Below are 144,179 nucleotides of genomic sequence, written 5' to 3'. Positions count from 1 at the left end.
ACTGTCAATGGAACAGGGGCAAAGAAAGTCTACTAGGAGGATCAGAGGAATGGAAAACCTACCTTACAAGAGGAGACTCAAGGAGCTTGGCTTGTTTAGCCTAACTGAAAGAAGGCTGAGTGGAGATATGATTGCTTTCTATAAATACATCAGAGGGATAAATACCAGAGAGGGAGAGGAGTTATTTAAGTTAAGTGCCAAAGCTAACACAAGAACAAATGGATATAAACTGGCCATCAACAAGTGTAGGCTTGAAATTAGATGAAGGTTTCTAACCATCAGAGGAATGACGTTCTGGAACAGACTTCCAAGGGGAGCGGTGTACGCAAAAAAACTTAACTTGTTTCAAGACTGAGGAGATAGTATGATGAGATTGCCTACAATGGCATGTGGCCCATCTGTAACTGTTAGCAGCAAAAATCCCCAATGTCTGAAGATGAGGCAGTCTCTGACTTGCTACAGAGAATTTTTCCCCAGGTATCTGGCTGGTGGATCTTGCCCATGTGTTCAGGGTCTAACTCATTGCCATATTTGGGGCCAGGAAGGAATTTTTCCCCTGAGTCAGATTGGCAGAGACCCTGGAGGGTTTTCACCTTCCTCTGTAGATCACTTGCTGGTTTAAACTAGAGTAAATGGTGGATTCTCTGTAACCTGAAGTATTTAAACCATGATCTGAGGACTTCAGTAACTCAGCCAGAGGTTACAGGTCTGTTACAGGAGGGGGGTAGGTGAGGTTCTTTAGCCTGTGATGTGCAGGAGGTCAGACTAGTTTATGATGATGGTCCATTTGGTCCTTAAAATCTATGAGTCCATATGGCCAGGAGGAGTGTGTCCTATTAAATACCAATAAATAAAGCTTTTCTACCAAAAATCTCCCAGCATTTTGTACAGTTGGACAAGTTATCACCTCCACATTACGGGGATGCTGCAATGCAGGAAAATTCAGTGGCATGCACAAAGTGTCCGATTCCGACCCAAGGCTACCACCAATCAAGAAGAGGTTTTGTGTGAAGATGTGATAATCTTTGGAGGTTGGGAGTGTGCTTTGATTGTTCAAAGCATCAAAAAGATTATGGGCTCATATTTGGAGCAAGGGCCTAGGAGGCAGGATTCTTGGATTCTACTCCTAGACGAATGGCTGATTCGCTCTGGGTCTTACAGCAAATCACTTCAGCTCTCTGCACCGCAGTTCATAGTACTATGCACAGATGAGCAAAGCTATCTCACATAGCTGTGATGTGGTTTAAATAAGAAGCGTCGGCAGAAAGCTTCGGGTTGAATGCAGACTGTAAGTGCAAAGTTCTACTGAGCTGTTTCAGACAGGCTGACCTTAGTGGGAGTCCCAGTATAGACCTGCTGGCCGCCAGGGATTTGCTAACCATTTTCAGCCCTGAGAATAGTCCATCCAGCAGCCAGACATTGTCACTCTTGGATGTTGGGGGCTGGAGGGTATCAGTTCTCCCAGCAGCGGTGCAGTGTAAGTAGGCAGTGTGGAAGTCAGTTCTCTCCCTAGATCTTCAGTATCAATAAAGTAGGAGAGAGGAAAGAGGAGAGGGGTAAAAGACAGACTACGTGGAAGATTAGTTCAGTGTCTCATCCTTGCCCCCTGCTGTGCCGCCTCTTGCTCTTTCACTGCTGCTCAGCGGTAAGACTGGCTCTCGCCGTGGCTTTGATGTACCACATTTATCAGCGGCACTGCGAGTCTGGAGGAAATAGCTTTTTCAGCCCCTATCAGCGAGAGCAGAAAACACCACAAAAGAATCAGAGATAGGGCCCAGCTGCAAAACTTGGATCTGGAGCTAAACACCCAGGGCAACTCTAGTGGGAATTCATACTGAAAGCATTTGGCTGGTTTCAGCTGGCAACAGTTTTGGAACAGAACATCAGATTGAGCAGTCAGCGGGCTCCCAGGCTGCTAATCCTCCAGGAGAAGCCAGGAGAGATCAGCAGCAAAGAGAGGCCAGCTGAAGGATTCTCAGGGAGTCTACTGAAATTGTCACTAGGGTAGTTGGAGGCAGAGTTTTGATGCATCCTTTACAGGGGCAGCCACAAAGCTCTAATCCTGCTGTTCAGATGCCAAGATTTAGTTCAGTCTGGGCTGCAAAGATGGCCTGGAAAAAGCCACTCAGGTAAATGAAGGGCTAACTTCTCTGCATCCGAGGCAGTATAGTTCCATCAGCAGAGTGTTTGTCCCCACACTGTACAGAACCAAACAGGGTTAATCCCCTCACCGCCTGGGGACCCTCCCCAACCCAGACCTGTTAGATTAAGGGATGACAATGCTGCATGACCTGTAATCAGATCCTGTTTGGAAGTACTGGTTGGAATGGATGAAGCCATTTGGTTAAAACCAAGGATCAGGCCAAAAAGCAATTATCCCTTTTAATCTGTGTACCACTTCCCATTTTGGTGCAGGGCCACGCAGCACAGCTGGAGTGAAACAGATCTGTCATTTGTGTTTGGACAGTGGGTCCAAACAATCACATTCATGGTCTTTGTCTCTTCTTCCACCTCCCCAGTGTCTCGCATTGGAAGGGTCCCTACCGCTTAGGCTGTATATTTCACCATGGGGATCACATAGTGGCTGTGAATGACCTGCGCACGCAAAGCATTGATGACATTTCCTTGTTTGTCAGCAGGTCCAGGAGAAAGGAGGTAAGCCCTAATGGTGATTGGTCAGGGAACAAGAGACATAGATTTGAGAGTCTGATTATGATCTCGCAAGGGCTTCTGCCAATCCAAGCCTTAGAGTTTCAGGAGCTCACTCTTGTCCTGAGAAACTATGCAGAGTAGCTGAGACTAGCCGTGTTCCCTCACATTTCTTGGTCCCTAGCAATATCTAAATGGATTCTGATCACCATCATATGACTGGGGGATTAGCCTGGGGCACGATTCCAAAGGCTGTGACTATGGCCAGGAAGAGATCCAAATGCATGACACAGCAGCGCTGGCGAGAAATCATTACACCTTTCATAAAAGGCAGATGCCTACTGAGAGTTAACCCTTTCTTAGCAGTCTATGCATGGCACCCACTCCATCTTATAAAGGTACATACATCTGTATAGTTAAGGTTGCAGAACATTTTAACTTATAACGTTGTGTTTTCACTCATTGATAACTTCCCATAGGTCACACTTGGGACTGATGTTTTCCATGCATGCTCTGTCCCAAATGGGGAATTTCTTTGGGGGGAAAAAAAAAAAAAGAGCAAACTTGTATTTGCCATTTTTGAGCTCTGCAAGGGTTTATACCCACCCTTTACCCCAGTTTCCTGCCAAGCAGATAGCTCAAAATCATTCAGCTTTGGAACTTGCATGCCGAGGGCTATTTACGTGCCAAAAGTCTATTGAACTTTTTTTTAATTGGTTGGATGCTAATGAAGTTATAAGCAACAGAAAAATCATTTCTGATCAGGAGCCTCAGGCAGGGACAGAGGCTGCTGCTGAGACCACTTGCACAAAAGGTGGTTGTGAACACAAAACCCACCACAACCATGGCTGTCTGAGCTCCGGGCATAGGAGGAAACCATCAGTAGCATCACCACCAAAATCCCACTCTGTACCGATTTGCAATAACACCCTAGATTCCCATGGAATGGAAGGGTCAAAGTGTCCACACTGTTATTCTTGAGATGCAGAGCAGCTACAAATCTCATGCAGTCAGTCAATGGATGTTACAGATGCTCAATATCTTTTGGTTGCAAGCCTTTAGGCTGTTGGCTTCTCACATTAAGGAAATACCTGTTTATTGTGTATGTAGGAGGTTGCTTGAAGTATTCAATCCATTGGATGTTTTACTCACACTCAGAACGTTGGGAAGAGAACCTAGGAATCCTGACTCCCCTTCTCTAACCATTGGGCATAACTCCCTGTTCAGCACTCATCACCTTCTGGTAGAGGGCTTGAAGTCTGAGTAGGCCCTCATAATACATAGCAGCAATATACACTGGGTCCCATGTGGAGAGCTATATTTCTCTCAGCTAGGGTGACCAGACAGCAAGTGCGAAAAACCGAGGTGGGGAGTAATAGGCACCTATATAAGACAAAGCCCCAAATACTGGGACTGTCCCTATAAAATCAGGACATCTGGTTACCCTAGTCTCACCTGGGCTGCAATCTTGGCACTCGTGATCTCTGCCCCTCATTCGGGCACCTTTATGTTTGGATCTGCTGAGGTCACCCAATGCCAGCGTAGACTGAGCAATAGAAAGCCTGTCTCAGATACCAAGAGACAATACAAATAACACTGTTAATAGATGAGGATATTTAGATGAGGGGTGGCAGGAGGGAGGCTGGGGGAAGCAGTGATATTTTATCAGATGTGGATTTACTGAGCTATAACAAGGTGAACCTTGCGTGTGTGTTTTGGTTTGTTTTTTTAAAGGTGAAACTTACTGTCCGTCGGATCCCAGATTCAGACATTTTCCATGTTAAAGGATGCTCATGTCCCTAGGTAAGTGCCACCATTTTAATGGCACCTATTAACACAAAAGAGGTTGTTTCTTTCCATCCTAGCAGTAATGTAATTCATTGTTCCTAAGCAATGCACGTTTATTTTACACCAGGAGAGGCTTGAGTTTGTGTAGGAAGAAAAACAAATCTATATTTTTATTAATCAATTTGTTGCAGTTGTGCATAGGGATCCCATTGTGCAGAGATTGTACAAACAGGTGTATAGTCCCTGCCCCAAAGTGCTTAAAAAGACATGCAGACAATGGGAAGGGGAAAGGGATAATGTGATAAATAAATAGTGCTTTCATTTTTAGTACCACACAATCCTTCCAAATAGTCTTCCCCATTCAGAGCTGTCGCTGTTATGTGCGGCTCTACAAAGAGTAAGAACTGACTGTTTGGATTTGATTTGCCATTTAAAGTCCCAGTGAAATATTTGGGGCAGATGACTGTTCACTGTGAAATCAAACAGAATAGCTGTAGCAAATCTGAAAGTCAAATCCTGATATCTAAGCCTGTGTACTGCATAATCTGGACTCACCTTTGTTTGCCCATTAAACTCATTCATCAGTTATGAGCATGGGAGGGAAGTGGGAGAGGGGGGAAATTGCCTTTGGAACACAGCCACATTTTCCCTTGGGTCCCGCTCTGGGAAGGCAGGAGGCCAGCTTAGCACTGGACAGGTGCCTCGGCAGTAGAATCCTCTGTGGATGCAGGGTTTTGATTGGGGCCCCTCATATTACAGCCACAAAAAAGACATCAGGAGGTCCTGGACAGTAGACTTGGTTGGGAGATGGGAGCCTGATCCAACTTATTGGGCTTCAGTATGAGGTGCACCAGGCTCCAGATGAATATGGGGGGGGTTGGGGACAGATGTTCGGCCTATACTGGAAGAGTCACCACTCAGAGCAGAAAACACACTGATCAGGAAAGCAGTGAGGGTTCCTGTGAGTTGCCATGCAATGAAGCATAAGGAGCCATGAACATTGGCTCGTATGTGAACGGACTTTAATCTGAGGGTTTCCCCAGGTTGCCAAGCTGTCTGAGAGAGACATACTTTTTATCGCTACTTCACAAGAGTCACCATCACAGTTGCTTGACACCTGAGTTGGCAGTTAGTGCAGAGGAGTGAAGGATGAATGGCAGTGGAGTATGAACTAAGCCAGGTCAGGATTCAAGCTGGGAAAACTGGAGTGGCTCAGTTCTACAGCTAAGCAGTAGCAGTCTGTTGCCTTCACAAAGTCTTACATTCCCTGCAGTATAAAGGAAAAGAGGGCACATCACAGTGGAATTTCCAGAGCAGGGATTTATCTGTTTCCCCAACAAAGGATATCTCACATCGATATTCCCGGCTACGTGCAGCTGCAGTACAAGAGACTGAAGTTACACAAACTCCTGCTATCTTGCAAATATGCCTGATTTGCAATGGTCTCCACACAAAAGTATCTCTCTTCTTGATATGGAAACCTCTGTAGCAGTGCCCTCTAATACGCGCTAAAAGAAGACCTTGTCCTGTGCTATAGGGACTTCTGCTTACCGAAACAAGGGTGATTATGTTCTGTTGTAACATATATGGATTCAAAAGAGTCTTATAACAAAGCAGGTCTCCTTGAGAGTAGGTCAAATTTATCATGCCAACTAGAACAGGATGACAACAGTATCAGTGAAGCCAATCATAATGATTAATAATGTTTATACAATGCTTCACTTCATTTCTGCTCAGGTCAATCTCTGAAGGGTTTCAAGCCTCTCTCTCTTCTGTTTTGTAGATAAGTGGTTGCCATGTGCATATTCCTGAAGATGGAAGGATCATGATTTAATATTTCTATTCCAGTTGCACTCAGATGCCTCATTGTGTTGTGCTCCGTATAAACTCATAGGGAAATATGGGTCCTATTTAGAAGGCATCAGCTGTGACACTGAAGGTAGAAGGAAAAGGACAACATCTACCTGAAGAACTTCCATTCATTCAAAGTGGTTCTGGGGCCACTTCTCTTTAAATTGTCTTTTTTGACCAACATCACTGGTGCTGCAACAACGCCGTTACTTGATCGGAGGACTGTTTTTCTTCATGGCTAAGATGGCTTTGGATGTGATCACTTTCTACCAAATTGGGATTGGAATCTTCTCTGGTTTTGCACGTAAATCAGCCTTCAGGACAATCTTCCAGCCTTGAAAATGGCCATATGTCACTGAATTGCAGTGCAAAGAATTAACTGCCTTTCCCCAATTAGGGAGGAATAAAGGAGGTAGAAATGGAGTTGGAAGTAATTTCCTGCCATTTTCTGGAGCAAATGTTCGTGAAGCGAGGCATTAACGGGTGTATGATCTGTCTGTAGTTGTCATTGGAAAAACACTACTGCAGAGAAGTTTGCACATATCTGTTGAAGCAGAAAATGAACCATGCGCACTCTCTCTCTCTCTGTTACAGCTCTCACTATTATGGCAATAGTGTTGTTTCTATGGCAACATGAAGTTTTGGTAGATTTGTCTAGCACTGCATGTTCATCTGTATTTCAGAAAATATGGAATTTATTTCCCACTTTTGCAAGTCAGAACCAAGGTGCTACCAAGTGATTGTCAGCTGCTGCTTGCTTTTATGTCAGACTGTATATAGTGTAGATGTGCATTACAGTGAAAGTTACATGGTGTGATTTTATTTGTGATGCAGATGTATTCCATCTATGAAACACAGAGGTGAGAGCCATGTGATGAATTAGAGGGACATGGGCTATGTTCCACAGGGATGTGATGCAATTTAACACATTCCTATGACTGCATCATTTGCCCAAAATTATCCCAGCGGAACTCACTCTAACGTTGCCGTTTGGGGTTTCAGACACCCCCCTCCCTTTAAACAAAAATGGACTTGCCACAGAAGTATTGCTTTCATCCCCCCAAGTATATCATTTCCCAGAATTACACCTGCCCAATGCCCTGGATGAGCAATATACAACCCGGCTCCGATAACAACTTTTCTAGATCTACAAGCATCATGGCTTAAATATTCAATATCTCATGGCCTTTCTGGGCTAGGAACAGCAGCTTTCTACTAATGGGAATGGGAGATACTCACCCACCTTCTACTATGACTCAACACTCCCTTCTAGCAATGGAAGGCCCAAAGGCAATGACTTTAGACTTGTGCTATTCTTAGGTCTAGGGGTGTTATTTTTAGATCACTTTTAGGTGTTTTACCTTTAATTTTAAAGTTCTCTGAGCTGTGCACAGCTGAACCATTGCCCTTCTCTTTTTATCCAAGAGGTGTTATATAAAATATAATATGTTGTATGAATGATGTATGTGCCTTTGTAGCCATTACGTTCTACTGTGTGTTGTCCTAGCTAGCCTGGTGTAAGTTTAGAGCTACCTTGGGTGGGGTTTTTTTAAAAGCAGCAAACTTCTGATGCAGTGCTTAAGGCCACATGACCCCAGAAACTGAGGTAGTTAGCAGCAGATGCTCTGCCAGCTTTGAGAAAGCTGCCTGCCTAAAGCCATGGCAATCCTGCACGAGTGCCAAAACCAGCTCACATTGCTGATGCCTTAAGCTAACCCACTTGGTGCCTGGGCCAGTGTCTGCCATAATATCTAGCAACTCTCTAGGTGTGTCAGCATCTCCAAAATTGGGCTCACTGGCTACCGCAGCAAGGAGGAAGGGAGGTTGGAGCGTTAATTGACATTGTTAGTTAAAACATTAACAGGCTGCACATTTATTGTACTGTGATTTCCTGTAATCTAATGCAATAGATGCCTGTAAGAGGGTGAATAACTGACGGTTAATTTCCATGTTCCCATGGCACACACTTTACTGGCCACTTTTTTTCTTTTTAAATCTCAGATATTGGCTGTGACCTTTGTATCACTGCACGGTTTTTATGGTAAAGTCACTGTTGGAGGCAGGGGAGAACCCACAATTGGTCAGAGCGAAGAGGAGCTCACCGAACAGAGGATGGTTGTGGGAAGGGACTTGTCCAAATTGACAAGCCTGTATTGTGAAGTGGGGGAGAGGGGGGAAAGAGAGGCACAAAGTCTAATGTATAAAACAGACCCTGGCTCATAACTGTTCTTGGCACTTCCTGGGCTGTGAGACACACCAGCTGGGAACACCTCCTAATGGCTTGTCCCAGAGGACACAGAGGCAGGGCCGCCCGGGGGGGGGGGTGGGAGGAGTGGGGCAATTTGCCCCAGGCCTTGCAGGGCCCCCCCATGAGAATATAGTATTCTATAGTATTGCAACTTTTTATTATGGAAGGGGCCCCCGAAACTGCTTTGCCCCAGGCCCCCTGAATCCTCTGGGCGGCCCTGCACAGAGGTCTTGATCAGTTGTCCGGATGTGGGCCTGTGCACCAGACACAGTCAGCAGCAAGAGTCTAGCCATTGGACAGGGTCTCTGCTAACTAGCTAAGCCCACTCCCCTATCTAGTTACTGATTAAGAGATGCAATGGTACAGCATATAGCCAAGATTTTATAAAGTGACTAGTGATTTTTAGTGTCCAACTTGATACCTTAAAGGGGCCTGATTTTTAGAGGGCAGGTGCTCAGCACTTCCTGGAAAAAAATCAGGCCTATGAAGCTGTTACAAGCCGGGCACACAAAATCCACTAGTCACCTTTGACATATCTTGGCTTGTGTGACTGTCCCATACATGGAGAGGCCTGTTCTCCAGCACACGACACTCCTTCTGTGTTGTTCAACCCCCTAAGGGCCTTACAGTACTGACTCTACATCCTCCCTCCCCACAGCACTGGCAGCAGGGAGAAGAGGTTTGTCAGGACAGTGAAACTGGATGCAACAGAGAATCTGTACTGTGCGGTGCATACTAAACTCTGGTTTGTCTTGTGCAGAGGATTTGGGGATGGGAAGAAGATGAAGGGGTTCTGCCCTGGAGCAGATCTGCAAAGGACCCTGCCACTAGGCAGGAGGAGTGTAGCTAGTCAGCATGAGGATTTGGTATCTGACAGCAGATGCAGGTGGAGAGCACACTACCTTTCCAAGGCAGCCGCTGGGCGTGTTTCCCCACCACACCTCTGAGCAGAATGCCCATGGACACCTGTCCTACAGCTCCATAACCCCGCATTCCCCCTGGCGTATTGTTTTACTAAAGGACAGGCTGCATTTCCCAATTGTCAAAGCCCAAAGGAAAAGGAAGCTGGACAAGCAATTGGGCCAGATCCTCATCCCATTGCTGCACCCAAATTGCCTGAAGGGGATTTAGAACTGCCCTATGGGAAGAGCTGGGGATTCCTAAGGAAACCCCCGGTCGTGTAAAGCTGCCATAGTCAAATTTATTCTATATGGTCTCTCTATTTCAGGACAGGAAGGGATGGAACAGAGTGGTGGCTGCAGCGTGCCACTCCAGAGAGTATTGTCCAGTAGTTAGTGACTAGCCTGAGACTTGGGTTCAGGTTCCTGCTCTGCCACCGACTTCCTGTGTCCCCTTGGGCAAGACACTAAAAGGCTAGATCCTCAACAGCTGATTAAGCTACTTTGCCTCCTGGTCTCAGCTGCACTCACTGTGACCTCAGATCACTGAGTTCTCTACAATCATATGAAACAAAAGGGGGTGTCTCCCCTTGAGTTTCAAATCAGTCTATCATGCCCAGAAAAGACAGGAATGAGAGGGATTCACCAGTGGCTCTCTCCTGCCTTGGTGAAAAATGGACACACCCACCTGCTTCTGACGGATGATTAATGCTCTAGAGGAAAGTGATTTTACCTTCCCTTCTCCCCATTAACCCTGCCAATATGCCCTGGGGAAAGTGTATTCATGGCTGCAAATTAGATGACGCATCCACTTCTGTGCATGAGAGTGAGTCACCCTGGTTAAGTGCCGCATCCCACTTACAGGCAGTTGTACCACTAGACCAAGAAATTAATCTCACCACAATGGATCCTGCCACTGTTGACCCAAGTACGAGCAGTTAAACTTAGTCAGGCCTTTGCATGTGCCTCTGTCAACACAGGGGATACAGAGCCAGGAACTGAAGCCCGGTCTCCTGAGTCCTAATATAGTGCCTTCACCATGTTAAGGCTATGATTTAGTCATGATACTTTTAGTAAAAGTCATGGGCAGGTCACAGGCAATAAACCAAAATTCACAGCCTGTGACCTATGACTTTTACTAAAAATATCTGTGTTTAAATTACTGGGGTGTTTGTGGGGGCTGCTGCTGAGGGGGCATCGGTGGAGTGGTGCCCAGGGCCAGTGGCACCAGCTGCTGCCTGGGGCTGTGGACTGTGGCTGCTCCAGCTGTTCCCGGGGCTGCTCCAGCAGTGCCTGGTGTGGCTGTCCCGGGGGCCATGTGAGGAGTTGGCCCCAGAGCCGGCTGCTTGGGAGGCCCTGGGCTCAGCCATACTGGTCCCTGAAGAAGTCATGGAAAGTCACAGACTCCATGACTTCCATGACAGACACTGAGCCCTACCCGTGGTCCTTCTACTTTCTGCTGAGTATTTTTCCCCAGAGACTAGCAGCCACCCCACATGTGCAGCTCCAGTAGCCTGAATTCCCTTTTGCACACGCTGTTGTTTTGGCCAAAGAATCACTATAAAGAACTTGCAACTTGTGAGCAGTTCCTAGAAATGGCACTAGAATTTCAAATGCTGCCTTTGGACCTTAATTCTGGTCTAAATTATTGCAACACTTCAAGAAAAGGAGAGGTTGGCTGAGGTTAATGAGAATCTACGTGTTCTTTTGTTTAACAGAAAATGAAAGCAAGCCCATTTCCGCATTCTCCAGTTATAAAGACAGTCATCAGCCTAGGGCTGTTCGTTATGCTTTATGACTTCATGGCTCTCATCCTCCAGTTAGAAATCACATGAAGGTCAGAGTCTCAGCTGGTGTAAATCCACCTAATCTCTTGAAGTCAGTGGATCTATGTTATTCTTTGACTTTAGCAAAGCTTTTGATACGGTCTCCCACAGTATTCTTGCCAGAAGTTAAAGAAGTATGGGCTGGATGAATGGACTATAAGGTGGATAGAAAGCTGGCTAGATCGTCGGGTTCAACCGGTAGGGATCAATGGTTCCATGTCTAGTTGGCAGCCAGTACCAACCGGAGTGCTCCAAGGGTTAGTCCTAGGGCTGTTTCTTTCAATATCTTCATTAATGATCTGGAGGATGGTGTGGACTGCACCCTCAGCAAGTTTGCAGATGACACTAAACTGGGAGGAGGGGTAGATATGCTGGAGGGTAGGGATAGGATACAGAGGGACCTAGACAGATTAGAGGATTGGGCCAAAAACAATCTGATGAGGTTCAACAAGGACAAGTGCAGAGTCCTGCACTTAGGACGGAAGAATCCCATGCACTGCTAGAGACTAGGAACCGAATGGCAGCAGTTCTGCAGAGAAGGACCTATGGGTTACAGTGGACGAGAAGCTGGATATGAGTCAGTAGCGTGCCCTTGTTGCCAAGAAAGACTAATGGCATTTTGGGCTGTATAAGTAGGGGCTGCCAGCAGATTGAGGGACGTGATCATTCCCCTCTATTCGACATTGGTGAGGCCTCATCTGGAGTACTGTGTCCAGTTTTGGGCCCCACACTATAAGAAGGATGTGGAAAAATTGGAAAGAGTCCAGCGAAGGGCAACAAAAACGATTAGGGGGCTGGAGCACATGACTTATGAGGAGAGGCTGAGATAACTGGGATTGTTTAATCTGCAGAAGAGAAGAATGAGCGGGGATTTGATAGCTTCTTTCAACTACCTGAAATGGGGTTCCAAAGAGGATGGAGCTAGACTGTTCTCAGTGGTACCAGATGACAGAACAAGGAATAATGGTCTCAAATTGCAGTGGGGGAGTGTAGAGGGCTGGTCACCCGCTTCGGCCCTGAAGGGGTTAAACCAGCCCAGGGAGGGGGCTGAGGCTGCGAGATGGCTGCTGCTGGGGTAAGCAGCAAGCCTGGGCTGAAAGGGGAAATAGCCACAGCTGGGGCCATGCCCCAATCAGGGCCCAGCTGGCCCTTATAAGAGGGCTGTGGGCCAGGGGCTCAGAGAGAGTCTCTCTCTAGCTTGCAGAGAGAGGAGGACCTGGCTGCTGGGAGCTGAGCAAGGTATGTGAGAGGATCAGGGCTGGGGAGTTCCAGCCTGGAAACTCCCCAGGCTGCAGGCCTTGATAAAGGCTGGAAAGGTACTGGGGGTGCAGAGGGGCAACCCAAGGGTAGGCACAGACAGCAGGTGCAACCCCCCCTTGCCTGTGATGAGTGGCTTTTACAGTGCAGTCCGCCCCAGTAAGTGGGAGCTAGATGGTGACTGGCAGTAGCCCAAGACTGAGGTAAGGTGGGGATAGGGGGATTGGGGGCTCCCCTGGGAGGGGAGACCCAGAGAGCTGAAAGGGTACTGCTAGGGGGCAGCACCTAAGGGAAAAGGACACCGGTGTCTGGGAGGGACACAGGACCAGCAACAAACAAGACTCAGGCCTGCAGAGGATGCTCCAAAGGCTGGAGAGCTAATTCCCCAGATGATCAGCAGGAGGTGCCACAGGGTGCATCATCACCCTGTTACGCAGAGATTTAGGTTGGATATCGGGAAAATCTTTTTCACTAGGAGGGTGGTGGACCACTGGAATGGGTTACCTAGGGAGGTGGTGGAATCTCCTTCCTTAGAGGTTTTTAAGGTCAGGCTTGACAAATCCCTGGCTGGGATGATTTAGTTGGGGATTGGTCCTGCTTTGAGCAGGGGGTTGGACTAGATGACCTCCTGAGGTCCCTTCCAACCCTGATATTCTATGGAGTGGCATTTAGGCCTGGAGAAGTCTGTGGATCAAGGAGAAAACCTTAGATTGCCCCTCTGAATCCAGCTTGTTTCCTCAGTCCCTGCCATAGTGGGACAGAGGGGATTGACAGGGCCCATGGAGCTAAACAATGCAATCAGGCAAGTGAGTCCAGCTGCTCTCACATACACAGTGCACAGCAGTGCGATTGCCCCATTGGGAATAGTGAGGCAATGGCCATTTGGAGATTGTATCCAACTCAGGAGTGCTGGAGACTGAAAAGAGCATATGTCAGTTAGTCAGACTGAAGTAAGCACGGACTGAAGCGAAAGCATATTGTGTCGGCCGTTCAAGAAGTGAACCCTGATGCATTTCCAAAGCAACAGGTGAGAAAAGAACCACAATTTCGGAAATGCAACACATATCAAAACACCGAGAACATTATCAGTGATTGCTGCCATCCTGTTAGCATGGACTTCAAGAGCAGCAAGCCTGTTTTCTTTCCATACGTGAGTTTACAGAACCTGTTTTCCTTTCTCTATTTGCACCTGGGATTTGTTGTTTCAGTGTATGTTGTATGTTCCCCCTCTAGCGGCCAGTTCACTGGACAGTCTCCTGCAGTCCCTGCTAACCGTGTCAGTCTTTTAGCTTAAGTGACAGATACCCATGCTTGCAGTGCGGGCACACCTGGGTTCTGTCCCCATTGATCACTCCCAGGGAGGGAAGTTGTTACCCACAGTTTTCTCAAAATATTTGTCATTCTGTGTTTTTCAACATGCCCTTGAAGCTACTAAGAGACACCATGAAAGATCGTGGGCCCTCACCATTTGACCCACCTTTATTTTCTTTTAGCTACAAAGTCAGTTTCATTCTTTGTAGCTGCCAGTTTGCTTCAGAGCAAATGTACCTATGTGGTCTTTTCTAAAACAAGAGAGTGAGTGCCAGCCTCCCACAACAGCAAATCATTGCTATGGTGCGGGAATCAGGGAGGAAAGACATTTGAGTTTCAAGAGGCTGCATTAAATAAAAGAGGGGAAATGAAGGCATAACATGTAGAACTGGAATTATTTGCTGTAAATTCATTTTTTTTCTATATTTGAAAAATCAGCTGACTGTACCTAGCAACAGGCAAGTGGCAGCACCTGCTTGTAGAGACCATCCGAACTATCAAAATAAATTCAGCGTCAATGCGCCCAGCTGCTCTTGCACTAAAATGCTGCAGTCAACAGTCCCTGGTAGCAGCTCCCTGAGGAAGGGCCTTGCATCCATTTCCAAAACTTGAAATAAAAAGAACTGGTTGCTGAGGAAGAGCTGTGATTCTATGGAGACAGTAGGAATAGCTCAGGGAATGAACCCCCTGATAGCTACTGGAGTCATGCTACTAGGACTCGGTCTATTGTGCTGAGAGCTCTAGCAAACACAGGGTGCCTCACACACCCACACAAGGGAGTGAGGGTATAGGGTACCCACCTATGCAGTGCATCGTTGGTCTATAAATGGGTGGCAAGGGAGGGAGAGCAACTGTCACAGGGCTTCTAGCACCCCTCCCAATGCAGGTGGGCAGGAGCAGGCCGATCTTTGGCTCCGCCCCATTAACATCCTGGTCAGCACAGCTACCCTAGTATGGAGGAAGCAGTAGACTACATTACCTGAAGGTTTCCTCATGGTACAGCATAACTATGGGCTGCCACCTATACAGGGCTTGTGTCAAGGTCACAACTGAGCCCACTGAGTGAGTGAGTGAGTGAGTGTGTGTGTGTGTGTGTGTGTGTGTGTGGAGAGGAAAATGAAATGGGTCTCCTCGCCATACATATCTTGGGGGCACAATCTGTCATAGTCCTGCACCTAAGAGGGGCCTAATTTCAAAGTACTGAGCCAGCTCCCTTTGGCTTTCAAGTGTTTTAAGCCACACACACTTACAGTGCTTTATAAACAACTCAGCTTCATCCAGCATGCACTGAAGGCAATGGAAAGATTCTTATGCACTACAACAGGCTTTGGATCAGGCTTCTTGCTTAAGACGAAAGGGGTGGGAACAGACTGGGCTGACAACAGTGAAAGGCACCGTACCAGAAAACAAAATGCTCCAAACATCTGCTAACATGGATTGAAAAGTCAATGAGCATTCTGTTCTGTTGCCCTGTACACCTTGAAATTTAACTAATTGATTCAACATTTCAGTGCAATTCTGAACCCTTTCAAATCCTCATGTGCTTTAGAAAAGGCTGTTGTCATACTCATGACAGATGCGCATAGAGTCCTTGGTTTCTTTTTCCAGACTCTCTTCTGTGCATTCAGCTGCTTCTTAAAACACCATCTGCCTTTGGATGAGGCTCTGGTTTGCATGTAACACTCTACTGGTGCAATAAGTAATGCTCAGAAGATTTAAGAAAAATGAGCTAGCATTAGAAAGAAGCAACTTGGTTTGGATTGTTCACTGGCTATGTTCGTTTTAGAGCTAAGCATACATGCTGCAGTCACCCAAGTTGTTCTAGGGTCCTTTTGATTTCTTTCGGGAATGAGAGAGAGCGCTGCTGCAGGTTGATGTACGACACAGGGGAGATAAATCAAGAGGTGAATGGCTATAGCGGAAATAGATCGGATAGCAGCTGTCCATTTATTTGGCAGCACGCTGGCTTTGAATGTGTTTGGTGTGTAAATCAGGGACTGTTAACATATTCAGCTGGATTTCACAAGCCTGCCACATTCAGTGCCCACGCAAAGCTAATAATAGTAAGAGTCATTGAAAAGCCTTGGGCAGTCAGTCTCCCTGAAGCAGCTGTTTCACTGCAGATTCCCCTTTGGTTCTACTGGTAGGCTGTAGCATATTTTACAGATACCTTGCTTTTGCCCAGAGTGCACTCAGTTCATGGTGATTGACAATAGGTTTAGAAACACAATCAACATACTTAAGGGAAAAAAAATGCAAGAGAAGTATGAAACAGACAAGCATATTGGTGGATCTACAGATGTTACATACTTAATGGCCTGAGGTGCTGAGAACTCCGAGCTCCCATAGGTGGGAACTTTATTTGTATCCATGCCTGAACTGTTAAAAGCACTCAAACTGGCCAAGACCCTGCTGCAAGCATCTATGGGGTCGAGCATGCTCCTTTGCAAAATTACTGTAGCCCAGAACATTGTTCTTCTCTTTGGTGCTTATCACCATGCTATCCGCAGATATGCCTGTTGTTAGACCACCAATAATCGTCTCATTGTTACCCTGTGCACTTCCCTGCCCTCTACCCATTTTCTCTCATCAGCTACCTATTTGCATTGTAAGCTTGTCACCAGGGAAATGCTTTGGTGGGCCAGGATGACATGATCATCACAGAAGTGGGGGAACCTAACTGTTCTTAAGAGAGGCTGTCCATAAAATACAAAACATTTTCTAGCCTCACCCATCCCTTGTTACAGTGAAACAAACATACAGAATTAAAAAGACCCACCCCTGCCCTAATTCATTACATCATTATGGGTAGCCCCTATCCATGTCTATTTTATCCCCATCTGCACTCATTTACTTGTGCTCTCATTTCCCCACAAATCTCCAAGCTCTGTAAGCCCAGTGGGTGTCTGTGTGTTCAAAGCCTTTTTCCTCTGCAAAAAGTCCAAAGTCTTTACACAAAGGCAGGCCCCAGCCTATATCCAGATGCTCCCAAATTCAGTACCTTCTTTTCCAGTTGCATCTGCTCAGACACTGATCTGGTACAGTCTTTAAAGCTCCCATCTCTGGAGCTATTTCCTTCAGAAACCTGCCCTTCTTTGGTGTTCTTTTATTTAGGATGAGCTGGGTTGCAAACCCTTCCAGTCCCAGAAACCTTGGAGATAATCAGTGATTGATTAGAGTCAGCTGGACCACATCCTAATTCTAGTTTTCAGGGCAGTCCACCATCTATAGCTGATTGGGTTTGTTTTTCCCCTCCAGCCATGGGACAGCTTATGCCATTACAAAGCTCTGTGGGGGGAGGGATTGTGTTTTCATTACAACTGGTGTGATGGGGGACATTGTCTCTGATGAGGGGCCTCTGGGCACTACAAAATACAGCAGTAATTCTCATTTAGACTCTGTTGGCTCTGCCTCAGCTAAACTGCAGGGCTATTTCAGTGACGGCCTTTGGAGAAAACCTGCCTATGACTTTGGAGAAGCCCAAGGCTGTCCAGGCCTCATAAGTGCTGGAACTAGAGGTGCTGCCACCACACCTGCCTTGACATAGTAATAACAACCCAAATACGTGGTTTCTGCCTTCAGCACCCCAGAACCACTACCATGACTTGGTGAGAATGGTGTGTTCTGTGCATGTGCTTGAAAGCCCTGCTCAGTGGAATATTCTTTCCCCCTGCTGCTAAGGCTGTTTCCTCTGTGTTTAACAAAGCAATACTTTTCAGTACATTGCAGTGTGCTTTCAGTTTCCTAAACACAACATCACACTCTCTAGTTGTGCACCAAGCACTCATTGTAAAGAAGGAAAAGCAGATGGGAATTGACTTGGAGATTGGCCTTACCCTAGCTCACCTTAGAGGAGCAGATGAGTGTTTTCGAACAGGGCTTTTATTTCCAGGAGGCGGTATGGATTTTTTTCAGGTCGGGTAATGCTCTGAAGGATTGCCTGAATGGACTGCAAAAGACAGAGTCCTATAAATTTCCATGACTGATACACTCGGTCCAGACAGTCCTAACTTGGCCATAAGAATGGTCTCTCAGATGAAACATGGCAGGTGCACTCTGTCCCTTAACCTACACTGGCTAGATACTTAACCGGCATAAATCAGCAAGGCTTTGATACCAACTTAGAATCTAGCCCAGCAGGCTAGTTCCTGGGGAATTGTGCCCCAGTACACTAAATCCCATCTGTGAGTCTCATCTCAAAAGCAAGACATAACCAATTCATGTCAATGTGAGACGTTGCACTGGAAGGATCGCTGCATTGAGCCTGCACTGCTGCTGCGGGAGCTGCTCCTTGGAAAGTGCCTGTTAGGAGAGGATGAGGGAGGGGAGCGATTGATTAAATTGTACTTCCCACAACTCAGCTCCTCTAAATCACTGTTTTCACTGCATGCAGACAGGCAGGTGGGCGGCCAGGAAGGACAGGAGGCAGCAGGAGTCTGTGTGTGCTGTGCCTAATTGCCAGCTAAAGCCTCACTCAACCCATGAGGCAGGCACTTCAAGCATCCCACTGGCATCAAACACCTGCCCTGCGTTATCCCCCGCTCCAGGTTACTAGGAAATGGCAAGTCCCAGGGACAGCAGTCCAGAGAAATCAAACGTGGTCCACACCGATCCACGACAATACTGTAACCGAGTGGATTCTGACTTTAGAAGGCTTTTACGAGTCAGATTAGCTGATTTAGAGATCAGTTGTGACACTCTTACTCTGCAAGTTGTCTCACTGATTTCAATGGGAGTTAGGCACCTAGGCAACTTTGAAAATCACCTGGGATGCCTAGCTGCATCTTCAGGCACCTAAATAACTTTACAAATCTGGCCCTCAGAGCGTTCTGCTGAAATTAATAGCAGCGGAGGATATTTAGTGTTTGAGGACTAGGCTCCGTGGCAGGTGTGACAAAGTTCCTCCTCTACCTTGGTGGGTCCTGCGCTTATTGGCAGATTTTGCTCACCTTGGTGATCTTCCCCACAGTCTGGGTCAGCTTCTCCTGTGACTGATCAGGAGTTGGGAGGTTTGGGGGGAACCCGGGCCCGCTCTCTACTCCGGGTTCCAGCCCAGGGCCCTGTGGATTTCAGCTGTCTATAGTGCCTCCTGTAACAGCTGTGTGACAGCTACACCTCCCTGGGCTACTTCCTCATGGCCTCCTCCAAACACCTTCTTTATCCTCACCACAGGACCTTCTTCCTCATGTCTGATAACGCTTGTACTCCTTAGTCCTCCAGCAGCATCGCATAGCCTCTCACTCTCAGCTCCTTGCACCTCTTGCTCCCAGCTCCTCGCATGCCTACCACAAACTGAAGTGAGCTCCTTTTTAAACCCAGGTGCCCTGATTAGCCTGCCTTGATTGGCTGCAGGTGTTCTAATCAGCCTGTCTGCTTTAATTGATTACTCTATTGCAGCCCCTGCTCTGGTCACTCAGGGAACAGAAAACTAGTCATCCAGTGACCAGTATATTTGTCCTCTACCAGACTCCTGTACCCCACTGGTTTTGGTCTGTCACACAGGGTAATAGCCAATTTAGCACTGGACTATTCCCCAGTCTTGCTTTCCTCTAAATTGAGTTCTTAAAAACTGCATCCAGATGCTTGCAAGAGAAATAACGTTCCTTCTTGGGGCCTGGTTTATTGAAACAACATCACTGTTCAAACATCAATAGAAATCAAAACAAGTCTTTCACCACCTCCATTTTCTGTAGCCACCTGTTGAGCTCAACAGGTCTTTCCAAAACCCCGGGTTCTACTAGCTGATGTTTCTATTTCCTCCTCCCTTTGTGACATAATGGTTATGTAAGCACCCACAAAAGAAATCAAACCCCTCACTTGGGAGGCAATTAATTAGTTACAGGTGTGACTAAGCCCAATTCTCTTAAAGGGCCATTCCAACCTATGACGGGTTCTTTATGAGTAGTCTAAGGGTCTGATCCTAGGTTTGGATGAATAAGAGCTGTAGGAGTGGGCTCTGTTTTATTCTGGGCTTTGCCACTGATTGACACTGTGACTCTAGCTAACTCCCTTCACCTCTCTGCCTCTCCATTTCCCCGTCTGTACGAGTTAATAAGGTAAAACCTACCTTTGTAAAGCCCTTTGACATCTATGCATTAAAAGAGCTAAGTATTAACTTGTGGATCCCCTGCATTGGAATAATTTTCTCTCTTGCATCCTTACCATCCATGCTGCACAGAGGGGAAAAACCAAGTTCAATCCAAAAGCCAAAGAGGAAAAGCATGTTGGGTTTGTGTTTTTTTTTCAAATTATTTGTTTTACGTAAGTGCCTGTTAGAAACTTGTTTGTGCCAGTTTCTATCAGCTCCATGATAGTGCAGCATATGCAGATGTGACTGAGTGGAAAAGCATCTTGGCTGCCAAAGTACTCATCAGAGACTCGATAACAAGGTGCCGTTGTGTAACACCGCATAAAGGCTCAGAGAATAACAGGCAGTAGAAACAGAAAAGGCATTCTAGGTCACCTAACTCAGCAGTTCTCAGCTAGGGGTCTGGGGCTCCCTGGGGGGCCATGAGCAAGTTTCAAGGGGTCCATGAAAATAAACCAGGGAGCAGGACCAGCATTAGACTCCCTGGGGCTCAGAAAACTGAAGCCCAAGCTGCGTGGGGCTGAATCCAAAGCCTGAGCAACTCAGCTTTCCAGGGCATCCTGTGGTGTGGGACCACAGGCAGTTGGCCTGCTTGCTACCTTCTAATGCCAGCCCTGGCTTTTAATCTATTGGATATGAAGAAAAACAGTTGTTGTGGCACAGGTGGGCCATGGAGGCCTTTACAGCATGCGGGGGGGGGGGGGAGGCGGGAAACGGGACGGGACTGGGAAAGAAAAAGATTAAGAACCCCTTGTGATGAAGTGGGACTGTTCTTAATGTTTCCTCTGAATACTGTGTGGGTGCCTCAGTTTCTAGGCCGACACTCTGTCTCCATGGCAACTAATGGCCTGGGTCCTTCCCCCTTGCAAGGGGATGCTAAAGGTGTGGGAGAACAAAGAGATCAGGTGACTTCCTGGCCAGGGAAGAGACAAAGGCCAGAAAGGAGGGGCTGGAAGGGGTTTCAGTTTGGGGCTGGCTGAGGACAAGGAGTGAGTGCAGAGGGGGTTGTCTAGCTCACTGGGCCCCAAAATGGACCTGGCTGAGGGGTCCCGGTCTCTGTACCGACAAGCTCTGTTTTAGACCGTGTTCCTGTCATCTAATAAACCTCTGTTTTACTGGCTGGCTGAGTTACGTCTGACTGTGAAGTGGGGATGCAGGACCCTCTGGCTTCCCCAGGACCTTGCCTGGGTGGACTTGCTGTGGGAAGCACACAGAGGGGCATATGCTGAATGCTCCAAGAAGCGACCCAGGAAGGTGAAGCCGTGTGAGCTTCTTGCCCTGAAGACAGTCTGCTCCAAGGGAGAGGAGGCTCCCCAAAGTCCTGACTGGCTTTGTGGGGAGCAGTTCCAGAGCATCACCTGGGGACTCCATGACACCCCTGACCTAGCTCATTCTTCTGCTATTGTAGGATCACTCCCAATGCATCTTTTTTCAGTGAAATACCTGTAAACAGCTCAAGCATTACGATGCCTATCCTTGTCATTGAAAAACAGTTCCACCCTAACAGTAAATTACAGCTAAGCTGCCTTCTTGAAAGGAAGGATTGTGTTGTGGGTAAGGCATTGGCCGGAGATTGAGGGTGCAGTTCTTGATTCTGTCAGACTCCCTGTATGACTAATCTCTCTGTGCCTCAGCACTCTATCCTTAAAATGGGGATGAGGATACTTTTCTCCTCGTTTATCTGATTTATTTAGAATGTTAAGGACAGGAGTCTCTTTTTTTGGGTGCTTATGGTACCTAGGTCAATGAGGCTCTGACCTTCATTGGGCCTGTAGGAACTATCATACTAATTATTCAACCTAAATCAGGGGTTCTCAAATTGTGGGTCGGGTCCCCAAAGTGGGACATGACCCCATTTTACTGGGGTCACTAAAGCTGGTGTTAGACTTGCTGGGGCCTAGGGCCGAGGCCAAAGCCAAAGCACGAGCCCCAACGCCCAGGACTGAAGCCCTTGGGCTTCAGCTTTGCGCCCAGCCCCTAGCCTGAGGCAGTGGGGCTAGGGTAGGCTCAGGCTTCGGTCCCCTCCTGGAGTCATGTAGTAATTTTTGTTGTCACGGTGCAGTGTCGTTTGAGAACCCACTGACCTAAATATTCCTTCATATTTTTTTTTTTTTAACTTTCTGGTGGTCAGAACTGAACTCTCTATTGCAGTTGAAAACCCATAATCAGAACCAGTGGATGAAATTTAAGAACAAGAACTGCAATTTCAAATTCTTGATATGATCAACTTCAAATTCTCTCTGAGTTTCATTCAACCATGTCACATCTTTCTCTCCAATCATTAATAATGTCCATTGTTAAAACTGTGACCAATTGGAGTGTCAAATATAAGATGTGGGCAGTTCCAAATTGCATCACTCCAGGTACATATCAAACACCCGTAAAACCTGGAAATGTAAAACCAAATCCCCAAAATACAGTACTCCATTATTTGTTTGGTTCTGAAATTAAAGCCAACTGTTTCCACCTAGCTGGGAATGCAAAGTTAGAGAAAGCTTTGTATTGAATTCTTTATATCAGGGGTTCGCAACCTTTTTCTTTCTTAGTGCCTCCCCCCCACCCCCACCCAACATGCTATAAAAACTCCACCTGTGTCACAATAACTGTTTTCTGCATATAAAAGCCTGGGCTGACATTAGGGGATAGAAAACAGGGCAATTGCCCGAGGCCCATGCTACAGAGCCCCCCCATGAAGCTACATTTCTTAGACTTCAGCTTCAGGCCCAAGTGGTGGGGTTCAGAGCCCCGGGCTTCAGCCCCAGGCAGTGGGGCTTTGGCTGTCTGCCCTGGGCCCCAGCGAGTCTAATGCTGACCCTGCCTGGCAGGCTCCCTGAAATCTGCTCGTGGGGCCCCGAACCCCTGGTTGAGAACCACTGCTTTATACTTCCCAATTTATCACTCACCTGCTTGTTGTCAGAATACGGCTGCTAAAATTATTCAGTAGACACATATTAATATGCCAATGCATTAATTGCACCTTAGTTTGGCATCAGAATGAATCTCTTACATAACAAGTAAATATACTTCAGCTCCAAAAAGAGATTTTCGGTAATTAGCTGCAGAGACAATTTGAATGGTTGAAGTGTTTGAAACCACTTTCAACGTATACATTATCTTTCAAAAATATATTATAAAGCATTAACCACTAATATAACCTACTGAGATTCACTAAAAACACCACGATAAGGTTAGATATAAATGGGGTGCTTTGCCCCATTGTAATGAAGTTTCTGCTCATATCTGAGCACTTGCCTATAAGAATGAAACTATTGCTTGTTGTTGTTTTTATGGCCAGATTCTTCACAAGTACTCAGCAAGGAGCAGTTCCCATTCATCTGCCTCTGAGCACGTTTCATGCCACAGGTTTTAGGTAGAGTTGTCTTTAAGTTATCCCTTCCCAGAATCCTTTGCAATGGCTACCGCCCGTGTGAACAACTTGGCTTCCACAGTTTACAGCAACAAACAGAAAGCCTTTGTTTGACTCAGCAGAATGAGATTATTCTTGTCTCTTTTCCCTTTCCAAACAATGTTGCTTTTAGTTCATTTACCCGCTTATCAGAGTGTGATGTGTAAACAGAGCACTGAGTCCTGATGGGAGGTACATAGTGATTCTTTAGAGTGGTTGGCTTTGAAAAGGGGTCTAGGCAAGTGATCAATCCAGTCTTAAGGTCCCCTATCTGTTTGCTCTGACTCTTGCCACCATCAGACAAACTGGAGAGGCATCCGATTACAGGACCATTGGGCTTTACAGCAATTTTTTATTCCAAGATCTGACAACTATTTGGTGTAAAGCAAATAGGACAGATTTTGACTCATTCATAGAGTATAAGGCCAAAAGGACTGTCAGATCATACAATATTAAGGTTGGAAGGGACCTTAAGAGATCATCTAGTCCAACTCCCTGCTCAGAGCAGGACCAATCCCCAAATGGCCCCCTCAAGAATTGAACTCATAACCCTTGGTTTAGCAGGCTAATGCTCAAACCATTGAGCTATCCCTCCCCCCAAATCATCTAGTCTGACCTCCTGTATGACACAGGCCATAGAATTTCACCCAGTCACCCCTCTAGTGAGTCCAGTCACTTGGGTTTGACTAAAGCAGTGGTCACCAACCGATTGGTCACGATCCACTGGTCGATCATGATCTCCAGTCGCTAAAAGTCCCTGGTGCAGCGGGGCTGCCGCTAAGGCAGGCTTGCTTCCTGCTTGCCCCGGCCCCATGCTGGGGCCGAATCAGCCAGCACGCCCCCAAGGGAGGGAGGGAGCAAGGATGTCCATACACTGCTCCTGCCTGCAAGCACTGCCCCCCCAGCTCCCATTGGCCAAGAACAGGGAACTGTGGCCAATGGGAGCTGCGGGGGTGGTGCCTGCAGAGAAGGTCAGCACGCAGAGCCACTTGCCCCACCCCCTAGGGACGCAAGGCTGTGCTGGCCCCTTCGGGGAGTGGCAAGAAGCCTGCCTTTAGCCCTCCTGCACCAGGAGCCATCTGTGGTAAGTGCTGCCTGGTGGGAGCCTGCACCCCAACACTCAGCCCTAAGCCCCTCCCAGAGCCAGCACCCTGTACCCCCTCTTGCACCCCAACACTCTGCCCCCGCCCGGAGTCCCCGCCTGCACCCAAACTCCCTCCCAGAGCTTGCCTCCTCACCCTCTCCTGCACCACATCCCCCTGCTCCAGGCTCAGTCTCGAGCACCCTCCCACACTCTGAACCCCTCGGCCCCATTCCAGAGCCTGCATCCCCTCTCAAATCCCAAACTCCTGCCCCAGCCCGGTGATAGTGAGTGAGGGTGGGGGACAGCAAGTGTTAGAGCGAGGGAATGGAGTGAGCAGGGTGGGTCCTCGGGAAAGGGTAGATCCTGGGTTGCACTTAAATTCAAAAAGTGATCTTGTGTGTAAAAAGGATGGAGACCACTGGAATAAAGCATCTTCCAGACAGGCATTAGTCTGGATTTTTAGACACAAAAAAGATGGAGAGTTTATTCTAACAGTTCATCACCTGCTCAGTTAAAAACTAGGGCCTAATTTCTCATTGGAGCGTGTATGGCTCCAGCTTCCAGCTGTTGTATCTTGTTCTGCCTTTTTTCCATAAAGACCCCATTCGTACCCAGTATCTTCTCCTTGTGAAGCTACTTAGACACTGAGACCATGTCACCTCTTCAGCTTCTCTTTGATAAGATGAAGCTTTAAGTCTCTCTCGTTAAGGCATTTTTTCCAGCCCTCAAATCACATTTGGGGTTCTTCTCTGTACAGTATGATCTGGAGTAATTCCAGTCAAATAAATGGAATTACTTTGATCTTGCTGTAATGTAACAAAGATCAAAATCTGTCCCTACTATTTAAAGTGGATTTCTGGTTTGAAAAGTGGCAATATAAAAATGGCACCTTCTTATTCAACAGAAGAGTTGGTTGGGAATTTTTTGACAAGCTGTTTTTGTCAAAAAATACTGACTCGTCCTTCCAAACAAAAACTTTGGCAAACAATTTCCTGACTTGAAAAAAGGTCAGGACAACACTTTCAAATTGTCAAAACAAAACATTTTGACAATATCAGTTTTCCAGTTTGAAACAACTTTTTTGTTTCAAAATTTAAGCTAACTTGATTGTAAAAAGATTAAAGAAAGGTCAACAATGAAATTAAATGCTTCATAATTACCAGCACAAAAAGTTTCAATGGGCCTGAAATGAACAAAAATGCAGTTTTTTTGGTTTGTAAATATTTTCAAGATTTTGACTCTTCATCCCAATTTAAGATGGGGAAAACTTTCGGATCCTCAAATATATTCATAGAATGAATGAAGCTCTGCAGGAAACAGTTTTCCCAACAGGTCTGTTGTCTCAGTGTATTTAGAGTCAGGGCTCCAGACTTGAGTAACAGAACTATATAAACGAGGAGTCTGGTGGCACCATAAAGACTAACATTTATTTGGGCATAAGATTTCATGGGTAAAAAATCCCACTTCTTCAATGCATAGAGAACTATATAATTCTATTTCTGTAAATCCACGGCAGCTAAGAGAGTGAACACAATTCTATTCCTTCATGTGCAACAATGGAGTTGTTCCCTACGGTATGTCTACACTGCAGTTAAACACCCGCAGCTAGCCCGATCAGCTGACTCTGGATTGCAGGGCTTGGGCTGCAGGGCTGTAAAATTACAGCACAGATGGTCAAGCTCAGGCTCCGGGCCTTCAGGACACAAATGTTTACACTGAAATATTACAGCCCCGCAGCCCAAGCCAAGCCTGAGTCTGCTGACCTGGCCTAGCCCTGGGTGTTTAATTGCAGCATAGACATACCTTAAGTTCCAATTAGTTATGCCTGTGCAACCTCTTTGAAGGCTAATTTGGTACTTGGCTGGCAGAACTTCCCAACCACTAACCAGAGTGAAATCTTTCCTGTTACTTTATTCCAATCCACAGGTTCTCCAGCCATCTCATTCTCTGGCCCATTCTGTATGAGAAGCCTTTAGCCCAGACCCTCAAGGTATTTAGGCACCTAATTCAGCACCTACATTCCTGCTACTTGTTCCATTGAGGACAAGATCCTCAGGAGGTGCCCTGTAGAATCAAGCACATCTTGATGTGAGGTTGCAAAGGTAGGTATAAGAATTTGGAACAAAAATAAGTTTCATCATACATTTATGCACAACATCAGGTTTGATCTGTTGTGATCAGCAACCTTTCCATCTAGAAAAGAGAATGGTGAAGGTCAGGTCTTATTACAAATCTTTCCACAAAATTCTTGTTTAGTTAAATGATTTTCCACAGCTGCTTATATGCCCTGCCTGGTAATCTAAGCAGTCACTTCCTGTTATTAATCATCTCTCTTTACAATAAGGTGAATAAAAAGACTAATTTATTCCTGAGTTTGGCCTCTCAAAAGCTATTTTTCCCACCAGAATCAGGCCAAGTAAAAGGGGGAATGGAATGCTGTTAAATACAAAGGGGGATGAAATGTTGAAGAGTTGAGGACCACATGTAAAAAAGGGTTGGCAGAAGTGCAAATATAGACCAGGAATATGGAGGAATGAGTGCACACAAAGGGCACCTACAGGATGGTATGCAAGTGAAAACAGACCCGGATACATACTGACAAGAGAGGAATCCAATACAGAAATCCTTTAGAGATTGAAGAAAATGCCAACATCTGTTCCAAATCAGAACAGTATTAACTGGCTGAAAACTACAAGTGGCTCATGCCACTCACGCCTATGTCAACCAGTGTTTTCCAAGATGTATCATTTTTGTGGTTAGTTTCAAATTGCTTTTTAAAATCCTTTATTCTGGGCAAGGTAAGTCATTTGAGACCCCCAGAGGGAGTAAATTCTAATCGCCTGCAGGACACTGAAGAGCCAATGAGAGGCAACAAGGTGTTTGTGAATATGCTATTCATAATGAAAGCTAGTTTTAACACTTGGCTCCTTATTAAATAGAGTAAATTATAAGCAACTGAATTACAAGGCTATAATGTCATCAAGGGTGCACTCCTGGGACATCAGTCCATGAGAACAGAATTATGGAAGTACGCTTGTGAATCAGGCTTTGTCTTGCAGTGTGCTCACCACACTGTATATAAGCTGTACAAAATTAGCCAATACTGGAGCAGTTTTTGCTTACAATTAATTCTCTCTCATCGTTTGTTACAGAAAATCTTGTCTGATCACAGCCAATATCTTCTTATTTCCTTCCTGTACTCAAAACATACAACTTAAAACATATTTTTATCTATTTACACTGGAAAATATACAAATTGAAAAATCTGAGGAGAAATGGGGCTTGGATTTTAAATAGCGTCACATTATTTGTACTGCAATAGCACTTAGGTGCCCCTGTCAAATATCAGAGTCCACCTCTTCTAGTAATTGTGAACACATAGAATTGGATGACCACCCCTGTCCCAAGTAGCTGACAGTCTAAACGCTGGGGGTGAGATTCTGTTCCACACTTCCAGAAGGGGGAGCAGATAAGGTGCAGCCCAGAGGAAGAGGACAAATGCAGCTTTAACCCATCTTTGTGTCATTTCAATTCTGGGCTGCTCCAAGGGCAGCTCTCTCTCATGTGCTGTGGTCATGGCCCCACTCCCTAGCGCACACACCCCTACACCCAGACAAGTCCCAAAGTCTGTGTGTCAGTTCAGTCTCTGATTTGCATTGCTTCTAGCTTAGGTGTAGGTGGTAGGTTCAGAAGGAAGTGAGCATGGCCAGAGCTCAACTGTGCTCTGGTTATTCCTGGTTGGTGGAACATCTTAAGGACTGTTGGCAGCCAACACAAATTAGAGAAGTTCTGAGGTTGCTCTACATTATGCCAGGGACCAAATCAGTCCCAGTATCAGGGTGAAGCATGAAAACCACTTTTCATGGCTACCATTCCTGTGCTGAACACAGCCTGGCCTGATCCAAAGACTGATGTCTATACGAAGCTTTTCTAATCAGTGGTATTAAGTAGCTCTTGTGATGAGAGAAATTCTCATAATTAATTGAGATTAATACTGAATGTTAAACAGTGGTTAAAGAAAAACCTGACAATCTCAGATTTTTGAACTACTTAATGTAGATACAATTATGTAACTGACTGCCATATTTCAGTTCATCTAAATGTAATTGCTTCTAACTGAAAAATTTGTAATGTAGATAAGATCTTTTTTCAACAAAAAGACGTATGGGATATTACTTCCCTGAGAAGGAGAACTATGCAACTATTTGCTCATCAAAAACACAGAGCTCACTACTATAGGAAAGTGTCTGATTATGTTTACAAAAGGTCAGTAAAGAAAACTTTTCCCCAAGAAAATGCACCACAGACTTTCCCTTTCTGGATTTTTTTGATATATGATGCATTTTTCTTTGTTTCTTCTAGATATATGCAATGAATCCTGAAATTAAATCTTATTCTGATGTTTAAATTAAATACTGGTGTGAAAGCCCACAGTCACCTTCTTAAACTACATGATCACTGTGCAGGATTCAGGAAAACAGCCTGGCAGGCAAAACTTATGTTACTATTGCCACTTCCTAGTATTTGCTTCCCTTGCTTTCTGCGGGGCAGAGGAGAGTCCAGCCTGTATGCGCAGACTTAGGACCTGATCCTGCAAATACGCACATGGCTTAATTTTAAACACCTGAGAAGTTTCATTGACTTCAGTGGGACCAAATGCATGTTTAAAAATATACAGAAATGTTTGTATGACCTAGGGTATGGCACCAATCCTGCATGCCCAGGGCACATGTGTAACACACAGTGTCTTCAATGGGCATTCTGAATGAAGAAGGCTCATTAGGCTGGCCTTGCAACATGTCCTCACATTCACTTCCTCTTAATTGTGAAGGCCTTTATCTGAAGAAAAAACAGGCTTAATTTAGATTCTTTATTTAAAATAGATTTATAAAAATGTACATATATTGAATGTTATAAATACATAAGGATGGGAATATCTTTATAAACATTCATTATTCTACCAAGTGTCTAATTGCACAATACTGTAGCAGCCCAAACTGGTCCTCTGTTACAGTGTAAAATTTGCAGATATGTGAAAACATCAGTGTTACAACCCCTTAGCTCTCCCTCACAATGCAACAACCTGCTCTTGGAATGTACATTGTGCCACAAACTGATGTCCTCAACTCATTCATTACAGCAATTTCTCAGAAATGCTTGATTTGGTAGTGAAATGACAGAAAACTCCACCTCCTTTTAAATGAATTAATACCACCTTCATTCAAATGTCCTCTTGTACCTTTAGTAAAATTGGGTTGTCTGTTCCCCATTATAAAGGCCAGTGTCATACATGTGGACATTAGACTGATATCAGAAAGAGTGTATAATTCTGACACACTGGTAATAATCATGGTTCAGTTTCTTTCCTTGAGCTCTGCAACATCCTAAAGCCCATATCATATCATGCAAGTAAAAGATGGCAAAGGGGAGTGAAACTTAGGCTGGAATCCAGCACTACTTCATGTTCCTAACTTTAAGCATCTGAGCAGTCCCAGTGAAGTCAATGAGACTATTCAGGTGCTTAAACTTATGAAAGTCCTTAATTGTTTTACTGGATTGTTTGGTGGAAAGAAAATACACCAAATAATTTTCCAAAATAACCTGAAAGACACATTTGCAGTTTTTTTTGAAAGTGTAAGCTAGGAGAAAATAAGCTAATGGTTACATAGCAAAGTTAGGCTCACTTGGGGAAGAATATGACCGTACCCTCTCTTGCAGGAGAATGGCAGCTTGTTTCTTCTCAAAGAGGCTTCATAGAAAAAGGAAGGCTAGATACAAGTCCTAGGTAGTTCAATCCCTCCCCGGCTCACGTCCTTTGGAACGTACATTCTTCCCTCTGCTAAGTAGGCTCCATCTTCCAGTCTCTAAAATGCTTCTCCATCATGTTTCTGGCTCTCCAGTCACCAACATTTACAGTGGGGATGATTTTCTGTGGCTTTAGCCACTGGACAAACTGTTTCATTTCTAGGTAACTGCTGTGTTCACTGTAAGGAATCCCTGTAGCAAAACAATGCAAAAGGTACCTCAGGCAGTCTGCTCAGCTGGCTAAAAATATTTTTGCAAGAAACAAAGAAATACTTAAAAAGAATATTTTAATTAAATGGAGATTTAAACTTTACTCCAAGGATCAAGTAAAAATCCAGACTTCATTATTGGAAGGATTAACTAGGATCGACCTACAGTGTCAATCATTAGTGCAAATTCAGTGACCCCAGCTACTTTGTTGAGTGACAAGAGGAGAGATTTTCTAGGAGATTAAACTCCATCCATAAATTGTTTGCCAGAGACTGCACCAATAGGAACAGAGGAAACAGGCAGGTACTGATAAAAGGTCTGCAGCAGGCACAGAGTCTTTCACATGAAACCATATATGGAGTGAAATCCTAGCTCTGTTGAAATCCCTGGCAAAAATCCTATTGAGTTAAATGGGAAAAGCATTTTACCCATGGAGTCTGTGTCTGTGTTAAAGCCATTAGATCAAACTATTTTTTGAGAGAGGGGCATTAGAGGAAACAGTATTTAAAATATGCATTTACAGTGTTCCAGACTGGTCAATTCTTAAGACTTATGCTGGAGACATTTATCTGCTCAGCTTCTTAGCAGAAGTGAAATCAATAAGTGGATAACATGATGAACAGTAAGAGGCGCTAGAATAAAATGTATGCAAACAATCCACACAGAACTAAATGTACTGAGCCATTTATAGTGCGTGTACCATATATGGTGATCTTTCCCCTGGTCTGAGGTTTGATATCTGCCACAGCGTGACATGAATCGGAGTACGTCCATCCAGTGGGCCTGAAAGCCAGAACTTGGTCAAACTTCTCTGAGAACTTGTTCAAGTGGTTTTGCAGGCCCTTTTAATAAAAAGACAGCACATTCATGAAGACTATTAATCACTACCCTCACGATCCAGTAGTCTAAAAGGTTTTGGGGTTTGGAGAGCAGGACATTGGAGATTAAACTATATTTTTGCACAACATTTTAATGAGCACTTTCCCTTTTTTTGTTTTAGATGCCAGCTGGTTAGAAAGCTGGTATGATCAATATTTAATACTTAAATAGCACCTTTCAGGTAAGGACCTCAAAATGCTCTACAAATGCAAACAAATATTATTAGCTCTGTGTTACCGATGGGAACTCTGACACTCAGAGAGAATAAGTGACCCACATAAAACAACACGGCAAGTCACTTCCTGTGATATGTATCGAGCCTCCCTTGCTCAGACCACTAGACCATCTTCCAAAAACCAAACTGAACATGACCCGAGGAAATAGTTTATCGTCTTTTAACGCAACGGACTCCAAAGATCTGACCTGAAAGTCTCATAATTTTCCTGAAGCAGCCTTCAATTTTGTTTATGGGATAGCAAAAGAATAAGGATAAGAGAGGGAGATGAAGAAGTATAAGGAATCTTCAATCTTACATTGGCATAAAGAGAAGTTAGAAATAGGAAATCAGTTTCACATGTACTATAGATATCCACCTTGTCCATTTGAAAATCCTACAAGATTTAGATTTCAGAACAGTTAACAACAAGCCAGGAGCAGGAAGAAGAACACAAGATAAATAATGACTGCTTCAAAGAAAAGAGAATAACCAAACCTGCAGATGCTGCAGAGTTTGGGGTAAGGGAAGTGAAATGCTCTCAACAGCAGTACCATGGTTCCAGTAGAAACTCGACAGCAATATTCAGAACTACCAAGACAGGCACATTTGAAAATAAAGGACCATAAATAAATAAGTACACTCTTTATTCAGTAATGGGAGCTACGGCCGTTCTTCAAAGACTCCATTTACCTAGTACAGTGGAAAAGGTTAGCTTTTATTAAGATGGCAATCAGAAGCCTAAAAGGACTATATCTGCCCATCATGATTCATTTTTAAAGAGACTGACATTTCTTACTGCAACTCTTCATAAGATTAATACACATGCATTATACTTGTCTTAATAAAAAACAAGGACAGTACATGCAGTTCCAGTAGAACAATTATGAGATTAGCCTGCTCTCAGATTTTGTTGTGTGTTTATTAATTGGGTACATACTGTTTATTTTTAAGGGTGGGATTTTCAGTCTGACTGAAAGTCGAATGTGCTTCTAAATCACGTAGGTTGTGTCTACACTGCAATAAGACACCCACGGCTGGCCTGTGCTAGCTGACTGGGGCTTGTGGCGCTTGGGCTAAGGGGCTGTTTAATTGTGTTGTAGATGTTTGGGCTCGGGCTGAAGCCCAAGGTCTGTGATATTCCTACCTCGCTGGGTCCTAGAGCCCAGGCTCCAGCCCTAATGTCTACCCTGCAATTAAACAGCCCCGTAGCCCGAGTCCATGAGCCTGAGTCAGCTGGTACAGAGCAGCTGTGGGTTTTTAACTGTTGTGTAGTATCCTTAGACTCTTCTGAAAATCCTACCCTAATGCCTGTATATTACAGTCGAACCCCATTGTGGTAAGTCATGGATAGAACACATACAAAGACATAGTCCTTGCCCTGAAAATTTGTGCTCTTTGAAATTGTTCCACTATGAATTTAAATGGAAAAAAGTTTCATGATTTCACTGTTACAAACAGATGTTTGTGATGCAAGGGGAATTCTTTTAATGTTAATATTTTGGGGGAGGGGGGAAGGCTTCCTTCCTTCAAGAACATGGCGAACTTCAGAGCTTCTTCATAAAGAGTTAAACAAGAAACATTCATATGCTTTTTTAAAATTTCTCAGACCTTCAGTCAATATTGCTCCAAAACCTTCATCCTTTTAAAATGGAAAATATAATTCATTCCTCAATCAACCTCCTTCAATCACCATGACAGCCTGTTATCTACTCTTTTGCTGAAGTCAGCAGCAATATGTGCAAATGGAGCCCATACAGTATGAGAAGGCTCAAACATGATTAACTGGTTAGTTTACAATCAGCCCTGACAACTCTTCCATGCAGCTTGCTTATTCAAGAGCAGATCAGTATTTAAATAATCCCAGCATTTTTTTGTAGTCAAACTAAGCATTCCATTGAAGTAACCAGTCCCTCTGAATACTTGTTTGCCCTTTCTTTTCAAACAGCAAATCCATTTGCATTACTGGAGCAATTAATCTATTTTATTCTTCCTATGCTTTCAAAAACAAAGCTTTGCACAGTAAAGGATTTGGAAAAAGAACATCCAGAATATGAACCTGTAGCCCTGCATCTTGCCTCCACTTGATATAATGTCTGTAAAACAGTTTTATTTTAATATTTAACTTTGATTCCTTTACTGGTCTCAAGAAAATGCTACAAAATTACTAGTTAATATTTGACCACACTCACCCAGTACCAGGCTGAAAGCCGTTTGTAACTGTAACAACTGCAAATAGAGAATGTTGATTTGAATTCTGCTCTTTGACTTGGATAACAAGCAGAGATGCTATTTATAGGGCAAGGGTGTGCTTGCTTCCCAGGTTTGGATTTGTTTCTTTAGTACACTCTGTGTGACTTGCCCTTCCTGGTCTAGTTTGGGGGGTTTTGAGAGAACTATTATTCAATGTATGTAAAGCTTTGTAGATAAAAAGTTATATATACACTCTACTGGGGCAATTACAGCCCCCACCTTCAATGCTGTAATGGTCATTAGTGCAGATCTGCTGTAGAAAGAAGAATGGACCCAGACAGGGAGAGGGAAACATACCCTCTGCACAGCACAGCACTTAGCTGACAAGCATGGAGCCCAAGGAAGGGAGTATGGCAGGGATCTGCTTGGGATGCACTGGAGCCATAGAAGTCTACTTTGATCCTTAGCCCTGCCATTGAAATTTCTAGTGCTCAGCCTGCTACTTGACCTGTTATAGGTCATAACTGTAACTAGTACAGAATCTTAGAGCAGTGATATTTGCCTGCTTCAGGTCTAGGCTGAAGATGCTGATATTTTAAACTCTGGCCACCGTTTAGGAGAAAGGGAGAGGGATTTCTGTGGTTTTTTATGATTAGCCAAGTGTCTTTAGATGAGTGAGGTTCTCTACTGAATCAACGTAGTACCTATAAACCATACATGGAGAGCTAAACTACATACTGGCAAATAATTAAATAGCTTGTTCCAACATGAAAAAAAAAAACTGTTTTGATTTTGCTGTTGGAAATCAACATGGGAAGACGACGCAGAGGTCAAATAATTGAAATCTGGAATTAAGCAGATGTGCAAAGTAAAAAAAATAAATACATCACAACTTACACATACTTCTGATTCTTTAGTTTGGGAATCAGGGAGAGTGAATAAAAAGTAAGAAATACAAGAGAAAGCAAAAACGCTAGGGTGCAATTTGAGGTTAGAAAAAGGGGCTGTGAGGAATGAAGTAAAGAGAGCATGAGCGTGTATGAAGTGCAGCTACAAAATATCAGAATATTTATCAAAAATAAATCTCAGTTATTCCTACAATTATATTTAGAACAAAGCATGTTTCCTAATACATCTGTGGAATTTTACTGGGAAGTGAATATGCCAATGATCGCTACAGAAGACCTGTGAGTGAAGAAGGAAGTCGGTGAATGCAAGACTCACTCATAACACTGAGCTCATTTTTTGTTAACCCACTCCGAGTACCATCTCGTGTATAACTTTGTTCCAGGCGAGTTTTAAAATATTCACTGTTTGAGAAGAGGCAAAATCTGACTTGACTGAGTGGAAATAAAAGCCAAAGTCATCCCGATTTGATCCAGGGAACATGGAAACACAGAAGTGTTCTACATAATTGCACAATTTTACCATGAGCTATCACCTTAAACTAACCTTCAATCATGGAAAGCTTGTTTAAGTTTTAGAGCTTTTTTTTCAGTTCTTTATCTGGAAGCGGGTTATTGGGGATGCCTTCATCATCTAAGTGAGAAGAACTGCAGCACAATCCTTAAAATTGACAAGATTATAACCTCTCTGCTGCCAGGACAGTCTTCTTGTTCTGTGTTCTTACAGGGTCTAGCAAAATGGGGCCCTGGTATATAACTGAGGCTTCTAGGCAATGCTGCAATACAGAATGAATAATAATAATGATGCATCTCTTAAAATCCAGCTGTTGTTTGAGATCACAGATGGATTCAAAACATGTATTAAATGCTGAACCTGAGCTCCTGACTGAGACAATTTCCCTAGTGACTTCCCAGGCTTTGTAGGTTTCTTAGCTAGCACAAAGCTTTAGTTATCAGAAATCAATGGGGCTGAGTAACAATATCAGGACTGGTCCCTAAATAGGGCTAGGGACTGAACAAAATGCATATCAAAACAAGATGTAGGGTAGACCCAGTAATCCTGAGATAGGGCTAGAATGGACTAGTGGATAGGGCACTGGACTGGACTGGGACTCAGGAGACCAGTGTTCAATTCACATCTCAGTCAGAGAATTCCTGTGTAACCTTAGGCAAATCAACTGTTTCCCAGTTCCCCATATGTAAAACTGAGATAATATTTCTATAACTCACAGTGTGGATAAAATTGACTAAAATGATGGTGTGGTGTAAATATGTTTCTATTTATTTTACATGGCTGTAAAATACAGTAATGACGGTAAACAAGTAGCCAGATTTCCCAGGTAACAAGTCTGCAATTCAGGACAAAGGTTGCTCAGCTGAGCATGAAAAAGTAAAAGAGGGAAGAACCACCTGGGTAAACAAATGTGTACTGTATATAAAAATGACATATTATTTATTATTCCTTAATCCAAACAACAGATTACCAGATACTAGCTGATTTATTGTTTACAATATTATTCTTTTGATTTTCACACATTTACTAAACTGACACCAGGCTAATGCTGCATGGGTTCATCCTTAAGCATTTAACACTGAGTTTGTGATCTCCATACATCTTAACAACATCACTGGCACCCAAACACTCTGAATCCAGCTATTGGCTTCACTGAAAGCTTATCAAGGTGGCAGATCTAGATGGTTCTTTTGTGTGGGGGCAAAGTAATCCTCATAATGGTAACTGGAGGCCACACTGAGGTGACAGAAATGGTAAAATGTCTGTAACTTACACACTAAGGGACAGAAGGATGGGATTTTAGCAGGAAGATCATCTAAAAAGGACAATGAAAGATAAAAAGATTCTCTCTCAAAATGTTTTTTTCTTACATTTTCTGGTTGTTTGTCCTTCCTGTACAGCCCTGGCCTTTCCCCTCCACCCCACAGTGTAACTTATGGCAGGGGTTCTCAACCTTTCGCTTTCTGAAAAGCCCACAACATGCACTAAAAACTCCATGGCCCACTTGTGCCTCAACAACTGTTTTTCTGAGCCAGGGCCACCACTGGGGGGCAGTAAACAGGGCACTGGCCAGCACTCAATGCCACAGGGGGCTCGGGCTTCAGCTTCAGCCTTGGGGGGTGGGGCGCTCAGACTTCAGCTTTCTGCCTGGACCCCAGTGACCCTAACACCAGCCCTGCTCTCTAGCTTATTTTGGCGGACCCCCTGAAACCTGCTCACATCCCCCCAAAGGGCCATGGACCCGAGGTTGAGAACATCTGACTTATGGCACTACATGTGTTCTTATCTATCTACCTAAGTCACTTATATGGCCCCCATCACTGGAGTATGAACCCCTCACAGTCTTAATGTATTTACTCATACAACACTCCTATGAGGTAGGACAACAGTATCATCATTTTACAGATAGAGAATAAGGCACAGAGAGATTAAATGACTTGCCCAAGGTCACATTGGTAGTCTGTGACAGAGCAAGTAACTGAACCCAGGACCCCAGAGTCCCAGATTACCATCCTCATCACTTCCCCTCTGTTTTATATCACCTTTAAACATGGTCCAATTGTTGTTTTTATTTCTTTTTCAGTATTGCCCTATTTAAAGGCTAGATATATTTACCTATACACTATGCATCTTTCATGACATGGAAATTCCCGGAGAGTCAGTCAACATAAAACTTAGTACCTGTACATTACCATTAAGGTGTAATGTAGAATTTACCAACTTCTCCTACAATTAAAGGGTGCAATGTATCTCAATTAGCTTACAACAAATAGAGCTCCTCCCAGCTGTGCTGACTGCCTGTTGTTGATCTGCATTTTCAAATCTACTTCCAAAATGAACGGTTTTCCCATTCTCCCTCAACTTATATGCTCTGGTAAAATCAATGCAGACTTATAAACTCACCTTTAATCTGTTTTTTCTGGGGGTCAATATTCTAGCTTTTAAATAAGAAGGGGGAACGAAGCTTCTTTTAAAAACTAAAATAAAGACATGTTTATTCCTTCCATCATCTATGAATACTTCTGAAATGAAGCCTCTGAGATCATATCATAACCCCCCTACTCCCAGACTGGCACCATTCTTGGCAGTCTAGCACAGAGGCTAAGAACTGATGGGCAAGGAAAATTAGCTTCCCTCTAAATATATTAAACCACCCTCCCTGTATTATGCACCGAAAATATCCTCTAGTTTACCAATCTAGCAACTTTAGCAGAATGAAACTTTCTTTCTCAAACACACTCATGAATTACCCTCAATGGAACTTGAATATCTCTTTGGAAAACAGATGGTACCTGATTCCCTTGTATAAAACTTGTACACAAAAATCAACTTAACACAAAATAAAACACACATCTGTCTAAAATCCTTGTACTTACTATTGTTACAAGTAACACCTGATATTCTTATAAATGAAAGATGGGAAATTATTTCCTCTTCAGTTTGATCATGATGTTCATTTAACTACATTTTGTATCAGTTTCACTGTTTCTCATATAATCCATTTCCTTCTGCAGTTTGTGTAGGTCTTCCACACAGCAACAGAGGAAAGAACAACTATCTAAAATGAGGAAATGTGAACGTAAAGCCATAACAACTGAAAGTGGACCTAGGGGCATGTGTCATAAATAAATGACTTTTTAAAAAACAAACAAACAAACAAACAAAACACAAGATTAAATTTTTTTGACTAGGTGTCAAGTTGACAATATCCCTTCTATTAACTGCTTCAAAAGAGAGGAAGTTTGAGGAAGAAAACCCCTTCAGTCCTTTTTTACAACACACAAATTAATGGAAAGAGAGAAGCCAGAGACTAAGTGTCACAGTATATTAATTGTTAATGGGAGAGATCCTGCAATCATTAACTAAAACCTACTTCAAAAAAGGCCACAAAGAGCAAGCCTTTGAACGAGTCTCATCTAATCTTGTTCCATGAACACTAGAGTGAAATTATACTTTCTGTGCATTATGTTTGGAGCCTGTTATTAAGGTTTAATTGCATCTCATTTCAATGTGTTGCTATATGTCAAAACATCACTAAATAAATATGATCTGACAGGTGGCAAAAAGCACCAAAGACACCCATTTGCTGTTATATCATCCAAGCTAAGGTTAGCCAACAGGTGCAGATGATATTTTCTACACTTGCCTTAAAATTAATTTGCATCATGGGAAGAACGTGAAGCAAAGTATTGTTCCAGTCCATGGTGATGAGGGAATTAACAGCTGCTGACTCCAAGCACTGCAGTGTTTTGTATTTATCTTGGGACATGCTCACTTTAGAGCCCAGAACTTGAGCAATTGCTGTAGAGTGAAAAGGAAAAGATCATACATAATGAAGAGACAGTTTGCAAATAATAAAGATTTCCATTGTTGTTTCTGAGATGTTCCTGATCATCTCACTGATTCAGTGATTATCACTACAAAAATCCACACTTGCCAACAAAGCTATTTTATATTCTAAAATATACGGAGGAGAACTGTGATAACTGTTGACAAACACTGATTGCTGTACTGTAGCTTCAGAATTATTTCCAGGGAGAGGAGCAGTAAAAGTATATTAATAGGTTACAAATCATACCACCTCAATAATATATTGATGTTCAAGGGAGCAAACTAATATTTCTTTCTAAGACGCTAGAACTTGGTACAGATCTGAAGAAGGGACAAACTACCCATGTTAATGATGGCCTGAATTTCAGTGAGAGAAATTCTGGTACCAATGACTTTGAAAATCTTTTTAAAAGTACAAATGTTGCATGGCTGTCTGCTCTAGAAAGTACAGTCAGGTAAAGACTGTGCTGATTTAAGCCTGGGGCACAACAGGTTTCCTTAAAGACAGAAAATAGCAGAAAGATGCAGTTAGTTGCTGAGAATGTTTTTAATAAATTGTTCATTTGTATGACTTGCTTCCATTTTATAGGGAAATACATATCACCCTTGGAAATAAGTGTTAATAGAATTGACGTTTAAAAATAATTACATTTCTTTCACTGTGTCACTAATAGCACTTGAGATTATTAAAATTGAAAACAAGTTTTATAATCTCACCAGTGATTCTGGGGTTTTTTGGTTTTATTTTTAAGTAAACTATTGGCACTTCTCTTGGTATGGCTAAATTAATTAGATTGCTGAGTTTCACTTTCTGTGTGTAGCTACTTTATGCATTCTATGCAATGGCACAACATGGTTTGGTTAAGTTTGCAAACACGGCAGATGAATGTTTCAGTCAAACTTGGTTTTAGTTGAAATTTTAAAAAACTTACTAATTTTTTAAAATATCAGTATTAGATTTTAAAATTTACTATCTTTTAGGGCTGTCAAGCGATTAAAAAAATTAATCACGATTAATTGCGCTGTTAAACAATAATAGAATCACTTTTTGGCGATATTGTAAATGAGAAGCTGGCAGCATTAGCTCCCATAAATATAAACACACTTGTTTGTCTTAGCAATTGGCTGACAAGAAGTAGGAATGAGTGGACTCCTAGGCTGTAAAATTTTACATTGTTTTGTTTTTGAGTGCAGTTGGGAGGGAGGTTGGGGGGGAGAAATCTGTATTTATAAGTTGCACTTACACTATAAAGAGATTGCATTATGGTACTTATATGAGGTGAACTGAAAAACTATTTCTTTCGTTTATCATTTTTACAGTGCAAATATTTGTAATAAAAATAATATAAAAAGTGAGCTCTGTACACTTTGAATTCTGTGTTGTAATTTAAGTCAATATATTTTAAAATGTAGAAAAACATCCAAAAATAGTTAATAAATTCCAGTTGGTATTCTATTGTTTAACAGTGCAATTAATCGCAATTAATCTTTTTTAGTTAATCGTGTGAGTTAACTGCAATTAATTGACAGCCATACTTTCTTCTGCTATCCACAAAATCTAAATGTTGAGCCTAAGCTACCTTCATGCATAACTTTAAGAGAAAGCTCATTTTACATTCATTCAGAGATGCATATATTCATTTTGATTTGATATGTCTATTTACATACCTAGAAAGACCTTTTCTTTTCCAATGGAATAGGTTCCACAGACGACCAATGTACGTGGGTTTAGAGTTACTTTCTCAAAGGCAGTGTTGATAGCAAACTGGATAACCTCTTGTTGAGAAGGAAAAGTATATTCAGGGCTGCAATATCTAATAAATGGAAATTGGATATGAATATGTAATAGAGCATAATACAGGCGGCATCCTACTTTATAAGTAGGCTTTGACAGAAACTGCACACAACGACATAAGGAAGAGACAGCCAAGTTATTCGTCAATATCAATTCAACTTATTATTTACTTATTAAAAATCATGGTGGCATATGGTAATTTTTTAAAGATTAAACTTTAATCTTTTTCAATAAATACATTCTAAGTTATTCTATGCACACTCAAGAACACTGCCAATATTTACACATCTGACACAATGACTACTGAAATCTTTCCCTCTTTTAAGAACTATTTTTATAAAGCTGGATGTTTGTGTCACATACTAATTACATCCATAGCTCTTTTATTTTTTGGCATGCACATAGTTGTCATATAAGGCATTATTCATTCACAGTAATAGAATATGGGTCAGAAAATAAAAGAATTGCAACTGGGCATTAGTCATCGTGTACTGAAAAAGTTTCATATGGATGAATCAAAGGTCTAATGAAAAATTGGACAACTGACCCCAACATTTAGCAGCCTTTCATTGTTTGAATGTTTGTTTCTTGCATTAAGGGCCTGACTCATATAAAGCCAGTTTCAATTTTATAAACCTCTGCTTTTACAGGGACAAATGGCACCCACAATTGAATAACACATGATTAATTTGGCCATCTCAAATGAATATTGCAAAAACTTTTATGCCACACATAATTATTATATTTATTTATATAAAGTCAACAGACATTATGTAAATGGCCTTTTAACAAATACCATATTTCTTTACATACCACTCATCAGAGTTAAGTGAGTATCAAAACACGTCACTCATATTATTAATTTTTTTAGATATAAAGTACTATTATTGGGCACACGGTTGTTATTGGGACAGGGAAAGAAGGATATACTAGCTTACGTAGTATCCAAGTACAGGGTGTGAATCTTTTGACTGATCAGAAGAGGACAATGCTTCATAGAAGGATCTGCCCTGAAGTCCCCAGTGTGTAGCATGACATTTCCATTGGGAAGGCAAAAAAGGATCATTGTGGCACCTGGACAACTAGGGGGGAAAAAAAACAACGCAACATATTCTTACTTCCAAAGTGGCATCCATTACCACACAAACTATACTGCTTTCAAGCAGTAGTGGGGATAAAGCATGTAAATCACAGATAGCCAGCCCCACCCACTGGCAGATCGAGACCGAGAAACTCCTGCGTTCTAATGCTAGCGATGCCACCTACTTGTCTTGTGACCATAAACAAGTCATCACTTCTCAAGTGTCTCAGTTTCCCCATCTGAAAAAACTGGATGGTATTAACTGCCCACAGTCCTGTTGGGAGATTAATAATCTACACAGGATTTTGAAGTTGTGAAGTGCTATTTAAGTGCAAAGTTTCCAATTCCAATTCCAGTGAAGCTAAAAAAATAAACCGCTGTTTAAGTCCTATTAATAGATTACAATTTTTAGGTTAGATGGACAATGGGAGAACAACTACACCTAAACAACTAATAAAGCATGGGCTGCTTCTTGTGTTGATCAGTCTTTCAGCACGTGTGGTCCAAATGATGTTCCAGACCCATCTTTTTATGTTTAGCAGTCTCTCTGTTCCAATATGAATTTTAAAACGGCAGGCTGGGGAAAGAAGAGGCATTGTTATGATTTAGGAAAAACAGAAATTGAATATTTGTAGGTGCCATCTTCAGTGCTGTGGGAGTTGGTGCAATATTCACTTTTTAAGTTTTCTTTACAGATTTTAAACCTTATCCTGCATCCCGAATTTATTGTTGGGTAGGTACCATTCCCTGTTTGCTATGATTGCAGTGAGTCCATTGCTACTCGTGCAGCTCCTCACCAAAGTTAGTTTGTTTTGCAAGGCAGACACTCAGACTGGGCAGCCAAAATAGGAGTATTTTGTACATGAGTCATATACAGAAGTTAAAAAAAAGAGGAAACACTGGCCACAGATCATAGCTTAGAAGACAGAGATGGTAAGTGCTCCAAAAACTTGAACTTTATACCTATAGTTTATATTCCTTTTAAAATGAAGGGAGCAGGAAAAGCTGAAAAATGTCCAAATTATATAAGCTGCAAGGCTTCTTTCATTCGCAACAAGCATTTTCAAAGAACTTGCAAGGAATCTTATCTTTCAAACCATAAACAAGGCCTAAGATAAGTATTATTCAAACCAGCTGTAACAGAGTTCTGCATTTAAATTTATATACTAAAAAGAGAGGATTTTTATTCCAATACACAAATAAAGTGCCAAGAGGCAAAATGATCAGAACTCAGGATTGAAAGCCAGGACCTACTGAGTTCTAATCCTGACATTACCACAGATTGTCTACATGGCCTTGGGCAGTTAAGGTCTGGCCCTGCACCACTGAATTCAATAAAAGCTTTGCCAAAGATTTCAATGGGAGCAAGATCAGGTATATTTAGAGACGAATTTTCAAACTTTCAAATGATTTCTGTGTCCAGCTTGAGACCCCGTGGGCCTGATTTTCACTATCTGAAGCTCCCATTGTCATCAGCACACTGTAAACTTCTTAACATCTCTGAAAATAAGGCACAACGCGCTTCACACTGGGCACTCAGAATCTGGACCACTTTGGAAACCCTAATCCTAAAATCTTGCTGTGCTTCTATTTTCTTACGTACTTCAGAGAGGTGTTCTAAGTATCAAATTAGGATTAATGTCTGTAAAGAAATGTGAAAATTAAAGCACTTTGTATCACTAGCATCTAGATATCTTGGTGATGAGCTCATTATAAATGCACAAAATATTTTTAGGGTAAAATTTTCAAAGGAGTCTAATTCCCATTCTTAAAAGTAATTTGGCACTTAGAAGACTAAGTCTCATTGGCATTCAATGAGATTTACCCTCCTATGTCCTTAACTCACTTTTGAAAACAACATTTATGCTCCGAAAACACTTCAGCACTTTAAAAAAAATTTATCCTTAGTCTTCTACATCCATTGAAGCCAAAAAATCATGAAGGTATAAACCATTTCTAAACAATAACTTATCTTTGACATTCACTATTTGCAAATGATATATATAATTCAGCTGCAAAGATACATACTGATTGGCGTCAAGCAAGACCACTTTGATTCCATTCACTGTACACTCTGTATCCATTGGCAATGTATGGACATACTGTTCTTGCACTCGAAGTTTACTCTTCACCAAGTTGCCAGTTATCTGCAAAAGAGAAAGGGTTTATTAGTGAAGGCTGGTTCACACTACATAGTTAGGTTGACATAAGGCAGCGTATGTTGACCTGAAAATGTCAGTGTCTACGTTATAGTCTTCCTCCTGCCGATGTAAATACCCCACTACATTGACATCATAAGCCTTATATCTCTCATGGAGGTGGAGTTATGTTGGTGTAGTCGGGGTGACACAGTATCTGTGTAGACACTGCATCCCTTACATTGGTGTCTTGTCAATTTCAGGGTAGGAGAATGGACCCTGCCCCTAGCTGGGAGCCAGGGCAAGAAACCCTGGCAGCTTCTAACCCTGCTCCCAGATGGGAGCCAAGATATGAAATTGACAAGGCTGCCCAGTTCCCAGTGGGGAGCAAGCCGAAAAGCTGGGGCAGATGGACCCTGCTCCCCAGGGTTGAGAAGCCCTGGGCAGCTTCCCATGGCTCCTGGCAGGGAAGGGAGAAGCCCCAGAAGGCTTCCACTGCTTCCAGTAGGGAACAGAAGCAGGGGGCAGTCTACCGGGAGCCCAGGAGCCTGTGGGGCAGTCGGACTCCTTGTAGGGAGCTGCCAGCAGAACTGAGAGACCGGCCTCTCAGCTCCCCATACTGCCCTTCTTAGGTCGGTGGAAGCACTCCTGGTAAGGACACACACCACCAACCCAAGGAGGGTAGTGTGGACATGCACCATAGCAGTAATTACTGTGGGGGCTGTAAGTCGACCTATATTAGGTTGACTTACATTTCTAGTGTAGATATACCCTCAGACAACAAAAAGACCACATCAACCCCATGTGCTTTACCTGATAATTAATGTAGAAAGACAAAGAAAAACATCTAAATATTTCAGGGGAAAAAATTAATAGGAACCAAGTTCACTTTTTCTGTGCTTAGGTGTTATTTTTTAAAAGTCATTTTTCTAATGGTGCCAGCAAGTAAAAACCCAAGCATATATACCACGCAGTATGGCTAGAGTTATGGTAAGGACCATTACAAACAGAGGTGGCATCTCTGGTGTTCAGAGCCTGAGACTTGGAATCAGAAACCCCTAAGTTCTATTCCTGACTCTACAACAGACTTTCTGCCTGCTTGCAGGAAAAGTAATCTTTATGCCTCCACATCCCAATCTCTATACTTGTTTATATCAGAGGGATGGTGCGTAAGATTCTTTAAAGATATAAGCATTGTGGAATTTCTAAAAATTATTTAATTTCATTAGATTATATTGTAAATATTTAGAAGGATGTCAAAGCCACAGAGCACAATGTGTGCATTATGAAAGATTATGGCTCCAACACTGGCCTGGGCTCCAGCCTCTTATAACATCTGCTATATCTGGGTTACAGAAACTCCTGGCAGGGGGAGAGCCTCTAGTCCCCTCAGGTACTTCCTTGCAGTTGGCTCAAGAAAGAGGCTCTAATAAGGCTTTTCTTACATCTGTCTGATCCATCACTACTATAACAGCTTTTTGGGGTTGTTAGCAACTGGTGCTAGTTACAGCAGCCTCCGGGATACTGGCCTGATACAGAATCACCTCATGAGGTGGCGAAAGGTTCTTTTACCCAGATTAGCCATACCAAATGCTCCTCAGCCACAGCAGAGATTCTGGTTCTATATCCATAGAAACTGAACACTGTATTCTTTTGGTTTTCATTCAGAGTTGCATATTGATTTGGTAATTATCAAGTAACCCTAGGAAATCTTACCTTATTACAATAGATTGGAAATGTAAATTTTTTTGTTAGGCCAGTATAATGATCGGAATGGAAATGAGTGAGGAAATAGGCTACGCAGCCTTCGATTTCTCCATACTGAAATGCATCAACTGTAAAACCAGTTCCTACAACATAAATACAACAGGAGCAAATCAATTAATATGCATCGAGTAGCTACAGCCAGTTACTGGTCAGATTCTCTTTTCTTTTAAGTAGAAAATGCATTTAAAAAAAAAAAAAGGAGTATGTGAGAACAAATGCAGCTTGCAGACATAAGCATTATTCAAATAGCAGAGAGATAGTTTCACTGATTAAAGTCATAATTAAGCAAAGTAAACAATCTTCAAATACAAACATTGACATATTCCTCCCACATAAATACCTGGTATTCATCTGTATTCAAAATGGCATTTCTGAAACGCTTACACAGTGCAAGCTTCCCAAAGCACGGACTATGTATTTCACTTCCAATCTGCACCATGCTAGTACCATACATATAACACTCTTGCTAAATGTTACTACTATTAGCAGGCAACTGACCTGGGTTCTTAAAAAAAATCTCTATCTGCTGATGGTTATATAGCATAGATTTGGTATTATATATTTAAATGAATTATTATTTCTCATGATAAATGAGATGTAAGGAGTCTTTCCTATTCTCTGCAAATGAGAAATCAATAACGCAAAAAAGAAAAAAAAAACTATCAAATTTATTGGTACACCTTTTTTTAAATTTGGTTATATATTCTAAAAATTGCCAAAAATTTCATACAGTTGCTCCCACGCCATTCAATCCATTAATATGTATCCATTTGAAAAGTACATCTCCAAGTTATTTGAAAACATTAAAGAAAATAAATTCAGAAATATTTCACATACAACTGATGTGGTTCAAAACAAAAGCTAGACAGGCAGCCAAGGAAACTGACAATTATATTGTAGATATGAGGCCTAATCCTCCAGACTGATACATGCAGAGGATCCTCAGGACTTAACTGACATCATGGGGCTCCATACAAGCTTAAGGGTCTACCTGCACGCATCAGGTTGCTGGATCAAGGTCCCGGACTGTAGGCTACATGCTTACTACATTTACTACTCCAGCTCCAACTTCACTACTCTTCCTTGTATCGTTATCCAGTACTCCAGAATAAAAAAGCACAACTAAGATGATCCTCTGTTGGTGATCTGAAATCTGTCACGTTTAAACTTTTCAAACTATTGATCAGTCTTCCTTATACTTTGAATAGTTATTTTAGGAGATTTTGGCAAATTCTTAGCTGTTTCTTTAACTTTAGAAAGTGTTTTTTAAGAACACTACTAATTAACACTGGAGAATATCATTCTAGTGTAATACTATACCTTAAACACAAAAGGAAGCTCAATTGTGATTACTTTACTATAGACCAAGTACACAAGAGTGAGGAACACTTTGTTCTATAAATGGCTATTAGCCACCCTTTCTTATGGCTTCAAAATAAATTATGTAAAAGTTACAAGTGATGAATTAGACAAGACAAACATTAGTTGAGAGATCTGAAAAGATACCAACAGGATTTAGGAGCATAAGTCTCACTTTCAATGGTGCTCCTAAATCCCTGAGATGCTTTTGAAAATCTCCCCTTTAGGCTACCTGCCCTGTAAAACATAATTTAAGTCAAAAAGTTTGTTTTTCTAGCAGTATCTTTAAAAGATTATATTTTTACAACATTATATCCTTCTTTCATTGCTGCTCACTTACAGAATGAGCCGCTGTAATATTGTAAATGTCTATGGCTCTGATCCCTACTAACTTTAAAGGGGGTCCACCCAAGGGGAAATCATTAAAGGACGGGGACCTAAAAGGTTTTCACAATGAAACAGAATAAAAAAGCCTTGTATTAAAATGGGAAAAAAAGCTACACCCACTAGACAGTCCTAAAATCAACCTTTACAATTAAAAGTCACAATTACTTCTCACCTGGTATCTTCTTATAGAAGGGACACTTATTGTTTTTTATTCCTTCTTCTGTAGAAGATGATTCTCTAAATCTTTTTCTCCAATTTCGCTTCACACCAGATGTTGTATCTACACAGACTCCATTTTTACTTGAACTTTCTGTGACCGCATCTATGTCCCCCACAGATCCTTCAGCTTTCCTCTTTTGTTGTCTAGGCCTCTTTCGATTGGGAGTTATAGGACTTGAGGCTTGTGTTCCCTCACCAAAATGTTTCTTTCCTTTGTTCTCTTCTTTTGTTTTGGGTTTTAACCCAAAGAAAACACCAATGTCCATTTGTTTCAGTTCTTTGGCTGAAATAGATTTGGCTTTCATATTTGCAACAGAAACAGATGGCAGCACTGGAGAGACCGTACTGGGAAGGGGTACAGCCACTGTATTATGAAGACTTCCTTCTTCCTCTATTACTGGCTGTGAACTCTTCTGGTATAATGTAGTTCCACTTGTGTTAGTAGTCATCTTATTTCTATTGATTAGGAAGTTACTAGGTTCCTTCAAAACTTCACTTTGCCTTGACAGAAAAGATCTACCACCTTCTTCTTTGACTTTCAAGGGCAATGATGGATCACTCACAGCCAAGTCTGCATAATCCAAATGGCAAGCATTAAAATCTTTTAGCTCCAAATTACCTGTATTAGAAACAGAGGCACTGAATGTTGGCCAATCAAATTCCTTCTTAGTTATATCATAATTAAGGGAAAGAGAGGATTGTGCAGTTAGTGCCCCTTGTGGGTGTTTTAACTGATTAGCAGCACTTCCTGAATTACAGAACATGTTGTTCATGTGCTCCTGAGAAACAGGCTCAACACAACCATCTAAACTACTCAGTCCATTCAATTCTTCACAAGGTTTGTTTTGTATTATGAAACCACCTATTTTAAGGCAGCTATACCTGTGTACTTGCTGAAGTGGAGAACAATCCAGTTTAGTAAACAACATACAGCTAGATTCTTCCTTTTTCGTGCTCTCATCTTCAAAGTTCTGGGTGTGAAATAATCTCTTTTGTGAATGTTTTACTTTCTTCTCCTCCTCCTCTTCCTCCTTCTCTGTTTCCTCTTCATTTTCCTCATCAGTATTAAGTGGAGAGTAGGAAATTTCACAGTCACTGAAGTCAGCTTCTGGAAGTAGCAGCTTTAACTGATTAGAATCATTCTGACTATCCAGATCTCCACTAGCTTCGTTTCCTTGAGAAAATGGAAAATCCAAAGACTCAGACTGGCTATTATCATCTGCAGACTGTGTAAGTAGAAGTGTCTGTTGGGGCTTTAGAATATTTGTGGAAGACACAGTATTTACCTTGGTTACATTTGGAGATTTTGCTTGTGTTGAACTCTGTATCACCAACGTATGATCCTCATTTGGGGCATTTCTTACATTCCTGGTCAGTTTCTCCTGCTGTGAGGTTCCATCCACAAGGCCTGAGAAACAGCTTGAGTTAGTAGCATCAGAGCATGTGAACCTTCTCTCTGGGCTATATGTTGAAGAGCTGACAAGATAATCCCCTGCTCTGCTTGTAGCAAGTATGAAATGGGTATAGCGCTTGTAGTGCGATGGAATGGTAGAAGTGCACAGTAGACCATCAGGACACTCTAAGAAAACAAACAGAATAACACACTCTTGATATCTTGTCAAAAGGCATTTTTAGCACAAACACATTTTTATATTAATGTTATGGCATAACTGTTAAAAGCTTTCCTTTATAAACAGAGTCATCTGAGGCCAGAGCCAGGTCTGAGTTATTCTGAAACACATCAACCTGACATTCTACCTCATAGTTGTCAGCTGGGATACAATGAACTTTTTAAAATGCTATTGAAACTATTCACAGGAATAAGTGGTTTTTATGTTCAACTTTATGAAATAGTCAGTAGCTGTCTCTCTTTTTTTGTTTAACATTGTCACTGAATGTTGAGGTCTATGTCTTACTAACCTAATCCTTTTGAGAATTTAGGATCAGTGGCTAAATCAGTGCCAAATAGCAAGATTCTACAGCTGTTACTTTAAAGCTGGAAGTAAGGTGGCACATATATCTGCCTACAGTTAAAACTATAGAAAAACGAAGAGCTCCATTTTCATAAAAAAACAGTGACTTCAAACATCCCTTCAATAAAAGACAAAGATATAAGAAAAGGGGTAGCCTTTACTTTAAATTTCCTGGCTGTGTATTTCCTGTTTTTCAAACAAAAAAAGGTATATTAAAATCACAGATTAGGTTCCCGGAAGACTTACAATGTCTCCACAGACCCATGAAAGCACTGCATATCATCACATAGAACTGTGTGTTAAAGGGTCTCAGTTCCCCTGCGCCCATTCCTCTCCCATACTGAAATAAGTCTGTGATCTCTTGTGTTCTCACAGCAGACCCAGTCAATAGAGGATTGTTAAAGTACACAGACCCTGAGACTAAGATTTGAAATATATCAGCACCATGGTGTCTTTGGTAGACTGAGCATTCAAATCTTGATTTCAACTTCCAAGTTTTGTAATGTATCAGAGGGGTAGCCATGTTAGTCTGAATCTGTAAGAAGCAACAGAAAGTCCTGTGGCACCTTATAGACTAACAGACGTATTGAAGCATAAGCTTTCGTGGGTGAATACCCACTTCATCAGACACAATACAAAGTGGGTATTCTATACTACTAAATCTGACCTAAATTTCAAGCAACTTTCTTTGAATAACCTTTAAAATCTATTTGAATGGGCTATTTCTCCTCAACAGAGCCTTACCTTTTTCAGTGGATCCTTGAGTGTCCAAACATTCAGTAACATGCCACTGAGGTGTCTGGGCTACCAGTAAAGAGAAAGGCATCTGGCAGCTTGGGCAGTATCCATCATAAACTGGCCTTGCATTTGGTGTGGTTTGTTTTTTGTTACAAGTCCTGCTTCGCTTTGTTGGTGTAGTTACACTTTCCTGGGACTGCACAATATGGTCATCTTTAGATAGATTTAAGTTCTGGTCAGGGTTAATAAGTGGCTGAATACATTTCTGTCTTGGTCCCTGTTCACTTTTCTTAGACTTGTCCTTGTTTTCAAATGCTTTTTTATTATTCCTACCTCCACTTCCTTTTGGTTTGCACTTCCCATCATTTGCTTTCTGCACAGCTGTAGAGATGTTCACTAAATTAGTATTTTGAGATACTGACTTTGGTTTCCGAATGGATTTGTACTCCCAAATATCTTCTTCCAACCCATCGTTTTCAGACATGGCAAAACAGCAACACATCAAATATTTTCCTCAGCTTTACGCAATAGTATTTCAATTTTCGTAAGTCTGGAGTTTGTTCCTTTAATGCTTTTTCTTTTTAATTTCCCTAGACCTAAAGCTGGAAAGGCACTTGAACTCCATTTGAAATATTACATTGGGCCACAAACTGGATAGCCATCACAGATGGATCTGAAAGGCCATGAGTTCCAGCTTTAAAAGAAAGCAGGGGAGGGTTGTATATTTTAATGTTCTGGTTAAATCAAATCAAAGTGGATCATAGATGTACTTATTTGTAGAAGGAGCCATTTGCTGCAGTTACTGTTATTCCACTGGAGCACTGTAGATAATCACAGCCTCTGGAAAGCCTGGTTAGAGGTTGCAAATCCACATCTGACAGATTCCTTTCAGGCCCACAAGGCCCTGAAAGGTGGGAGCTTGAAAACAAATGAGATTTTAATATGTATGTGGTTGCCCACAGAACAAAAGCAGTATGAGGTGATAGACTGAATGGCTTTATGGAGCAGATCCAACTCCTGCTGCAGCTAGCGGCAAATCTTCCATTGACTTTAAGGGGACTTGGATCAGGCCCTGCCTTTGGTCCCCACACACATCACAATTGTAGTTTTCTGCCTCACCTCTGGGCTCAGATGGCCAGCACCTCAGTGGAGGGGCTGAAAACTGATCCAGTGGGAGGAGACATCCCCCATCCGGGCCAAGGCTGGGGGTCTGGAACACCTAGGATGATCAGACAGCAAGTGTGAAAAATCAGGACACTACTTTTTCTGAGGGGGGAGGGGGGTGTATCATTGCATATATAAAGTAAATCCCCTAATCAGGGGTGGATTAACACCCAGGCTCATGGACCCAGGGTCCTCAGCCAATTCCCCCCGCACCAGAACTGAGTAGAAAGAGAAGACCCTGGCACTGGAACTGTGGCCCATCCCTCTACTCTTTTTCCCTCCAAGGCTCTGCCCCTTGGTCAGGCCAGAAGCTGGAGCCACAAAATGGCAAGAGCTACCCAGGGATCCCGAGACCCTCCACCTGTCTAAGCAGGGGCCAGAATGCCCAAGAGCAGCCCTTGGTCTGTGTACCCTCCCCCCCCTCCCCCCCCCGGCATGCTGTTGCCAGTGGGACCCAGGGGCAGGAGTTCGGGTACTGCCTGCCCCCACCACAGAGCCTGTTGACAGGCTCTGGGGGGAAAGGAGGCCCTACCTGGCCTAGGAGGAGGAGGTGGGAGCCCTGGGAAAGTCACAGGCAGGGAGGGCTCCTGCTGCTACTCGCCCAGCCTCAGCAGCCACTGTACACCTGGCCTCACTGAGTGACTGTGCAGGCTCCCGCTGGCAGGCTGCCCACACCAGCTGCTGTCTGGGCTTTGTGCCTGAGGCAGCAACCATGTGTGGCACTGCTCCTCCTGTCATCTGTTGCCTGAGGCTTGCAACTGGGGGTGTTGCCCCCCCCCAACTGCACCCATGCCACCATGGCGCTGTGCCAACCTGAGACTACAACGCCCATGTTAACAAGTGGGTGGGCATGGCCTCCTTGGGTCTCCCCCCAGTCCTGGGGACTCAGGGTGTGGGGGATCCAACTGTTCCTGGTGCCCAGGGCCCCAATAAATCGTAATCAACCTCTGTCCCTGATGGCGGGAATTCTGGTGTCCCTGGGCACAGCCCCTCCGCCCACAGCCTGGCCCAATTGTACGGGAACAGACGCCCCACTGCCACAGGGGCCGAAGCCCCAAGGTACTTGTCCCAGCAGGGGTCAAACCTCGCACCCACCCCTGGTTCCCCCCACCCCGCCGCTGCAACAGACCTTCCACCCCCTTCCGGCAGCGTCACCCTATCCGCTGCCGCACATTCCATTCCACTGTATTGCTCCGTTTTCCGCCTCTCGCAAAGAGAAGGGGGACTCAATAATAATATTCGAGATTGTTTTAATCCTTGCGTTTTTCACGTTGCTTCCATCGGTTTTTTTTTCAATAACTGGCTGACCAAATGTGCTGCGTCGAATCTGCTAAGACAAAACAACCACTCTCTTGGATTTTTGTTGTTGTTTGAAGAATATGCTACTGGGAATATGAAGGGTGTTTTTATCTTTTCAAAAATCAAACGTTTGTTTTGCTTTAAAATATATGAATGTTATTACTTTAAATTAGTGATTTTTTAATGAAAAACCCCCCCGTTTTTTGTTCTTCCTATGGTTAGAATAAATGGCAGGTGTGGGTGTCGAATATGCTGAGAGTAAAAGGCAGGTTAGTAAACAGTGTCTGTTCCCCGAGAGCCGGACGGGCTGGAAGACAACATGGCGGCGGGTGGCGGCCTCTCAGGGCTCCTGCCTGCCCAGACCCAGCTGGAGTATGCCCTGCTGGACGCCCTCACCCCTCAGGAGAAGGACAACCTGGTCTACCAGTACCTGAGGAAGGTGGACAGCCGGGAGCAGGACCTCAAAGTCCCCGACTTTGGAGGAGGTGGGTGATAGGCGAGGGTTGGGCCCATCCCCGGGCCAGTGAAGCCGCTGCCGTCGGACTGCGGGGCGGTGGGGTGGCACCCTACTACAGCGCGACATCGACATGCAGCTCTGGGTTGTTGTCATCTCCCTTCCTCCTCCCCCCAAATTGCCTCTGGCACGCGCCACCACGGCCCTAGGAATCCCAACCCAGAGACTTGGGCTAATGTAAGAAAATCAATTGCCATGATTCAATCTCTGGGTGTACAGGACTGGGAGATAAGAAGCCCTGAGTTCTAACCTCACTTCTTTCTGTATTCTCCAAGAGGCAGGTAGTGTGAGCGTCAGTGGCACAGGACTGGATGATAGGAAACTCTTGAGTATTCATCCCACTTTTCTCTCCATCTAGGTCTGTCTTTTTTCCTGATCATGAGCAGTTTTGCTTAACGTTGTGGCCTCCGTTTTCCTAGCTGTAGAATAAAGACAAGTCTCCAGGAATAAAAAGTTAAGCAAACACAATGGCGTTGTCTTGAGATGAAAATGCACTAGACTTTAGTGTTGCCAGCTCTCACAATTTTATTGTCAGTGTTTCAATGTTTGGTGTTTTTCTTTAAGCCCTAGCTGCTGAAATCAGATTATTAATTGAGAATCTTAGATTTTCATTAAAAAGTATGAAAATTTTTTCACCCTCATGGTTGCAAGAAATGTGAATCAAAGGCTCCAGTCAAAAGGTAAATAAACAGAACACCATTAAAAAATATTTTTAGCCACTCTGATGATTTTGGAGGGGAGAGGTCTTCCCCATTGTTTTTAATGCTGGGGGTTGGTCAGCAGTACTGTTATCTGGTGCATTATGTGTCTACACCTCCCTGTGTGTTTACAGTGTCCTTGACTTAATAGCAGTCAAGAAATAGTAGGGTAGGTAGTATAATTATTCTCATGTTTAAGTGGGAACAGAACCCAGGAGGCTGGGTCTAAAATCCCTTGCTCTGATCACTTATCCTAACTTCTTTATTAATTCAAATAAATATCTGTTACTTTTTTTGACACTTGTGTATCTTTAGAGACAAAATGTAAAAAAACAAAAGAAAAACAACCCAGTGGAATTAAAATGTTTTTACTGATATTCATGTCTTTGATACTGAAGACTTAAACTTCAATAAAATAGTAAGTGTTAAATACTGTAGCAAGAAAGACACTTATCTGTTAAATTGTTTTTCTCCAGGACCTCCTCTGATCTTCTCCCTAAATGCCCCATTTTGTGTTAGTTGCCATCCCAGTCAAAAAGGAAGCAGCTCCAAGTTTTCAAACTGCGGTGAAACATATTAAAAATTGTAGCCTTGGTTGTTTGCAAGACAGCAGAGATTAAAACATCTCTTCAAATCTTTACTTGTTCATTTGTTGTAACAAGTACTAATGGCTGGGTAAAGTATCATTAGAGCACTGATACACAGACTGAGGCATGCGAACCACAGGTGACTATTTAATGTGTCTCCAGTGGCTCTTTGCAGCACATAATATTAAAACACTCTGTGATTTAATTATTAACCAGTCTAAGTTATTAACCAGTTAAGATGCTTTTGCTATGTTTATTAACCAATTGTAGCTGATAGAATAATAATACTTGGCCAGTCATTTTGCTGTGAGAATAATATATAAAAACTAAATATTTTTCCTGTCATACTGTTTAAATATGACTATATAGTAAATGAAACAATGAATTCACTCTACTGTGGCTCTTTTGATTAACATTGATTGCTAACTTGGCTCCTGAACCACTGCATTAGAGTTTTCGTCATTATGGTAAGGATTAGCAAGTAGATCTTTATACGTGGGCTAGTAGTTTTTCAGATGCTTTTGCAAAACTGCATATGCTAGTCCCTAAATATCCTTTGGCTGACTTAAAGATAATATTAATAGCCACATAATAGTATTGTTCGCTAACCAGGAAACTGTTGGAGCGTCTGTGACTTTTATTATTTTGAATAGAAAACATAAGAAAGGCATTACTGGGTCAGACCAAGGGTCCATCTAGGGCAGTATCCTGTCTTCTGCCAGTGGCCAATGCCAGATGTTTCGAGGGAATGAACAGAACAGGACAATTATCGAGTGATCCATCCCTTTCCATCCAGTCCCAGCATCTGGCAGTCGGAGGCTTAGCCATCTTGGCTAATAGCCATTGATGGACCTACCCCCATGAATTTACCCAGTTATACTTTTGGCATTTACAATATCTCCTGGCAACGAGTTCAACTGATTGACTAGGATTTAAATGAAGTACTTCCTTTTGTTTGTTAAATCTGCTCCCTCTTAATTTCATTGGGTGAACCCTGGTTCTTGTGTTACATGAAGGGATAAATAACACTTCCTTATTCACTTTCTCCACACCATTCATGATTTTTATAGGGTTTTTTTTTTCCTATCCCACCTTAGTCATCTCTTTTCCAAGCTGAACAGTCCTAGTCTTTTTAATCTCTCTTCACGTGGAAGATGATCCATGCCCCTAATCTCTCGTGCTCTCTCTCTCTTTTTTTTTTTTTTAAAACCGTTCTCTGTACCTTTTCTAATTCTAATATATTTTTTGAGCTGGAACAACCAGAATTGGACCCGGTATTCAAGGTGTGGACATACCATGGATTTTTATGATATTTACTGTCTTATTTTCTATCCCTTTCCTATTTTTTCTATAATAGATTTAAGGACTGCTTCAGGATTTTTCCCAGATCCTAAAGGATGATGTCATATTCGTGCCCTGATGTTCTATTTACAGTATTTAAATGAAAACCCCTTCATGCCTGTCCATCTAATACCAAACTAAAGCAAAATTCTTTACTTTGATCTCCATGGCAGATATTCAAGATAACATTATTGTCAATGGGAGCTCTCATGTAGCGAGGGCAAATGTCAAAACATTTTTTGTTCAGCTTTGAGAGGAGACTTTAGTCCTGTATAATTTAAGCTCCAATTTTAGGTTGTTCTTTTTCGCCCCATTTCCACATTTTCCTTTTGTTGTATGTGTTGAGACGATTTGACAGATTATCCCCAGCCTTTCTCAGATCTTAGATTGGGAACTGGGCTACCTTAAAAGAAAAAAGAATAAAGAAGTTTATTAGCTGTTTAATTATTTATGAAAAGACCTGTTTTCATCTCCAGTATATCTGATACGGTACCCATATTTTGTCCTTGTTGATCACTGTGACCACCTCACTGAATCCTTCCTGAGCATCCCCTGTTACATTACATCAAGTTCTTGTTCTCAATTTAAAGACAGTTAACAACTCTTCCTCTCCCAACTTGTCTTTGATCTTTTTTTATGTTGCTTACACCCCACGTACCAAGTCAGAGATACCAGCCTCACATGCTGGCGTGTCAGGTTCTCACAGGTATGCCTCTGTACCTTTTTCCATGGTGCCTTTTATGCATCAAAGCTTAAATACTGCAAGAGGGTTTACCTACACAGAGCCATACTGACTCTGGGGTTTTCTGGGGTTAGAGGGGTCCACCCGTATAGTAGGGTTGCCAACTTTAGAATTGCATGAAACCAAACACCCTTGCCCCACCCCTCCATTGCTTGTTCTTCCCCACCCTCACTCACTTTCACTGGGCTGGGGCACGGGATTGGGATGCAGAAGGGGGTGAAGGCTACAGCTGGGGGTGCAGGCTCTGGGGTGGGGCCAGAAATTAGGAGTTCAGGGGTCGGAGGGGTCTCTGGGCTGGGGGTTACATGCGGGATGAGATGCAGGCTCTGAGAGGGAGTTTGGGTGTGAGAGGGGGTTTCGACCTGGGATATGGGGGTGGGGTCTGGGAGGGAGTTTGGCTGTGGGACGGAGCTCAGGGCTGGGGCAGAGCTGGTGCTGGGGGCGGGGGCAGCACTTCCCTGATCATACCTGTGCCTGGGGACCCGGAGGAACATGCCAGCTGCTTCCAGGGAGCCACTCAGAGCTGGGCAGGACTTTTAATAGCCCTGAGCCACCAGGATCCCCTTTCGACCAGAACCGAACACCTGGCAACCTTACCATATGGAGGAGTTTGCAGGGTTGAGGCCTAAATGTATAAAATTGAAAAAGCAGCATTGGATAGGTTAAAATTAAATTATCCGTCCTGGGAGTGCATTTGATTTGTGACTAATGAGGCAATATGAGCTGCTAGCTAGATTTAGGATTCTTGGATTCGATTCTCAGCTCTGCTGCTTATGTGCAAGCTCACCTTCGGCTAGTCACTCATAAATCCTACTACCCTGTGCTTTTTGTCAGGACCTGAAAAGCTGCACAAATAAATAGGAAATGTTTTCTATTTCCTGCATATTTGTATCCAATTCATGAAAGATACTTTAACTCCAGTGAGAGAAGGGGAAATGCCATAAAGTATAAATCTCATTCTGTTGCAGGTTTTTTAATAATCTAGTAGTGTAAATAGGCTATTCTTAACTTATGTGAATAAATACCATTAATGTTACCAATGCTGTAAATATGTAGCTAAGCCCCAGTCTTTCTCTTAGTGAAGTAAAAGACATAACTCCTATTGACTTCAATAGCAAAATTGTCCTGGGGCCTATGGGCTGAGGAGAGTCTAGTCTGTTGAAACAGTCATAAAGTGGAATTTTCAGAAGTGCCTAAGTAGCTTGGGAACACAAGTCTCATTCAAAAATATAATAGAATTTATTTTCCTAAATCACTTCAGCTCTCTTGAAAACCCCACCCATATATTGATCTTTAGTATTTTCAAAAGTGTTTTCTACTGTTTAGAGCATATGATTGTAAGATAGGATTTCTATTCCTAGCTTTGTTACTGACTTCCAATCTCACCTTGTGAAGTCACTTCCTATTGGAATAGTAGTTATTTTATTATTGGAAATGAGTATGCAAACAGGTATTTATAGCTGTCATTTAATATTGTTACAGTAAATTTAAGAGGGAACAAAAGCAGAAACATAGCACAGGTTATTGAAATATTCTTTCAGTAAGAGATTTTACATCTTTATAAGACATTAAGAACAAAGTTCAGCAGGATACTTAATTTACTAACATCAATTATTTGTAAATATCTGTTCGTTGCATTGATATAAATACAGATATGTTATCTATATGACTTTCTCATGGGGTTGAGTTTTGCAAACCTTCTGGCTTATATTCACTTCATTGCTGAAGGAGAAGTAACATTCAAGTCTGTCTTGTTTATTCCCACCACAGCTCCACTGGGCTTATTTGATGAATATGGATCCAAAAAGAGTGATTACATTCAGTTGTATGTCTGGGGAGTGTTCATCACTGATGATTTCCATGATATGATGCCTAAATATCTTAATTTTGTCAACGGTGTTGTGGACTCTGCTGATCTTTCTCTGAATGTATCCCGTGAAACCCTCCAGTAGCATAAATTGCTAAAGGTTATTAGGAAGAGACTGATTCATAAGACTGTTGACATGATCAAGAAGATTGCTTAAGAAAAATACAATGATACATTTTGGAAAGAGTTTGGGGCTAACATAAAACTTGGAGTAATTGAGGATCATTCCAACCACCTGTTCAGAAAAAAATGTTTCTAAGGTTTATCTGTGATTGTCATTAGCTTAAGTTAGATTTCTAACTGTACACTGTTCTAATGTTCCTTTTAAATAATTTAATTATAAAAAAATACAGATCAGGAAAACATATTTACCATCTCTAAGATTTTTGGCTTGCCTTCCTGTTTGTATAGAAAGTTGTGTTTTTAAATTTTACTGAAGTACCAAGAATGTTGAACACTGTCATCTGTTCTTTCGTTTTTTAATTAACTGAGTGCCTCTGTTTTCTAAATTCCAGATTTAGAGTGGCTGAACACTGAAGGGCCCATTTCTCTGTACCAAGACCTCTGTGGAAAAGTGGTGGTTTTGGATTTCTTCACTTACTGCTGCATCAACTGCATACACCTGCTGCCTGACCTCCATGGGTTAGAGCACAAATACTGTGATAAAGGTATCAGCACTTTAGTTTGCTTGGAAAAAAATTTCCTGGCAGTGTTACAGATGGAGTAGCTGAGTCACTTCGTTGCTGGTTACTAAACACTTGGCAAGACTTCAGTGATGTCTAAAAGTACCTTCTAATCTATGGTAGCCTAAAAAAAGGAGGACTGTATGTAATCCCACAACACTTCTAAAAGGGGTTAAATTTGGCAGTTGTTGCATCTGTGTATTTAGAAAAGCAATACATAAAAGTCCAAGTCTGCTACTCTCATAAATAGGGCTTTTTGTAGAATAAGGTACTACTCAATGTGCAAGAATTGGGCCCTGAATTTCTAGACGTATGTGATCCCCTGAATTTGCTTTCAAGGCTTCATAGGTTAAAAAGAAAAAAAAATGATTTTTTTGTAGGTGAGGTTCCCTACCTGCTCTGATCAGAGTATACGTACGTTGTGTATGATCTACACTTAACACATTTCCTGGGGTTTGGTTTTATTAGTAACTGCAATAACAATAAAACAGAAACCCGAGCTAAAGTTTTCCCCCAAGTTCAGCTGTTCCTATGGTTTTTCCTGCGGGTCCTCCTCATCTCCACTTCTATCCTCTTTGATCCAGAGACCCATTTCAATTCTTATAAGAACATAAGAATGGCCATACTGGGTCAGACCAAAGGTCCATCTAGCCCAATATCTGTCTGCCGACAGTGGCCAATGCCAGGCGCCCCAGAGGGAGTGAACCTAACAGGCAATGATCAAGTGATCTCTCTCCCTCCTGCCATCCATCTCCATCCTCTGACAAACAGAGGCTAGGGACACCATTCCTTACCCATCCTGGCTAATAGCCATTTATGGACTTAACACCATGAATTTATCCAGTTCTCTTTTAAACACCTGTGTGAAGAAGAACTTCCTTTTATTTGTTTTAAACCTGCTACCTATTAATTTCATTTGGTGACCCCTAGTTCTTGTATTATGGGAATAAGTAAATAACTTTTCCTTATCCACTTTCTCCACATCACTCATGATTTTATATACCTCTATCATATCCCTCCTTAGTCTCCTCTTTTCCAAGCTGAAGAGTCTTAGCGTCTTTAATCTGTCCTCATATGGGACCCATTCCAACCCCCCTAATAATTTTAGTTGCCCTTTTCCAAAATTTTTCTAATGCCAGAATATCTTTTTTGAGATGAGGAGACCACATCTGTATGCAGTATTCGAGATGTAGGCATACTATGGATTTATATAAGGGCAATAATATATTCTCAGTCTTATTCTCCATCCCCTTTTTAATGATTTCTAACATCCTGTTTGCTTTTTTGACCATCTCTGCACATTGCGTAGATGTCTTCAGAGAACTATCCACGATGATCCAAGATCTTTTTCCTGACTTGTTATAGCTAAATTAGCCCCCATCATATTGTATGTATAGTTGGGGTTATTTTTTCCAATGTGCATTACTTTACATTTATCCACATTAAATTTCATTTACCATTTTGTTGCCCAATCACTTAGTTTTGTGAGATCTTTTTGAAGTTCTTCACAATCTGCTTTGGTCTTAACTATCTTGAGTAGTTTAGTATCCTCTGCAAACTTTGCCACCTCACTGTTTACCCCTTTCTCCAGATCATTTATGAATAAATTTAATTCTTCCCCCTTAAATTCTGGTTGGAGACAAAATCTGCCTATCTTTCATGACTAGGGTAGACAGGTAATATCTTTTATTGGACCAACTTCTGTTTGGTGGGAGAGACAAGCTTTTGAGCTACATAATTGCCCTCCATCTTTATCCAAAATTCTGATCTGACATCAGGCTGAGTCAGAAGAGAAGAATTGCATTCTTATGCAGGGTCCTAAATGCTTCTAACCTGTGATGGACACTTTATGACATATTGGAAAGGTATTTTCTTCTGATGAGATGAGAGGGATTGAAACTAATTTCATTCTTCAACTCTTTGTTACAAACCATGATAATTTATTATGTTTTAACCCTCCCATGCACTTCTCTTATTAGCTATCTTGTTGATATATAACTTTATTGCATTGTTTACTTCAGTTAAAGCTACTAAAACTTCACTAGTTTTGCATAAAGTACTGTTATTTATATACTCTAATGAATAGACAGTGCTTTTTAAAAGACTTAAAAAGAGAAGTTCCATGTCTTGAAGAGTGTATAGCTTAATTTGGAGAAATACAATACTTGGTACAATGGTTGAGATGCAAGAAGTTGTGGAGAAGTTGCCAGTGAGGAAATACTGTAACCGCAATTTGTGAGAGAAGCGAACTTTAGGTGGGAGAGGGGAAGTGATTGACACTCAAAAAATGGACTGTACCGGAGTGGCAGGAAAGGTTTAAGCAAAAAGTGCTATGTATTTGTGTGAATAGTATATCTTTTCTTCTTTTGCTTCTAGCCTTAGTTTTATCTATATGGCATTGACTCTTAGAGTTCCACTCTATTCCAGTCTGTCTTGAAGCAGTTCCTTGGAAACTCTGCAGCTGATCAAATCGTTTTGAATGAAATTTATCAATCCATCTAGTTTTTGTGTCTTCCAACTCTTCTGTTACCCTCCACTCCTAAGTTGAACACCCTGTTTCCTATATATTCTTCTGATCTTTTCACATGCCTAAAACATCTAAGCTTTTCTATAACTGATACCACCTTCACACTTGCCCTAATCATTCTGAATGTGATTCATCTTTGTAACTCCAAGCATCCATCATTTCCACTGTATTCAAGATTTGCTCCTGTCACTTCCTCTGTGCATTCAGAGCCATTCAAAAGTGCAGGCCTAATTAGTGTCTTGTAGACCTTACTTTTCAATTGATAGGCATTCTTTATTGCCAATCACCTCTCTCCATTTCTTTCTTATTCTGCTTATTATAAGTTCGTTGTTAAGTTCACCATTATCCTGTACACTTGAAGCTAGGTACTTGTACTGCTGTACCTTTGTTAGTGCCTGGCCTCCTGAGACGTAGTTTCCTTGTTTTCTTGCAAGGTATCATGAGATCTACAGACCATATATTCTTTCATTTTTGCTGATTTTCATGCCATTTCTTTCAAGAGTGCCCTTTGAATTCTTTCAGTCTTCCACGTCCTCTTTGCTCTCCTCCATGAGCACTACATCATCTGCAAAAAGCATGCACCAAGGTGCCCCTTTTTGAATGATTTCTGTAAGTGCATCAGGCCTCAATGTGAATAAAAAAAGGCTTAAGTACTGAGTCTTGATGTTCTCTGACTCTTACTAGAAACTGTTTACTTTGTCTTCTCACTGTGGTAACAGGACCCTCAGACATGTTCTGAAAGTGTCTGATACAGCCTTCATGTATCTGATTCATTCTCATGCATCACTGGGATGACTTCTCTCAGAACGTGTTCTTAAGCCTTCTCAAGATCAATGAATGCTGTGTGCAGGGTTTTCCTCTTCTCTCCATATTTTTCCACAAGCAGTCTTATTGCAAAGATAGCATCCAGTGTTTACTTGCCTGACATGAGTCAAATCTGATTGTCCTGACCTCAAGTTCTCTTTGAAGTCTTTTATCAATAACTTTTTCCCAGAACTTCATCATGTGGCTCGTGAGTTTAATGCTGCAGTTGTTACTACATTCTTGTATGTAGCCTTTTCTCTTAAATATTGGTAGTAATTTTATATTTTTGTTCATGCATCTTCTCAGTCCTCGTGATGCTGTGAAACAGTTTTGTCAATATGTTCAGACCTACTTGCCCCAAGCACTTGGATACATCTACTGGTATGCTACTGGGGCTCGGAGGTCTCATGTTTCATATTGCTCAATGCCTCTGCAACTCCTATGATTGGTGCCACCAGATCCTGTCTTGATTTTATCGTTTGGCATGCTTCTCTTAGATTCTCTTCATTCATAATCAGTTCAAAGTTATTTTTCTACTGTTCATTAATCTGTTTCTCATTGATCAACATATTGCCACTTTCATCTTTAGTGACTTTGATGTCTTCGGTTTTCTTATTGCAGATCTTTGCCACTCTGTGTATTTTTCTAAACCCTCCTTCGTTTCAAGATGGCTAAATATGCCTCCCATGGCTTTAGGCTTAGTGGCTACCACCCCTTTTTTTGTTGTCTTTTTGGATGTTTTACATTGCTGAAAATCCTGCTGTTGGAGCCTCATTTGTCAAAGTTTAAAACACTTTTTATTTTCTGTCACAGCATCTTGAACTTCTCATTCCACCACCAGATCTCACTGGGGAAAAAAGGCTTTTGCTTCTATTTCACAAATAGTCTTTTTGCGTTTTCTTAAATTTTGCTTGCAATATGATTCCACCATTGATTCTGTTTGGTAAAATTATATTTGAAATTCATGGCTTTATATTAGCATGCTAGGGTCCTTTGCACTTGGCTGAATGCCAAGTTGGGGAATTTTTCTGTTTTGTTTTTTTCTGATTATAATAAATTTCCTAGTACTGTGCCTATTACAGTGAATGTAGGTGCTACTACAATATAAACAATACCGTACTCAAGGTGAGAGATTTCTTAAGTCAGAGAACAAGGGTTTTAGTAGTGATGACAGTGAAGGGGGGTGTGTGTGTGTGTGTGTGTCAAACAGGAAAGTGACTCAAGACTTAGTGATCACTTGGATAAGAACCAAGAGAAACGTCACAGTTTGTGAACCTGGGGAGATGAATGTTCGGAAGAATAAGGCTGGAGAAAGAAGGAAAATAAAATAGGTTACTATTCCAACTTATATAAAATATCCATCTAACATAAAAAATGCAGTAAAAAGTGTGAAGAAAGCTTGGTTTTAAAATAGAAGTTTTTTAACAGATGTTTTGTTTTTCAAATCTATATATATCAGGCTTTAAAAGCATATATCACTTAAAGTTCAGGAGGTTTTAAACTCCATTGTGTCCCTACAGCCATCCGCCCACTCTCAACTACTCCCCTCCGAGCTCTTAAAGGATGAGTACAACTCCTTTCATGCTTTACCTTCTAGTGAAAAACCTGAGTCAGGAGTTGGATATGATCTCAGTTTTAGCTTTCTCTTCTAGAAAATAAAACTTTAACAATGCACACCTACAAGTGTAGCTCTGTTGAACTTAGAAAGCAGGTGTGTGCTTCAAAAAGAAGAAAAAACAAAAGTTTTAAAAGGCCTTCTTTGGCCATACTGTTCTCCTTTCAGCAACCTTTCACGAGAAACCTGCAATATTTTTGAAGTTAAACTATTTCAGTAGGTTTCCTAAAATAATCTAAGATTGACTGCAGGCTAACCAAATTGTTGAATGCAATGATTGGCCCTTCAGGGATTAAGGAATTGGGGAATGGGTCTGAAATAGGAGTTCAGGAAGAGCTCTAGACAGCTTCAAGAAGTCAGAGTTGGACACGAAAAGATTTTTTTAAAACAATGAAAAAATTTGAGGCAGATGGTACAGTGTGTTTCTACTTTTCTCCTAAATTCTTTTTAAACATTCCCTCTGAAAAGATATGTCCAGTAAAATGGAAATAATATTTTAAGAAGAATGCTAAGATAGGATTAGGGTATTGATGTAGCTCTTCGATGGGCTGATGTTCAGTGTATAAGAAGAACCTTAGAAATGTAGAAATAATACCATACATGCCTAAGAGTCCCAAACCACTTTGCAAACTATACACATACAGCATCACTGAAATGATGGAGGATGTCAGCCTGGTGGACAACTTGTTTCACAGTAGAAGGGGTAGGGGAAGTTTTGGCCAGACACTGGGGGAAACTTCTGTTCTGTCAAAAAGAGATTGGGGATCTTTTAATGTCTATGCAGAGCAGAAATGCTGGGGTAGGTGTGGGAATGATCTGTACTTCTTCCCACCAGCCAGAGGCGAGGAGGGGTGCTCGACCCCTGCTGTGCCTCAGGCGGATCCCCCACTCCACCCTTTCCCCCAAGGCCACATCCCCACCCTGCCTCTTTCTGCCCTGTTCCATCTCCTCCCCCAAGCACACACACCCCTTGCTCTTCTCCCTCCCCTCCAGTACCTCCTGCGTGCCTCAGAAGAGCCAGTCATGGTGGGCAGGAGGCACTGGAAGGGAGGGTGAGGCGCTGATCAGCTGGGCTGCTGGTGGGCGGGAGGAACTGGGGGAGCTGTTGGTGGCTTTTCAGCACATACCATTTTTTTCTCCATGAGTGCTCCAGTCATGGAGCACCCACATAGTCAGCGACTATACCACCAGCCCTTAGGCAGAGTCAGACTTGTCTGCTGCTAAAAACCTCCAATTTTGATTTGCCCAAGTGCTTTGCCCTGCTTCTTTTCCCTGCTTTGCCCTGCTATAGGGCTCCACCACTGCTTATGACAAAAAATAGCTGCAGGTAGGCGGCTCATAGGGAGAAGGGTGGCTTAATGCCTAGAAGTCTCCCTGCTGAAGAGGTTTGCAAGAGATAGCCTGGGGGGATTTCAAACTATGGCCAGCAGGCCATTTTAAGTTGGCCTGCGAGCTCTCGCTGGGAAGTGGGATCTGGGGCTTGCCCTGTTCTGGCGCTCCAGTGAGGCGCAGGCTTCAAGAAGCTGTGGCATGGCCCTGCTCCAATGGCCCCCTCTAGCCCTCCAATGGGAGCTGCAGGGGCAGTGCCTGCGAATGGAGCAGCGCATAGCGCTGTCTGGTCACTCTGCCTCATAGGAGCCGGAGAAGGGACATGCTGCTGCTTCTGGGAGCTGCTTGAGATAAGTGCCACTGGGAGCCTGCACCCATGAGTCTCTCCGCATACCCCCACCCCCTGCCCCAGCCCTCATCCCTCCTGCCCTCCAAATCCCTTGATCTCAGCCTGGAGCACCCTTTGTCAAAGTTAGACTCAGGACTCACAGTTTGTCAGACCACTCTGTTTTATTAGCACAGCGCTCTGCTAATACACCCAGATAATGTGAGGCCCATACAAGACACAAACTATCTTATTTATACAGATAAAAAGGGGTCGACATTCTTTATTGCCAAATCACCTCTCTCCATTTTCTTCTTATTCTTGCTTATTATAAGTTCGTTGTTTAAGTTCCCCTTATCCTGTACACTTGAGCTAGGTACTTGTACTGCTGTACCTTTGTTAGTGCCTGGCCTCCTGCAGACGTAGTTTCTTTTTCTGCAAGGTATCATGAGATTACAGACCATATATTCTTTTCATTTTTGCTGATTTTCATGCCATTTCTTTCAAGAGTGCCCTTTGAATTCTTTCAGTCTTCCACGTCCTCTTTTGCTCTCCTCCATGAGCACTACATCATCTGCAAAAAGCATGCACCAAGGTGCCCCTTTTGAATGATTTCTGTAAGTGCATCAGGCTCAATGTGAATAAAAAAAGGCTTAAGTACTGAGTCTTGATGTTCTCTGACTCTTACTAGAAACTGTTTACTTTGTCTTCTCACTGTGGTAACAGGACCCTCAGACATGTTCTGAAAGTGTCTGATACAGCCTTCATGTATCTGATTCATTCTCATGCATCACTGGATGACTTCTCTCAGAACGTGTTCTTAAGCCTTCTCAAGATCAATGAATGCTGTGTGCAGGGTTTTCTCTCTCTCCATATTTTTCCACAAGCAGTCTTATTGCAAGATAGCATCCAGTGTTACTTGCCTGAAATGAGTCAAATCTGATTGTCCTACCTCAAGTTCTCTTTGAAGTCTTTTATCAATAACTTTTCCCAGAACTTCATCATGTGGCTCGTGAGTTTAATGCTGCAGTTGTTACTACATTCTTGTATGTAGCCTTTCTCTTAAATATTGGTAGTAATTTTATATTTTTGTTCATGCATCTTCTCAGTCCTCGTGATGCTGTGAAACAGTTTTGTCAATATGTTCAAACCTACTGCCCCAAGCACTTGGATACATCTACTGGTATGCTACTGGGCTCGGAGGTCTCATGTTTCATATTGCTCAATGCCTCTGCAACTCCTATGATTGGTGCCACCAGTCCTGTCTTGATTATCGTTTGCATGCTTCTCTTAGATTCTCTTCATCATATCAGTTCAAAGTTATTTTTCTACTGTCATTAATCTGTTTCTCATTGATCAACATATTGCCACTTTCATCTTTAGTGACTTTGATGTCTTCGTTTCTTATTGCAGATCTTGCCACTCTGTTGTATTTTCTAAACCTCCTTCGTTTCAAGATGGCTAAATATGCCTCCCATGGCTTTAGCTTAGTGGCTACCACCCCTTTTTTTGTTGTCTTTTTGGATGTTTTACATTGCTGAAAATCCTGCTGTTGGAGCCTCATTTGTCAAAGTTAAACACTTTTTATTTTCTGTCACAGCATCTTGAACTTCTCATTCCACCACCAGATCTCACTGGGAAAAAAGCTTTTGCTTCTATTTCACAATAGTCTTTTTGCGTTTTCTTAAATTTTGCTTGCATATGATTCCACCATTGATTGTTTTGGTAAAATTATATTTGAAATTCATGGCTTTATATTAGCATGCTAGGTCCTTTGCACTTGGCTGAATGCCAAGTGGGGAATTTTTCTGTTTTTTTTTTCTGATTATAATAAATTTCCTAGTACTGTGCCTATTACAGTGAATGTAGGTGCTACTACAATATAAACATACCGTACTCAAGGTGAGAGATTTCTTAAGTCAGAGAACAAGGTTTAGTAGTGATGACAGTGAAGGGGGGTGTGTGTGTGTGTGTGTGTCAAACAGGAAAGTGACTCAAGACTTAGTGATCACTTGGATAAGAACCAAGAGAAACGTCACAGTTTGTGAACCTGGGAGATGAATGTTCGGAAGAATAAGGCTGGAGAAAGAAGGAAAATAAAATAGGTTACTATTCCAACTTATATAAAATATCCATCTAACATAAAAATGCAGTAAAAAGTGTGAAGAAAGCTTGTTTTAAAAAGAAGTTTTTTAACAGATGTTTTGTTTCAAATCTATATATATCAGGCTTTAAAAGCATATATCACTTAAAGTTCAGGAGGTTTTAAACTCCATTGTGTCCCTACAAGCCATCCGCCACTCTCAACTACTCCCCTCCGAGCTCTTAAAGGATGAGTACAACTCTTTCATGCTTTACCTTCTAGTGAAAAACCTGAGTCAGGAGTTGGATATGATCTCAGTTTTAGCTTTCTCTTCTAGAAAATAAAACTTTAACAATGCACACCTACAAGTGTAGCTCTGTTGAACTTAGAAAGCAGGTGTGTGCTTCAAAAAGAAGAAAAAACAAAAGTTTTAAAAGGCCTTCTTGGCCATACTGTTCTCCTTTCAGCACCTTTCACGAGAAACCTGCAATATTTTTGAAGTTAAACTATTTCAGTAGGTTCCTAAAATAATCTAAGATTGACTGCAGGCTAACCAAATTGTTGAATGCAATGATTGGCCTTCAGGGATTAAGGAATTGGGGAATGGGTCTGAATAGAGTTCAGAAGAGCTCTAGACAGCTTCAAGAAGTCAGGAGTTGGACACGAAAAGATTTTTTTAAAACAATGAAAAAATTGAGGCAGATGTACAGTGTGTTTTCTACTTTTCTCCTAAATTCTTTTTAAACATTCCTCTGAAAAGATATGTCCAGTAAAATGGAAATATATTTTAAGAGAATGCTAAGATAGGATTAGGGTATTGATGTAGCTCTTCGATGGGCTGATGTTCAGTGTATAGAAGAACCTTAGAAATGTAGAAATAATACCATACATGCTAAGAGTCCCAAACCACTTTGCAAACTATACACATACAGCATCACTGAAATGATGGAGGATGTCAGCCTGGTGGACAACTTGTTTCACAGTAGAAGGGGTAGGGGAAGTTTGGCCAGACACTGGGGGAAACTTCTTGTTCTGTCAAAAAGAGATGGGGATCTTTTATATGTCTATGCAGAGCAGAATGCTGGGGTAGGTGTGGGAATGATCTGTACTTCTTCCCACCAGCCAGGGCGAGAGGGGTGCTCGACCCCTGCTGTGCCTCAGGCGGATCCCCCACTCCACCCTTTCCCCCAAGCCACATCCCCACTGCCTCTTTCTGCCCTGTTCCATCTCCTCCCCAAGCACACACACCCCTTGCTCTTCTCCCTCCCCTCCAGTACCTCCTGCTGCCTCAGAAGAGCCAGTCATGGTGGGCAGGAGGCACTGGAAGGGAGGGTGAGGCGCTGATCAGCTTGGCTGCTGGTGGCGGGAGGAACTGGGGGAGCTGTTGGTGGCTTTTCAGCACATACCATTTTTTTCTCCATGAGTGCTCCAGTCATGGAGCACCCACATAGTCAGCGACTAACCACCAGCCCTTAGGCAGAGTCAGACTTGTCTGCTGCTAAAAACCTCCAATTTTGATTTGCCCAAGTGCTTTGCCCTGTCTTTTCCCTGCTTTGCCCTGCTATAGGGCTCCACCACTGCTTATGACAAAAAATAGCTGCAGGTAGGCGGCTCATAGGGAGAAGGGTGGCTTAATGCCTAGAAGCTCCCTGCTGAAGAGGTTGCAAGAAGATAGCCTGGGGGGATTTCAAACTATGGCCAGCAGGCCATTTTAAGTTGGCCTGCGAGCTCTCGCTGGGAAGTGGGATCTGGGGCTTGCCCTGTTCTGGCGCTCCAGTGAGGCGCAGGCTTCAAGAAGCTGTGGCATGGCCCTGCTCCAATGGCCCCTCTAGCCTCCAATGGAGCTGCAGGGGCAGTGCCTGCGAATGGAGCAGCGCATAGCGCTGTCTGGTCACTCTGCCTCATAGGAGCCGGAGAAGGGACATGCTGCTGCTTCTGGAGCTGCTTGAGATAAAGTGCCACTGGGAGCCTGCACCCATGAGTCTCTCCGCATACCCCCACCCCCTGCCCCAGCCCTCATCCTCCTGCCTCCAAATCCCTTGATCTCAGCCTGGAGCACCCTTTGTCAAAGTTAGACTCAGGACTCACAGTTTGTCAGACACTCTGTTTATTAGCACAGCGCTCTGCTAATACACCCAGATAATGAGGGCCCATACAAGACACAAACTATCTTATTTATACAGATAAAAAGGGGGGAGCACTTAGCAAGATAACAAAGGAAGCAGAATCTGATAAGTTTACCTGGGCTAGCCATGCATATTTTGTATTTCCTTAGTAACTATTACCGATCTTCTGTTAATGTTTCGCCATTAGCACCCTTGTTTTATGCCTAATGTTTCTTTTCCTGGCACCTGTATTTCAACATTTCTTATATCTGCTTAAAAGTACATACAACATTTCTTTAATCCATTCTTATTTTTACAATGAATTCATCTCCTTTCACAATCCTCCTTTGGTCAAGCGCACGCCATGACAACAATTACTCGGTTTCACAAATTAACCGTTCCTTATTCTCTGTTCATCAGTGATATTCAAAATCATCATATTAACACTCTGTTTTGGGGCAGTCACTTGGGTGACACAATTTTGGATATAACAGGAGATTAACTGAAAGCATACAAAAAATCACTAGGTCCAGACAGGATAGTTAGGGCTCACTGAAACAACCAGTTTCCTATACCAGAGAAATTGAACAGGTTACTTAGCCACTTCCATAAGAACTCCGCTACTCTTTCGTGAGGAAGATACGCGATTTTGTTCTAAGTGGCCTAGGCCCCATTATTACTCATTGGTATTGTCAGGTATAACCCACAATTCTTTCCCAATTGAGAGCCTACAAGGTCCCTCCTTTGGCCGCCAGCACTATGTCCAATGCCCCTGGACCAAAGTTTTGTGGGGCACCTGTCGGATGCCCTGTTTCTTTGGCAGGGCTCTTAAACTTTCTCCGTTTTATTGCCATTATTTTAACTACTGTTGTAACCTCAGGAGCCTTTTGCCTGGTGTTTACTTCCCCCGAGTGGGATAAAGGAATGCAATAGCCTCTTCCAGGTTTCATTACTGTTCCCATATTGTGTAACGGACAAGGTCCTCCAGTGAGTTCTGGGGAATTGAGTGCGATAGCCAGGACAGGAAACACCCAGTTTGAGAGTGGGCTGGGATGTGGCTGCAGACCCAGCATTTAGAAATATTAAGGTCTGAGCTATCCACACATGCTTGGCTGGATTAAAGAATTGTCATTGTGGACTCCCCAGAACCCTAACGACACCAGCAGCTGAGAACAGGCACCACGAGTGCATGTGGAGGCAGGCGGCCCTTCTGATTTCTGGAACAACCTCACAACTGAGGGAACTGCAGTCACAGTTTTTATGTCCCACTAGCAGCAGGCGCTAGGCTCACTACTGCCTTCTTCTTGGGCCTTGTTTTATGTAGTTGGTCTGCTTCTGGCAAACCCTTACGAGAGCGTATATTGTAAGATATTGCAGGCTGTTCCTCTACGTCTTCTTCTGGAGTCAAAAATTGAACTCTGCGTTGTCCTTGAAGGTAATGATTGGGGGGATCACTGGGGGTGGGTGCATCTTACAGTGCGAAAGCATGTTACCCACTCTGAGATGCCAGAAGTTAACAGCCTCCGGGGTGTAGCAGTACCTGGTGATTCTTTGATGTCTTTAGTCTTTTTACTCCTTTTTTCTTACTCTGGCTATAAAATGGCTTTCACACCTTATCTTTTCCCTGATGCATACATTCCTCATTCACACAAACAGATGAGAATACAAACAGTAGTATTTTATATCGAGCAAAAAAAGCACTGCAAATCAAACCTTGCTAAGTTTGCAATTGATAACCAAGACAATTTACTGGATCCAGGCCTTTAATGTTTCTTCTAATTTACTTAACATAGACAACAATAGCAGAATCCTGTCTCTTACTAACTAAATCTTAAAACAAAGAGTAGAGAGAGGCCCAATTTGTAAGACCTATGGGAAACGGAATCTTATAGTCCCAGAGGCTCATTTCTTTCTGCCTTCAAAAAAGTGGTTAGCAGGATGAAACCTCAAATCATACATTAATTCTTATGCGGCATTTAAAATCCTTGCTCCTACATATACCCTTTTTGACACTAAGATTATTAATCGCCAGTGTCCACTTCTTATTAGTCCACTAATAGAAAATACTGGAGGTGATTTGGGCCTGGGCTCTAGCTTGCCCAACATTGTTTTATCTACCAGCACATTTTAAATTTAATCAAACACATACAATTTAAACCAAAAACTATTAGGGTAGTAACATTAGCTATGCAGTAGTTGTGGAGACCATCAGAAAATAACTTATACCAATGGTAAGCTGTATGTTTCTGCAGTGCATTCTTAACAGTCTCCATGTTGTGTGTATAATATGAATGGTCCAGGTTTTTTTTGTTTTGTTTTTTTGGTTTTTTAGAACTATGTTATCTTTTTGTCCTTTTAACAGATGCATTGTAACTGTTTGCCATTCGATGCCAAGATTGATAGAGAACTCAGCTAAACAAGTGCTTAACAGTAAGCTGAGACCTCTTTTTGTTTGTGTTTTACAGGCAGGCCAGGTTTTAATGCTTCTACTTTTTAAGAGTTAAGTGGAAATTATTCACACTGTTTAGTTATTAAATCATGAGGTGGTGTACCTCAGTTTTTCCTTATATATAGCAGTCCAAGTTTTGTAATGTTTTCCTGCTGTGTTAAGCTTTTAAGTTTATTCACAGGTAATCAAGCTGAGAAAGCTTCATACCATATTACTTAAAGGAATTTTCCAAAAATCATTACACTAGTAAGTTGTTACAGGGGTACTTACTAACATTAAATTTATTTAATGTTTAATATTAACAATAATATAGCATCAAATTTTATGAAAGGTATCTGTATAACCATGCCTTTATGTAGGCAATCTGTTTGCTGATCAGGTATGTTCTTTTTTGCAGCTTCTTTTGTGCTGGCAGGTTTACACCATTCTTTATCAGTTAGGTAAATTTGCATCAACATCAGGCTTGGCTTTTGACTTCAAAGCCATCAGCAGAAGCTCAGAAACTCTGTGGTAACCACAGGGACTGTAAAACAAAACACAGCCTATTGCGGCTTCTTTTGGAGCGCCTAATAGATTTTAATCAGGCAGCACATTTTCATTTGCCATTTTTTTTTTAAACCCCTTTACAATATACAATTCTGCACATGTCCTAGGGAAAATGCACATTTTTTTTCTATAACTATAACTTTCAAAAACATTAGCCATATTAAAATTTTTATATAAGGTGTAACTGTTTGTTTTGTTCTTACAGAAGTTTTCATGTACCCTTATAAAATGACGTCCTGATTACACAGAGCGCATTTTAAGGCTCAGTGTTTTTAACATTGCTCTTTTGTTTTGTGCATCTACCTCTGCTGTTGCTTCAAAGGGTCACTGTTAATTTCTTTTCTTTCATACAAAGCTCATTATCTGCTATTGTTACAAAAAAATCAACCAAACAAACAACAAAGACTTCAGAAATCTTCCCTATTTCCTGATTTTTGACTGCCCTATTGAGCCATGACTTGGTTTTATTTTAAATCATTTTTAATGTTGTAAAGAATTAAGTTACCCCTTAATGGTTAAATGCTAAATCCCAAAACCAAACAGTACTTAATTACCTTGGGTCTGCAAAAAGGTCTGTCAGTTTTCAAACTTTGAATTAAAGAAGTCAAATTGAATTTTTATGGCTTAAAAACAAAACAACAAAACCAAATTATCTCACACTAGAACAACAGGAGTTTTACAAACCAGATGTGTTTGGTTTAGATTCTTAGAATGTTTACATATTTTCACAGACAAAATAGATACATACACATCTTTTCCTTAACATTTCTTTACACTGCTTTGTTTTTACATAGCTGTATATATATTTTGGATTATTTATAGCACTCTTCTGGAAAAGGCCCATTTCCTTAGAATAGCTGAAAGAAACAAGAATTCTCTCTCTTTTAAACATGGTTCTTTTAACAGTTTCCACAAAGTTTAACTGCTTAATTCTCTTCAGCCTCTGTACAGTTAACTTTTCACTCTTTCCTTAAATCACTTGTTTATGTCCAGAATGACACTTTTATCACTCAGATTCACATTTTTAAGTATATGTTCAGGGATCATGCCTGCACTCACTGCTTTTCTTACTCCTGACCTATTCCCTTAGGGCTTTCAACCCTGCTTTCTCAGTTTATCTGTTGCTTGTCTGGGCCCATCCTGCTTTTCCCATGAAAACCATTGTGGAGTGCTATTGTGGTCGTTTCCACAATTTAGAAGAATGTTCAAGGAAAGGGACCAGGAAGGGTGGGGCTATGAGGAGCCCACTCTTCCTTGCTGAATGGTAGGAACACTAAGGAATCAGTTTTTGAAGGCAGACACTAAAAGGGAAACAGAACAAGGGGCTTTTGTCCTTTTACAATGACATGGGAGTTATGAAAGTGGTTGGATCGATCCGGGGTTTGGAGAACGGATAAAGGGAGCGGCTCAGTCTGGTGGTGAGAAGGAGGCTTTTAATAAACCTTTTTACTGATTATTGTGAATAATGAGAGAGGCAAGTTTTGATTTTGTCCACCTACGGTTGCTCTTCCCACACTGCATGAAACAGTTTAACCTCTCCTTTAGCCAATTCTAGTTTTATGTGGCCGAGTTTGTCCTTTAAGACATCCACTCGGTCTTTGTTCCAAGATTTTAACAGGGCCACTGAGTTTGGGATCCCCCGAGTTAGTCTAGACCGTCTTTCCAGAAATTTTCGAGAGTCTGGACCGTTTTTACAGGGTCTGGACCCATCCTAAATACATAAAATAAGCTGCGGTTCATTTAGGGGAACTGTCCCACTTGACATCCTGGTTTACCATACAGGAGGACTTCACACACCAGTCACACAAAGAAAGCGAAATTTGTCCAGTGCAAACACACAAAAGGAGCCCACAGGCTACTGCCTCATCGCCCTTGCTTCACACCAGGTTTTACCCAAAGTGCAGTGCGGCTGCGATTGTCAGATTCCACTCACTCAGACCGCGGGGACAGGCCCCTTGATCGGGCCGATCCCAGACAAGAACGGCACCCAGACTCAAACACTCCACAAGAGGACAGATAGACGCAGAGACAGACAGATCCTTCAGTCCGGACAAAAACACAGAAATAATTACCTGACCAGTTCCTGATGTCAGATCCGGATCCCTCCAGAACAGAGTTTGGAACCAAGAGGTACGATGGTGTAGACCTCACTGTGGTTGTGCACCTTTCTGCTCTAGTGGGAGACCGCTCAGGCCCAAACGCCCAGTGCCGGCTTGCCACGGTCATCTACAAAAACAGTCAGGATATCACACAGCCCAGTGAAGCGGTGCCATCTCGGTGGACTCCAAATTGTCAAAGCTTAGACTCAGATCACAGTTTTGTCAGACCACTCTGTCTTATTAAGCACACCGCTCTGCTAATACCACCCAGATAATGTGAGGGCCCATAAAGACACAAACTATCTATTTAATTACAGATAAAAAGGGCGGAGCACGTAGCAACGATAACAAAGGAAGCAGATCTATAAGTTTACCTGGGGCTTAAGCCATGCATATTTTATTCCTACTTAACTATTACTGATCTTCTCTGTTAATGTTAGCCATTAAACCCCTTGTTTATGCCTAATGTTTCTTTTCCTGGCACCTGTATTTCAACATTTCTTATTTCTGCTTAAACGTACATACAACATTTCTTTAATCCATTCTTATTTTTACAATATAATTCATTCTACTTTCACACCTTGTACTCCCCAAACTCTTCAGCCCCACTGTTACCCGGGGTTCTTTCAGCTCTTGTTAACTTTTACTCTGTGTGAGATGGTGTCAGGAAATAAATCAGGGGAGACACGGCTGTCTGACCTATAGATGGCCAACACAATAGAGCTTTCACTTAAAGCTAAACTTTACTTGGTCTCAAGCACTTGCACATGTCCGCAACAGGTTAATAAAACACCCCAAACCCTTGAGAGCCACACTCAGCTTTGGTAATTATCAAGTGACACTGCGGCAGGCTTCCAGTGGCCAAATCTTCCATCTGCCTGTGGGGACTGCAAGATGTATCCAGAGGGAGAGTCCAAAAAAAGTTCAGCTACCTCAAACTTTCCCCCTTATTTAAAGAAAACTTGTTAAGCAACAGTTCCAATGGGCAAGCAAGAGATTCCTTCTGATTACTATTAACCAGGTGTGGGTATTTCCAGAGTTTGCAGCCTTGACACCCCAATAGACATTCCTGGGGCACATCCTGCTCTTTTAAAATGCATATATCAGCAACTTCAACACAATTCTTATCAGGAAGGATGCGGGTTCAAGCTCCCTTTTCTGAGGTACCCAAAACTGCCTGCCCCCCCCCCCCGCCTTGGTCAAGCTGAGATTGCTGAATGACCAATTTACAGCATGCTGACTAGGCTGCCTTTACCAATAAGCCATAGTGGTTTCAGGCACTTTACTGGTTTGCGAAAGTCTCCTCATACACCACCCCAGAGCCTGCGCCCCACTCCCCCACCGCAGCACGGAGCCCCTTCCTGCTTCCTGAACTCATTTCTGGCCCCAGCCCGGAGCCCGCACCCCCAGCCAGAACCCTCACACCTCTCCCTCCCCACACACACACACCTGTGACGGCTGAGGTCACTCAATCAGGGTGAACTGCAAACAAAACAGGGCAGACAAACCCCAAATGCTGCTGGTTATTTCAATACTTAGATTTACCAACCAGCACAAAACAGCTTCTATAGTACCTCACTGGTTACTTAGAAATCCAAACAAAGCACTTCCCTTAAAATGCCCAGCCTCAGGCCTCCGTCCAGACACACCTGTCAGATATGATGATGATTCCTGAAAATCTTCTTATCATTTAAAAGAAAAGGTTCTTCCAGTCCCAAAGGATCAGCCACATACCCAGGTTCAGTTATAACTTAGATCTTACCCAAAATACACGCTACAGCCAATTCTCATTAACTAAGCTAAAATTTATTTAAAAAGAAAAGAGAGAGAGTTGGTTAAAAGATCCATATACATACAGACTTGAATTTAATTCTTGAGGTTCAGATGCATAGCAGAGATGAGCTTGCAGTTGCAAAAAGTCCTTTTAGAAATAGTCCATAGGTTATAGTCCAATTTCCATATTCAGGGTGGCTCCAGTCAATGACTGGGGATCTCAATCCTTGTGGCTTAAGATTCCCCCTCTTGAAATCCAAAGCAGATCTGAGATGAAGAAGGATTGTGTCCCAGGCTTCTTATACATTTCCAGCAGCCTTTCAGCCTGAGAAAACAATAGGCTTAATTCCTTCTCCCAAACATCTTGGCAATTAGCACAGAGTAATTTATCCATTAAACAGTTCAGATACAGGTTACCACAACCTTCAAAGAGACACATAGACAATATATGTACTATTTCACTCAAGTATCTGTCTGTATATGTTAATATTTCTTTTTTTGATCTTTGAATTAAAACTATAGCAATAGACGAGACTTGTTTGCTTACATCACAAGACCTGAGCAAACATCTGCCCTTCTACCTCTAACAATGCAGACTTGCATTTCAAAGCTCTATTCATTTACATACCTTCCTAACCAGTCCTTAAGGTTCACCCATGAGTCAGGTCAGTCGGTGAGTTGAGTTAATTAATTCTTTCTGGCCCTGTCACCTTTCAATGAGATATTAGATTACACTCATAATGTGACAACACCCCAACCCCAATTTTGTGAGCATTCATTGCCCGCCATACAATGTCTGTTCCCAGATGTGGCCCTCGGGCCATAAAGTTTGCCCACTCCTGAGATAGGCAGACTGGAAGCGAGAAACTTGCTGTCTGAAGGGGAACAGTGATGACTAGGGATATTGGGTTAGGGGAGGGAGAGCTGTTCGATATATTGGGTTAGGGGAGGGAGAGCTGTTCGCGGAGAAGGGATGGAAAAGGTGACACAACAGTGAGGGTGGCAGGGCTGCTGCAGGTTGGTGGTGAGAATGAGAAGAAATAGCTGAATATACCTGTCTCCCATTCCTTATTTTGTAAGAGTGAAAATACTTGGTGTTTCTGTGGCTTAATGTATGATTTGGATATTTGAAGTCACACTGCCTTTTCCCTTCTGCTTTACTACGTACTGGAAATGTGCTTTAATGGCATGGGAGTATCTTTGTCCTAATTATTGTATTGTACACTAACTTCAGAGTATTTTTTGACATTCTAACATTTATTTTACGATCGCATGGTGCCAGTACAGTCTTAGAATACAACAGTATGATGCCAGAATGATGGAACTTTAGCAGTATGCTGCTGTGACATGAGATGCCTGAACACAAGAAGCTGTTGTTTTAGGATGATCAGAAATATCAAATCTGTCTACATGCACATACACACTTTTATTATCTGGCTCCTCCAATAGGTTTGTTTCATAATAAAGTTCACGTTGCATTGGTCTAAATGCTACCCAAGATCTTTATCTGATATGTTCTTGCTTGTATCTGCAGCAGCACTATTTCTGTTTTCCAAGTGGCATTCAGTCTGTTGTTTTAAACCCTGGGGCATATTTAGTTCATGTTATCAGTAGACCAGAAATTGCCTGTTGGATTTCTTTAAGAAGAAATACTTTTTAATATTCAGAAACAGGTTGGCAGAGGCCCAAATTTGTGTTCTTGTATAATCCTTGAAACCAAGGTTTTAATTGGGGGTATATTGAAATGGCAACACATTCATCAGTTCACACAATAATGTGCACAATTTAGATTAAATTTGCTTTTAAAAAAAATCATCTCCTCTGGACTCACATATTGTAGGCTATATTTAAATCCAATGCAGATTAAAAATCATTAAAATAACTAACTTTCTTAGGTTCCTACCACAAAACCAGCAAATTACGCCATTTAAAATTATGAAGACAGGAACTGTGTAGCAAAAATAACAACTTTAGCTTGGCAGCCATCTTTACAGAGCAAATCCAGTGAGCAGAAATGCATTGTAGCAGAAAATTACTTTTCCTTGAAAACCATATTGTATTTCTATATGCTGAGTTCATTTTTTGTAGCTAGAAGGGAAGGAATTGCCTTTTATATCTCATAGTACATCAAAAAGGGGGAGCAGTTATGTTCTCTCATTATTTATATGGCACCATAATTGTCCATGACACTGTAGAGTGGATGGGATGTGCTCAGTAGTTACCAGAATCATTCTTCAAAGAGAGAGACCCTACAAAATAATACAAAACGTACTAAAGAGTGGAGTTTTAATGCTTTGCGTGCTAAATGGGTCCTTAGAGTCTTTGAATTAGGAAGTGGGGCAAGCTGGATGTACATTAACGATAATTCCAGATGTTTTGAATGCTGGGAAGAAAACATGGGATTAGTATTTATTTTGAGGGGAATTCTGTGCCACTGTGCAATGCAGAATTTTGCAGAAATTAATGTCATGCAGAATTTCTTCCTCCCCTCCCCCCAAAAAATGGGCCGCAGAGATGTTGGCTGCCACTAGGGGCCCCTGGACATGGCAGACCCCAGCTCATAAATAAAAGACAAGGCCAGGGGAAGTGGATGGGAATGGGAGGGTTTCCAGCAGTTGCTGTTCCCAGCAGGTCCTGAAGGAAGGTGCAGGAAACTCCCTGCAAACCCAGGACCCAGCATCAGGCTGTTTCTCCCTCTGGATCCCCTGGGTTCTAGGAGAGCAGGATCTGTGAATGTCTTGGCTGGAGGCAGCCTGCAGCTGGGCTCTGGAGCATAGAGGATATGAATGTCTGGGCTGAAGAGGGGGCCCCTGCAGCTGGCCTCTGGGGAGGGGTAGGTGGTGAGAGTGTGTGTGGGCTGGGGGGGGGGTGACCCTGCAATTGTGCTCTGTGGAGGGAGGGAGAGAGAGAGTGTGTGTGTTGGGGGGGCTGCAGTTGGGCTCTAGGGAGGGGGTGTGAGTGTCTGGGCTGGGGGATGGGCCTTGCAGTTGAGCTCTGGAGGGTGTGTGTGTCTCTGGCCCCCCAGCTGGGCAGGGAGGGGGAGGGGGGGAGTGCAGAGAAGCAGGAACTGGGTTGTCATAGGGGTTTCTTTAACTCTTTACTGCTAGGGGCGGTTTGTGTGTCTATTGTTGCAGACACACCTGCTGACAGATACTATGAAAAAAATTACCAAAATAATTGAAACTGGCATGGTTAGATAATGTTATTTTGACAAAATGTGCAGCATATTGCAGAATTTTTAATTTTTTTGATGCAGAATTCCCCCAGGAGTAAGAGTTGGAAGAGAGAAAGGAAATGGTTAGGATGGCAGCTTAGGTAGGAGTGTATAGTGAAGCAGTGAGCAGATACAAAGATGGAGGGGAGTTGCAGGCACTTTGTAGAAACTTTCAACATGAGGAGGAGGAGGAGAAGCTTGAACTTTATTGGCTCACGCTTTTCCTCTACATAAAAATACTTAAGAAATGTAGGAGACAAGGTCAGAGCAGTACCAAAAGTTGATGATTTTGGCAGCTTTGGTTTAGATGCACTAGAGCAGGGCAGCCCATAGGAGGAGATTTTGCAGTATTCGAGCCAGAGTAGAAGGCCATTGACTGCTATTTTGACAGTAAGACTAAAGAAGACAGGATGGATTTGAGATGTTATAGCGGAAATAGTGGCAAGATTTGACAAGGACATGAATGTAAGATGTAACAGGAGGGAGAGCAATCAAAGACTGCACCATGGTTGTGAGTGTGGGTAACAGGAAGGATGGTATTGCTGGCAGGAAAAATGAGGAGGAGAATGAGTTTGAGAGAAAAGAATAAGTTCCTTTAGATCAGTGGTTCTCAGACTTTCATACCGGTGACCTCTTTCAAACAGCAAGCCTCTGAGTGCGACACCCTCCCCTTCTAAATTAAAAACACTTCTTAAAATATATTTAACACCATTATAAATGCAGGAGGCAAAGCGTGGTTTGGGATGGAGACTGACAGCTCGTGACCCCCCCCCCCCATGTAATAACCTCACAACCCCCTGAGGGATCCCGCCCTCCTGTTTGAGACGTACTGGACCAAATTCACTGTTGGTGTAATTTCATTGACTTAATTGAACTTGCTCCCATTTATGTCAGTAGTGAATTTGTTCATTAGATTGAAGGTGGTGGCAAGACATCGAAGAAGAGTGATCACAGAAGGCAGATGTAGAACTGGACAGAGATCACAGATGGATAAATATTTGAGAATAATTATTGTAGAGGTAATAGCTGAATCAGTAAGAGCTGATCAAATAAGTTAAGGATATAAGTGTAGAGGAAGAAAAGGCAAGGACCTAGGATGGAAACCTGTAGAATTTCAGCTAAGACGCCTTTAGTAATACTCTTTTTTGCTACTGATACTGAATTGTACCTAATTTTGATTTCTGTTGAAATGACGGTGCTATTCTGTTGAGAGTATTATTAATGGAAACTCTATAGATTTCTTGTAGATATTACAATGTTTGAGTGAGAATTTGTCCAACATTATTTTTTAACCACAACCTAAAATACAAAACAATTCAAAGCTCTTTTATTCTACTACATGAGGGCTCTGAAGTGTGTTGCAGAAATCAAATTGAAAGGAAAATCCGATAGTTGCCACTGTCTTTAAAAACTTGTTTTTAGGATTCAGTTTATTAATACAAGTCATGTTGTATATTTACAGTTTCATTTATGATGATATTCTGTCTACACTGTATAACAGAAGGGAAAGGAAACATTCTTTGGAGATTTTCCATATGAGGTGCTGAAAGGTTGGCTTAACTTGTGTAAAGATTTTAAAAAATCAGTCTGTCATTATAAAGTCTAAACTAAGCTTGTTTTTTTCACAAGGAAAGATTGATTTAATCCTTAGCGTACGTATTTCAGTGTCTTGGACCTACAGTGCTGTATACAGAAAGTCAATTTTCAGACATTATCTGAAAGTCTCATTGCTTAGTGGTTTTAAACACTTCTGTGTTTTTCCACATCTTAAAATTATTATATTAATTTGTGATTATTCAAACAGTTTTTTAAAAAGACTGACAACTACACAAGCGTTCACCTTTGCAGACATTACTTTAACACAGTAAAGAGCAGTACTTTGATTTAATGCCTAGTTTATCTGTATTATTTTCCGGTTTGTTTCATATTGATTAACATACTGTGCAAATTATACACAGGCTAATTGTAAAGATTTCCTAGGCATACACTATTAAAAATGGCCTGGAAGAACTGATCAGACACACAGTTATCTATGAATATTTGAAGACTATTTTCAGTATTCAGAGTTTTTAATATGGTACAAAAAGGTTTATAATGGAGTAAGTAGTTTGAAATCACAAAAAGGAAAACTAGGCTGAAAAAACTCCTAATGATAAGATCTGTTGTACTGTAGAATAGTCACCTATGAGAAGTGTGGGAAACCCTATTATATGAGACATTTAAAGTAAGCCTGGACAACGTACTAGAAAACATCTGAAGAATGGCTATATTGGATCAGGCCAGTGGTCTGTCCAGCCCCATATCCTGTCTTCTGACAGTGGCCAATGGCAGATGCTTCAGAGGGAATGAATAGAACAGGGCACTTATCGAGTGGCCCATCCATACCAGTTGAAGGAAACTACCCCGCAATGGCAAGTAGAAGGAGTAGGGCTCTGATTCTGAAATCAGATCTGTGCAGTTAGACACTTACCCAGTAGGGCTTCCCATGAGCGTATGTCAACGCTGCAGCTGGGAGCACGTCTCCCAGCTCAGGTAGACAGATGTGCTAGTCCTGTACTACCTAGCACACTAAAAATAACTCTGTGGATGTTGTGGCAGGGCAGTGGCTTGGGCTAGCCACCCTAGTTCAACCCCTAGCAGTCCGATGGCTTGGACTGAAGCGGCTAGCCCAAGTCACCACCCGCTACAACATCCGCACTTACTTTAAGTATGGTAGTTTGAGCAGAGCTAGCACAAGAGTTTGCCTACCCAGGCAGGGAGGCATGCTTCCAGTTGCAGTGTTGACATTGCTACTGACTTCACTATATTCGGACTAAAAACTTAAAAATGTGTGTCAGTGGAGTTCACTAAATTCCCTCCTCCCACCTACCCAGAAACATGTACTTTACAAAATATTCCCCGCTGCCATTTACTCTTTCATTATTTACTATCACTCCATCTGATTTACCACCACTGCATAATGCAGTTATAGTATAAGAAGCAGAGTGACATCTATATTCAGGTTGAATAAACATTTCTATTCAGAGAGATTGTTTTTGTTTCCTTAACACTTTCCCTTTTACCTGTTAGGCTGAAATTTTGGCGGGTGTTCAGGGTTCAAGAAATTCTTAAAATCTGAGCCAAAAATTTCAACCATTTTCCAGAATGAAAAATATTTTTTTCATTATTTTTAAAAAACACATGGAGGTTTAGAAACTTGAAATCTTGGCAGGGTGTTGATGTCTTGGTCACTAATGTACCTTTGGGTGGTCTGGTGATTTGTCAATGGTATAAGAGTTTAAAAACGTGTTTATGTGTTTTGTGCATGCGCAAGCATGCTTGACTGATTGTTACACAGTATATTCATAAGGAGAGAGAGAGAGAGGAGATGTGGGAAGGGCAAAAGCCTTTCGGCTTCTGTTTTTCCCCCACCCCACCCATGGCTCCCACCCAAGCACTATAGGAGATCTTCCTACTCTCGAGCTATAATCCCAGTCGGACAAATTTACTCAGATCCTTCAGATTAGGAGTCCCATCTGGTGAACCACAGAGAATTCACCTGAGAAGCAAGCTGCTTCGTAATCAAAGTTGGTAGCTCTGCTCTTGAGGTGACTTCATATGCCACTCTCCCCCTCTCCCTGCTCCTGTTTATACATGGCTAGGAGTGTGGATAAGGAGAGCCTTGAATCTGAAGGCTCAGCACAGAGACACTCGACTTCCTGAATGCTACTATCTCCTAAAGGAAAATACAAATTGGCAGTGGTGTGCCTGGAATCTCTGGTGTAATAAACTTTTACTGTATGCATGGTAAAAAGAAAAGTTGACATCAGATGAAGAAAAGAATACAAAAAAAATGGTCAATTCTCTTGAATTTGACCCTTTGTGCTGCACTCTGGCGAGGGATGGATGGATGGGGAGTGTACTGTGCACAGCCTGCAATGGAGCAGGGAGTGGCTCCTAGAATGGACAGTGGGGACTGGTCAGTGCCCCAGGGGAGGGGGTTCCCCGATGCTCCACTGCAAAACAGCACACCCAGAGCCCTCCATCGACAACCAAGTTGGAGAGGATAGATCAATGCACGGTGGTTCCCTATACTCCCCAGTGCAAAATAGCAGCATGTACATACCCCACTGCCTGCAAGGCAGATGCTGAGGAAAGGAGGAGGAAGCCTTCCAGCTGTGCCTCTGCTGCTCTCCCAACCCCAGCTTCCCCTCCTCCCCCCAAAAATCCGTCTCCCCAAACTCTTCCTACACATGCTCTCCATGCAGGCTCTATCAGGGAGGTCAAGTGAATGGAGTTGTTTGCCCTGGACCTGCACTGAAGGGCTAGGGTTCGAAAGGGAGTGGGAAGATGCAGTTTGAGGGGGACAGTGCCCCTACATGCCCCCCAATCTCTTCTCCTTGGATGTGACATCACAACGTGACCAATGTTGCTCTTATGCGGTGGATATGTTGCTGTTACCAAGTGGACAATTCACAGGAGGGAAAAGTCTTCTATGGGGAAATGTTACTTGTAAGCGGCGGTTGCTCTTACAAGGTGTTGCTGCAAATAAGCATCTACTGTACTTGGATACTGAGGTTGAGATATTCCAGATGTTATTTTTGGTTCCAGAACACTTACACTATCCAGAAGCATGAGTGATCTTGGAAAAGTACTGGCAATATTATGCTTTGCTAAGGTTTTCCATTGTATTAAAAATTCTGATTTCTTATCAAGTAGTAGCTTTATACAACTGCCTAGTTGATGTAATTTTGCTCCATTCAAGAAAAGGAATGGGAGACTAAATGGGATTATAGCTGTGAGCAGCTCAATCTGGAAATGGACAAATTCCAGAACTTAGTGTGGGATTGTGGTTCAGACAGTCTGATCTGTTCCTTTCAGATCTGTAAGGTTAGGAAGAACAGAGCTTATGAATTATTTATATATAACATAAAAATATATTTATAGCCAATAGAACTCTAGGACTTTGCTAGGAAAGATTAGGAAATATCATTATGTCACATACCCAGTTAAATTACTTTAATATAACAGCATAATCTCTCCCCAAAACACAATATAAAACCTTAACTAGGATGTACCACTGTCCCACAAACTAAATACTACAGATAGTACTGTGCTTTCACTTCTGTTCTAACTACAGACAACGTGGGACTATGTGTGCCTTTTATGTTATATAGTTGCGTCCTGCAATTTAAAAGAATACAGAAATGATACATAATAAAGGTACGCAATGAATCTTGGACACTAATATCGATTAATCCTTCTGAGACAGTTCTGGTTTCTCCTTGCCAAAATGTGATAAATAGAAAATTAAATAGTCTCTGCTTTGTTCCTTGGAAGATTACTAAAAGGAGAAGTGAAGCTTCTTTCTCTTACTTTCTGGCAGGAGAGGAGCAACGTCCATAAGTGCCAAGCATAATAAAACTAAGTAAATTTAACCTTTGTCACGAAAAGGAAGTTAACTAGAAATTAAAAATTGCTTTGAATTTTATGAAAGCAGAGAAAAAATAGTCAAGGAACTTGAAGAAGGTGACTAGCTGATTGTTTCCATCTTATTTATGGATGCCCTAGGGTGGCTGCTGGTGTACATTACTTGAATTATAATAATACTTTTCACTTATATGGCATCTTTTCTCTTAGGCTGTCAAGGCTGTTATCCTCTCTTTTTCTTATGGGGAAAATCAGAGGTAGTTTGGGTTTTTTAGCTGATTTCTATGACTCTGTTAATCCTCCCTAAAATGAAATACGTGAAAAGTTTCATATCTGGCTTGTTATAATGTGCTTCTAATGTTTTTGTTGAAACATTGAATGCTGTAGTATCTCAATCTCCCATTATTTCATGATAACTTTCAAATAATTATTTATATCCTACTTACTAGTTCCAGATTTCTGTGGTAAGTTTGATTATCAGTTTTAGAATGTAGTTTTCCATTACTGTATTTTTCTAAAGCAGAAAAGCTGTGCAGTAGAATTAAAAGTAATATGTTGATGAGATGAATGCTTGAGAAAATTTTAAATTTCAGTGGAGCCATTAGCATCTCCATATTATTACTTGTGAAGGGGTCCAAGCAAATCAAGAACATTTTTGATGCACTAAATCTTAACCAGCTTGGGAAGTAATAGCATCTAAACTTTACTGAAATCTTACTTGTAAACCACAGTATTTAGTATTAATGGATAGGTTGTGCAGCCATTACTGTATTCAGCTGTGATCTTTATTTTATTTAACTTATATCGCACTTCTTTCACTTTGTAATGAAGTCAGACATGTCGTGATTTAGCACTGTACTTTGTTTTTAATCTCTTATTCAAACTCTTATTTGGATGCAGGCATGTTTCAATGCAAGACTCTTTTTTATTTTTGCTTTCAGATGGTCTTCTTGTTGTTGGTGTCCATTCAGCGAAGTTTCCAAACGAAAAGGTTCTCAATAACATTAAAAGTGCTGTTCTTAGATATAACATTACTCACCCTGTTGTAAATGATGCTGATGCAACACTTTGGCATGAGCTGGAAGTGTCTTGCTGGCCAACTCTGGTCATTCTTGGGCCTCGTGGAAATATGCTGTTTTCTCTTGTTGGAGAGGGACATAAAGAGCAATTATTTTTATTTACTTCTGTTGCTCTAAAGTTCTACAAAGAGAAAAGACAAATCACAGATCACAAAATTGGAATAAAATTGTACAAAGACTCTCTACCTTCTTCTCCCTTGCTGTTTCCTGGCAAAGTGACTGTAGACAATTCAGGAGATAGACTCGTGATAGCAGATACCGGACATCACAGGATTTTGGTTGTCAGGAAAAATGGGCAAATCCTACACACCATTGGAGGTAAGATTTACAGAAATTTCTCAGAATCATGTTATTTTAGAGCATAGGCTCTTCAGAGAAGTCTGTACATTCTTTGTGTTCAGCGCTCAGTGTATTGTAGACGTTTGAAACTAATTACTGATTTTTTTCAACTATTTTGTTTAAACTTTTTGCTTAAAACTCTCCTTTACATATTTTTTTGGATAATAAGATAACTTTTAGAACAAATCTATGTGAGAGACTCCATGAATACACTTGTTTCAGGTGCCTCATGTTTCTAATTGTTATAGGAATTTTGACATTTTTATATTAATTTCAACATGCAGTACAGATAGCAGAGTATAGAATCTGCACAGACAATGACTAGTTATAGATCGCTTTGTGGACAGGGTGCTGTACATCTACAAAGCAGGTACTGTGTCGCTTCTTCCCTGACAGCACAAAGACAGAATCCGCTGCAAGGGAGTGGGTGAGGCAGGGAGACGAGGCGAGACACGAACACCTCCCTCAGTCCACTGACAATGCAATGCTGGTGAACCCTTTCTTATTAGTGGGATCCTGGGGCCAGCTGCTAACTAGGGATTCCCTAGGAGCATTGCTCTTTAACAATCAGTGACGTGTCTGCAACAAATTAATTGAAGTCTTGTACTGTTGTATAGGAACCTGAAAGTCTAGAAATTGACTAGAAACAATTGTCAAAGCAAGAATGCAAAAGTAAGAATTAAACTATATATTTAAATTTATTTGCTAAGATAGCCTGGGTAGCAAAGGTAGCAAAGATATTTTTTAATGTCTCTTTAAAAGTGTTCAGCTTTCTCTTTTGTTCACCACACAGACCTAATCATTCTTCTGCACCACTTATGTGCTTTTTTTGTTATAATCTTACACAAAAAAAGTGAATAGTGATTGCATCTCATAGGTTCTTTGGTCTTAACTATAGTAAGCATATGCCTGTTATAACAGCCCAATTACAAGCCATCCTACTGACAACCACTATTGACAAATTTTACTATGGGTCTGATGCGAAACCATTAAAGTTAAGGTAAAGTTTCCAATTAACATCAGTAAGTTTTGGACAAGGCCCTCTGTGTGTATATATGGATTATTTCAGTTCATCTCCCATTCAATAACACCTGCTTCATTGTAGGATTTTGCAGTTATTAAAACAATGCCAGCAATACTACAGGTTTTAAAACAGGAACGTTATTAGTTGAATGACAGCAGATTAAGTAGGCAGAACATAATTGTTCAAGTAAAAAATCTAATCAGGACACCAGCGTTAGCACCTTCCACAGCAGCAGAGGTGTTATGTGAATTCTGATGACCAGTAAGATGGCATCTCTAACAGCAATGTATTCCTTAATATGATGTTGGGTTAGCCATTCACTAGTGATTCAAAGGGGAGAGTACTATGTATTTAATTAGTAAGACCACTTGTCACATCCTGTGCAGTCCCCAAGAGGTCTTGCATCCAAGTACTTTTTGAGCTTGATTTTGCATAACTAATTAAATTTGACATTGTCACATCCTGTATTTGCTATCTGTAAACCCTAGACTGTCATCTTACAATTTATATGTAAAAGTTAATAGTGATTTGTGTATGTTAGTGACTCAGTAAAAGAGCTGTGGGCAGAAAACAATGTAGCGAAGACTATAATTCAGTAATAAGAGTTGGTATCTACTGAGGTGAAAATAAATGAATTTGCGTCATAGATCGTGATGCAAACTTAATAGATCATAAGTCTAAATGTCTTCCTGTGACAGCTGCAGCTAATTCATTTTACAATATACTCTGTCACTGATTGTAAGATATGATGCTTACATTTACAGTTCTTTATGTAGATCCTAATGGTCTTCTCTCTCATGCTGTCTAGAAGGCTAACTAGATCCATTCTTCATGCTGCTCTTTATATGCAGTTCCATACCTCTTTTTTGCTAATAATTACTGATCAAGAACTGTTTTTGCTAGCTGAACATTACTTTGCTTTGCAGCTTATCCAGAACACTAAGTAACTGAAGTAAATAAAAATAATGAAGTTAAAATGTTTGCAGCTAATTTGCCTTGATGTAACCAGGGCTAAAATACTGAGGGATGGATTTTCTGAAATTGTGTCTGTCTTAGTCCAAGAAAAGAGGAGCAATTTAGAATCGCAATAAAAGACTTCTGTTGTTAATGTTGCTTGAGCGGAGAACCCATGTATGCCTAGAATTGGGGAGAAAAAATGTCAGGATATAAAATTGTGTCATTGCTGTTGCGCAGCAAGGTGATTCTAAAATGAAACTATACAGAATAGTTCTAAAAAATAACTGAGCTGTATGCAGAGCTGCAAAAGCATCTTCTGGAAAATGCTTAAATCTGTAAAATAATTGTACATATACTTGTTTACTGTTTTCCTTTTTTGTGATGTGAAATCTTATTCTCTTCATTGGTTTGTTTCATGTTTAGGACCAAACAGTGGGAGAAAAGATGGAAGATTTTCAGAGGCAGCATTCAATTCCCCACAGGGGGTGGCTATAAAGAATAACATTATTTATGTTGCTGATACAGAAAACCATCTGATTAGAAAGGTAAAATTTTCATTTAAAAGCAAGTTAAAGGATAACAGTGCAAGTTCTATTCCCAGTTGCACAGATGAAAATTGACATCAAAGAAATTATTCACAAATTCTGCTGTGTAACTAAGAGTATAATTTACCCCAGCATTTTTGCCCAGTTTGTTTTTAAAGGAATGATGTTCACTTTTGCTATATTTAAATACTTTAAAACTATTAATGACAGCAATGTAATACTTTCCTAATGGAAAATGTGCAATAATAATTGAAATATTGTGTGCCATGAAATTTTTTCTAGTAAAATGATGCATACATGATGATTTTGTCCTGACAAATCCCTGATTTGCGTAATGAATATGGAAATTGTTTTCCCTTCATTTCAAGTTAAAACCCTAACATCAGATTCTTATGTACAGTACAAGTACTGTGGTGCTGTGGTAGAGTGAGTCTCATAGTTTTTGTATAGGTATACAATAAAGTAACAAGCCACAAGTAATCATTTACGTTATAATAAATTTATGATTCTCAGTATGTGAATTTATAGACTCAAATCTCTCCCCGGTTCTTAAATGAAGGGCTATGCTGTTGTAAATGCAATCTTCCTTAAATCTGTGGTTTGGATCTTGGATTTGACCTGTGATTGGGTATGTCTACACTACGAGATTATTCCGATTTTACATAAACCGGTTTTGTAAAACAGATTATATAAAGTCGAGTGACCTGGCCACACTAAGCACATTAATTCTGCAGTGTGCGTCCATGTACCGAGGCTAGTATCGATTTCCAGAGCGTTGCACTGTGGGTAGTCTCCCCCGCCCATTGGAATTCTGGGTTGAGATCCCAGTGCAAAAACAGTGTCGCGGGTGATTCTGGGTAAATGTCGTCACTTAATCCTTCCTCCATGAAAGCAACGGCAGACAATCATTTCGCGCCCTTTTTCCCTGGTTTGCCCTGGCAGACGCCATAGCATGGCGACCATGGAGCCTGTTTTGCCTTTTGTCACTGTCACCATATGTGTACTGGATGCTGCTGACAGACGCGGTACTGCAGTGCTACACAGCAGCATTCATTTACCTTTGCAAGGTAGCTGATGGTTACCATCCCTATTGCACCGTCTGCCATGCCATTGTAAATTGGCGATGAGATGACAGTTATCAATCATTCTGTACTGTCTGCTACTGTCATGGGTGCTCCTGGCTGGCCTTGCTGAGTTCAGCTGGGGGCGCATGGACAAAAATGGGAATGACTCCCCAGGTCATTCCCTTCTTTATGTTTTGGCTAAAAATAGAGGCAGCCTGGCTCTGAGCATGACGCGGGTTGCTTATGAGAACGCAGAGAGCACAGCCGTCCGTGTCAGAGCCCCAGAGAATCTACTGGCAGAGAGAAATGTATGACTGCGTGCCATTCGAGGGTACCGACCCTTGGCAAACCCCAGCCCCATTGCTTCCCTCCTCCCCGCACCAACCCTCCTGGGCTACCGTGGCAGTGTCCCCACATTTGTGTGATGAAGTAATAAAGGAATGCAGGAATAGAAAACTGCGTTTTAGTGACGATAAAATGAGTGGGAAGGGCAGCTCCCACTGCTATGATAGTCCAGGCAGTAACAGATCGTTTCTTTAGGCATGAAAGGGGAGGACTGATAGAGCTTCAGCCTCCAGTTGATGAAGAGGGCGGTTACCAGCGTTCTGTACCATCTGCCCGGGAATGACGGGAGTCATCCCATTTTTACCCAGGCGCCCCCGGCCGACCTCACCGAGGCCGCCAGAGAGCACTCACGAGGCCCGCATGATACAATGGGCAGCTACGTAGTACAATATGACTGCTGTCACAGGAAGGGATTGCTGGTGTTCAGCGCTGCAGGCACACCCTCCACAGCAGCATGCCAGTAGACATAGGGTGATATTGAAAAAAAGCGAGAAACCTTTTTTTCCCCTTTTCTTTCGGAGGGGAAGGGTGGTAATGGACGACATATCCCTGAACCACCCGGACATTTTTTTGCCCTGTTAGGCATTGGGAGCTCAGCCAAGAATAGCAATGCATTTCGGAGACTGCGGGGACTGTGGGGATAGCTGGAGTCTCAGTACCCCTCCCTCCGTCCACTGAGCGTCCATTTGATTCTTGTGGCTTTCCAATACGCTTGTCACCAGCACTGTGCTGTGGCCTCTGTCTGTCCATAAGCCTGGAGATTTTTTCAAAATGCTTTGTCATTTCGTCTTCTGTAATGGCGTGTGATTAGAACAGATTTGTCTCCACCATACAGCGATCAAGATCCAGTATCTCCCGTACGGTCCATGCTGGAGCTCTTTTTGGTTTGGGACTGCGTACTGCGACTACCTCCATGCTGGATCATGCGCTCCATGCTGGGCAAACAGGAAATGCAATTCAAAAGTTCGCAGGGCTTTTCCTGTCTACCTGGCCAGTGCATCCGAGTTCAGATTGCTTTTCAGAACGGTCACAATGGTGCACTGTGGGATACCGCCCAGAGGCCAATACCATCAATTTGCGGCCTCACTAAGCCTAATCCGACATGGCAATACCAATTTCAGCACTACTCCTCTCGTCGGGGAGGAGTACAGAAACCGGTTTAAAGAGCCCTTTATATCGATATAAAGGGCCTCGTTGTGTGGACGAGTGCAGGGTTTAATCAGTTTAACGCTGCTAAATTCGGTTTAAACGCGTAGTATAGACCAGATTCAGAAGACCCAGGAGTTGAAGTTCATGAGAGCAACAAGACGAAATCTTACTGATGAAAGCAGTTTCTACGTACCATAGAAACTTATTGCTTTAGCACATAGTTATTCCTAGATAATTAACCATTGCCCTTTTTCTAAAGGGGAACCTCGATAGTACAATCTTTAAAGAACTGAGGTAATCAAAAGCTATTTTTGTATGCTTTCAGTTATTTTTGACGCTCGCAAAAGGCAAATGTAAAAGTGGAATTATTGGTACAGATGTGGTGTTATATTTGCATATAAATAGACACTTCTTTAATCCTTTTTTACATAATCATCAGAATTAATTAATGTCAAATTGGAGGAAGATTGAATCAGAAAATCCTTTCTGAAAATTGAAAATGAACGCAGGAGGAGAGAAAGGGATTGGAAGGCAGAAATGAAACAGAACATTCTTTTTCATAAGAATAGACATAAATTAAGCTTTGTCTACACTAGCACTTTGGTTGCTCAGGGGTGTGAAAAATCACCCACCTGACTGATATAAGTTTCACCAACAAAAGCTCTGGTGTGGACAGTTCTTACCCGCCTGCATAGAGCCGAGAGCTCCTACACAGGAGACCTTATAGCGGCACAGCTGCAGTGGTATAGCTGTGCTACTGTAAGATCTGTAGTGTAGACATAGCCTGAGTTGCACATCTTATTAAGTAAATTGTAGAGAATCATTTGCTTTGTGGACGTTGTGATACATATGTTTTTGTGTGTATATAATTTTTTTAAAACACATTGTTTTATTTTAAAATAAAATTCTAACATAGGTATCCATTGTTTACCCATGCACTTTTCTAAAGAAGATTGATGTATTTCTTTAGTTGCTTTGACTTAATCATGACAGACAGGTCATTTACCATTTTGGTGCAGATGGAACGTAAGTTAAGGCTTTTCAATAAGTCTACTAATTTTAGTAAAGTTGTTAATTGTCTTGTAAAATACCTGACACTCAAATTGGCAATCCGTTTCTGTCTGTAGGCAACTTGTTACATAGCAGACTTTCTGCTTTAGGATAAGTGTACTCTGGAGCTAGATCTGTAATTCCTAGCTTGTGTGGACATATCAACTCTAGCCTTGATCAAACTAGCTTGTTAAAAACTAAAATGAAGCCTCCATGGCATGAGTAGTGTGTTGGGCTAACCGTCCATGAGAGTGGTCCGATTTGAAACCCTAGGCACATACTTGGAGTGGCTAGCCCATTCCATTACTCACAAAACCACAGCTGTACTTCTACTTTTAGTGTGCTCACTTGATGAGAGCTAGCACGGGTGTGTTTACTCAACTGGGAAATTACATCTCCAGCTCCAGTGTAGATATATCCTTAGACATTTAGGTCAGTTAGCTAAGGAAAAAGTCAATATCACCGTGTATGAAATCATTACATGTATTACTTTTTTCCCTCCTAGATTGACCTTGAATTAGAGATGGTGAACACTGTAGCAGGCATTGGAATACAAGGCACAGACAAGGAAGGTGGAGCAAAAGGAGAGGAGCAGCCCATCAGCTCACCATGGGATGTGATCTTTGGAAGTTCAGGTATTGTATCAATTGAGCTTGAAATTTTGCACATTTAATTTTTTTTTTTTTTTTTTTTTTTACTAATTGTCTAATTCTTATATGTAAAATCAATCCATTTTCATAATCATGCCTAATGAATGATGGCTTCATACACACAGATTCTACCATTTTCCGCAGGTATCAAATCCATGATTTTTAGCATAAAAACATAAAACTCTGCTACCTGAAGAGAACTTCGTGACTTGTAGTAGGCTGAATAATCCCTGGGATCAGACACTAGAGGGAGTCATGATCACTATTAGCCAGGATGGGTAAGGAATGGTGTCCCTAGCCTCTGTTTGTCAGAGGGTGGAGCTGGATGGCTGGAGAGAGATCACTTGATCATTACCTGTTAGGCTCACTCCCTGTGGAGGATGTGGCATTGGCAACTGTCGGTAGACAGGGTACTGGACTGGATGGATCTTTGGTCTGACCCAGTATGGCCGTTCTTATGTTCTTAATCTGGGCTAAAAATGAAAGCTCTACACAACTGATAAGACAAAAAAAAAAAAATCTCCGCTTCCCACAGATATATAACTTTCTTTCTCAGTACAGTTGATACACATTAGAACTTGACATCACATAACTGTGATTTAATATTTTACTTTTTCACTCAATGTCTATTCCAACATGATTTAGCAGCAGCTGTTTCAAGATCCATAACAATTAGAAACCAATATTTCATACCACCTTAAAGTTTGGAACCTCAGTATTCAGTTGGTATAAAAAGTTGACTTCTAACTCCAGCATTTCTTCTAAATAAGCCTGTAAAATAATGTCAGAACTTGAAGGTGTAGGCAAACACGAATGTGACATGAATGGTATGAGTTGAGTCTGATATCTCTAATTAGAAGTATTTTGGTGGGCGCAGTACAAATACTTTCAGGACAGTAAATTTTTCTATGTACTAACGTTGGGTCAGATATGTGAGAACAACAATCTGAGTGTGACTTTAAAAAACTTATATCTGTATAATGGAGAGTGGTACCACCAGTGGACTTGGTTATTGGGAAGCGTGACAGGTAACTGCTCCCATATGTATTATTAGCATTTTTTAGCCTGTCCTGTATTAGTGCTACATGATCTTTCTTTTCTGTGTGGTTTCTATCCAAAGAGTTTTCTCCATATAATTATGGTTCATCAATAACCTGCCTACAAAAGGCCCAGTCACTAATGTGAAAGGAATTCCTTGCCTTGAAAAGTGTGGTGTAGCTAGAGGTGGTCTTCTGAACTTTATCATGACTGGTTACACCTTTCTGTTTTATTTCTGTAACGTGATGTAATAAGTAGCCAATTGTCTTGATTATATGGGTATTGTCTTTTGTGGGACCATACGACACCCTGAACTGCGACAAACAGATATGCACAGGCTCAAACTATGCAGTGTGTAACTTAAGCTGCTTAGTGGAGCAGTTTGAAGTACCCAGTAGGCAAGTGTATATTTTGCTTATAATTTATTTCATGGTTGTGGCCTCTGTTTCTATCAGGTGCCAACAAAATCTGTTTATTTTCTCTTTTTTAAAGATAGCATTGATTGTTAAATGAGGCATTAACTGATGGGCTCTTCGTGAGAGACAAGAATAGAAATTGTGGATAACAGCCTAGGCATCTGACACATTAAAAATATAGTGCCTGATTTTCCACTGCCTTCTGATTTGATAGCGTTTTACTTTCACATTTCACAAATATAAATGACTGCACATAATGAAAGGCGGTAGAGAATCAGGTCTGCATGGTATTTAGCTTCATGACAGGTTGATTCTTGATACAGTTGCCAGATTTTTATATATGCCAGATTTTGTAAATGCTCTTACCTCAAAACTTGTGTAGATTTTTCAAACTGAATTAGGTCCTAGCAATCAATTGTCCACTTATATGCATGTCTACTAGACTTAAATCAATACTTTCTCTTTTTGTTTGTTTACCTTTTTATAAAAATGTTTAGTGCTTCTCTAGTGCCAGCTAGACAGCCCTGGAGACTGAAATCTTCTAGATATACACAGAACAGACACAGCAGGGACATCAGTAGGGCCTGCTTTCTTGACGTTCTACCTTGACCCTGACCTCGAGGTCCATCTCTGTTGCTGAAAGCATAGTCCTTTCTAGGCCCCTCTGGTCTTTTGGTGTCTCTGTTGAAGCCACTGAGTACTAATTGTGATGTTTTTAGGTACGTATTCTCTAGAGACTGGTCAGTGACCACAAACTCATTTTGCTTAATGGAGGCTATTGAAAAGCCTTTCAGCTCATAATAATTTTTATCCATCACCAGCCGGGCCCAAATTTGTACCAAGGTCCAAAGACAATGTTCTGCATTACATTTCCAGTCCCCCTTAATGAGTGCCATTTGTATGACTTCAGTGCTTACTGACTGATATCCAACAATTCAGAGTTGGCAGGATAGTTTGATAATTTAGAGTATAATTTGCCCGTTTAGACGCTAGTGTGCATTACAGTCCTATCATTTATACTAATGTATCTATGTAAAGGACATTCAGATTTATCTTATATGGTGTTCAGAAAATATTACTATTGTAACCCTAATATTTTTAAATGTGAAATAAGATGAAATGTGTCACACTAAAGCTTTTGTGGAACCACAAGGTAATGTAAACTGCTCCACTTTAATAGTGGTAAAATATGTGATTTGATATGTTAGAATATATATATTCATAATTCAAGTAATGCTATATAAAATACAATTTTGTAGGAAGTTTTCAATATTCTGGGCAAAGAAACAGAGGTTCCATTTCCAGGCAGAGATTCAGCTGTCCTGTTGATGTTCAGTGTGCTGTGTTAAGATAAGCAGAACTGATGTTCACAGTGCATTGGGAATTGATGTATTAATGTCTATGTTGTAGATTTGGTGGCTGAAATAAGGGACCAGATTTTGAAAAGTCACTTCTCTGCATGTCCAAATGCCAACGAGGTTGTACCGTCTCTAATTTGCATGTGCAGCAAGTATCTGCAGGCACGCTGGGGGTTACATGAGCAAATCAAGGTTGATGATATATAAATTGTTTCATTTGACTTGTGTTGCTAACTGGCATAGTGTATGTAATGAAGATTACCTATAGCACACATTTTCACTTTCCTGCATGGCCTCTTCTCTCTAAGTAGGATGTACATAACTTAAACTAGTATGTACATAACATAACTATGCCCCAGATGCACAAGGAATTTTTTTTCAGAGCATATATGTATACAGATTTCATAGGATTTTAAACAAGAGACAGTTGTGAGTCTCTTTTTATATGCCAAAAGCCATGATATTCAGGGTATGAAAGGCAGGCAAAAAGAGGCTTATATGCTTAAACTCTGTGTATATTATACTAGACACTTACAATATAAAAAAACTTGTGCTGACCTTTTTCAAAGTCTCAAAGAAAAAGGTTACATCTTAAAAGTGAACCGCCTTTTCCATATCAGTTTGTTGTCTTAAGAGATTAATCCTTCTCTATAAAGTAATTTATAGCATGCATTAGTATATAAAAAGACTTCTATACTAAGTTTTTTTTTAATTGCTTGTGTGTTTCACTGGAGAACAGAAACAATTTCAAATCTTTTGTATTGGTTTAAAAATGACATTGTTTATATTGACATATCACTGGTGCTCTTACAACATTAGATCAATTAATGGTCAGTTCTGTTTCAAAATGTTCATCTTCAAAGACATGAAGTATATGGTTGTGTGTAGTTATAACATTTCACAGTGTTTGGATTCCAGGTGATCTGGAGTCTGATCCAAGGTCCCTTTGGATCAGACTTTGGATCAGGCCCTTACTGTGGAATTGTGGCTTGATAATTCAGGAAAGGGGTCTTATATCAAATATATGGATCATAGATTGTAGCCTTAGGTTTTTAAGTAAAGCATTTCACAAAATTTGTTCTGAAATTTGTTTAAATTCTATGTGCTTGCTGTTATTTTGCAATATATCAAGAAGCAAACTTCTAAATTCAAATGTGAAAAGCTGTGTAGTAGATGGTCTGGTCGTCCTAGAAAACACTGCAGAATTTTTATTTAGAGGGACAAACCATTCAAACAATCAGACAATCAAAAGGAATTGAAATGGATACACTAATGGGTATTATTCTAGGGTCACCGATGTGGTCTGTGTGTCAGTACTTGGTCGATTTATGCAGGACCTGGAAGGAATGTGCATTGAACACAGTCAGACACTAAAAGCATTAAAATGGCCCTGGAAAAGCAAATCCCTTGATTCTTGGACCACATTTCATCAAGGATCTCAGTGCCCTGTTTATCAGGCCTTACAACATCCCTATGAGATTAGTTAGCTTTTTGTGTACCCATTTTACAGTTGGCAAAAACTGAGGCAAAGAGGTTAAGTGGCTGCTGAGCCACCATAAGAAAACTGAAACAAATATATCTTTTTAAGGTAGGGAGTTTATGAAGACAAGACAGAAAACTGTTGATAAAATCCTGTTTTTATCTCTGATTCCATTGCTGTGTCCATTGAAATGTTGTCTTAGTCTGCTTTATAATTCTTCAGTGGAACCCATGGGTTAAATCCTGGCCCCATTGAAGTCAATGTCAAAACTCCCATTGACTTAAATGGGGTAGTATTTCACCCCATTTTTTCATATGGATGGGTATGCCTTTAAAAATATATTATTAATTTGTGTGTACTTTTGAAGCTCTCTTCTATTTTTATTCAGTGGCTGTTGAAAGCAAGTGATACTTAAATGCACAGTTGATCTAAGTGCGAAATGTTCTTGATAGCTGCATTCTTACTGGAAGGAACGGAACTGTGACCCATGCTTAGTGACATAGCTGTGTGCTTTAGATTCCAAAATCCAGTCTTGAACTACATGATTTGCATCTATTTATAGAAACGCCAAGTGTTGACCACACTTTCAGCAAACTACTTGGAAGTTTTTACCTTCTTCAAACTGCTGTAAATTTTATATGGATCAAATTGAAATGAAACTGCAGTATTTTATTAAAGTAGTACACATTCTATTACCTTTAAAAGGCAGAGAAATGTAAGATTTTTCCATATTTCTGTTAACGGCTTATTTACAAAAATTGCATTCCGGAGGAGATGCTGTAATTTTTCTCAATTATTCCTGATGATTCATCCATAATTCCACACAATGATAATAACTGAATACCATTTAACAGATGCTCCTTGATTTCCCAGATCATCAAGGCACAGAAAAAGCTCTGAACTTTGGCTCTTTGTTACCACAGAGTTTGACTATTTTAGGCTCTCTAAATGCACATTTCTTGTGACCTCATTACACAATGTGTGTTCTAATTTACAGAAGATCTTGTAATAGAAATATAATTGGAATGTAACAGTAGGGGCTACAGATGTATTTGTGAATGAGATCCCAAAATTCCCAGATATGTATTTGTAAAGGAAAACTTAAAGGTCTTTCTTTCAAATACTTTGAAGAACAAAATTAAAAATTGTTCAATAGTTGAGGACAGGGCTAGGCAAATGAGTGGAAGATGACACAGGGATTTTATTTCCCGTATCAAAAGTACTTAAGGAGAAAAGGTCTTTTGAGAAAGTGGAATAAAAAAGTCACAACAAAACATCATGCCGTACACAAGTAGAGTAGCCAGGAAATTTTTCACTGTTTTGGAAAGATTTCATAGTGTGTGATTTCCTTGGACATATTATCTGAATGTATGGAACAGCTGTCTTCAGCCTTGCTTACAAAACTCACAGAAGGAAAGAATAAATAGCTATAATGGGAACTTTCACATGTCCTAAACAAGTTGTATCCTGGGTTCTCCACCCCATCCTGCAAGTGTAATAATTCCTAAATTGGCTGTGTTTTTCCATTTAGGCATCTGAAGAGAGACTTGGCACAGAGTTGATAAAGTTTTGTGTGGTCAAGTAGTCAGTTACTCTGATATACTTCATTAACAACTGCACAGCAATCAATTTAAGCTATTAACTTCTATTTACTGTTCTTTATCAAGCCAAAAGAATGGTGTTTAGGGGATAAGATTGATGTTTCAGGGGTTATTAAAATACCTTAGGTTCCATTAATAATTTAAATGTACATAATACAAATATGTTACAAGAAAAACATAGGTGTTTTAATATTACAAAACTGCCTTTTACTAGAAAAAGGATCTTTTGAACAGGAATAACAAGGAAACACTTCATTCCATAGCGTGTAATGAACTGTAAAGGCAAATTTCCAGTGACAAATTTATAAAACTTAATTTGATAGCTGTAATTTCTAATAATTTAGATTTCTCTGAATTTTGACAAAGTGGATGATTATGATCCTTTCTGATAGTAAAATGAAACATTGGTTCATGCAAAGTTGTAAACATAACAGAAGGTAAATTTAATATTTTCCAATCTGCAAAATTCACAGTTGTACTTTGTAAAATATTATATTTGTACATGTAATGATAATTGCATATTCTGTTTTCCACAATCAGTAACTTTGTTCTGTTAAGCATATTCAGACTGTAATTAAAAAACCTAAATAGTGGGCATTAATAAATTGATTGTGAATTAGATTCCTAAGCACTGTTTGAAGTTCTGGATTATTTTCTGTACTGTGAATGCCAGATGCATAGCTGCCAAAAATAAACATGCGTGACAACTCCTAAAGAGATTTTAAGTCATCTTCTGTTGTTCTAATTTGATGATAAAAGTTCTTCGGAATACTAACTATCTAGTTTAAGGGAAAATCGCTGTTATTGCTGCTCAATAATTTTAATATATTTTTAAAATAGTATCAAACAAGATAGACAGCTAAGCAATCTTACATATCTTTGATTTTTTTCTATAGTACCCATCACTCTAATATCAAAGCACTGAAGTGTTGAGCTAGATCTGCATATTAGGGTGTTGAGCTAGATCTGCATATTAAGGTGTGCAAGATAGCTAGTGTGAAAAATCAGGATGGGGGTAGGGAGTAATAAGTGCCTATATAAGAAAAAGTTCCCAAAATCAGGACATCTGGTCATCCTACTGCATATTGATGTTAATAGTGGGCTTAATCAAGGATTCTGCTCTTCACCATTTCCACGTTTGAGGAAGCAGTGTTAGGTTTCTATTTTGTTTTTTAATCCACTTTGGTTATGCTAGTAAAGATTTTAGTGAAAATTAATATTGCATTATATGTTCCTGTTGTAATCTTCATCCTTTCTGGTCCCATCTGTAGCCTTTCTTTGACATTCCTTGTGTTTTATGTCTAACTTTGATTGAAAGTTCATCAAGTCAAGGATTTGTCTTAATTTTTTTTTCTTCCAGTGGGCCATATGCACCTGTGGAGATGTGTAAACATACGTTGCCATGAAATTTAAGAAAAGGAATTGTATTTTGTACATGCAGCAAAGCTTTGTGCTCTTTCTGCACCTGCAGTTAACTAACAAAGAACACTCCAAGAACTGTGCAGTTTCACACACAGAGATGTTTTGTGCATAATAAAACAGTATGTACATGATTTTGCTGTTTTATCATGCAAAAAAAGCACAGGAATTTTAATTTTCCTAAAATACTGTTAAGAAAAAATCAAAAAGGACAAAATCCCCACCTACTCATAATGGTACAGACTCAAGCTGTGGCCATCTTTCCTGGATTTACTCTCCCTGGATCTGAGTCAGGCTGAGGGATCATCTAAGGAATATTTTTTTTCTTCAGTGAGATAATCCAATCATTTGTAGGTGTTGGGTGAAATCCAGGCCTTATTGAAGTTAACAGCCAAACTCCCAGTGACTTCAGTGGGGCCATGATTTCACCCATTGTGTCCATCTACATATACTTAAACATGAGTGCGGTCTGCTGCATGAAAGTTATTCTTTCTTGCCTCTTATATGTTGGCAAGGGATGTGTACACTATTTTTCAAAAAAGATAAAATGAGTAGATGGGAAGAATATTTTCAATCTTCAATCTAGTTAGGAAATGTTAGTGCTGTCATCCAAGAGACATGACTTTGCTTCCCAGCCTCTTTATCTCCAGACTGGAAGTAGGCATGCAGTCCCAGGACAGTGGAGGCTGGAGATCTGCTGCAATCCTGGGAATTTGATCCTTTCTGACAGAGATTGTTGTTGACTAGTTATAAAATAAATCCTTTCCAGTCTTCCTTGCTGAAAAAATTGTGGTTATGACACAGGCCCCAATCCAGTAATCACTTATTCATGGGCTTAACTTTACTAAGTGATTTAGTCAATAGTAGCGCATGCTTTAGGTTAAGTATGTTCATGAATGTTTGCAAGATCAGGGCCATAGACCCTTAACAGTAAGGATATAGAGGAGAGGAAAATGGGGATCCAGAAACTCCAGAAGAAAAGTGGAGATCTGCTTGGGGAAAAGTGCAATTTGAAACTGTGTTGGTATAATTTTCTTATTTTGCAAAACAAATCCTGTCTCATGAGATAATGCATCAAAAGCTCTAATTTGTTAGTGAATCTTTATAATACAAGTATATCACATTAACAAGAAACTTCTACTTTGATATTACAAACAGCACTAGAGATAAAACTGTGCATTCCCAAATAAGGAGAAACCTTCCAAGATAGATTGGAATGTAGTGTTTAATTGTGTAATCATAAAAGAATTACTTTGTTCTTTTTATTGGGTAATTATTTTATCATAAAGCCTTTGAAAATAAATAAATCCTCACCATAAAAGGATTATAAGGAGTACTTGGTATTATCACATTAACTGCAGTGAGAGTAAAGTCTAGTTCAGCATTTGATTTCCTCCCTGCTTTTGTCGGTGTCTTCTTTCTATGTACTCTCCTGGTTTTGTTGTTTTTTCTAAATTGCTTCCTCTTTAAAGTAGAACACTTTCTGTCAATCGTTTAAGAAGAGTAAACTTTTGTAATATGTCTGTCAGAGCCCTGTATAACAAACTAAGTGACTTACTTTTAAAAATACCCACAGATATGCTATGACTGATGTTGTTTTGCTTTTCTATGATAATTTTGAGATTAGAGATCTTTTCTTGTTTTTCATAATCCAAACATTTGTTCTGTTGCCATGTCTGCTTCCTGTTGTTGTTGTTGATCTAATAGTTGTCCTAGGAAGAACTACTTGACTTGCATGACTACAGTTGAGTGTTTTTCATAGTTCTTCTGTCTCCATTCTTTGGGGAGAGAAGGACATTTCTCTATACCAATATTTCATATATTTAATAAAACTTAAATACTGATTCTTTGTTTCTCAGCAACACATTTAGTGGGTTTTACAGGCATATAATTTGAAAAGAAAGTTTAGATTTTATTATCTTTATACCACTTTTCAACCTTTAGTTTTCATTGAGTAGAAATGCCTATACTTGAACAATATTAGAATTAGACTTTATAGTTTGGATTTTCATAAGCTGTCAGAGTTGGCCTAACTGCTTTCACTGAAATCTATGGGAGCTTTTGAAATCCTGAGTGCTTTTAAAAAAGCAAGTGGATATTCTGTATCTGATATTCCCCAGTGCACACTGGAGGAGAGTGGGAAGAGGCTCCATCATCGAGTCACCAGCCAGTACAGCAGAGCTAGTGTTGGGAGTGTAGCCAGCAGCAAATTATAACCTTCCATAGAGGCCTAATTTGTTCCTTGTGCTGCTCCTGTGGTGGCACAACTACATGCCACTCCATACACAGGGCTTGTGCCAAAACCAGAAATCTAGCTCTATATAAACAGACTATCTGACTCTAAATCATGGCTGCCTGCTGTATTCTCCAGAACCTATGATCAGACACTTTAAATGTAACCTTGCTGTGGTTCAAGAGCTAAATATAAAATTGCATGTTTACTGTTTAGTAATGGCACGTGGCACTTTACGAAGCACCTTCTCTAAGCACTTCACAGACTGTAATTGTTTTGCATCAATTCTGACACATTTTTCAGATGGAGAAACTGAAGTACAGTGGTGTTAAGGCATCTCAGTAATTCACTTGCAGGGCTAAGTGAAAAGAACCTATGAGACCTGTCTACCAAATTTGGCTCTAGTTATTAGAAATCATTCCCACTTGCCACAGTACACTTGTCAATACAACAGTCTCATTAAAATATTATAGGGCAAAAATAGACATTGGAAGTTATATTATGCAGCAGCCAGGCTTTTTAAATGATATAGTGGTACTCAGCGTTGACTGTGTTTTCTCTCTCAACTAGTTAACTGATCTAGACAGAACAGTGGTAGAAATTACTTTTAAGATGCCTTCATATTGTACAATAATACGATATATTCCTCTTCCACTTGAAACTAGAAATTAGGAAATAAGACTCTCAAAAACAAGCTATGATCAAAGATGATGGCAGAGGCAGACTTCTCTTAAGAATGCTCTGTGCTTTGTTATACCCCCTGGTGAGTTATAACGTGTTTATAATTGGTTTTTTGAACTCTTCAGCAGATCTTCTCACTCACCAACTGCTTATAGATGATGTGAATGTTAACTTTATTTCTGGAACTTTTGCTTGAATAAAAATGCTGAGTATGTGGAGGAGCAGGAGAGATTCAGTGGCCTTCTCTTTGATCAAAGTCTTGGAAACTCCTATCTTGATCCCAACAGAGGAAAGGCATTAAGAGTGCATTACTTTTTTGGTTTTGGTATAGGCCAGGAATTTTCTTAGGATGGCTCACCAGTGTCAGAACACTGTTTTTGAAGTTAGGAAAATACATAATTTTTTCTCCCCTGATGTTGCAACTGTAATCCCAGCCTCGTGGAAGTTTCTCCTTTAATGAAAAAGTGGATTTAGAGTTGGAAGGACAATTTGGTATTCTAGGTGTGACATGCAGACTTAAAATATTGTGTAGATGTCTTGGGTTGGTTTTGTTTTGGGAAGATTGATCTGGTCTAACTCTCAGAATTTAGGACATGTAACTATTCTGCAATGCAATTTGAAATGTGGGTAATAAATTATTTAAATTCAGAGGTTAGAGAATCTAAACCTCTGGTTGCCCTATTAACGTGCCTGCAAGAGCAGAGCTAGGGAACCCAAAGTTACTGGGTATTTGTGAGTTTGTATTAGTGATTACGAGCTTTGAAATTAATTTAAAACATTTTTAAATGTAAGAATTCTGGTATTTGATTTAAGGCGTTTTTTCAGCTCTTTTGAAGGTCTGTTAATCAGTGTGATTTGCAACGTTTTAATAGCTAACTGGTTTTGAAAAACAAAAATTCTTAGTGCAATATGTGACTACCTATGACAGTTGTGTGCAATACATTTAGACGGATCCCATTCTTAATTAGTACTTTTATTAGGAAGATGATAGATCGTGTGCTTTAATGCCATAGTCTTTATATTGGTCAATTTTTGTCCTTTGAATTTTGTTCTTTTTGTGTAGAAACATGCGTTTAGATAGTACTTTTCTGTATGTGTTCTTATAGGCCTTTGATTGCTCACATTTATAATCCGTTCGTTGTGTTCACTTAATGGTAGAAATGTAACGTGTTGTAAAATGAGATGCATCCATTTAACCTAATCTTTAAATCTTTGTCATATTTTACTGGAAAATAAATAACAGCTGAGCAAATTTTATGTCTAATTTTATAAATGTGTTAATAATCAATAGCTTTATAGTATATAAATATTTGGCAAAATGATAGGCACAATATATCTTTTGTAAAAGCAAGTTTTACAAAATCAGGAAATTAAGAACCACTTATCTCAACAGCAAGTTTGTCTTATTATGTAGGTGAGGAGACTGAGGCATATAAGCAGGGCAGCATGGGAGTGCCGGAGGGAAATGTGGGCAGTGTCTGTGCTTGCCAGACCTGCTTTTGGAAAAAAAATAGCAAATTTCAGTCTCCAGTATTGATCTGCACTTCCGAAAGCACCAAGTTCAGTTGGCTCTGATCCTTGACTACTATGAGTGATCCCATTCATTTCAGTGAGACTGCTCATGGTAGTAAACTGAAAGTTGTGCATATTTGCAAGATTGGGGCCTTAGATTTTAAAGCTAAACTAAATGAACAAATAACGAATATAAAATACAAGTGAGAGGCTATATCTCTTCACTATTTATCTCCTAAATCCTGCAAAAAGCAGCGATCAGTGATCACTTCTCATTTTCTCGCTAGCTCAGCTCTTCAATTTCTTTGCCATTATCTGGTTTGTTATTCAGTATCAGTATCAGAATGACTGTTGACTTCATTCCCTAGTAGAAGTGGTATCTTCAACAAAGATTAAAAGGTACAACTTTTTCTCTCATAGTAAAGCTACAGAAGAATAACGGCTAAGTAACTGAAAGTAATTCAATTTTTCATGACCAAGGTACTTCCTTTTTGCAAATATTGCCCAAGGTCCATGCTATGATATTTATACTCATGTTTGGCAAAGTTTCAGGGACCCATGAAGATAATGTTCTATGGATAGCCATGGCAGGTACTCATCAAGTCTGGGCGCTCATGTTGGAATGCGGAAAACTCCCAAAAGGAAGGTACGCCACTGTAGTGATAGATATTAGCTATTGATGAACAAGAGCCTTAAAACTTCAAGGAGACTTATCCTCTTAGAAAACACTTATGAATATATATAATTAAATGTTGTTTTACTTTGCATTATGCTAAATCATTTAAGTATTAATTATAAACCAAAGTGAAATACAAGTTAAAATAAAAGCAGTTCAAATACTTTTCTTTTGGTAACTTATATTTACCAGACAGAAATGATATAAGAATTCTATCTGAACTATTTCAGACTTGTCTTTGAACCTGGACACGTGTTTTTTCTTTAGTGATTTAAAGAAAGGAACCTGCCTTCGATTTGCTGGGAGTGGGAATGAAGAGAACCGAAACAATGCATACCCCCATAAGGCAGCCTTTGCCCAGCCTTCAGGTCTTTCTCTGGCTTCTGAAGAACCCTGGAACTGTATTTTTGTAGCAGATAGTGAGAGCAGCACTGTGCGAACAATCTCACTGAAAGATGGAGCAGTGAAACATCTTGTAGGGGGAGAGAGAGATCCATTGGTAATAGACTAACGCACAACTTCAATCTTCCCTGCACCAGCCTACCAATATTCCTCAAGCCTGATCTGGAGGAACCACTTTTAGGGGCAAGATGGTAGTTCTGTCTCCAGGCTCTTTCAGTTCTTAATTTCTCTGTTTAGTGTGCCAACGCAAGTTTTGTAATGCAGATTTTTGGTCAACAATAACTGGACTGACCAACTCATTCACAAAATCCACTGAATAACCATGCGTGGCAGTGATTGCTATTGAAATAGGCTGGCTTCACACTGGTGACCTAGAATGCAAAGGCTCCATATCCAGTCCCCCTAAGAGCTCCATTTGCCATGAGTGCATTTTTAAACAATAGCCAGTTAATTTCCATTTAATTACAGTGATTTGCACTGTCTACTGCCTTATATCAACATTGCATAACCAACTAATTGTACAAATTTAATCAATGCACTTTTTTAGAATTTATTTGCCTTTGGTGATGTTGATGAAGCAGGAATAAATGCAAAGCTGCAGCACCCCCTTGGAGTAACTTGGGACAAGAAAAGGAAACTACTTTATGTAGCAGATTCCTATAATCATAAGGTAAGTTGGTATAATATATTATGCAAAACTGAATTTATGTGACTCATTTCACCACCAGCATCAGAGTCAGATAGCATCAGAAAAGCATGTCTCTGTGGTTCAGTAACATAAAATTGTATTTTGTATACCTGAGGAAGTAAATGACATACTTTTTTTTTTTTTCTTGTTTTTGATCTTGGACTTCTATCTGGTCACCTGGTTTACTGTGTGTCTAGACTTGTGTACTGATGGGCAGTAGTACTGATGGGCAGTACACTGGCTGGGGAAGGTAAAATAAAGCTCCAAACAACAGTCGAAGCCCCTTTCCTCAGGACTGATTTTATTAACACAAAAAGGTACAAAAGAAGAGCAGAGCAATTCAGAATGCTTGGTCACAGCCGCCAGAGATCTTTTCAGCTTTGAGCTGAATTTCAGCTTTGATCAATTTGTTAAGGGGATATGCCCTCATCCATATAGCCTCTCATATTTCTGAGAGATAGAAGGGGTTGGTGGCTACTCTCATTGGCTCATTCATGGGCCAGTCATGAGGTGAGATAAAGATTGTGATGTGTAGATGTTTAATATCCCTATTTCTGTGAGTGTTGTAATTCTGCATTGATTAGATTGTTTACTCAACTAAAACAAATTTTTTACCCTGGCTAGGTCTACACAACTCTGTGTTGGTTAGGGTTGTGATTCTCCCCCTCTCCCTCCCCCCGACTCTTCTATACTACGATGGTTTGCCTGTATAGCTATACCAACAAACCTCTTCTACTATAGACTAACCCGAAATCTCTTTCAAGAAGGGTTAGACTCTATGAATAGAGGATGAAATCCTGAAGTCAGTGGATGTTTTGCCATTGACTTCACTAGGGCAAGGATTTCATCCTGCGTATAAACTGCCTTAATGTTTAGATTTAAAGTGATTGAATGCTTTTTAGAAGAATTTTAAAGCTAGAGGATTTGATACATAAAACAAAGGAATTGTCTTTGGTAGGAGGCTTAGATTTTTAACAGCTGCATTGGGTAATATATTTTGGAAAACGTTTTCATTAAATTATCCAATTCTCATTAAAAATTCTTATTACATTAGAAATTTATTTTTTCACATACAAGAGCAGACAACTTTTATCAAAAAATCTTCCTCTATGGTTATAATTTTTAATAATTATATTGTTTTGCATGAAAGACAAGTTGAGAGAGAATATCTTTTATTGGAACAACGTCTGTTGATGAGAGAGACCAGCTTTCAAGCTTGCACACCAACAGAAGTTGGTCCAGTGAGAGATGTTACCTCACTCACCTTGTCTCTCTAATATCCTGGGACCAACACAGCTACAACAACACTGCATGCAATTGTTTAGCATAAACAGTTGTACCCTTAAATAAAAAAATGACAATTTAAGAGTAGCAAAATGTTACTCAAATTAGCAAAAAATGCTGAATCCAGTAATTATTTTCTTGATGTGCTTTTAATCCTGAGTTTACTTAAAGCATGTTAAGGTTATTTATTCTTAGTATTTCATAATAAAATAATCCTGGATAGTAATACATTATTCCTGAAATTATATGGGTTTTTTGTTTGTTTTTTCACTTAAGCTGAAGAGTCAAGTATCTAATGTTACTCAATAATTCTCTAATTTGCAGTAGTAGATATTTAAGTAAAAGACTCTTTTCTTAAAAAATAGAAAAGTAAATATTTGGTATCTATTTTTCTTCAATACTTTAAAACAAAAATTTAATTTATTTGTTCTTTTAAAAACTGTTCAAGAGCCAGGAGCAAAGTAATTTGACAGGTTTCGTTTTTATATTTTACGGGAAACATGCCATTCAGCAGCATACAGATGTAGATACCACATTGATGAATGTTTTAGAAATACCTAAATGATGAGAGAGAGCACTGAATGAAGACCAAAAGAAGAGAAGTTGTCCTGCAGGGAAGCATGGGAGGTTAACAGAAGAAAGAAGCAGTTGGGACATGTATTAAAAACAATGTAAATACCCACCAGATTTTGAATTATGAGGCAGTGATTCCATCCTTGGATTCTGGTTATTACATAACCACTCAAACATCTCTCTTATAGTTTACATTGCCAACCCATGAAATAGAACTGTAACCCTGTACTCTATTTCATAGCTGACTGATTTCTTGTTTTCTACATTTAGGGCATGTATTTAGTTCACTCAAGACTACTTTCTTTGAATTATGGCATAAATCTTTCAGTAACAAATAGCTAAAATCATGCTTTAAGAAGGGAAACAACTTGTTCCCTAGGCTCCTATTGAAAAGCTGAAAGTTTGAAGGGACTTGACAACCCTGTGATTAAATAAGCCCAGTCAATCTTTCTCCCTTCCCCTATTTTACGTAAAATTAGATAAAATGCCTTTTAACCAGTGAGTTCTGGTACCCAGCTCATAAATTTTCAAGAAAGTGACTTTTTCATGTCTAATTATGGTAATGAAACTACAGATGATTGTTTGAAGTGATGCATGTTTGTATAATTTTTATTATCCTACATCTTAATTATCTGCGAGGCTGAAATTGTATTTACTGCTTATCTTGCTGTTAAATAGATTATTCTACGATTCCATTATATTAATGTTTTTTAAATATTTACTGAGGGTCTGTTTAAAATTACACAGTATGATTAAGTCAGTGCTGTAAATTAAAAAAGAAAATAACAATAGCAACAAAAATTAAATACCGAACGTTATGAATTACAGATGAAGTATTAGCATTCATTGTTTTTTAGTCATGGCTTTCAGTCTCTTCCCTTCTGCTTTCTTTTATTTTTCATGTTGCTAAGAACTAGGGCTGTCAAGCAATTAAACAAATTAATCGCAATTAATCTAATGGCACTGCTAAAGAATAATCAAATACCATTTATTTAAATATTTTTTGATGTTTTCTACATTTTCAAATATATTGATTTCAGTTACCACATAGAATACAAGGTGTACAGTTTTAACTTTATATTATCTTTATTACAAATATTTGCACAGTAAAAAACAAAAGAAATAGTATTCTTCCCTTCACCTAATACAATACTGTAGTGCAGTCTCTTTATCATGAAAGTTGATCTTACAAATGTAGAATTATATTTAAAAAAAAACTACACTCAAAAATAAAATAATGTAAAACTTTCGAGCCCGCAAGTCCAGTCAGTCCTACTTCTTGTTCAGCCAATCACTCTGACAAACAAGTTTGTTTACATTTGCAGGAGATAATGCTGCCCGCTTCTTGTTTACAATGTCACAGGTGTTCGCATGGCACTGTTGTAGCTGGCATCACAAGATATTTACATGCTAGATGCTCTAAAGATTCATATGTCCCTTCATGCTTCAGCCACCCTTCCAGAGGACATGCGCGCATGCTGATGACTGGTTCTGCTCAATAACAATCTGCACATTCATTTTCATCATTTGAGTCAGATGCCACCAGCAGAAGGTTGATTTTATATTTTGGTGGTTCAGTTCTGTAGTTTTCCCAACTGAGTGTTATTCTGTTAAGACTTCTGGAAGCATGCTCCACACCTCATTCCTCGCAGATTTTGAAAGGTACTTCAGATTCTTAAACCTTGGTTCAAGTGCTGTAGCTATCTTTAGAAATTTCACATTGGTACCTTCTTTGCATTTTGTCAAATCTGCAGTGAAAGTGTTCTTAAAATGAACAACTTGTGCTGGCTCATCATCTGAGATTGCTATAATATGAAATATATGGCAGAATGCGGGTAAAACAGAGCAGGAGACATAGAATTCTTCTGCAAGGAGTTCAGTCACAAATGTAATTAACACTTTTCTTTTTTTAAATGAGCATCATCAGCATGGAACCATGTCTGCTGGAATGGTGACCAAAGCATGAAGGGCCATACGAATGTTTAGCATACTTGGCATGTAAATACCTTGCAGTGTTGACTATGCAAGTGCCATGCAAAAGCCTGTTCTGACTTTCAGGTGACATTGTAAATAAGAAGTGGACAGCATTATGTCCTGTAAATGTAAACAAACTTGTTTGTCTTAGTGATTGGCTGAACAAGAAGTAGGATTGAGTGGACTTGCGGGCTCTAAAGTTTTACATTGATTTGTTTTTTTGAGTTCAGTTATGTAACCAAAAAAAATCTGCATTTGTAAGTAGCACTTTCACAATAAACAGATTGCACTTCAGTACTAGTCTGAGGAGAATTGAAAAATACTATTTCTTTATCATTTATACAGTGCAAATATTTGCAATAAAAATATAAAGTGAGCACTGTACACTTTGTATTTTGTGTTGTAATTTCAATCAATATGTTTGAAAATGTAGAAAAACATCCAAATGTATTTAATCAATTTCAATTGGTATTCTTTTGTTTAACAGGTTGATTAAAAAAGATTAATAGGTTAATTTTTTAATTGCGATTAATTTTTTTGAATTAATCACAAGTTAACTGCAATTAATCGACAGACCTACTAAGAAGCCATTCATACTAGACTGGGAACAGAGTTAAAGAACTATTTTTAAATTTAGTTTAAGATGCATATCAGTTAAACCAATTATTAAAACAGTTTGGGTGGCTGAACTATGTTACAGTTAAGATTTTCTTGTTTTTTTGTTTTGTTTTTTAAACTGTGTTTGACCTACAAATTCTTTAACTCACTTCACAGGAATAACAGGGGGTCCTTTTTTTCTTAATCTAATTTATATTAAAGTAAAACAAAATATATGAACATAACACAGATGGTGTGTTTGTATAGTTCCTACCACAGTTCCTAATTAGGGCCTTTGACTGCTCTCATAATATTAAAAAAAAAAAAAAAAAAAAAAAAAAAATTAAATCATATCCTACGTTTGTCACACAAACCTTCAAATGCTTTGCCATTCAGACCGAAGCATGTCACTTGTTCATTTCTTGCTGCAGGAAAACTAATACAATGGGAAGGAAGAGTCATTGTTTTTTATTCAGTTTTTTCAGATTGTTACTATTTAGTATTTATATTACATTAGCACGCAGAGACCTATTGTGGTTGGTGGTGGGGAGGGGGTTGTGTGTAGATAAGGTCCTAGCCCAGAAAATCTAACAGTCCCAAGTACCCAATCCTATAAAGTCTTAGCATGTTTTTAACCTCTCAGAAATCCTACTGAACTTAAAATTTTCATGATGTAAAGCTTAAGCATGTGTAGAAAACTTCGCAGGATTGGGGCCTAAGAAGCAAGTGGCATTTGAAAAAGGCACAGGGTGAGGGAATAAAACCAAAGATGTCAAATTTTCATGTACATTTGCAACTTTTAATAATAAATACAATGTGTATGAACAATCCCCAACTGTATGTAAACTAATTTTAAAACAGTTTTTAGTATTATGTATGCTAGGGGTTCACAAGGTATGTTTAGAATCATAGTGAATTTTTACAGTGGAAGTATGTGTAGGTTCATAATTGATTAGAGATCCATTTAATAATAATAATTAATAATAAATTTCCTAGAATTCCTGTGCTTGCACAGCTACTTACAAATTGATACTATGGTTAAATTAGCAAGATATGAGTTTGGTTACTTTTAGTGTTGGTTAGGTTGCCTGTTCTAGAAAAAGTGTAATTAACTTATTTATTATTTATATATCTGCATATATATTTCTAGCGTTATTTTCAGGAAAAGGGAAATTGGCCAATAATTTCAAAAGTGACTGCTGAATTTGGGGGCTTCAGTTTTTAGGTATCCAACCTGAGACACCTAAAAGTGTCTCGGTTTTCAAAGTGCTAAGCTTCCACCTTCAGAACGTCTTATCTTTTTTATGGAGTGTCAAGTTGGGCACTCAATAACTAAGGTACCCAAAATTGTTGGTGTCTCCTGAAAACACTAGCCAGAAGAGTTTGTTATAATTCTGATAACTTTTCAACGTTTTCCTTTTGTTTTCCTTAGATTAAGTTTGTAGATCCCAAAATGAAGAATTGCGCTACACTGGCAGGTACAGGAGAAGCAAGTAATGTTGTTGGTTCCAGCCTCATGCAGACGACTTTCAATGAACCAGGAGGATTATGTGTTGAAGAGAATGGCCGTCTGCTTTATATTGCTGACACAAATAATCATCAAATTAAAGTGCTGGATTTAGAAACAAAAATTATTTCCATGGCAAGTAAAACATACTAAAGGTTTTTGACACAAGATTTTGTAAATTACTACTATAGGTTTTTACTTACTGTATCTGCTCACAGTGATTTTGGGTGGTATAAAAAGCATAGTTAATGAATTTTTTCAGTGCCATAAACATATATCCATAATATTTGTGATAGTCTGACAAACAGAAAACTGTCTACTTTAAGAATATCCTGTTAGACTTAAAATAAATATTCCATCTCTGCTAGGAGTTCGGGAAGGACACTTGTGCATAGAGAAAGAAATCAATAAACTTGCATGAAAGAGTTAGAATACAGAAACTTCAGCCCTCAAGAAATAGTCTCTATTGGCCCAATACTGCAAGATAATGATCACCTAATCAACAACCACATTAATACAGAATTAATATGAGTTAAGATTGCTCAGCAACTTGCCAGATCAAGTCCCCAAAAAAAAAGGCTGGTGAGACCCTCTTAGTGGTATTGTTACATGGACGTTTGCCAGCGTCTGTAGTGCTGCAGTTATTTTTCTGACTTCTAATGAAGGCAAAAAGCATATGGAACAGTAGGAATGCAAAACACAGCACGACAAAGTTCACTTGCAACAAAGACCTTGAGAACGGTAGCATGCTGTTTTTATTGCATGTGTCCATCAGTGAGGAAGCAAAATAGCTCACCACTCTCTTGTATAAACACGTGTATTGCTCATAAATATGTGTTTGTCTTTGTACTGGATTTGGAAAAAATCCAATTTAATGCCTTTAATCTTGCATGAGCAAATACAGAATTTTGTGTGCTCCTGATTTTTTCATAAATAAGTGATCAACTTAAGGCCCCTTTCAAAACTGGATTTCACCTTGTTTGCTTATTACAAATAAAGAAAAATAGATGTGAATGAATTTCTCTGTCTGTTCATATCATCATATATAGCTGAGTAGCTATGGCCATTTAGGTACACTGACACAAAGGCTAAACTCTCTTCCTCAAACCATGAAGTGTATTTAAATCAATTTGGTAACATCTACATTTTTAATGTGTTTAATGTTCAATGCTTCCTGTATGACAGTGGTTCTCAATCAGGGGATACATCAGCTCATGTAGATCAGTGTTTCTCAACCTAGGGCTGCAGCCCCCTACAAGGTCATGGGGTGGGGTTAGGGTGGTCACAGGTACAAGGCCAGCATTAGGAAGTGGCAACAGGGCAGTTGCAAAAGACCCTACACCACAGAGGCTCCCACAAAGCCAAATTACTTCCTTCAGCCCCATTGCCTGGGGCTTGGACTTCAGAGAAGGCTTATAAGTGAAAAACTGGCTCAATTATCACACTGAAATGCAAGTACAATATTTATATTCCAGTTGATTCATTTTGTAATCATATGGTGAAAATGAGCAATGTTTCGGTAATAGTGTGCTGTGACACTTTTTGTAATTTTCTGTGTCATTTTGTAAGCAAGTAGTTTTTAAGGGTTTTAAGTTTTTGGAGGTTCGCAAGGCAAGTCAGACTGCTGAAAGAGGCATAGTAGTCGGGAAAGATTGTGAGCCACTGCTATATAAGATAATCATGTCTTGGACTACATAATCTGCAGTCAAAGCCGAAGAATTTTATTATCTCACGGTAGTTATTACTAAGTTAACAGCACTCTTGGGTTATTATTAAACTGGCATCTGTAATGAAGTTATTCAAATTTGAAATGAGAGAAGACAAAAAAAATAGATAGGGGTGTTGATATTGCTTTAAGGTAAATTCTTTGGATTTTTAAAAAAAATAAAATTTGTCTTGGCATTTCCCCTTCCCTCTCCTATCAGCGCAGAATTTCTGTATGCTAGCTAAGGGGAGTTCCAGTTCTATACAGTAAATATATTGAAATGTATAAATCTTTATTTCAGTACAAATTCTTTGTTCACATACCAGCTGTGGATTTTGGTGCTATGAATTCATAATTGCAAGATGCTCTGCAGTCTTATACCATAAAGCAAGCCTTCAAATAGAAATACTTGTTAATATTTCTTTGACAGCTGCCTATCCTGCGCACTGAAATATTTGATGATGTAGATCGTCCATTTGTTCAAAACAATAAGACGGCAAACATCCCCAAGCTGCCTAAATCTGCACCGAACATCCAACTTCCTTCATTGACTGTAATCCCTGGCCAGACCCTTCAGTTTTTATTAAGGTTAAGCCTTCCTGCAAATACGAAGCTGACTGAAGAAGCACCCAGTTCCTGGTTTCTCACAGCGGAAGGTAAAGTGACTGCATTTTTAGAAAGACTGCATATATTGCAGCCTTGGAAAGTTCTACTAGCTCACTCCTCCAGAGTGAATAACGTATTTGATGGACAAGTAAAATGTCAAGTTTTGTTTATTATCAACAATCAGAGCCCATCCCTTTATGTTCTTTAGATGGTTGCCCTCATCTTCTGGGGATGGGCTGCTCCACCCTCATCATCTGTCTTTTGAGAGGCTGACAGCTAAATCAATTAAGAATTTTTAGCAGGAAAGCTGATGTATACCATTGAAGGATGTCACATTTTATCCTCAGTGAGAACTTGTTTTTAAGTTAAGCCAAAATTTGAACCTGATTCACCATACTGCATACACACACATACAGAGCAAGGCACACAGTTAAAATAGTATTGTTATTCATGCACTGGAAACAAGGTGAAATGCATTCTGTTCGTGGCTCTTCTACTGACTTGTTTCATTCAGTGTAATCTCTCTGTGCCTCAGTTGCCTCTCTGTAAAATGGGATGAATAATACTTCCTTGCTTCACAACAGTGCTGTGAATGTAAGCTTATTGTCTCCTAGGTGCTCAGTTATTATATTTATATTCATTCATAAGTACCATAGAAGAGTGTATTAAAATGTTTATGTACATTCATGATATGTAGTACAATACAGTTGTTCATGCTAAGGCCTGGCTCAAATACTAGTAGTTTCGTACATGTATGCCTTTTTCTACTAAATACAGTACATTTTCCATCTCACTGTCATTTCTAATGTATCTGAAGAAAATTGCTAAAGGAAAATGATGTACCCGTTAGCCTGAAATTTTGAAAAATTAAGAAGCTCATCTCACCCGGAATTAACTTTAATATACATCTGAAAATGGGTGGATGTTTTTACTACAGGCACAATACAAAGAAAACTAAAAAATATATCCTCCAAAACTTATGTAAAGTATCCCTTGATAACATTTTTGTCTCTTTGCCAGTTGTTAGTATGTTCAACTTTTATTCATAACAAAGGCCATATGTTGGACTAATCTAAGAATGGCACTGCACCTATTGGGTTCCTGGCTAAGAATGGCACTGCACCTACTGGGTTTCTGGGAACTGGGCGGGTGGAAGCCCGCCCATTGCTAACAGATCCCCCCCGCCAGCCTAAGGGGAGGATCTAAGAATGGCACTGTAGCGGGTTGGTTGCCTGCTTCTGCCCTAGGGGTTTAAAAAGTGGCCTGGGAGGGCTTGAAAGCTGCAGCTCTAAGAGCTGGGCTGACTGGGGAAGCGGCTGCAGCTGGGCCACACTCTAATCAGACCACGGCTTCCCTGGCCTTTTTATACAGGCCAGCTAGGAGCAAAGAGACTCCCTCTGCCTATAGAGGGAGAAGGGCCTGGCTGCAGGGAGCCAAACACAGGTACCTGAGGGGAGCAGGGCTGGGGAAAGGCAGAGGAGCTGGGGAGCTCCTGCCTGGAAAGCCCCAGGCTGCAGCCTAGCATAAGGCCAAGAGATACTGGGGACTGCAGGGGGCAGCCCAAGGGGTAGGTAAAGGCAGCAGGTCCAAACCCCTTTGCCTATGATGAGTGGCTGATACTGCAGTCTGCCCCAGTGAATGGGGGCTAGATGGAAACTGGGCAGTAGCCAAAACTGAGGCAAAGTGGGGATAGTGGGTTGGGGGTTTCCCAGGGAGGGGAGATCCAGATTGGTGGGGTACTGTTCCTTGGCAGTACCCCACCAAGTTAAGAGGCACTGGGGTCCAAGGAGAGACATGGGGCCAGAGGACAGGTGAATCACGGGCCTGCAGAGGGCACTCCTGGCTGGAAAAGAGCTAATTCCCAAGGACAACCAGCAGGAGGTGCCTCAGGGATGAGTCCACTAATCTACAGGCACAAATGCTCCTCATTGATTGATTTTGCTGGGCACAACTTGCAGTAGCAATTGAAACAAAAGAATCTCCACAATCAACTGGGAAATTGGTGTGTGAGCATCTTAAGGAAGAAGCAACTGGTAGTGTCTTCTTATCTAATGTTACATCCTTCAGGTGAATACCAGCCAGCATTTTCCATCAGAAGAACTGTCATGTTACCCCCAATTGGGAGTGCCAAGTCTGTACCTAGATGTGTTTCTCTCTCTTTCTCTGCATTCCTTTAATAACACATGCTTCTCTCTATACTTCTAGAATTTTGGAAACTAATGCACATATGCCTTCTCAGTGCTGGATCTTTGCTCTTTTTTCATTCCCCACCCTTAACGTATCCCATCTCTAGGATTCTTTTGAGTGTTGAATTTAGAAATTACATAAGTACTTTAATGGTAGAAAAAAATGTGGGTTTAAAAAGTTCTACTAGAAGCCTTAAACTTCTACGATCCCCCTTTGTAAAAATCGCCCATTGTTACCATACTCAAACTAAGGTTACTATGGGCCTAAATTGAACTGTCACCATAGAATATTGTACTCAGAAAACATTGCTCTGTACTTAAATGGACACCATATTGCCATTCTCGAAAAGTGAGTTCATGATCTTTGTGCACTTAACCAGGAACATCTTTTTTTTCCTCCTAGATGTTTTAAAAAATACCACAACTACCCACTGGTAATCTCCAGGTGTCTAGAGAATAAGTGATGCCCTCAGAAAAAGCTGTATTCTACATATAATTAGGTGAACTCCTCACCCTTTGTGCCAGAAAAGTATATTGAAAGGCTTACCAGTCTGTTCTTCCCAAGCATCATTAAACAGAAAAAGGGAAATTTTTTAAAAGTTAACAATGTCATTGTTTAATCTTATTTCTCCATTTCTGAGGCCAGGTTTTCAAAGGTCCAGATTACATTTGTTCCTGCAGTGGATTGCATGTACAAAATCTAAAGACAGTTTTTGGCCCTTTAAATTGTCTTCACTCATCTGCAACCTGAATTGAATAGTGTTTTAACTTTTTGAACTAAGGGAACTGATATTTTTAGGAGATGTTACAGAGCTGTATTTGTATTCTCATTTTGCATTTCTATATTGTTATATACTCTTAAATATTTAAACACACAGGAATTTCAGGTCTCAGCCAGCCTAAACATTATTAATTTCCAGTAAGCCATTTATAAAGCCAACACTTTTATTTGAAAATGTTTCATAAGAATCTAAAGTTTTATGTACTTTAGGGGCATTCAGTCATCTATCTTGAGTATTAGGTCTCTGATATATGTGCACAGCTTCCTGTTAACTTAACGGAGAAATTTGAATATCAGCTTACAAAGCATATTGCAAATTCTTTGCGCATACCTAAGACAGTCAGGTGCACCCATATGTTTAAATCCAAGCTTTATACAATAAAAAGTATTTGTGAATTCATTTTCAATTTTCTAGCAGACTGGTAGAATCCAGGGAAGTTTCCACTACTGTTGCATGTGAGAAAATATGATATGTTGTCTTAAAACTAAAATCATACACAAATTGATGCCTTGTGAGATTTAACTTTGTGTATAAAAGTCAGTGACACCATGTTTTTCTTTTCCAGGTAATGAGTGGCTACTTCAGGGACAGAATCCATCTGGAGAAATTGAGGATATTTCCCATCAACCTCTCATCTCCTTGCAGTTACCCAGTAGCTTCCTGTCATCCGAAGCTGTATTGTCTATCAAAGTGTGCCTCTATTACTGTAGCAAAGACAGCAGTGCCTGTATGATGAAAGGAATCTCATTCAGTCAGCTTTTACAGATAGCCGATACAAACCAAGGTAGCACAGCTCAAGTAGAGCTGACATATGCATTTTAACTAAACCAAAAACCCAATAGATTCACACTCTAGTTTTACTTTCTAACATTTTTATCGGCAAAAAAAATTAGTAGATTTTTTCCTCGTCTTCCAATAGAATATGAAGAGTTACAAAGCATATTATGCTTTAGAAGGTGAAACAGAAATGCCTAGTGCTGAATCAAGAAAAATTGTAACGGTATCTTGGTCCCTTTATTTCTTTTTGTTGTTGTGTGAGCAATAATGTCCTTAAACTTTGTCTGTTGACTCTTGTGAATAGATTGGGCCTAGGCAATTTTAAGCCGTGAGCAACAATTTTAAGAGTCCATTTTTGAAGGACCAGTATTACATTGTGATATTACTGGTATTCTTTTGCACTGCATACTGTAGCAACATCAAAATCATTTGGGGAAGAACAACTGCAACTTTCCTTTTTTTTTTTTTACACCTTCTGTTTTTAATAGAATATTTAAAAACTTGATTTTTGTTTCTGCAGGTCATAAAAGAATTATATTTCTTATTTTATGATGGAAAACATTTAAAACACATGTAATATATTTTGAAAACACAGGGCTGTTTGGTTTTGTGCAAATCAAGTCTGTTTCTTGAAACTAGATATTTATGCCTTATTTGAAGAGCGCAATTGTGTGGAAAAACTTTTGGGAAATGAACTGTTTGAGGTCACATAGAAATGTTACATAACAATGTTAAACCACAAATGTGCCTATATAAAATTGGCATGCTGGAGTTTTTCTAATTAGTGTTTCCATTTGTATTTTAGAGAGTAGAGTGTAAATAATATTTGTGACTCTAACTTGCAACCATTAAATGTCAACTATTTCTCTCGAATGGTTTTCCTCTCATGTTTTTACAACTCCTCTGTGAATAGTATAAGATTCCTAATTCTGCAAATACTTGTGCTCCTGGGTAACTTTATACACTTAGGGCCTGATCCAAAGGTCTTTGAAGTCAATGGGAGTCTTTCTGTTGATTTCAGTGGGCTTTGAATCAGAACATTGTGTTCTGTAGGGCGACTTATATGGTAATTAACTCGTGCGTGTGTTTGGAGGATCTCAGGCCTTGGCTACACTGGAGAGTTGCAGCGCTGGTAGTGGCTTTACAGTGCTGCAACTTACTCCTTGTCCACGCTGGCAAAGCACATACAGCGCTGTATCTCTCTGGCTACAGCGCTGATTGGGACGAGAGAAATAAAGAGAACAGCGCTGGTGCTGCAGTGCTGGAGTGCCAGTGTAAAAAGCAATTAATCTTACTACGCTGTAACTGACCTCTGGAATTTTCCCATAATGCTTTTAACTAAAGAACTCTCTTTGTTTTGTTGCGATGCCTCTCTTTGTTTTGTTGTGAACTCAGGGCTCCGGGAGCTACTTATCTAAAAAAACAAGCACAGCCACTGTTTGCTCAAGCAGAGGCAGGCAGGGAATGTCCACAGCTAGTGTTTGCTTGAGGAGAGCAACAGCATGGCGGGGGGAGGGAGGAAGTCTGTCAGAGCAGCTGCTTATCTGGTCTGAAGGCTATTTGCATCTAAGAGTGAATGAGAGAGGGGTGGGGGAAGTGGTCGGAATTTGCAAGGCAGGGAGCTGACACAGTGTCGGCTCCAAAAATCCACTCTCTCTCCCCCTCACACTCCCTGTCACACTCCACCCCACCCTCCTCTTTTGAAAAGCATGTTGCAGCCACTTGAACTCTGGGATAGCTGCCCATAATGCACCATTCCCAACACTGCTGCAAATGTGGCCACACTGCAGCGCTTTCCCTACACAGGTATACGAAGACAGCTTTAACTCCCAGTGCTCTACAGCTGCAAGTGTAGCCAAACCCTCAGCCTTCATTAGCAATCAGTTCTAGTCTTCTCTTCCAACAATGATACTGTAATACAAAATTCTGTTTGCTTCAAGCAAGTTTCTTCAGGCGAGTAAATATCCTTTGTTTTCTTTGCTATCAATTATCGTGGTAAATGGCATAAGTAGATTTCTTTACATGGATTGGATGGACTCCTGTTGACTTCAGTGGTATTTGCATTCGGCCCAATACTCTAATCACAAGGTTTAATTCTGATAAGAGGAAAAAACCCCAACAAAATAGACTTCGGCTTTCTAATGTGCAACATGAATTTGCACATAGTTTTAAAATAATAACTGTTAAAAAGTATATTTTAGTATGTGTAAGTGAATGATATTTTTAATAACCCGTTCTCCTAAAATAGTCAGAATAGTTCATAACACCTGTTAGTAAATGGCTGAGATAATTTGTTGAAAGTCTTTCCTGCTCTGAAACTGACTAAAATGTTGCTTGTGAACTCTGAGACTTTTTTGTTTTAAGGGAACAATAGAGAATGGCGTGGCTTTTCCTTCCCTCTTAAAATCAAATGTCAGCATATCTGTGATCTGAAAGCTCTCTATTAATACTCATCAGCAGTGCTAGGGTTTGAACATTAATCTTTTAGGCAGCCTTCTTCACCTATACTTTCAGGTTTTTTAGGACAAGCCAATGAGCCTAAGTGTTATTTTAGTGTTTGAAATAGACAGAAAAATTGGCTTCTGGGTCTACTTGCTGTTTGCAAATGATATTTGCAGGGTTAAGGAAAAGATATTAAGAATTTACCAGTCCTTGTAGTTATATAACAAAAGCTGTGCTCTTTTTAAAATATATATAATTTACATAAAAATCTTGGATAATAGCCAGGAAACCTGAGTTCTACTTCCATCTAGTTCATAAATTTTTTTTGTCACCTACCGATAAAACCAAGTATGAGCTTCAGTAGTTAGAAATGACACATCAGACTATTTCTGTTGTCTTGAGTATGTCATTCAGCCAAATTGGACTGTTCTCTGAATTTTAAGATAATTAATTCATATTTGTCCATTCAAGTTGGTCAGGGTAATAAAAATGTGAGCCAGTCATTTTCCTAGATTAAAAAAACTTGTACAGAGATAACCAGTCTGTTATCCTAAAGTGTCACTTTTTTGAGCTTCTTGCTTTAGAAAAATCATCTGTGTGTAGCTCTTATTTTATTTAAATGTAATGCGTCAGCGCTTTCAATATAGTATTACAGGTATTATTCTCTGCCTAAATGTGCATGTATAAATTGATTAAAGGGCTATACCCTGATTTTTAAAGCTTCCACTTCTTTTTCAGCTGTTACTAATTTAAAATGTCTCTCTTTCCAATATACATTTATTGGGAAGAGAGATTACTAAACCACTGGGATTACCGGCACAGGCACATAAATCTGAGGTCTAGGATCAGGGCATAACAGACCTTTGAACACTTTCATCATGGTTGACTTTAAGTTATCCTAGTTTTGGGAAGCAGCTTACATTTTAGCAATAGAGGCTAGAAGTTGTTGGTTTGTATTCAGAACAGTTTACTCCTTTCTGTAGAGGAGAAGTGTGCAGATTGCAGTTGTGGGTGGAATCTCAGTGCAAATTGTAGGGGAAGGGAATTTAAAGGCAGTGTAAGTATAAGAAAACAGGCCAGAGCCAAGAGTCTTTGATTAAATTTATGTCTATTTGCTCACCTCATTGCACTGCACAAATTATCTGTGCAAATAAATTGTATCCATTCCATTTTTTCCTTGCCACAAGGCTGGAAATTGTCCTTAACTACATCATTGAGATGGTTTCACGCCAAAAATTGAAAACACATTCCCCCCCGATGCAGAAGATGCACTCTTGTCTCAAGCAAGCATTTCACACCTATTCCTTTAAAGGAAAAATTTCATTTTTCTCCAAGAAATGCTACATATTGTACATACTGATCCCTGCACCCACAACTTCCTTTGTCCCTGCTTCAGTTCAATTTGTAGCTCAGAGAAACTTGCACTCACTTTAATTACTGTAATGCAAATTTTTGTATGTCTGTGATATCTATAGGAAGTTAGAAATTCTGCTTAGAGCAGCCAGAAGGCTAAGAAGGATGGTCTAAGGTTAGGGACTCAAGTTAGAGAGACTTGGATTCAGTTCCTATGTGACTATGGGCAAGTCACTTGATCCGCTCTGTGCTTCAGTCCCCCATTTGTAAAAAGCAAGGAGGGCACAGCCAAGGATGTGGCTCAGACTTCTTTTTTTTTAAACCATCAGTGAACAATGGACATCCATCCATTTCACCCCACAGATCAAAGACAATGACTTCACTCTGATCTCAGTTACATCATGCAAATGCAGAGTCAGTGGCGCAGTTATGGATTTCGCATGCATCTTTTACCTCTCTTCACTGGAGTTACTCTGGATTTATCCTAGTGTTACTACCATCAAAATCTGCCCTAATACCTCTGACCTACCAAAGGAAGATCTCCAAAGTTGCTTCAAAACCTCAACCTCCCACGTAGCATCCCAATACACTAGACAGGGTTATGCTGAATAAGTCTTGATTTTATAAAATAAACACTTCAGTCACTTGGTTTGCAAACTATACCTTTTTTCTTTTTCTGTCTTGTTGCTATGTTGGTTTCATTATTACCAAGGGTTAACACTTGTGTCACAGTTGGGAAGTTTGAAAACCCTGGCTGTGATTTGGGAAATGTTGACACAACTATTGCTATTCATTGTTTGGTGCATGTCGTCTTTGCTGGCCTGCTTTTCTCAAGTATACCAGAGACTGTTTTATCCTACCCAAGGCCCCAGCACTAAGCAAAAGCATTGCAAATGTTTCCAAATCCTTTCTAGTTCCCGTACAGTATCTATGATGGTGAGCTTAAAAAAAAAAAAAAACACACTTGTAAAAATACACTCGTAAGTCCACTTCATTGAAATGTTCTGCAGTTAACATTTTGCAAAGGAATGCACCCATCTAGCCATGCAAAATGTTTCTCTTTTCTGTTTAGCCTGTTTAAGCTACAACATTTCTGTGAAACCTGACAATGGACAATAAATCACGATGATTTAAAACTGGGTTGGGGATATTTTAACATTTAAAGAACAAGAGAACTCATTTTTTCAGTTGTTTTTTTGTAAATGATCATCTGTGGTTTTAAACCACACAATCAAGATTACACTGTTGGGCTGTGATTTACAAATTAAAATATCATCTCGTAATGGCAACAAAGTAGAAGGAGCAGAATTGCTACTTGTGTTGATGTAGCTTCCACTTTAAACTGGATTTATCAAAATAAAAACATTCTTGGGCTGATCCTCTGCTGTTCTGTATCAATGTAGGTCCCTCGAAGCCAACAGACTGAGATCTGTTCCTCTGTGGTTTTAATATGGAAACGTGCATGATGATTGTAAAACTCAATGGGTTAAATCCTGGCTCTCTGGAAGTTAGTGGCAAAAATCCTATTGACTTCCGTGGGGCCAGGATTTCACCCCTGGATTTTACATGTGCTATATAAATATTGGAAGTTTTTTTTTTAAGTGATGGGGTTGCGTATATATAAAATATAAATTATGGTAGATATTAAAGGCCAGATCCTGAAATGGCATAAAACAGTATAACTTCATTGAGGATCTGGCTCTAAGAACTCTAAGAAGCATGTCATATTTTAGCAATGTTGAAGACCAGATTTTCACATCAAAACATCTTGATAAATGTCCCTTAAGTCTTTCTTTTTGATTTGTTCTTCCCTGAGTATAAAAAGTTCAGAATTCCTTTTGGGACATTAATGTTAGAATAGAGTAGTATTTGTTGTCACATCTGCTATTCCAAATATAATGCAGCCACATCCCTTTTTAAATATATATATTACAAGATAGTTGTTATGAATTAATTGGTACAGAACCTCGGGAGAATTGAATTAAGGGATCTCCATCTGCAACCAGATGTGTAAGCTCCTTACACGTAGTATTGTGTGTTTGAATTTTCTAACATCTTTTTTAAAAAACCACTGTAATCCTAAAAACTACCTTTTTTAAATACAAAGCAAATGTACTGTCATATCATGGAAGAAAAGCAATTGCTATAGTAGATGTGGTGGCTTCAGAGATGAACTCTGTGGATAGACAAACGATTATAGATAAGCATGAATTTTCTCTGGCTGTTTTCATTAAGATCTGGTGCCTCCTCTAAAGCTTTGTAAAGCATTTTCATGGAAAAATAAATGAATATATATATTTTCTTTCTAAAGCGCAGCTTGCTTGATACTCTTCTCACTGAGGTGGACATGGAAACAATGAGACACATATTGTTTGCCATAGTATGGTTACGTGCAGAAGCTGCAACTTTATTAAAAGCATCAATCAGTGTGGATTTTAGCTGGATTCTACAAACGAGGTCAAATAGAGGGCAATGCCCCCGCTATGCCCTCAGGCCTGCCCAGGGACCCTGGCTGGAAGTCAAAGTTGCATCCCATTTCCCTCAGTGCAGGAGGTAGGAGAAATTAGATGAGGGAAGCCACATGTTGGACAAGACATAGCGATGTACTCCCTCGCCCTCCATTCAGCATTTTGGAGAACCAGCTTTGGGGGGTTGAATTACATGGTCACAACTGTGGTCAGTAACCAAATGGGTTTCTTGAGCATGGCTATGTAGAAGTCTGTCTTGGTGCCTGAGTTAATGCAGTCCTCCCTCAGTTGGAATTGGGTTTTTAGGACCATTGACGAGGGCCAGAGCAGGGTGAGGATCTCATCTATTGTGAGTCATGGAACACTTATGTATTTAGCACTATAGCAATATCTTCTTTTTCTCTTATATGCTAAAGGTATTGGAAAATGATAACCATGCTCTCAATTAAGTCTCTCCAGACTTTTAATATCCTAAGCAATTCCAAATGTTGGATTAACCAGACCACATGGGATCATTCACGCTCCCAGTAGCCACCCAAGGGAGCATATATATGAGGGCTACCTAATTTACTAGAGCAGAACAAGCCCCATAAAATCAAGGAACAATTAGATAAGAATGTAAAGATTGCAATAGTAAAATCATCAGTGTTTAGCCAATCTTTAACTGCGCCTCAAATGTGCACACCAGGTAAACTCCTACATTAGAACTACAAGGTTATTTTTGTATCAGAGGGGTAGCTGTGTTAGTCTGGATCTGTAAAAGCAGCAGAGAATCCTGTGGCACCTTATAGACTAACAGACGTTTTGGAGCGTGGGAATAAATTTCCATAACCTGTGTTTGACGAAGTGGGTATTCACCACCAAAGCTCACGCTCCACGAGGTTATTTTTGGTCTTCAAAACTTAAAACTTCTGTTGCAATGACAGTAATTTTGAAAACAGTGCGCACTAGGTACCACGTGTCGTCATTCGTTGAACGTTGCTGTATATCATATGCCAAGGCAAGCAATAAGTCAGGTTTTAACATCCTTTTATATCCAGGGCTTGGCAAGGCATAATTACTTCCTTTGTGAAGATCTGAACTCAAAATATGAGAACTCATGAAATACTGAGCACTTCAAGGTACAGTCACTTTTCTCCCTTTCCTGCAGGTGTGTGTAATAGTTTGGCTGAATCCGGGCTTACTATATTACTAATGATTTGGGGAGGGGGGAAACCTCTAACCTTTATAGATAATTACACAAGCAAGCAAAAACTAGCAGTATGTATTTCTTTTTGAGAAACAACAATTTAGCTCTTACTTGCAAAGTGCTGCTGTCTGCGGAAAAAAAGTATGCATAAGAAGGCAATTTTGCAAGCAGCTGTGTGCCAATATAGACTTTAATGAACATGTGCGCTGGCTCAACCTGGAAAGTTCATGTTTAGGGCTGCTACCATGCCAAGAAAGCTATGAGTGTGTTAATAAAAGGAATACGATTTATTAGACATTAGCACACGTGGCCAACATGTTAGCTCGGAAGCCACATGCGTCGCTTTCAGAGGTAATATTGCGGCTCCTTGCATAGGCACCAAACTCCAGGGCTGGAGCTACAGATGCCACTAAGGATCTTACTGCTATCACCCTGGGCTCTGCCCAGGCCCACTCCACTCCTTTCCCAAGGCTCCGTCCTTCTCTACTGAGCAGGGCTGGCTCCAGGCACCGAAGTGCAGCAAGCAGGTGCTTGAGGTAGCATGTGGGTCTTTCAGCAGAAATTCAGCGGCCTTCAGTCCCTCTCGAGGGGAAGGCCTGCCACCAAATGCTGCCCCAAAAAAGAAAATGAAAGCAGTGCAGTGGATGCTGACCAGCCGAAGTCCGCCAATCGCGATGCGCAGCTTTTTTTTTTTCCCTTTTCCGGCAATAACCCTGGAGCTGGCCCTGCCTTGAGTCTTCTGCGCCCTTGTTCCTCCCTCTCCCCCCCCCCCCCGAACCTCCTGCCCACCACAGAACAGCTGATTGCGGCAGGCAGGAGCCGCAGGGATGGAGGGTTAGGTGCTGATCAGCGGTGCTGCTGGTGGGTGGGAGACACCGGGGGGCAGGGGGTAGATGAGAGGGGGCTGCTGATGTATTATTGTGGCTCTTTGGCAATGCACATTGGTAAATTCTGGCTCCTTCTCAGGCCCAAGTTGGCCACCCCTGCGTTAGCATAATTCACTTGTTTCTTATTTTTAACTAATAAGTGTTTAACTTCAGCCAATGTAGAAAATTCTTCAGACATCTAGAAAATAAGCAAAGTTATACTAAAGCAAGCTTTTTAATGAACTAAGATACGATTCTGACCTGGCAGCTTGACAATGCGTTTGCAATGCTATTATATGCAAGAGAAGTAGCTAATAATATTTCATTTTTTTTCAGTTTAATCCTTTCCACTGTAAACTAAAGAAAACTAATTGGGGGGGAGGAATTCACAGTGAAGCTTCAATTTGTGTGTGGATGTGGAATATTTGAAGGTTACATCTCAGCACTAAAGTCTCAGGCAATGTCCCCCAAAGAGAAGAAAATTCAGCTGGAGGTTGGGACTACATAAACGAAACATTTTGAGGCCAGATTGTCAGGTGGTCTAAATCAGTTCCATTGAAGTCAATGGAGCAACGCTGATTTTTACCAGCCAAAGATCTGGCCCAAAACTCTACCTGTCTCATGTTTTCAATAAAGGATACAGTAGATTGAGGCATTTTCATCTATTTGCAATTGACATATTTCAATCAATACTTAAAAGTACATTTTGAGTAAATTTGACAATTTTATATTTTAAAAAGTCCATAATTTATAATGATCAGTTGGGGGTTTAAAAATAAATTCACATCCCTACAAATCTTCATCTTTTCCATTCAGTATTTATTGCTGGTTCCACATGAAGCTGAAATTGGTGTGCTTTAGTTGTTTGTGCTCTGGAATTTTCAGTGGCATCACTGGCTGACATTTTCACATGTGGATGTCTAAAGTAAGAAAGTGGACTGATTTTTCAGAGATGTTGAGCACCCACCAAAGTCAGTGACTGACCCTTTTAGGGGAGTTGGGCTTAGCTTTGCCTGTGATGGATCAAATACTGCCTCCGACCCTTGTTGATTCAGATCAGGTAGCGCAGCTGGGGAAGAGGCGTGATTTCCATAAAGGGCTCAGCTCTCAGTTCGGGAGGAGAAGGGTAAGAAGGACATAATTGTCTGTGAGCGGCTTTGAAGGGAAAGGGTAGTCCCATGGCATGGCAGGCCTAGGAAAAAGCCCCAGCAGCGTGGCATGAAGGTAGATTGATAGTAAGGATCCACCCTGGGAGAACCTAGGGGAAGGACTTCAGCAAAGAAGACCTGTGGTCAGCAGCTGAGGTAGTATCTGGGTCATTAATGAGACAGTCCAGAGGGTCAGCATCCGAAGAAGTGGGCTGTAGCCCACGAAAGCTTATGCTCAAATAAATTTGTTAGTCTCTAAGGTGCCACAAGTACTCCTTCTTTTTGTGGATACAGACTGACATGGCTGCTACTCTGAAACCAGTCTATGAGAGAGCAGGGTTGCCCAGAAGGGATACAAGAACCCCTTGTTTTATGTTTTCTTTAGACCAGAGACTGCTTCTCGACAGAACCTCTCTGAAGGAAAGCAGGACTGTTGGCAGGACGAAGAAGGAAATGGAAACGGAATTGCTTCCACGGTGGGCCACAAAGGTGGGTGTGGAGGGTGGGAACAACGCACCGACTCTAGGTGCTAAATTATAGATCTAGGTGCCTTTAGTGCTCTACTTAGTGCATTCAGATGTGTCTAATTAGCCCACAATTAACAGCTGAGAATCATTCACTCATACAACAGATGTTGGAACATGCTTTTAAAAATTTTCATTTTTAAATAACAAAATTCAGCTACTAGGAGCTCAAAAATCTGACTTATAGTCAGAAAAGCAAAGGTGTTTCAGTTTAAAGGCAAACTGTGATGTTGAAAAGTATGGGTCCCTTTATAGTGCTTTTATGATATATAAAGAGAGTGTCAAACTTTTTTTTTTAAATAGATTCCAAATAACAAGTCCTGACTGCCCTGATTTTGCTGGAAGACTGGCACTTAACTTCAAGAATTGTCCAGGAGAATGAGGACTCAGGATCTGATCTTGTTGTTTTTTTCTCATATAAAAATCAATCAGAAACAAAGCTTTTTGACACTGTCTCTCTAGACCTTTTAAGGAAAAGTACAAAAAACAAATATAGGGCCTCATCATACCACCTTGATCTGAATGCAGCTGATCCCAGGTGTCTGCAGGTGTGTTCATGGCTCCAAGAACGGGGGCAGGAAAGATTCCTCTGGATTAGCACATGAGAATGAGGTGGGGCAGGGAGAGAACATGGCAGTTTTGTAATGTTTGGGGCCTTCTGCTACCTTTCTGGGTGGGATCAGAGAGCATTTGGCTCTTAGAAGTATTGTTTTATCCTCTCTCTAAAATCATTGCTGCATATTGTTCCGACCGAAACCCAGCCTTTGGCACTGGGTGTTCTGGTTTCACCGTATTCTAAACAAGTGGAAACTAACTTGCACATGTTCTCACTGTGTATGTTTACTGGTGGGCACCTCTTAATGGAGATCGTTTATTTCCGTAGAAGTCTGAAACTCAAACAAAACATCTTAAAAAAGAAAACAAGGGGGGAGGGATTTAAAAGCAGGAATAATCTATTAATTCTATGAAATCTTGCTTCCATCACTGCAGCTGTAGGCTCTCTCCCAACTGTGCATGTGCAAAGCTCCCAGAAGTTTCAGCGATACACAAAATAAACAAAAAGATGCCTCCCAAACTGGTGGGATTAAATCATTAGTCCAGTAATTCTGCAAGAATCTAGGGCAGGGGTTCTTAAACTTTTGTACTGGTGACTCCTTTCACATAACAAGCCTCTGAGTGTGACCCCCCACCTTATAAATTAAAAACACTTTTTTATATATTTAACGCCATTATAAATGCTGGAGGCAAAGCAGGGTTTGGGGTGGAGGCCGACAGCTCGTGAGCCCCCAGGTAATAACCTTGAGACTCCCTGATGGGTCCCGACCCCCAGTTTGAGACCCCCTGATCTAAGGAGTTCAATTGCATGAACATCCTCCAGATTAAGCCCATAGAGGGAGCTAGATATTTCATCTTGCCTTTTATACAGCTATTTGATCACACGCTGGAAAAAAATGTTGCAATTATCCAGGAAGGTGGGCGTGTTAGGTTTGTTTAGTTTGTTCCTGTGGATAAGGAGGAAGTTTTGCTATTAATCCACTTTTAAACAGCATAGAACATGCATGCACACTGGATCTGATCCTCTTCTGGGGTACAGCCTCTTTGTTTCATGCTGCCAGCCAATTCAGGGCAAACAGCCAAGTTAGTTGCTCAGAGGAGAGTGCCCACAGCACAGCAGGATCCTCTAGACTAGTGACATACTAGGGACAGCATAGAAGCTACTACGCCACCTCCCTACCTGCTTGGATGGGCTGGGAGAAAGTGGTACGGCCAGGATGACCCTATACAACAGTTGGCTTTTATAAAGGCCCATTGGGACTATTGTCAGCCAGCACAACTCAGAACCAGCATCAGACTACATTGTTGCATCAGGAATCAGCCCATGCCCAGATAGCAAAGATTTGAAGGGAGCACAAAGGCAAGCTTTGCACACACCCCTCGTGAGTTGTGCTGTGTGATCCTCAGCTATGGCCATAAGGCTGAGCCAGTCTGTAGGATCTTTTATAGAAATGTTTTGGGCCCACGCAGGGAGAGTTGCACAAAAGAATTACATGCATGTCTTACACTGTTTAAGGTGCTCGGACATTGTGGTGGTGATTTTGTTCTACTTAAGTTCTTATCCTGCCCTTGTCATCGTAGTATGTGAGCACCTTCCTGTAGTGCATTAAACAACATGACTAACGTGTGTCATGCCTGGTCTGTTCTTTCTCTCATCCTCTCCCCGTGGGGAGAATTGCATGTGCAAAGAAGTGTTTTATGGATTTGGGGGTTATTTTTAATACACATACCTGCAGCTGTAGGTATATATTAGGGAAGACAACATCAAAGACGCTCATCTGGCACTTGGAGCAGAAGATGGTGAGACTTGTGTGTTGCTTCTCCTTTGAATGATTACTCATATCGATTCCAATTAGGTGTGCATGCGCTGCGTGCACGGCCATTGGAAATTTTTCCCCCTAGCAACACCCATAGGGTCGGCTGTGGAGCCCCCTGGAGTGGTGCCTTCATGGAACTCAATATATGACCCTGCCCACCCGGCACCCCCTAAATTCCTTCTTACCGTCCATGACAGTCATTGGAACTGTGGCATCTTGCTTAACTAGTTCTTCACGTTTCCCTTGCTTGTTTTATAGTAGTTGTTCTAACATTTCTTTAATTCTTGCCGTTTATTTTTGTAGTAGTTAGTAGCAGTTGTGCTGGGGGGTTTACCCTCCATCCCGACCGTTTTTTCTTGGGAGGGCTTTCATGCCCAAGTCCCAGGGATTCAAGTACTGCTCCAAGCCCATGCCAATGGGTGACTCCCACAACTCTTGTCTGAAGTGTCTGGGGGAGGCTCATCAAGCCGATAGGTGCAGGATTTGCAAGGAGTTTCATCATAGGACCAAAAAGGAACGCAACTTTTGCCTCGGAACCTCTTACACGTTTTTCCACAAGGATAAGGTGCAACTAAATTGCACCTGGCCTTCCTCCTCAAGGTGGTGTCAAACTTCCACACTAGCCAGGACATTTTTCTACCTGTCTACCCTGAAGCCTTCTACCTGAAACCTCATGCTAGTCCCCAGGAGCAGCAGCTACATTTCCTCGATGTCTGGAGAACCCTAGCTTTCCACATCGAGTGCACTAATCCGTTCAGAAAATCAAACCAGCTATTCGTAGCAGTGGTGGACTGGATGAAAGGGCTCCTGGTCTCATCTCAAAGAATGTTCTCGTGGATCAAGTCCTGCATCCACCCTTACTATGAGCTGGCCGGGGTGCCGATCCCAGCTCTTACCACACACTCCACTAGGGCCCAGGCTGCTCAAAGGCGGTCCTGGCCCAAGTACTGATCCAAGAAATTTGCAGGACAGCAACTTGGTCCTTGGTACATACCTTCAGCTCGCACTTCGCCATCATCCGGCGTGCCAGGGATGATGCGGCTTTCAGTAGAGCGGTGCTACAATCAGCATTCCTTAACTCCAACCCCTCCACCTAGGTAAGGCTTGGGTGTCACTTAATTGGAATCGATATGAGCAATCACTCAAAGAAGAGGAAACAGTTATTCACCTCTTGTAACTGTTGTTCTTCGAGATGTGTTGCTCATATCCATTCCAAACCTGCCCACCTACCCCTCTGTCAGAGTAGCCAGCAAGAAAGAACTGAGGGGGGTGCCGAGTTGGCAGGTTCATATATTGAGCACCATGAAGGCGCCACTCAAGGGGGTTCCACAGCCGACCCGACGGATGCTGCTAGCGGAAAAACTTTCCGACAGCCATGCACACAGCGCGGGCACACCTAATTGGAATGGATATGAGCAACATATCTCGAAGAACAACAGTTACGAGAGCTGAGTAACCTTTTCTTCTTAGTTCTTTTGCAGATTTCTGTCACAGTCTCAAACTGGCCCTCAGAAAGCTCTGTCTCCTGCACAGAGGAAAGTTTCATTGGGCCTGAGGATCCAATGTTCTGGATCCTGGAACTTTAGATGGCATTTTATATATACTGGTTCCAGGCCATTGAGCGGCTATATGAGACCTTAGCTGCAGCGAGGAATCCAGGAGCACTCTTTAGTGCAGTGTAAATGCTTGGAAACATAAATAAACTTTGCTCTCAGTGGAACTTCTGCAGCCATGTATAAGTCTTCCCCTAGCTGCTTTGTTCTTACAGAAATTCTTTCGGATTAAACATATGACGTCCTAACCTTATTTGCTCTCATTTTACTGGATGTAATTTCTGAAGATTCATTCCAATATGGGTGGGATCAGACTGCAGTGTTTCATTAAATCTGCTTCTACTCTTCCAAGCCTTCCTGGGTTTTTTTCCCCCCCACCTTTAAGGTAACATAGGAGCAGCTGAAACACCTGCACTTTTTTTCTTTTTGCTTAAAATAGAGGCAACTTAAAAACAAAAGCACATCTTAATATCAGGAAGTCAGCACCCCAACCCATAGAATTCAATAAGAATTTTTACGATGTTATCTTGGTCAAACGGTAGGCACATGTCCAGTTGGGTTTGACCCTGGAATTTAAATGGGATTTGAGGGTGCTGAGAACTTTGCACAGTGGGGTTCTGTGTTAGCATCCCAATAAAATGGACTTTAGTTCAACGTTATTAGATCTGGTTCAAATTTTTATCATGAAAACTTTTCCTACTGGAAAATGTAGTTTAATCAAAATTCTCTATGGGAAATTTTCAAACCGCATTTTTCGGTTTCTCCTTGGGGAGAATTTTTTTTTAAAAAGTGTCAAGTAAACATTTCAAAGTGAGATATTTTGTGTTTCACAATTCATTTTGATCAAAAATGTCAACGTTTTTAGTTTAAAATGTCAAATTGTTTCCAATACCAATCCTTTGTGAAATTTTTAATTCTGGGAAATCTTGGTACGGTTTTTTATTTTTATTTCTTGACTTTTCCCAATTTGAAATGCCAACTAATTTCAGAATGTCAGTTTCCATGAGATGAACATTCTATTTTCCAGACAGTTCTAGTTGATATTATTTATATTGTTTTAGAGCCTATACACCTCAACCCAACTGTGCTAGGCGCTGCAGAAACATACAATAAAGAGATGGACCTAAAGAGTTTACAACCTAAGTATAAGCCAAGAGGCGAAAGTTGGATACAACAAAGAGAGGGGCAGCAGTATCATAAGCAGCAGTCACAACACACATGTAACCAACGCATATCTTTTCATTCGCTGTTAGAGATATTGCACAAATTTGAGTGTTGGGCCATTATAACCACGCTCTGTGAGTGAATAATCCTAGACAGATGATGATGATCTATTAGAGAACTGGTTTTAGGGACCATGTTCATTCTAAATTCTATTCAGTGACCCCAGTCCTGCAAATTCTTATGCATGTGCTGAAGTACGCTATGATGAGTAATCCCATTGACTTCAATGGGACTCTTCACGGGAGTAAAATTACTGGCATGTGTAAATATTTGCAGGATCAGCCTCTTGGTTTGTCCAGTGCTTAGTATAATGGTGCGCTAGTCCTAATTTGAGGCCTTTGGCTGCTACAGTTATAGAAATAAATTATAATTGTGGATTCCTACTGCCATGCCCATGATGGATTTAAAAATAAATGTGACAGCCTTGTTTAAAAGCTTTCCGTGCAGAAAATGGCTTGACTGCAGACCACCCCCACTCCCGGAGAATTGACAACCTCTTTCTAAGCAGGCATGTTTGACTACAGATATATGATTATATTTAAATAACCCTGTCGCACACAGCTTTTTATCAAGGAGAGTTTTTTTGTTTTGTTTTGTTTTTAACTTGTCTGGCATTTGAAAATCTGCATTGCACTTTCTTTCATTTTTAATGAAAGCCTTCTGCAGTTTGAACATTCTTCGGATTTACTATTCAGGTGATCTTTATTCATAATGCAAAAACAAAGAAATAAAAAGGTAAAATGTGCAAACAAGTTTGCAGTAGTATGGAGGGAAATATTGTGTTCAAAAGGCAGGCAAATTTGAGGCTAACGTCCAAAGGAGGGCCTCTGTGGCTCATCTCGGATCTCCTGTTATTTTAACGCACCAGCTTTAATGCTGATAAAACCACCTTTGTATGCAAATGTTAGCTATATCAAAGTTTATTTACATAGCTGCTTAAAACAGCCATTTTCAGTGCTGTGGTTAGCATCTATTGTCAAGGTTTTTATGAGCTGTCATATAAAGATTCTCTGTCCTGTTCCAAGTCATTTCCTCTCTGTATAATCTTTCCTCTAAAGCACTATGACTGACTCTCAGTTTTAACTTTTTGTTTAATTTTGACATGTATGAATACTTGCCTGTAAGGTTGCACATACTGCAATAAACATGATTTTAAAAAAAAAAGAAGTAAATGTCATAAACGGAATTAAAATTTGATAATTGAATTAAAAATCAAATAGGAAGCGTAGTCTAATGATTACCTACAAAAGAAGTACCTCACCATTGGAAAACATGGGAAAGATTTAGATTTGCCAATTTGTAAGGTGAGCTTCTAAAAGTGGCTACTGATTTTTTATTTTTTGTTTTTTGGAGTGCCAATTTTTTGGTGCCCAACTTCAGATACTTTAAAGGGGCCTAATTTTTGGAGGATGAGTGCTTAGCGTTTTCTGCAAATCAGGCCCTTTTCATTTTCATTCCAAACAACTGAAGCAACAAATTGCTTATCATTTTTTAAAATTTAGGCCAGGGTTCTCTTTTAATGTGTCTAACATACCTGCAATCCACCATTAAACTTACAGCAGCTTTGAAAGTCTGTACTTTGCCCAGGCTTTTAACAATAAGATGCTTTACCTGTTTTTGTGTATAATGCCTCGTTAAAGAGAACGTATTTAAATATCAGTTAAATGGCAGATCCCATTGCCAGGGATACCAGCACCATATACAGGTTTGGTAATAGTGGAACAGTTCCAGGAACTGTAATTCTCAAATCTTCTTTAAAAATCCATGTTTGGTAGACAGGCTACTTAATTACGCAGGTCAATTTTTCAGGAAAGAGTGCTTAAAACTGGACTTTTAAGTCCAGATTCAGTCATCTACGGTGGGATTTTCAGAGGCCTCTGCATTGGCCTAACTCTGTTCCCACTGAAGTCAAGAAAACCTTCATCACTGACTTTAATGAGTGCAGAACTGGGCCAGTGCCAAGAGTGTTTGAAAATCCTGCTTCTGCATAAGGACCCTGGGGTGAAATCCTGACTGCCCTAGAGTCAAAGGGAGCTATGCCATTGGCAAACTCAATGACACAGTGGGGCCAGACTTTCACTCCTGATTTTCAAATGTGCAGAATTCAGTGGGAGCTGCTGTTGCTCAGCACTTTTGAAAATCAGGCCTATGATTAAGCTGCCTAAAAAAGGATGTAGGTTTAGGCCCCCTTTTTTCAAAATCTTGGCCATTCATTGATACATAACAGACTATCATCTCTATATTTAGTTCTACTAGGTACAGTTTTCAAAGTCAAACAATTGACTTTGGTTTATCCATAGGCTTCAAAGTGACGTAGTAACCTAAGTCACATTTTTTTTTTAAATGAGACTCAAGCTCCTACGTTGCTTTTGAAAATGTGACTAAGGGCAGGTCTACACTTAAAAAGCCACACTGGTGTAACTGCCCCACTGCCGAGCTTTAGTGAAGATGCTATTAACCCAACCGGAGAGTTTCTCCCATCAGCATAATTAATTAACTTCCGTGAGAGGAAGTAGTTATGTCAACTTGAGAAGCTGTCCTGTCAACATAGTGTTGTCTACAGTGGGCATTAGGTCAGTATAACTGCATCGCTCGGGGTACAGATTTTTGACACACTGAGTGATGTAGTTATACCTACGTACGTTTGTAGTGTAGACTTGGCTTAAGTTCCTAAATCACTTGGACGGTTTTGGGAAATTGTTATCCAAACTCTTATTAGGCCTTAGGCACTTTTCAGATAGGAACATAGGTACTAATGTCACCAAAGCGCTTTTGAAAATTCTCGCCATTGCAACTATTTAACTCACAGGGCTAGGGACTTGGGCAGGCAGCAGCGTGCCATTAAAAATCGGTTCGCGTGCCATCTTTGGCAGGCATGCCACAGGTTGCCAATCCCTGCTCTAGGCACTGAACAAATATCTAGTAAAAGATGATCCTCCCCTCCCCTCCCCAAGAAACGACAATTTAAATAGAAAAGACAGAGAAAGAAAGTATTATGATCCCAATTTTCTAGAAGAAGAACTGAAGCTCAGAGATATTAAAGTCCCAATTCAGCAAACCCTATCTGTACGCACTTAAGGTCCTTATTAAGCAAAGCTCATGCTTAACTTTAAGCATATGCTTAAATCCCATTGACATTTCATGCATCTCAGCCCAGTGACTTAACCATAAGACCATCTTTCCCTGCCGTCTGAGATTCTTCTTACACTCTTAAATGCTTGCCTTGATGTTACTGTGCAACACATTTCTACTGATAATATGGTAATATCTATTCTAATATTTAAGAAAAAAGTAAATTTTGCATGATTGGGTCAAATACCCATTTCTTTTGCCATCTGAGCTCATCACACTTGGAAAACTCAATCTGTAGTTGCATTGGTTCAGCTTTTCTTTAGATTGTTTTAACTTGATGTCCAAAAACAAAGCAGTAAATTAGTTGAATCTGTCAGTTGGAATTCTATATGCTTAGCTAAAACTTGGCATGCCATTTTGCCAGCTCGGATTTGAAATTTGTGATGACTATTTGGCTGATTATTTCTTCCTGTGCTTTTTTTATTTTCAATGCTTTAAATGTACTTTCCATTACAATAGTTAGGCACAGCAGAGCCCCATCTTAATAGCTTTTCTAATGTATCCTTTTTGCCTAAATATTCTAAGACACATGAAACATTTTCTATTCAACTGTCAGTTTGCTTTTTGTGTCAGACAAACCCTATTTTTAATGTAAGTTTTCATGTCAGTAGATTATAAGCCAGGAGATTCACTTAGCCCAAACTAGAGCAAAGAAAACACTAATAAATGTACAGTGGTAAACAATCCTGAATGGGCAGGCACCTACTCTAGATGATCTAATAATTCTTTTCTATCCTGGGTTCTGTAACTCCAAGATCTCTGAAACCTGGTTTTCTTCAAGTGTCTCAATTCAAACTCTGAAAATGCAACCCATATAAGATGACACAGTTTTATCTGTGTGCAACCTTGGAATCCCCTTGCTGCACGACCAAGTGTTGTGTTGTTTTAAAACTGTCAAACAGGTTTTCTAAGGCCTTGGCTACACTGGCACTTTACAGCGCTGCAACTTTCTCGCTCAGGGGTGTGAAAAAAACACACCCCTGAGCACAGCAAGTTACAGTGCTGCAAAGCGCCAGTGTAAATAGTGTGCCAGCGCTGGGAGCACGGCCCCCAGCGCTGTAAGCTAATCCCCACGGGGAGGTGGAGTACCTGCAGTGCTGAGAGAGCTCTCTCCCAGCGCTGGCCCCGCAACCACACTCACACTTCAAAGCGCTGCCGCTGGAGCACTCCCATGGCAGCACTTTGGAGTTTCGAGTGTAGCCAAGCCCTGTTGCTTTGCCTTCTCCTTTTAGGAAAAAATGGTGCCCTCAATGCTGCTTCTGAGGTGTTTTCTGCTTGCCTGTTAGGTTTGAAATATCAGCTCCACAATTCCTTGGAGGTCGCTCGTGTCTTTGGACGACCTGAATTGTCACATGAAAACATTGCCTGACTTGGAACTTTATTCTGCTCCCACGATGGAGTGTAGGGAGACGGTCACTCATGAGGCCCAAAAGGTGCTAGGTGATTCTAAGGCCACTATCCTTTCCCAGTCGCTTTCAGGTGGCTGAGAGGATGCTAGAGAAGATGGAGCACAGGTCTGAGTCAATATGGCAGTCCCTACATTGCAATGGCATGAGAACAACAGGCACTGGGGGGTTAACTTGCATTTCTTCCACAAGGTGGTGTCTCGCTACAGAAAGAGATAAAGAAAAAGTAGGATTTGGAAGCCTCCTCTCTATCTTGGCATTGCCTTCGGAACAGGGATGCTAATTGCTGACGGGGCAACAGGATGTAAGCACCGTCTCACAGTCCCCAAAGTTGGCCCCTTCAAAACACAATCGAGGTGGTTGGCAAGGCAATGTATGAAGCCTTAAACTGCTTATCACATGCTACTTGCTCTGCAGCTGCATATGGGACATTGGTCCCTAGGGTGCTCCATGAGACCCCTTCAGCAGCACAGAATTCAGTTTTTTTAAATGATGTTTATTCTGTGGAAGGTCCCTTGATTATTCCATAGCTTGAAACTGATAAAACAAGAATTAAGCAACTCTCTCCCTGTCATAACCTACCATTCAACAACACTAGTCTCTGCTGACATACTGTTATGGATGAAATGTCAGCTCGCAAGCACAGAGATTTAAAAAGGGGAAATTAAAAGCCACCTCGTTTGATTAACCTTTGTGGCCTGCATTTTGAAAATAAATGATGATGAAGCTCACTTTCATGTAATGCCAGAGATAACGTTCATCGGACAGCCTGGAGCTGTGTCATTTACTTAGCGTGAGAGTCACTTACACATGATAGTCTCTCCGGCCATTTTTAATTATTTACACATACACCTGTGTCCTAATGACTCTTAGCATTTCTATCAGTCAACATACACAAGGTAGCACAAAAGTCAATGCCAGGTAACCACCAGGCTGTTACCTACCAGCTGTTCTGCAATTTCAGCTCTACAGGCTTGAAATGCTTTAATTTAGACCATGGATAAAGTAAATCCCTGAGCTCCCCATACCTTTCATCTTTCTTTGGTTGTGGGCACTTTCAGCTGAACTGAATTGTCCTAAGCAGGTTAGTTAATGATAGTACCTTTCCCCCCCAAAACAAGGATGCACATTAAAGAGTCAGAAACTATTTTAGAGCTATTGAAAATGTGGAAAATTAAGCAAGAAACCAAGCAATCCTCCTCTAAATTATAGATTAGTGTCCGATTCTGTTCTCAGTTATCCTAGTGCAAATCCATTAATTTTAATGCTGGTTCTCTTGGTTGACTGGCAGCAAAATCTGGCTAGAGAGTTTGATTCTCCCCACATTACTTCCGGAGTAACACGTTACACCACAAACAGTCCCATCTTTTCTAGCATGCTAAATTTTCACACAACAGACCTTGTGTGCAAATGGGAAACTGCACTCTGATTTTCTCGTGTTCTGTTTGCACTGCAGTTGGACATACACATGCACACACGTTCACTCTGAGTGTGGCTCACACGCCCAGCTACATGCTGATGTGCACACCGTGTTTGGAAAGCTAGTTGTCTGTGCCTATTATTTTACACTGCACGTTTTATTTTATCTGGGCTGAGCTACGGTTGGAGTATTTCCGTGGGTGTTTTGTACAATTTTTCAACGTTCTGAACAGACCCTACAAGAACGCCAACCAGCTTCTAAGGCCATCCTGACAAATTAGTCTTCTGATAACTTGTGTGCAGCATCCTCCTGGCAGTGGGTAGGAGAAGCCAAGAAAAACTTAAATGATGGCGTGGTAGTGAGGAGATGGTTAACATAATAAACCTTTACACTTGCATGGCTAGATCCTCAGCTTCAGTAAATTGGGAGAGCTTCTTTGAAGTCCATGCAGATTTATACCAGTGAGCTGAACCATATGCTGTAGTGCCTTTCAGCTGAGGATCTTAATAAAGATGGGTACTATCCTCACCATTTTAGAAATGTTGATGTTGGGTCATTGAGTAATTGTAGCCCTTTCTGGAGTTATCAAGCAAGCCAGTGGGAGAGCCACGTGTCCCTTGTTCTAACCATTGCACGACACTTCCTTTTGTAAAGGTGGGCCTTAGACCAACCAGTTCCCATGTTGTTAGCACTTGCCTTTGTTCGTAATGCAAAGGGGTTAAAAACTAAGAGCTTTCTGCTTTGACATGTTGTGGGTGAACTAATGGGCACTGTGGTATTGGCTGCATCCTTCACTGCTCATTCCAGATGCCCGTACCCTGAGCCAGTGCTGTCGGTGTTTGCAAAACATGCCGAGCGTGTTACATAACTCGGTCTGACTGTCAAAATAACAAACAGATGAGGAACTGGCTGCAAAATCTGAGCTTTGTTAATAAACTAGATGTGTGATAATTTTCCTGCACTAAGGATTGAAGGGGCTAGGTGACTTAGGGGCAAATCAAACTCATCAAATGACAGTACCCATTGTTGTGTTGAAATCCCATTCCCACTAGTTTTGCCTCAGCCTCGCCTGGAATGAAGCAGGTGATAATTCACTCATTTCCAGTAAGTGGGATAGTCCTCTGTACTCCAGCTGTAATTAAAGAGAGTTTGTTTTTTAAAAGTCTATGGTGCAATCTTATGTCTATGTAGCCTCACTTGATGGTGTGCAGCACCTTCTATTTTTAGGTTGCTGGTTCAAATCCAGCCCAGGTCAATAGTAATAGAAACTAGTTATGATCCGAAAGCTGTTTCATTTGTCTTCAATTCCCAAAAGATAAGTGACCATTGTAAAAGCTACCTCCATGACCTAGAAGAATAATCCCTTAAGGTGGTGTAACCAGGGAAGATGGAGGCAACTTGATGGAAGATAGAGAGGCTGTACTGTTTGTCATATGAATGGAGGACTTCATTCTCCTGAGCTGCAGATCCTGCATTAAAGTAATTCCAAATACTGTGCCTTTAAAAAAAACGGCTCTGCTTAATCTGTTCGGTATGCTACAGCCAAGCCTGCTATCTAAAGATTCATTGCATCTGTGGGTAAGCCAATGTGGGTGGAATTAAAATCCTTTTGAAAAGTCATGTCAACTTTCCATTCATTATTTGTTCCATCTAAGTACTACAATAAGCCACGTATGCTTGTGTTAATTAGGCTGGCACTCTGCAATTTTTCTGCATTTGTTTTTAAACAATCAAGCCAGAATTTCCCAGGAGTACACTCTGCAACAAGCCTGTTAACACCTCCTTCACATGTGAATGTCAAAGTGGCCGATTATGGCAACCACAAACCTAACGATAAAGATTACAGCAAGGGAATAATGGGCTCTAAAAATATCTATTGTCTTTGGTCAAGAAGTGCAGAGAAGTCTGTAAGAGACAGGTCCATAGAATAGATGGCTTACACAGTCTTCTGGCAGCAGGCAATGAAGTGCATTAATAGTAACTTTGCTCCGTTCAGGTTTCTCTAACAGTAAAATTGATATAATTGTTGAGATTTCTAGTATTCGCTGCAGACGTTCTTCTAAAATTGAGTTAGGCTCCAGGTTACAGAAGAGTTTCATAGAAAGCCATCTATAAATAAGCTTGAAAGGGGTATCCCCTCCCTGCCAGCAGGAAAGGCTATAGGACAAGATGGAATTCCAGCTGAAGTACTGACATAAGGAGGACAGGTTCAGGCACCATGTTTGGCTGGCCTGCTGGAGGGAAAGAGGGACGCCACAGGACATTGAAGGATACCAGCTTCATAATGTCATGTTAAAAACAAAGGAGATCTGAGTGATTGCAACAACTCCAGAGGACTCTTTCTCTTTAGTGGTTCTGGTAAGGCATTCTCATGGGGCATTCACACAGGTCATGGTCAAATAACTGCATGTTTTTACTGAACGTGTATATGCAGAGAGTCAGTGCGGCTTCCGTGCCAGTAGATCAACTATCAACATGGTCTTTGCACTAAGGCAACTGCAAGAAAAGTGTCAAGAACAAGGAAACCTTTCCACATAGATCTTGTAAAGCTTTTACTCTGTTTAACAGAAAGGGACTTTTCCAATTGCTAGAGAGACTTTGCTGTCCCCAGTCCTCCACAGTCTGATTGTATCCTTCCATGATGCCATGAAGGCTACAGTCCAGGTTGATTGCTTCCTATGGATCCCCCCAGCAAGGAGGGATTGCTACGTGGTGGACAGCAAGTGGTACATTCAGCTAAATAATTGGCACAAGCATATAGACAAAACTAAGTCTCTGGGTGCAGCTCACTAACTGAGGTTTACAGTAGTACGAATACTAAACATCCAGGGTAGTCTGATGTTCTACATTAAGCAATACACGGAGAGTAACGTGAGAGAATTTGTTAGTTATTAGCGTGGGGACAGGGATAAAGTAAGTTTTTGGGAAAAATTTGCTCACAGGATCCCTGCAATGCCTTTGGAACTAAAGACAAAGGTTTCCTTCTTTTATAACCCCATGATAGGTTTCATACAAAAGCTAGAGATCAACAGATACAAGCTGGAGTAAACCTGCTTACTATTCTTTTTATTCGCTTGAGTCCTCCCTTGTTCTGAGAGGGAGAGAAAACTGAACCCCTTTCATGGCAGGGAAGACAGGGTGCAGTACAAGTGGCCCTGCAATGCAATGCAGAAAGCTTCACATCCCTTGGGGTATCTCTTCACTACCCGCCGGATTGGCGGGTAGCAATCAATCCAGCAGGGATCGATTTATCGCATCTAGTCTAGTCTAGTCTAGATGCGATAAATCGACCCCCGAGCACTGTCTTGTCGACTCCTGTACTCCAGCTCCACGAGAGGTGCAGGCAGAGTCGACGGGGGAGCGGCAGCAGTCGACTCACTGCGGTGAAGACACCACAGTAAGTCGATCTAAGTACGTCGGCTTCGGCTACATTATTCACGTAGATGAAACTGCATAACTTAGCTCGATTTCCCTCCCTCCCCCCAGTGTAGACCAGGGCTAAGAATAGAAGACGGGCTCAATGAATGGACAGTCGAGCTTTTGAGTGATTTGTGTCCAAAAGTCTGGACGTTAAAGAGGTTTGGGGCCAGAACCTTAGCTGGTGAAAATTGGCAAGGCTACGTGGACTCCAGTGAAGCCATGTTGATTTACACCAGCTGAAGATCTGGCCCCTGATTTAAACATCTATGACTTTTAAGTTGGACGCGGCCTGATGATGATGCTATTTTGCACTTCTACAGCCAAGTGGAGCCCTTGGGCATAAAAAGGGCAGCTCTGGGTTAGTAGACTTACTGTGG

General features: G+C 40.9%; 3 protein-coding genes across 5 annotated transcripts in view; 2 read left to right on the top strand and 1 right to left on the bottom strand.

Annotated features, from left to right (window-relative positions):
- PLEKHS1 (pleckstrin homology domain containing S1) overlaps window positions 1-7,746 on the top strand; it is a 24,627-nt gene extending 16,881 nt beyond the window's left edge. For all 3 annotated transcript variants that reach the window (XM_075072553.1, XM_032775150.2, XM_032775149.2), the window contains 3 exons: window positions 2,520-2,655; window positions 4,384-4,452; window positions 6,221-7,746. In XM_075072553.1, coding sequence (XP_074928654.1) covers window positions 2,520-2,655; window positions 4,384-4,452 — 205 coding nt within the window. In that variant the 3' untranslated portion in view covers window positions 6,221-7,746. The remainder of the gene's footprint in view (window positions 1-2,519; window positions 2,656-4,383; window positions 4,453-6,220) is intronic.
- Window positions 7,747-29,263: 21,517 nt separating this feature from the next.
- On the bottom strand, window positions 29,264-52,782 carry DCLRE1A (DNA cross-link repair 1A). Its single transcript, XM_032775154.1, has 10 exons — window positions 52,709-52,782; window positions 50,422-51,634; window positions 47,658-49,283; window positions 45,689-45,822; window positions 43,863-43,981; window positions 41,692-41,835; window positions 40,627-40,772; window positions 38,774-38,928; window positions 31,123-31,264; window positions 29,264-30,404 (listed from the first exon to the last, which is right to left on the bottom strand). The coding sequence occupies exons 2-10, from the start codon at window positions 50,915-50,917 to the stop codon at window positions 30,247-30,249; spliced, it is 3,120 nt and encodes a 1,039-aa protein (XP_032631045.1). The 5' UTR covers window positions 50,918-51,634; window positions 52,709-52,782; the 3' UTR covers window positions 29,264-30,246.
- A 381-nt stretch (window positions 52,783-53,163) lies between these two features.
- On the top strand, window positions 53,164-120,158 carry NHLRC2 (NHL repeat containing 2). The gene is made up of 11 exons (XM_032775156.2): window positions 53,164-53,363; window positions 59,143-59,295; window positions 86,530-86,985; window positions 89,411-89,532; window positions 93,646-93,775; window positions 106,075-106,174; window positions 106,472-106,703; window positions 107,154-107,276; window positions 113,155-113,364; window positions 115,365-115,590; window positions 119,074-120,158. Exons 1-11 carry the CDS (start codon window positions 53,198-53,200, stop codon window positions 119,328-119,330), a joined length of 2,175 nt encoding a protein of 724 aa, XP_032631047.1. The 5' UTR covers window positions 53,164-53,197; the 3' UTR covers window positions 119,331-120,158.
- The last annotated feature ends 24,021 nt before the right edge of the window (window positions 120,159-144,179 follow it).

This window comes from Chelonoidis abingdonii, chromosome 15, assembly GCF_003597395.2.
Source record: "Chelonoidis abingdonii isolate Lonesome George chromosome 15, CheloAbing_2.0, whole genome shotgun sequence".
In the NCBI taxonomy this organism is placed as follows: Eukaryota; Metazoa; Chordata; order Testudines; family Testudinidae; genus Chelonoidis; species Chelonoidis abingdonii.
The sequence above is the reverse complement of the archived record's forward strand: the minus strand, read 5'-3'. Positions and strand labels throughout refer to the sequence as shown.

Excerpts from the sequence above, each read along its gene's own strand:
- NHLRC2 (XM_032775156.2), top strand. The coding sequence starts at position 53,198 with ATGGCGGCGGGTGGCGGCCTCTCAGGGCTCCTGCCTGCCCAGACCCAG. Across the intron at positions 93,776-106,074 it reads TGTGATCTTTGGAAGTTCAG|TTTCAGGGACCCATGAAGAT; the intron begins GTATTGTATCAA and ends TGTTTGGCAAAG. Across the intron at positions 115,591-119,073 it reads CTGGTTTCTCACAGCGGAAG|GTAATGAGTGGCTACTTCAG; the intron begins GTAAAGTGACTG and ends TTTCTTTTCCAG.
- DCLRE1A (XM_032775154.1), bottom strand. The coding sequence starts at position 50,917 with ATGTGTTGCTGTTTTGCCATGTCTGAAAACGATGGGTTGGAAGAAGAT. Across the intron at positions 45,823-47,657 it reads CTTCTATAAGAAGATACCAG|GAACTGGTTTTACAGTTGAT; the intron begins GTGAGAAGTAAT and ends TTTATGTTGTAG. Across the intron at positions 41,836-43,862 it reads GTCTTGCTTGACGCCAATCA|TTGTCCAGGTGCCACAATGA; the intron begins GTATGTATCTTT and ends TTTCCCCCCTAG.